We start from the raw sequence: 144,179 nt of genomic DNA, 5'->3' as shown, positions 1-144,179 counted from the left end.
CATTGCAGCTATCTTGCTGCAGCTCTGAAACATTTTGCATGGTTTTGCTTTGGGTACAGTGTGCTTGTTTATCAAGCACAGGTTTAGGCTTGCTTAAATCTTGCCATTCGAGTTCTCCACTATTAAACTTTCAGGGTTTATTCAACAAAATGATACAGCTTCCCTCTACTGGCTGTCTGAAGATATCCCACAGTTACTCAGAATAGTTTCCCCTGATGCCACAGCAGTTACAAAAGGTCTGATGGGCAACATTGCACCACAGCATACAGGTATTCCAATACCAGGAGGCTCCTTGGATGTGTTGAATGTCTGCACTTGCTAGTGTCAATATCTTCATGGATGGCAGAAGTGGAGCATTGGGTCTGCTTTGTCCTCCCACCTCTAGAAAGGTATGGGAAGACTGTCTGAAACTACTGGCTTGCAAGTTGGCTAGCAGTTGTCATGTGGGAAAACATGTTTCCCCAGGCTTTTACTATTGATGTCCCTTAGTCCACAATATGCTTCCTTCCATGTAGAAATACTACAGAGCAGGCTTTGCTTATATGTACAAATATACTGTTTGTCAAGGTTCTCGTGTGAATTTGATTTGCACATCAGGCCTCTGGGTGGGCACCATAATATCAGCACCATTTGATGTTCAGATCTCAGCTGGAGTCTTCCTGTGAGAGAGATCTCCTGGAGACTTAGCATCCATCATCATTATGTTTCTCTTTTTTTCTGATAAAAATGAGTATTTTACATTAATATGTTGATAAACTACTAGGGGTAACACTGACAGTGATTACTGAAGCATGTTGGAATTTACTTTCTAAGCTCTGGACAAGGTTTTATTCTGCTTTAGGTTCCAAAGATACTGAGTAATGCTCTTGGCTACTCAAGGAGTCTACCCAAAGTGTTGTGTTTGCCTTTGCACTGGGATGTACTAGGTTTGGCTGTCCTCACCCAGTTCCCTCATCACACTAATTCAGCAATAGGCTCCCCTGCCTGACAAAGGATGGTTGAATTTCTTGGCTGTGCAATAAGTTATTATTTGTCTTTGAAAATTTCAAAATGCTTTCCAGTGTAAAGCGAAGTGTTTCACTGCTTTCAGCCACCCCAGTAACTGCTCATGTTTTCTGCAGCCTTAGAGAGTATTATAATGTTGCTGTCATCTGTACAAGATGTTTGACTACCTTCCTTCTGTACACACTTTATAAATACCATTTGCTTTGACAAAGTTCCCATGTTCACAATGTAAAACTTACTTGCAAGACTTCATATGCAAGGAGACCAACTTGTTATGCTTGGAGCAGCTGGGTTTTCTTTAAGTCTACTGTGGAGGAGCAGAGAAGCACACAGGGCAGAATGGTAGCCAGTTTAGACCAGCCACTGATAATCTGCCTCAGCCACTGGCCATAAAGGTCACTGCAACGCACAAACATACCTGTGAGAGAAATCTCTGGGGTGACGCCAATTTGCTTTCACTGGAAACTCCCCCTTCTAAGCCTTCATGATTGCAGGTTTGTTTGGGTTCAGAAGCCTGAGGAGCACAGATGCCTTTCCAGCCTGTGTTTATTTTATGCTGTAGCTCTACACCTTCCACTTATTCAGTAAACACTGGGTCCTCTTTGCTGCCTTCCTGAGCTTCAGACTTCAGAAAGACCTTGTGGCAAGGAGTTCTGCGGTTAATCATGAACTGGCCTAAAAATGGAGGTGGGGGATGAGCAGGAGAAAGCATTTCCTTTCTGTAGTTTCCAACACTGCTGCCTTCCAGATTCCTACTGTTTCCTCTTTCTTACATACTGCAGAGGAAGGAAGGGTCTAACCTTCTGCTCTAAATCAGCTTTGGTTTTGTTGTTTACTGCCAAAGTTTGTAAAGACTCAAGGTAGGTTGTATTTTTTAATGAATTTGCTAAGGGAATGTAATGCAAGCTTTATATATATGTGTATTTTTACATATGGATTAGTTCATCTAGTCTAGTATACCCCGGGAGAACACAAGGACAATTTAGCAGAATATGATATTTCAGTCAATATACAAAAGATGTTTTGGCTTCTTCTCCTTTTTTTTTTAATTTTTTTTAATAGCCAGAAATCTAAGAAGCCTTCACCCATTAGTGTTTTTTGCTTAAGGATGGGTGTTTCTTTACATTTTGTTCAAAACAGAATTTTCTGTGTATTCATGACCTTTAGCAAGATGTAACCCTATTGTTAATAACTGGTGGGGATGAGTATCATTACATTAAAAGGAAAACTGACTCCATCAGTATTTACTGGTTCAAATCTAATTTTTCCAAGATCAGCTCCAGCTTTTTGATTACACTTTCTAAACCATTTTTTCTGAATGTCTTTCCTTGTTGTTTTGAAGAGCAAGTGTCAAAAACCCCAGCAACCCTTTGTACTCTGTACTGAAATTCATCCAAGGTGAGAGAATTTGCTTTCTAAGAAGTGATCAAGGTGTATCTTAGCTGTCTGGGAATCTGACTACTTCATTAGCAAACCAAATTTGGATAGTTACAGGTAAATCCCCTTGGTGAAGATGAGATTAGGGTTTATGCTGATTTGGGTCTACACAAATTAACTTCATAGGCAAATCCAAAGCATTATAAAAATAGGCAACACTTTGAAAGAGCTTAAGATCTGAATCTTCAGGGTTTCAAACTGGAAGCTGTGTGTGAGCAAGGGAAAGGCTGGGGGGAGGGAGGCAAGGGGAGGAAATGTATGAGAGAATACGGAGCAGATTTATGCATTGCCCAAAACACTGGGTGAGAGGTTTTCTCTGGCTGGCTTCTTCCAGAATTTTTTTTTCTGCTAAACATAAAGTGCTAAAATTTAAATTTAATAACTCTGCCCAAGTTAGTAATTTAGATAAATATTGACTGTCTGTCAATGCATCCCACTAGAGAGCACAGCAGCACAAGACAGAAATCTCTTCCTCTGCAGATGTACATCATGTATAAAACTTGATATATGAATTTCCTCCAACCCAGAGAAGACACTGTAGATTTTTCAGTCTTTCACACTGCCTGTTGCATTGCACTGGTTGAATTGCAGTGGCTGACTAGTGGGAGCGAGGTGACAGCAGAGAAGCAAACCTCCCAGAATGAATGTATTAGCACTGCACCGGTGCCAGTGTTCCTCTCTTCCTAGTCAGAACTAACAATGATAACTCAGTGAGATGCTTGTGGCTGGAAGCACGCAAGGGTTCTGGGTGCAACTCAATTGGTGTCTGCACAGTTCCTGAGACAGAGATGCAAAGGCAAGAGAGAGGCTGGTAGGAGGAAAATTTGCAGAAAAGCTGAAATGGCTCAGCAATGCTTGAGGGAATCATAGAGTGACAGCTGTTCTAATTTCCTTCCTCTTTATATAAAATGAATCAACACCAAAGCAGTTTCGAGCTGCAGATGATAATTCTTTGAACTATACTTGATCTGCTGTTGGTCCAGCTCTGTTCTGTTTTTTCCTTTCTTTTTTGCTTGCTTGCTTACTTTCTTACTTTCTTTTTAGCTTTTTTTCTTTCTTGTGTTCTCACTTTCTTGCTTTCTCACTTTCTCTCATTTTCTTGCTCTTTTGCTCTCTCTTCCTCTCTCTCTTCCTTACTACACCCTGTCCTTTGCAATGACAGTGTTTAAACTTAGCACTTTAATGCAAGGGAATTTTCAATTGTCTCTGGAGCAAAGCTAATAGTTTTGTTTGGGAGATGAACTCTTATTTTGTGGCTGGGTGCTGGTCATGAAGATTCAGCTCCTGGAGTCCCATGCCTTAAGTGAAACGACAAAACACATTGTTGGAGAGAGGAGATGAGATGAAGGGCTCAAAACCAAGAGGAATCAGAAATGAAGCAGCAAGGGTGTCTTTCTCAGCAGTTTGGCAGGTGCTCTCCATATCTATTGGATGCAATCAGAAAGCAAGTCACACATCACCATTCAAACCCCTGTAGGGCTTCGTCTTATTTCCTTAGTTGTAATGAAAAAAACATATAATGTGGACAGGATGTTCAACTTGGGGTGTGTGTGAAAGCTCATTTTTTTCTCCAAATTCAAATGACATAAAAGTTCATGAGGTTCCCAGTGCTCCAGATCCTCCTTATTTAGTATGTGCAAACTAGTTCCCAGGTGATGAGGATTCACAGCAGCAGGAGGAAGGAGAGACTGGAGAATGCAAATAAAGATGTGCTCACCTTGTGATTCTTGAGGATGACAGAAAGAATAAGTTCAAATAACCTCAAATAAGCACTGGGTCCTATGTTACAATGAGGTGCTGGTGAGATTTTCTTTCTTTAAAATGAAGGACTGTATAGAAACTCCAGGCACATTTTTCTTTGTTTGTTGGCTTTTGTTTGTTTGGATTTGTTGCGTGGCCAGGGGGTTGGGGGGGTTGGGGGGAGGTGGTGTTGGTTGTTTTATGTTCCCTTTTTTTTTAAAGTTTGTTTGGGGTTTTGTTTTTGCTTTTTGGGGGGTTCATTTTTGGTTTTTTTTTTCATGCTATATTGCATGTATTTAGGTTTGCTTTGTATTTTTGTTTGTTCACAGACATTTCTATGGCACTCATCACCATAGTATCTGGGCAAATCTTTCCTTTCTTGTATAATGTAATTAAAGGTATACAAAATATGTATGTTCTTGGCAGAAGTAAAAAAAGAAAAGTTAAGCTGTGCTTTTGGAAGGGATTTATGCCCTGCAATTAAACACTGCTGTTGCAATGTTGTATCTTTCCATGTGAACCTGAGTGGGGAAATACACAGCTTGCTGTATGGAGTCGCAGCACCTGCGTTGCAGCCTGCTGTGTACATAGCAAGGGTAGCACCAGGGAATCAGGTGCTTTTGCGATGGTTGGATTTCACATCTGACTGGGGACCCTGAGGCATGCTTCTTGTGCTATGTAGGTGGTGCCTTCCTTGCTCATCCAGGCACCACCCGCATAACTAGCAGTAGGCTGAAAGGGCCAAACACACAAAGACACACAGACACACACACTAACCCTAAATGGAGAAGTGCAGAGTCCCCATAAGACTCTTTCTGAGAGGGTAGCTTGCTGGTTTTATCATATTTGCATAGCCATTGCTCCTGGAATGGCCAGCACCCTCCTACCTTGCAGAAGAAGCAGCAGCAAGTACTGGACAGAGGCTGGAGTTTTCTGAGGAGCCAGCAACATGAGGTGGGACTAGCCACCTTCCCTCCATTTGTGACTTGTGTCCCATCTTCTAAAGGAAGTTTACCATATTCTTCTCTTCTGTGGAGTATTTCACCGTGACACATCATAGAATCATAGAATCAGTCAGGGTTGGAAGGGACCTGCCATGGGCAGGGACACCTCACACTAGATCAGGCTGGCCAGAGCCTCATCCAGCCTGGCCTTAAACACCTCCAGGGATGGGGCCCCAACCACCTCCTTGGACAACCCATTCCACTCTCATGGTGAAGAACTTCTTTCTTACATCCAGTCTGAACCTACCCACTTCCACCTTTGTTCCATTCCCCCTAGTCCTGATATCCTAAAAAGTCCCTCCCCAGCTTTCCTGTAGGCCCCCTTCAGATACTGGAAGGCCACAATAAGGTCACATCGGAGCCTTCTCCTCTCCAGACTGAAGAGCCCCAACTCTCTCTGTCTCTCCTCATAGGAGAGGTGCTCCAGCCCTCTGATCATTCTCGTGGCCCTTCTCTGGACATGTTCCAGCATGTCCTTATGTCTGGTACAATGGTAGTGCATGTCCCACACAGCTGATCTCAAGAACTGTGAGGAGAAGCTGATTACAAGTCATGTACTGACTCATACTGGAAGTTGGAGCAAAAGTCTGCCAGTCACACCAGTCAGCTCCATCCTACAGGGCTCAGGCCAGCACAGATGCCTTCCATAGCACCAGGTGAGAGAATCTGCTTTTGCATAAATACACAAACAGATCTGAGCAGGTTGTGCACCAGCTAAGGTATCAGTCCTATATATTCTCCCTGGCTCAGGTGGTTGACCAGCTCAGTGGTGCCTGGCATGGCAGTACTTGGCAGCCCTATTCATATGCATGTGAATAGGGTATGGTATTTAGAAATAAGAGCTGGCTTTTGGACATTGCCTTCTTTCATCAGGAAAGTCATTCTCCTGCCCAGGGCTGACTGGCAGTCAGCTGCTGGTACTATACCTCTTACAGAGGAACTTGGAGAACGTGCGGTCTCTGAGTCCCACAGCAGTGCCAACAGCACTCAACATGAATGTGTTACACATTCCTGTTGGAGGAAATAAATCTGGCTCTTTCCTTCCTCAGAGTAGTTTTTAGCTCCCATTTCACAATGAAAGGATAGCTGCGCTGCTTTGATGATTGAAGATCAACTCATAAAGAGCCGTGGATCCTCAGAGGAAGGTATTGGCTGCTCTCATAACTGTCCAAGGCTCCAGAACATCTAACACCATCAGTCACTTGTGAAAATTTTGAATGTGTTTGTGTTCCTCCACATATTCTCGTTTCAGCAGGCACGTAGGTAACCCAGGACTTCTTTGTGATCCCTCAGGTACTGCTCAGAGGTCTTACTACCTGCATGAATTATTACCCTACAGAGGCACTAGCTGTCCCTAGTTTCTAAAGACTACCTGAGCAGAATTTGGCTTGTCTGAAGTTCCAGCAACAAGAGTAAGTTACTGCCTTTCTCTAGGTGGGAAAATCTGTGTGCTGGTTTTCAGAAGTGAATTAGCCCAACACTAATTGTACGCTATGAGTAATCATGTTTCCAGGGGTTTGAGATGTTGGGTTGTATATTGTTAGGGGGTTTAATGCTAGTGTTTTATGTGAAGCAAACAAGATGAAGTATTGCTGGTAGAACGTGAAAGAAGCCATTAATATGAGCTATCACTTTCTGGTACTTGGACGCTGGATGAAAGCCTTCAGCTTAGAAATACCGAGATAGTCAGGAAGCGTTAAGTGGGTTTTAGAGTAGGTGCAGACTTCACCCTAAAGTCTCTTGCTGCTGACAGAGGCAGGTCACACAACCGGAGTGCAGCCGAGGATCTGTCAGCCCAGGAGCCGCCGCAGCAGCCGGGCTTGCCGCGCCGTGATTGTTTACTAGTGCCACCGTGAGGACTGCCGGCGCGGCCGGGCGGAACCGGCCTGCGGGAGCCGGGCCCGCCCGGCTGCTTGCTTCGCCAAGGGAACAGTAACAAAAAGCGGGGAGCCGAGGGCGGGCCACATGAGGCGACACCTCAAAACTAACGCCGGGGCTACGGCTGGCCTCGAGTTTGGGACCTTCCGATGTGTGCCGGCAGGGCAGAGCACAGCCCTCACTGGCACCGCCCGAATGACGGCAGCGAAGCCGTCTGTGGGTGACCCCTTCAGCCCTGGTGCCCCCTGGGGCGGATAGGCCTGGGAAGGCAGGCGCAGGGTGGGTTTGTTCAGTTTGTCCAACTTCAGGGTCCACTGGGATGGCTTCGCCTGGATTTTCATGGCAGGGCACTAACACAAGCCCCACAGCCAGGTGTGGACTCCATTGGCCATGCTAAAGCATTTTATTAGACTCTGCATCTTTCCCCTCACTGAGACAGGCTCTGTTAACCCCGGCTGGCCTCAACCTGTTTATCTGAGGGCACAAGCTTTGTCAGGAGTTCAGGCTGGCAGCATTGTTTTAAGTCAGAATAAATCTGAGTAATGGATGCTGATTGAGCCGTGCAGCTGGTGCTAGAGGAAATCTCTGAACACTCCCAGTGCAGCCAAGCTTTCCAGCTTTAGAAACCTGGGAAAGATCAGTACAGCAACTGGCTACCTACACAAGTCAATGCCATACCACAGTTCTTGGCTTTTAGCTGTACGTTTAACTGATACATAAAATCAGAGATTCTGTAATAATGCACATCACGTTAAAATCCTTGATCAGCATGCATTCAGTTTTGTTTGTGTCTTACTTAAACATCACTCAGAGCATGAAATAAAAGCTGTTTATTACACCTTACTCTCCAAAGCTGGCCAGAGCAAGTGATGAGCTTATACTGATTCAGGGATATCTGGCATATCTAACTATGTCAAATAATGCTTTTGAAGGAAGTGTGCAAAAAGTTTAAAACAAGGTGAGGTGCTAGTTTGGGACTCTGGAAACCTGATGTCGGTTCCCAGCTCTGCCACAGACTCCTCGTGTGTCCTGAGGCAAGAAGTTTCCCTCCCAAAACACTCTCACAGTCAGAGAAGGCAAAATCCTACTTCATGTGAGTTTTGCCTTTGACTTCATGGAGCCAGCTCCCACCCACGCATTTCAGAGTTTAAAAATTAAATACAGGCTTAAGCACCTTGCTGAATTAGTGCCAGAACTTCCCTGCATTTCAGCTTCCTACACTTAGAAGAGGAACAAAGATCACTTCCCTATTCTCACTCGTTTTGCATACTTAGGCTGAAGTCTGTTTGTCGTAGTTCTGAGTGTAATTACTGGGACTGTACTTATGCACTGGCCTGTTCCTGTGATGAACTGCAGCTCAAGCAAGAACCAGACTTGTCAGAGACCTCACGTTTGGCTGCTTTCATTCACACTTGGATGCTGTTGTACCTTACAAGCCTCTTTGCACTGAAGAGTGGCTTTCTCCACTGCTAGCAGATAATTGGGAATTAATAACTTGCCGCTCAGTGTGATTTTAGAGACAGTGTCTGTCTTGGAGACAGCTTCTAATAAGGGGCTCTCTTACTTGTAACACTTTGTCATTTTTCTGTGAGTGGTCTGTTATGACAGTACACAGCTAAGTTTATATACCTAGCACCTTACAGCACTCCCCTAAACAGGATATTCCTGTTGGCAAAAGACAGTGCATTTGCTTAAACCAACAGTTGAAAGTTTCAGGAACCTTTGACAGGTACAAACAAGGAACCCCACTGATAGCTGAGGGGAGGAGGGATTACTACACTTAAGAAGAAATAGACTTTGGCATTTACATGCATATCGCGGAAACTCTCCACAGGGTAAACAAATACAGTATAAAGGATATTTGGCTATTCAAATGACCTGATTGTTCCTATTATGATGATGCCTCCTGGCATGTATTTAGTAACATGCGAATCGACTTTGCATGATTCAGGAAGAAAACTTTTCACTGTGTGTTTCAGGATGGTTTCTGATGATATTTTCTTTCAAGTTTTATTCGTTTATTTATTTGGGGGGACTGTTTGAAATGAAAATAGATCTTGGCTCTTGTTGACACACCAGGCTTCTTATACCAGGGTTGAAGTTTGCCAGGGCACAGGCAGTACAGCCAGGCCTCTGTAGGCTGCTGCGAGCAGTCAGACATTTGCAGGTCACTCCTCCCGGTGCAGGTCCTCCTCTTGACTGAACAGTTGATGTGTTGGTGGCATTTCAGCCAGACATACAGAAACGACTTCTCAGCTGCCTCCACTTACAACATGAGCATGCAAAGCAGTAACCAAAGATTGCCTTGGTGAGACTTGGGTTATTTAAGCCTCAGGTACATATGCATGGCTCCAACCTGACGGTTACAACCAACATTAAGCTGATGAGCATGACTGAGGCCCTCCAGGACATTTAGTGAACTACTCACCCTCTGCACTAGGTTTTTTATTTCAGCATTAAATGCATCAAGCAGTTCATTTAGCTCATCTGAAGAGGAAGTGAAAAAGTCCATAGGGAAAGCAGAAAGCAAACAGACCATGCAATTCAGCAGCCCTCCATGCTGGGGACATGTATTAGAACACCAAACAAGATTTTTAGACATCTAACTGATAAAATGGTTATTAATGCTTTTCTAGTTATGAGGATAAATTTGTTCTGGTCATATGGCAACAGTCAGCAAGCTGAATCATAACCAGCAAGATAAACACTTGTGGTAAAATAACCTTTGCCCCACATTCAAGCTAAGTGGGTAAAATTAATCTAATCAGTCAATTTATTTTGCCCTTATTGCATCTATGAAACTTCTGGGAACTCACACAAAATTTTGCCAGATGATACTAGTTGTTTAATGTGGTTTGAGGGTTATCTTCATGGAGGAAGTCAGACAGGCAGATGATGTGCAAAGGTTTAAATACCAGTGTTTGTTGGCCATGGGATTATAGACAATATAGACCATATTTCTGCTCCTGCATAGCTTCCATATCCAGCCAGCCATGACAGGGACCACTGCAGAGTGGCACACAGAAGGAAACGGCAAACAATCTTTCCCTTGGCAAATCACTGTGTGAACTACCTCATGAAAGTGCACAGCTTGACATTCCATCAACCAGTCCTGAGGCACACATGCAACTGCCTTCCCCCACAGTCCCAACATTTTATATGGAATCATGCTAGCGAAGTCTGGCAACATAGCAATCCACAGGCATCCCACAATAAATAGGTGTCAGAGGTATAGGAACTGAAAGCTGTCTCTCAGTACTGGTATGTGGCAATCTCAGTTTCAGACCCAGCATAAACTTATCGGAATGCAAATCAGTCAGCCCTCGCTTATAGGACTTGGGGACATGGTGATAGCTTTTTAGAAAAAGAACAGATGTCTCACAGCCTCTGGAGGCATAACCCATCTTTATCCATAACCGTAGGTGCATCTTAGAAGTTAAGAGGCTTCGGGTACCTGCCAAAATGACCCCTGGTGTCCCAGGCTGTCCTCTGAGATGAATAGTACCTGAACACCAGCAGGGACCGAGTAGTGAACCCACACTGCTGCTATCTTCCTGGCATGCCACCATGGCCCTGGAATCACATTTAATGTATGGGGATACACGTGAGTGAAGGAGTTAAAAGTCTGTCAGTGTCCAAGAATGCTTCTCTAAAGCCTTAAGTCACTGCAGCCAGTGGCCCAGTTTTAAAAGATGCAGTACACTAACATTTTTGGAAGAGCAGCCCCAACTGTTTAAGTGGCAAGAGCTGTACATGGTCAGCGGGGCCTTGTTTTTGTCTGGGCTTGAAGGCACTGCCACCACAGAAATAATCACTAAACGTTTCAAAGTCTTTGAAAACATTTCATTTAATTGAGCATTTTAATGCTACGAATGGGTTAGGGTTTAGGTGTGGTGGTTTCACATATTTTTGGAACCTGTTTATCCATCTTTTTATTACGACTGAAAAGGCAGCTCAAAATACTTCAGTGACTCCAGTGATGCTGTAATTTCTGCTGCTTTGTTTTCTGAATATGGTTAAGTTAAATTCCTGTCTCCATCTCAACCTCCTTCCTGAAGAGATACTTAAGAAGCCAAGCTCCCAGGGCTTGCTTTGGTTTGATTTCAGAACAGTGGCTGAGCTGGTGAGCAAAGACATGAAAACTATTGTACATCTTGCATGTCTTAGACTTACCTTAAAAACCTATCTTTCAGCTTATTTTATTTAAGCTGACAAGTTAATAATTGTTAATAAAGTATATACTGTCCTCATAATGCTTGCTCTCCTTTTCTGACATATATTAATGGTGGAAAATTAGCCATGGAAACATCAACTGCAACTCATCAGCTTTCAGCCCACATACCACAAGGGCAGGGTTTTTCAAGATGCCTTTGGCTGTGGTTGCCCCACCTGAAGCAGCTTGAGGGACTTTAGCATGAAGATACTTATTTTTTTCCTGCCCTCCTCTTCCACCAAAACAAAACACAGGTGACAGCAGCTCAGCTTTATTTGCCATGTTAGGGTCCATAGAGCCATGTGCTTCGAAAGGATATTGCTTTCACTATGTCTCTGGCCAGCTGTTGATAATATGGACCAGTATGCACAGTGAGAAGGCTTCTTAATAAAGCACAAGGACTAACTTCATGAGCTGTGCAACAGAAGATAAAATTCAAGGAAAATTCTGTGCCTATGAAGAAGCAGAAATTAGATCTGGAAAATCTTCCTCTTTAAAGTAATTTTTCTGCCAGTATTAGCACAGAACATGAGTATCCAAATGCTCATCCACCATGGAGCCCGTGCTTCTGCCCACATCACAGATCTAGCCTTGTTTGTAGCTTCATGACTAGTTATGGACACAAACCACCAAGCAGATATTTAAGAGCTTTAGGTATCCTGTGTCTCATTGTTTTACAGTAAGTTATCCCAAGTCAGCTGCTGTATGTACACAGTCTCTGATGTCATACACATCACAAGCTGGTTTTCATGACATGGTAAATGGCTTTCAGGTGTCACTGTGGATGTTTTTTCAACAAAAGACTGCACACAGGGTATTACCAACTCAAAATAAACCTTTTCTCCTGTCTGAAGCAGGATAATGCACAAACCCAAGATTCTCAAAAGCCAGGTTTAAGTGCTGTTCTGCTAGGGACAAAGACTGATGATTCCCTAAGACCTTTAGTTTGCTAGTAAGGAACTGTGAGTTGCCATTTTTCAGCTGGTGGGATACTACTAGACTCAGAGGAGATTATTCTGAACAAGACCTGGCACTCGTAAAGGCAGAAGAAATGTAACACATTTCCAGTTCCCTTCACAAAATACAGTGTTTCTGTCCCTACATGAGAGTAGACAATGTAGGTGGTCTAAATACCTTTGCACTAAATCTTCATTTTTGCATTTCCCCTCTTTGGGACACAGGCAGGTCCAAACATAAGGAACTCCTTTTTATAGGTTACTCCTTGGAGGAACAAAACGAGACAGTGACCAGTGTCCTGTGCATCTTTGTGTCCCTCTCCTATTTTGCTTTAAAAAGGGAGAAATGAGTTAACACTCTAGGAGAAGGAATCCTGACTACTGCACAGCTGCAATCCTTTCCATTGAGATGAGCAGGACAGTTTTCAGCTCACTAGCACGGTGAAGATTAAATGCTGTAAGGGCTTCCCTCTGCTGACTTTCTTTTCCTCCCACTCTCTTGGCTTGTTCACATCCCTACAGCAGACAGGCATTTAACTTTTCCATTTAGGGAGCTGCGGTTTTGGAGAAGAGAACACTGCCACCTTGAGAGACTTAGTGGTAAAGCATCTGGAAATGCGCAGGAGCACCACACACACACACCCCCCCACCCCCCCTCCGCCCGATTGCAAGAGCTAAAAAACAAAAACCGGAGGCTGCTATGTCTTCTCCTTCTGAGACAGTGACAACTAGCCCCATGACAACCATAGCAAATCTCTCCTGATCATTCTGTCTTGGTGTTCAAATTACATAGATATAATTTAAGGATTAAAAAACGAACACCAACCTTTGGTTTTTGGTTTAGGTTTTTTTTTTAGTTTTTTTTTTTAGTTTTTAGTGTGTTTTTTGTTGTTATTGTTGTTTGTTTGATTGTTTGTTTGTTAATGTGCTTGCCAGTATGAATTCAGCTTTAAGGGTTTGGGCTTTCCACAGGATACTTTAGAGCAAAGCATGAAATATGCCTAACCTAATCCAACCCAACAGCAGTCTCACCTCATCCACGTTTACTTTCATGTTCTGTCCAGCTATTTGTTACTTTTTGACAGTGATAAACTTTTGCCTGCGAAGCCGTGCTTTTGCACCAGGAGGTGCTGGCCCATCATTTTCCCTGTAAGAAAAGCACTCTGTGAAGTATCATTTCACGTGCGTTTTATTAGAGATAGCATTATCAATAAGGCAAAGAACTGCAGATAATGTTACGTTCCTTCAGATGCCAGCATCTGAGTTGTGTAGCATCTAATGATCCAATCCATGTACACTGTGCTGTGCAGATCCAGTTCATGGAAGGTTATCCCATTTTGGTCATTTGAGACACTACAGAATTTTCGTATAAGGACAGGACTCTATTCATTATTCCTACTGTCAAGCAAAGATGATGTGCAAATGAGATCTTGCTTCCTTTCAGATAAAGGCACGGCCACACAGGTTGTGTAATTGCTAATTGCTGCTGAGTGGAAGTTCCCTGCAGGCTCCCCCATGACAGTGAGCTGGAGGAACCTGCACTAAGGCTGAAGGATGCCTGCAGTACAGCAGAGCCTGAAGGCCACACTGAACTTGCAGCTCTGTGAAGCCCAGTGCAGGCCTGTGCCTCATCCAGTTAACTATTGCAGGGATCACTAATGCCTCAGGTGTACAATGGTCTCCTGGTTAGTGGTAGAGCAGGTACCACTAAAATCCCTTATTGTATTGAGGCTTGGGGGACAGTGACTGTGAAGAAGCCTCACACACTGCCTGTCACAAATACATGGGGGGACTAATGAGGAGAATGCATGCAAATTTTATTTTCTCTTGCTGGCTATAACTAAAACATAGCCTCAGTGTAAAGTAAACTGCTAAGCTGGCACATTGGCTTTGGGGGCAGCCAGACTCATGGGTGGGTTATCTTACCTCCTGTTCAGGTAATCTCCACCTGGTTTGAAGGCAAAATGCAACTTTGCACCAGAGTATGATAACCTGTTGAAGGGGTACTAGCAGGTACAAGAGGGCAGGAATTATTCAGCACCTTACAGCTGGACTCAAAGCAGCAGCCTAGATAAAAATCTAGGAATGTGGCCATTTCCAAGCACACTTTGCTATTCCAGGAACACCTTACAGCCAAAAAGGGACATAAGCATTGTCCAGTAAAATCCAAAAGCACTTCTAGAAAAGAGCTACTAGGCTAATGCACAATATGCACTAGAGCTGAGGTCTTGTACCAAATTACCATCTCATGCCTGCTACTGCAGAGATTTCCATCAGAAAGCCACAGAAGGGCTGTTAATCAAAGGAAATTTGTATTAGTCTGCTGGCTTCAGTGCAGAGCTTCAGCATGCTTTTGGTGCTGCAGAGCCCTGTGTCAGGATTCAGGCAGGCTCACCAGGACCTGGTAGGCTTTGCAAATGCATTTGGCAAAAAGCATGCCAGGAAGAGCTTTTGAGTCTGAATGTGCTGGAAGTTCCACCTCTTCTGGTAAATCCTCCTCTGAGATGTGAAGCAGCCACTTGGTCAGCTATAGGCAGAATGTAGTGGCAAAGATCAGCAAATCTCAGACTTCTTAAGAGATGCTTCAAGAAGATAAAGCATATAAAATTTCCAAATCCCATGTTATTTGAGTCAACAGCTTGTTTTGCTGCAACAAATAAATGCCCATCAACCCAGAGATAATCTTAGGTGCAGAAAGACTACATCAGTTTCTCAGCTCCTGCACAAGGCACTCTGATACTTCACATTACTAGCATGACTAGCTAAGATTTAGGCAAGCAGTCCAGGTGGAAGACATGTAAGAACCCATTGCCTTCCAGCGTCGTACACCTGCTTGTTCTAGGAAGGCAGAAAACTGTGCAGCACTGATTTATCACAGGATCACAGGATGTTAGAGGTTGGAAGGGACCTCTGAAGGTCGTCGAGTCCCACCCCCCTGCCAGAGCAGGACCATAGAATCTTGCACAGGTCGCATAGGAGCACATCCAGATAGGTCTTGAAAGTCTCCAGAGAAGGATACTTTTATTTATCTTTGTCGTTTCTCCCTTAACGGTAGGCTGACTGTTCTTAAAGCTTTGCTTTGAATGATGAGTTGAAAATTAACACTATATAGGAATGAAAAATATGATTACAAATTCCTGTTCTCAGTGGAGCCTCTGCTTTTATGCAGCTACCTTTCTATTTACATCAGCCAGAGCAGACCCCCAAAACAATGCCTCCTGCCTCCTCTTAAAACAACCTAAATACTTTATACTCTTCACTTGGGACTGTACAGGACACAACAGAGCTGAAAGAGAAATTTTTCTTGTGAGACCACAGCCAAACTGAAAGCAAAGCATTAGCGTGGAAGGACTGGTCAGAATATTTAAGTTTGTATAGCCATATTTACAGTGAGGTTTGTGCTTCACACTGCATGTGACACGCTTTTAATGCATGTGGTAAACTTTTGTTTACACACAAACCTCACTGTCCCTTAAGAAATGAATGTTGAGGCTGCAGCACAAGCTGATGAAAGCAAGCAGACATATGATTTGTAAGGCACCTGTCAGCATGTATCTGATGCAGTGACAAATTTGACACTTTGAAAAAAAAAAACCCCAACCACCCACCCAAAAGTCACCAACTGCAAACCACCTGAAATGCTGCTGTGCTTTGAATCAGAAATGGTGATGTGGTTCAAAGTCCCCAATGAATGCTTTTGACATTAGTCTGGCACACGCACTCACCTGCCTCTGCTGCACTTTGTGTAGGAGCATGGAATTTGTGCTCACCTTTGTTGCCTCTCATTTCAGTACAGATGAAAATATCATTTAGGTCCATGAAGGACTTTCTTCACCTTGCAGTGTGGATGGGAAGCAGCTTTTCCATCCCTGAGCCCAGATCAAGGCTGAAAGTTCAGCCCTCCAACAGAACTGGTCTGAGTTGTGTGCTGTCTAACAGCAGAGGTGCAGTATGTATACACAGAAAGGGAATTCCTGGAATCAGGTGCACTCACAAAGACAAGCAGCTGTGGGACCAATTCCTGGAGAGCAGCCAGGTGGAAAGGGACCTGGGGTTACTGGTTGACAGCCGCCTGAACATGAGCCAGCAGTGTGCCCAGGTGGCCAAGAGAGCCAATGGCATCCTGGCCTGCATCAGGCATAGTTTGGCCAGCAGGAGCAGGGAGGTCATTGTACCCCTGTACACAGCACTGGTTAGGCCACACCTTGAGTACTGTGTCCAGTTCTGGGCCCCTCAGTTTAGGAAAGATGTTGAATTGCTGGAGCATGTCCAGAGAAGGGCAACGAGGCTGGTGAGAGGCCTTGAGCACAAGCCCTATGAGGAGAGGCTGAGGGAGCTGGGACTGTTTAGCCTGGAGAAGAGAAGGCTCAGGGGAGACCTCATTGCTGTCTACAACTACCTAAAGGGAGGTTGTAGCCGGGAGGGGTTTGGTCTCTTTTCCCAGGCAACCAGCACCAGAACAAGAGGACACAGTCTCAAGCTGTGCCAGGGGAGGTTTAGGCTGGAGGTGAGGAGAAAGTTCTTCACAGAGAGAGTGGTTGGCCATTGGAATGGGCTGCCCAGGGAGGTGGTGGAGTCACCATCCCTGGAGGTGTTCAAGAGGGGATTGGACGTGGCACTTGGTGCCATGGTTTAGATAGGCATGAGGTGTAGGGTGACAGGTTGGACTCGATGATCCTTGAGGTCTCTTCCAACCTTCTTGATTCTATTCTATTCTATTCTATTCTATTCTATTCTATTCTATTCTATTCTATTCTATTCTATTCTATTCTATTCTATTCTATTCTATTCTATTCTATTCTATTCTATTCTATTCTATTCTAACACAGGAGGTGAGGGTGCTCAGCTGCAAGGTGTGGTACACCAAATGGCTGAGTACCCTTCGATATATTCTTCTGTATGTAGCACTGTGATGTGATTTATGATCAAATTTATAAGATGGAAATATTATAAATTATGAATATGATTTATTAGATATAAAATATTGTTTTTCCATGCTAGTTTGATTCAGGTTCATTTGCCTGGTCGATGATAGGTTGATTAGACATGATAGGACGTTAATTAACAGTGGAATAACAGTCTAGAAAAGTCAGAAACTTGGAATACAGAGGAACAAACTGGAAACTCTTATAAAGTGAAAACAAACAGCTATGCCACCTCGTGGAGCAGGACAGACCCTCCCGGCCTCGCTGTGGAGTTGAGCTGCAAAGAAACAGTCTGTGACCTTTAGAAATAACCAAGTAAATTAGCTTTAATTAGTCATGAACCGCTGAGCTTCTAGGCACCAAAACTTTGCCAAATGGAGAGGTGAACGGAGCTGCAAACTTGTAGTCCGAAAGGCAGAGATAATCCAAAAATAGATCCCAAATTGGAGGACGTGAGGGAGAGAAATAGAGCACACTGCTGTGGTGTGGCTCGGAGCTCAACACGCTGCTATGAGGACAAAGCAGGCAATCACCCTGAAGACAGGCACGAAGTGGGTGCTTGTCACCGTCTCGAATCTCGCTAACCAACAGGGTGTGGGCTTTCGAATCATCCCCTATAAATTCCCCTTTTGAAAACTGAACGGCCCAGTGGCAGATTACCTTTTCAAATACCTCCAATCAGTTCAAAGTGCTGTACGGCAGGCAAGCTGTACACGCCTTCTGGACTAGCCTCTGACACCTGCAGTTGTCTGTGTGAAACCTGAGGCACGGGGTCCAGCTTCCATCCCCCGAAGGCAGCCTCAAGGGCGCCTGCCTATTGGCTCCTCGACCTCCAACCTGGACCGCGGCAACAGGGAGGGAGGAGAAAGGGCAGTGGCCAGTTTAGCTGGCTCAGTAATGCCTCTTCCAGGACACACTGCAGGAAGACTTTGCCACTGACCTTATGAAACTGAGAAAAGACAAAAGGTGGGAAGTGGAGCGGCTCACCTGGGATGCCTGCCAAACTAATGGTGGAGTTGGTGTGGTGGGCTGAAAATTCCCCCCCCCCAACATCAAATTTGCCAGACCAGCTCAGTTGGAAGCAAATGAAAGCTGTATATACAAGCAAAACTACAATCTACAATGAAATGCAATGAATATGTACAAATCATACAGTATTTACAATATTTACAGGTATTTACAATTAATGAACAGCACAAGGACCCCCCTGGTCAAAGACCAGGGGAAGCTAATAGCTTCTCCCTCCCTGCCCCCCCCCCCCCTCCCCTTACCCCCGTGTACACAAAAGGGACAAGAGAAATGATCAGAGATTTATTTTGTTAGACTTAGCCAAAACAATGCAGCCAAGATCAAGCAGATGCCAGTTAGTATCTCCCAGCCGGAGGAAGCGAGAAGAGAGAGATCGTTTTGGTGCCACTGGTTTAAGTCCCTCATTTCTCCAATGGGATTGTTTAGAACTATCATTATTTTACCTTTTACACCCACTGGTGATTTATTTACATTCTACCACTTTCTGTTCGAGATCTGTGGAAAATTTTAAAGGTATAGCCTAAAACTACCACAGCTGGGAATAGATCCCAGCCCTGCTGCCACCCTGTTTATGAGACAGGGTGCCAGCTGAGCTACACCTCAGTTGCTGATCCCGAGCACCTTAACAGGATGCTCACACTGCTGCCACAGCATTTACTGTTCAAAGTGCAATATAACTATGCAGGACAAGTTCAGGAAAGATGGGACCCACTGCTCTAAGTCAGGCTGACTTTGCTCTGCAAGAAAACCTCAGAAATTTTAAATTATTATTCCTCAATGACTGTGGTGAATCGCTTTAGCTGCTTGCTTTCCACATACCTTACAAAAGTTTAGAATTTGAGTTTTGGATCTAGATTTGATCTCAATTAGCTGCATCCTGGATTTTCATTTAACCAAGGTCTGTGAAACTAAGTATCTCCCAGATGGCTCCTTTTCAGTAGGTGTTTGATTATGTTTCACTGTGCTATTTAGCATATGAAGAAAGCACAACAAAACAAAACAGACCCACTATTTCATCAGAGTTATTTGAAATTTGTATCTAGGATCTATAAACAAAAAAGCTGAATGTTTCACAATGAAATATGGCATATGAGCTTGAGCTTGCTAGTGCTGCCCCTATGGAAGAGCTGTCAGATGGGCGTTAAACTGGTATGAGCAGCAAAGCTAATGTTGGAACTCAGCAATATGCAGTGTGTGGGTACAAATAAACACAGATAACCATCAACTGGTGAGCAGAGAGCCCTACTGATTTGCTGTTCTTTGTCTCTGTTCTGTTAGTATTCACACACTGACTAAATCCTAAAACATACCAATCTCTGCTCAAGGAAGCCTATGTAATCACACTACTGAAATGACACTGCTTAAGCTTCATAGTGGTGGCACACCACACTTTGCTTCTGATCCATCTTGTAAAAGCTGGGTGGAAAGGAAGGAACTATTATTTACTTTAAATAAATATATATATTTATGTAGGATCAGCTCTTGTTTCCCAGACTTGGATACCTAGTCCTTCAACTTGCAGGTGGGAGCTGCACCAGGCTTATGCCCTTCATCTTACTTGAATGCTAAGACCATGCCACCACAAGCCCCAAGGAAGGTTGCTTGGCCATAAGGGCTGATAACCCTGTTAGACTGCACTGCCATTCAGCAGGACCTAGACAGGCTGGAGAGTTATCAGGAAGAAATGTAATGACATATAACAAGGGCAAGTGTAGAGTTTTGCACCTGGGAAAGAACAACCCCCTGGATCAGTATAGGCTGGGGACTGACCTGTTGGAGAGCAGAGCAGAGCACAGGTATCCAGGGGTCCTGGTGGATATAAGGATGGCCATGAGCCAGCAACGTGACCTTGTGGCTGAAGAAGGCAAATGGCATCCTGGGGTGTGTTAGAAGGGTTGTGGTGAGGAGGTCGAGAGAGGTTTTCCTCCCCCTCTACTCTGCCCTGGTGAGGCCACATCTGGAGTGTTGTGTCCAATTCTGGGCCTCTCAGTTCAAGGCAGACAGGGAACTGCTTGAAAGAGTCCAGAGCAGAGCCACAAAAATTATTAAAGGAGTGGAATATCTTCCTTGTGAGGAAAGGCTGAGGGAGCTGGGGCTCTTTAGTTTGGAGCAGGGGAGACTGAGGGGTGACCTCATTCACGTTTATAAAATATGTGAAGGGTGAGTTTCAAGTGGACGGAGCTAGGCTCTTCTCAGAGATGCCCAATAATAGGACAAGGGGAAATGGCTGGAGGCTGGAGCAGAGGATGTTTCACATGAACATAAGGAAAATCTTTTTCACTATGAGGGTGACAAAACACAGGAATGGGCTGTCCTCAGAGGTTGTGGAGTCTCCTTCTCTGCAGGCATTCAAAACCCACCTGGGTGCATTCCTGTGTGACCTACTGATCCTGCTCTGCCAGCAGCAGTTGGACTAGATGATCTTTCGAGGTCCCTTCCAACCCCTAACATTCTGTGATTCTTTCTGCTCAGTGGAGGGCCAGCTTCAGGCTTCTATCTTGTTCACAGAATCACAAAGATTGGAAAAGACCTCAAGGATCATCAATTCTAACCTGTCACCCAAGACCTCATGACTACTAAACCATGTCACCAAGTGCCACGTCCAATCCCCTCTTGAACACCTCCAGGGATGGTGACTCCTCCACCTCCCTGGGCAGCACATTCCAACGTCTAACAACTCTCTCCATGAGGAATTTTCTCCTCACCTCGAGCCTAAACCTCCCCTGGCGCAGCTTGAGACTGTGTCCTCTTGTTCTGGTGCTGGTTGCCTGGGAGAAGAGACCAACCCCCTCCTGGCTACAACCTCCCTTCAGGTAGTTGTAGACAGCAATGAGGTCACCCCTGAGCCTCCTCTTCTCCAGGCTAAACAACCCCAGCTCCCTCAGCCTCTCCTCATAGGGTTTGTGTTCAAGACTTCTCACCATCCTCGTTGCCATTCTCTGGACATGTTCAAGTATCTCAAAATCCTTCTTAAATTGAGGAGCCCAGAACTGGACACAGTACTCAAGGTGTGGCCTAACCAGTGCTGTGTACAGGGGTGCAATGACTTCCCTGATCCTGCTGGCCACACTATTCCTGATGCAGGCCAGGATGCCATTGGCCTTCTTGGCCACCTGGGCATACTGCTGCCTCATGTTCAGGCAGCTGTCAACCAGTACCCCCAGGTCCCTTTCCACCTGGCTGCTCTCCAGCCACTCCAACCCCAGCCTGTAGCACTGCATGAGGTTGTTGTGGCCAAAGTGCAGCCCCTGGCACTTGGACTTGTTAAATGCCATCCCGCTGGACTCTGCCCATCTGTCCAGCCTGTCAAGGTCCCTCTGCAGAGCCCTTCTACCCTCTAACAGATCAACACCTGCCCCCAGCTTGGTGTCATCTGCAAACTTACTGATGATGGACTCAATCCCCTCATCCAGATCATCAATAAAGATATTGAACAGGATGGGGCCCAGCACTGATCCCTGGGGGACACCACTAGTGACTGGCTGCCAGCTGGCAGTGGCACCATTCACCACCACTCTCTGGGCTCTGCCCTCCAGCCAGTTCCTAACCCAGCACAGAGTGCTCCTGTGCAAGCCACAGGCTGACAGCTTGGCCAGGAGTTTGCTGTGGGGGACAGTGTCAAAGGCCTTGTTGAACTCCAGCTAGACTACATCCACAGCCTGCCCCACATCCACCAGGCAGGTCACTTGATCATAGAAGGAGATCAGGTTGCTCAGGCAGGACCTAAATCCATGCCCTTTCCTAATTCCATAAATCACCTTCAAACTTGGCTGTCTCAGTGGATTTTGAGAGCTGTTTTAGCCTAATGAGAAGTTACTGTAAAGCCATCAGCCCTTGACATAGCCACAGTAAACACACACATGGTGCATATATCATCTCTGAAGCCAAGGTGAAAGAATAAGCTTGTTCATGACACCCCATTACAGTAGAAGAAAATTACCCAAGCTGATTTTCTCAGCTCACTGGGAAGATGGTTGAGTGTCTGCTTCTGTGTAGACTCCTGTTCACTGAGAGAGACAATTTCATGCAGATGTGCATAAACTTCCTACAAAAACTGGGCATATCTGATGCTTGGAAGTGGCAGGAAATCTTCAAGAGGACACAATCACCAAAATACTCAGTATGGATGAGACAGGAAGCCATCAAGAGGATGCAGCTCATGGACCCACAAAAATGCAACAGCCAGACAAGCTTAAGCGTTGTTAGGAGAAGCCCAGATTCTTATTTGTAGTGCAGGACACAAAGCTGGACACTCTCACAGACAGCACTTCACTAGCAGAGCAGCCAGAAACCAAGCTCTTCCTCCCAGTGTGTAACATCAGCTTCACAGCAGTGATGGAGTCACGATGGAGGCACAGCAAATCAGAATTTTCACAGGATATGAAAATTGGGGCCATGCTATTGTAAGGAAAGCTAGGTAGGGTCTCACCAGAGCTGAGTAGAGGGAGAGAATCATCTCCCTCGACCTGCTGGTCACACTTCTCTTGATGCAGCCCAGGATCTGGTTGGCTTTCTGGGCTGCAAGTGCACACTGACAGCTCATGTTGAGCTTCTCATCTACCAGCACCCCCAAGTCCCTCTCCTCAGGGCTGCTTTCCAGCCAGTCACTGCCCAGCCTGTATTTGTGCTTGGGATTGCCTCGACCCAGATGCAGGACCTTGTACTTGGTCTTGTTGAACCTCATGAGGTTGGCTTGTGCCCACCTCTCCAGCCTGTCAAGGTCCCTCTGGATGCCATCCCTTCCCTCCAGCGTGTCTGCTGCTTGGTGTCATCAGCAAACTTGCTGAGGGTGCACTCAATGCCACTGTCCATGTCACCAACAAAGATGTTGAACAAGACTGGTCCCAGGACTGATCCCTGAGGGATTCCACTTGTCACTGGCCTCCAGTGGGACATGGAGCCATTGACAGCCACTCTTTGGGTGCAGCCATCAAGCCAGTTCTTTTATGGCAAAAGATGTAGAACAATGCTGTTTGTTCAGCTGGGAGAAAGACTGCCTGCCCACTTGGTAACATTCGCAATCCTGAAGCACAAACATTCCCTGCCCCTCTGCAAACATTAACAATGCCCTTGAGTTTATGTGTAGGATGTAAGCCCCCCTCACACAGCCAGCAGATACAGACAGGTACCTCCAGGCTGTAAACAAGCAGGCTGATAATACACCACCAGTTTTGGAAGATCTCTATATCCCTGCAGAGGTAAAGGCTGAAGAAGCTGCACCCTTAGGGGAAAGATGCAGAGGGAATGTAAAGATAGTGAAATAAACATGAGAATGAGGTGGTAGATGTGTATGAGGACTAGAGTGATGCTACCTTACTATGCTAAGCCTGGGTTACACATGACAACTCACTGCGGCTCCAAAACACAGATCTTCTTTTCCTCAGTTTCATGACTTGGATTGTTTTTTTTTAAGGGGTACATTCCTATTTTCACAGCTTTGGCCAAATTCTTACTGTCTGTAACAAAGACAGGGATGGAAAAATGTTTATTCAACTTCAAATCTATACTGTAACCACATACGTGCTCAGTGAAGCTTAAGGTCTTTGGACAGCAATTGAGGAAGCAAGATTCTACAGCAGCTCTGACCCATGTCATACAGATTCTTCATGTTCCTCCCAGTGTAGATCACGCTCCAGTATCACAAGTATCTGCGTGTACACAGAAAGATATAAAGGTTCCAGAGGCATCCTTTTACCTTTGTGGGCTACTGTTTCTAGGTTCTCCTTACTGCTGAGGGTGTTAAAAATCCCTATGAGCAAGTTAGCCTTGAACGAAAAACCAGACCAAGGAGGTAGGCTGAGATGACGTGATGACTTTACTTCCTAAACCACATGCTGGACAAAGCTCACTCCTACCCTAGCTGGTGAACAAGAAAAAGCAAGTCAGGGATCTAAGGACATCCTTTCCCAGTCCAGCTCATGCTAGGACAACCACTGACACTGTTCTTGCTGCATTATCCCAGTGCTTCACCATCTCCTTGCTCCAGGTGGCCAGCAGGACAGTCCAAACTCCAGAGCAGCACAGTGACCCAGCCAGCCCACACCATGGCAGAGGATGGCAAAACTGTCTTCGTGGCAAGCTTCTGACCATAGTGACATGTTCTGCTAGTAGGTAGGATGAGTGTGCCTGCTGAAAACATTATCCCCACTTATTTTAGTCCATTTTCTTACATCTTTAATTACCCATAGGTATAAGAGAGACTACTGCGACAACACTCTCAGCTCAGCTCTTTCTGAGATGCATGTTAACTCAGGCCCACATTTCATGGAACCAGTCCCAGGAGCAGATGCCCAAGCAAAGATGCCACCATGGGAACGCTCATGTTGAAGTACTTTCCTGCAACTCTATATCCAATATTGTCACATCCTTTTCTTTTTGGAGCTCTCCAAGCATCCCTGGATCCTTTCTGTTTCTCCAGATACCTTTGGCTATGAAGCCACCTCCTTTCTCACACTCTTTTGGTAACCTCAGGTGAAGCAGATGGAAGCTGATTCACAACAGGCATGTTGATTCGCTCACCAGTGGGATAAAGGCTGTTTCACCAGCCCTTCCACCTCCTCATGTGAAAAATCAGTTATGATACAGAATTCTCATGCTCTGAGGCCATTTGCTGCTAGGTCACTTGTGGTTAGCAAATGAATTCAGAAGTTGTTTGGAAATGAGCCCTCAAAGACAGAGATAGAGTAACAGGCAGGGTGAACCTTTAATTCCAGATTTCCTTAGGAAACCAGTTTAAAAATCACTTTGCATCTAAATAAGTACTTTGGCTTTCCAAAGTGCTAAGCTCCTGAAAGAATTTGGCCTAAGGTGCTGCGAAATGCTGATCTTTGCAATCAGCCAGAAAGAAGATACTGGAATTCCTGGGGTACCTTTGCCCTTAATTACTTTTTTTACATCACCTCTTCCTTGATAAGAGGTCCTTATAAGCAAAGGAGGACTGTAGAAAGTGCTTGTTTACATTATGCAGACTTCTTCCTCTGTAGTTTGGCTAATTGATGTTTGTCATATTTAGGTATTTCACAGGATGCTCCTAGAGGTTCAGCAAGCTTTTTTTTCTCCCTCAGTGGAGCTGGCAAGAGAAAATTACAGTTGCAGGAAACTGGAAAACAAAGCAGCACAAAAGGAATGCAACACACACAGTAGAGAAGCCTGAAGTCTGTTTGCTCTGTGAATTTTAAATGTGGCAACACTGGCACCGTTCAGCAGAGTTTAACACCTCTTGTGACCTTGCATACACACACGAAGATGCAGCCAGCCCTGAGAGCGTACTGAGGGTTACCCAGACAGCCACTTCAGCCACCCTCAGAAGACACAGCTTCATGACCACAGAGCCTTTTATAGACAGCCCTACACATTCTGTGCTTACAGCATGCATACACACAAGCCAACTCCTTTCTCACTGAGGCAAGCACAGCACTCCAGCTGTACCAGCTCTGGGTAAGCCAGACCTCCATCCAGACTGCTCTGGGAAGGGATTAACAACTGGATGCTCTTTTCCCCCAGTTAACTGTAGCTGATCCAAGTACATCTGCAGCAGAAAGGTGTGCATGGTGTAGCAATGTTTGTGCTTGCAAGGATTTACAAACCTTTTCTAATTCTGGAAGTATTTGCAAAGATCTGGCACAAAAATGTGCTATCTAATTTCTGGCATGCTTGCTTCAGACTAACAGCTCTTTCAGAGAGCAAAATGACAATTGCTTCTGGGATATGCTGAGAGAGTTTAACTGACATAATTAATACCAGCCAGCATGCCTTATGGGTAAAACATTTCATTTCAATGAGATTACTGTGTTGAGTTGACATGCTCAGAATTTTCCAAGGTGTTTTACCTTACAGTCTGTTGTGAGATCTTGCATTATGGAAGAGGATAAACATAGTCTGAATAAACACCCTCTTCGGTGGCAGGTCATCCAAGTTCTGTGGTTGCTAATGAGATCATGAGAAATGTGTGGGTCCAACACCCCTAGATGCAGTCCTTATTGCAATATTGTTTTGTTTGACTACCCAATATCTAAACAATGATGCCAAATCTTTGCAGGCAAACTAAGCAGATGACTCAGAGGATGGGGCATCCTTACAGGATGATCTGAAACCACTGGTCAATAGGCACAAGACAACAAAACCGTATTTTTTTGTAGAGCTAAAACCTAGGTACCATCTCTGGGCATAGAGCATAAGTTATACCAACAGTGGGATGCTGTTCTGTGCCTTCTTATAGATAACCCATCTTGTTCCCCACGCCACTGAGCTAAAAAGACAAAGATAAGCAAGCAGCACTCATAACTAACAAGAGAGCTACTGAAAAAAGGTGCAGAGGAAGAATGCTAGAGAACATCTCATGCTTGCCAGCAAGGACAGCTGCTGAGGTGGCTAGCAGCTGAAACGACGATTTTTAAGATGTGGGCTATACCTTTGAGTTCACATATGGGAAGCACAGAGTACATTAACACCAGCCAGGACTCGATGATGAGAGTCCTGACATGGCCTCATTACACTTTAAGAAGCCAAAAAGCTCCAGCCCCTAGATTGTTTATAGATTGGAAGAAGAAATTACTTCCCCACAGGTCAGGTTGCCATGGACATAGCAAGTGGAGTGTTTGATCTCTGCAATAAATTACATGGACTGCAAGGATCACATGGCTAAGTCTCAGGAGACAAGTCCCTGGGAGTCCATCTTCTGTGCTTGGTATAATTTAATATCCTAAAAGGAGTAGAATCTTCCTTCAACCTAAAATTATTGGCAGGACAGCTGGAAGCATTTTATTCAATTTCAGATCAGTTTCCCTGGTTTCCAGATCTGAAAATCTTTGCAACAGATCCTGAGTGATGGACAGCTGGGTGAATCTGGAGATTCAGAAGAGCCTAGAAGCCCTAAGGACTGACTTACATTTTCAGAAGTAAACACGATTTTCAGGAAGTTAAATACACAAGGCCTCAGATTTTATAGAAGTGTACCTGGTACCTCCTGGAGAAGTCCATCCAAACAATTTTCTAAATGCACTGCCCCTTGCTGCAAATGTGGCCCACTTGCATTTTTTTCTTGGAGATATCACTCCACATTGTGCAAAATGCCATCCCCTTTTCCCTCTTATGTTTTAAACTGTAACCCTCAACTATGGGTTGCAAACTCATATATCTAGGATATCTCTTTTTTGAAGGAGGAAAAAAAAAAAAAGGCTTTCAGACATTTATTGGAAGTTCAATCCTCCCAAAAATTTATTTGTGGTAAATCAGGTCACAGACAGATGAATTCCTGTGGTCAGAGCAATCCGTTATGCCATTCAGTTCAACCCCCTACATTCCACAAGCTACTGGAAAAAAAAATCTCAGGCTGGCAGGAAATGTTTCACCAGCTCAGCTCTAGAACCCAAACAACTCATGGATTTTATTTTTGATTCAGCACTATATGGTTACTGGGCAATAAGAACAGGATTGTTCATTCTTTTGAGGATTATACCTCATCCAGAAAACAAAATTAAAATAACACATCCTCTTCCTCTTAAAAAGCATTTGCCCCAGGCTTGGAACCACCACATCAGTCTGTGTGCTGAAAATGGTGAAGGTCTTAGGCCAAGATGCACATAAAATCACTGGTGAAGGTAGGCACTGCTACTTCCCCAGGACCAAATCAATACCCTACCTTCTAAACCACACAGCTCCTTCAAACTGTGGTCACCAGTGTGCCTGGGTTAACTTCAAACTCTAATGGTGTTATAAAGGGGTCTTGAGCATTGCTCTGAGAAGGTGAGGATGGCCAGACCTGCCTCACTAGGGAGGTTCAGTTCATCGTTACTCCCAACTCTAGGGAGCAGACTGGGGCTCTGTTCCTGCATTCAGTAGTCAACTTCAGCACCTAAACTGTGTGTGAATCCTGCCCTCCTCTGTGCACAAGCCAAGGGAGAGAGATATTAAGACTATATTTGCACACATGTTTTGTTCCCTCAGCATCTGAGCTCTTGCATGGGGAATAAAAAACAACCTTTTTGGATCAAAACTATTTTGTGATCTGACTTTCCTTCTGAAAAGACTTGGTTCTCTAGCACTAAGGCACTATTATCCTTTCCCAACCCCTCTACACACCCTGTCCATCAAAAAATCTAACAAATGAACAGCACATGTGGAAAAAAAAAATCATACTACTGATGCTTCCAACAGGTTGTTTGTGTCTCAGCCAAATTTTGGTCTCTGTGTAATAACAGTATTGTCTCCACCTTGGAATGATATTAAGCAGTAAATTATCCAGCTAGCAGTCCTTGTGGAGGTCTGATTGGTAGCTTCCAAGGGTTTCTTTTGGGAAGGCTCAAAACTTTACTCCTCTATTTCTGTACAGTGCCACATCCATATCAATTGACACCTTAACACCTTTTCCAGATGGCTCTGTAAATCTCAGGAAGAATTAGTTGTCTACTACCAACTAAAAAAGTCTTTTGGATAGCAGGGCTCCCACCATTTATACTCTACAGGCCTCAAACTTCCCTTAGCCAGTGTTGGTAGTTCCCATTTTTCAAAACTCCAATCTCTTCCTTAATACAGCACTTTCTGGAGCAAAGGCTGGTTGCATTGCCACTCTCCAGCTTTTAACAATCTCCTCCTATCTGTCAAGCAATCATTCAGCAAGACTTTCACACAATGGCTATCAGTTGACAGTCATATGCTCATCTCAAAAAACCACTGGTCCTCACTGTAATATTGATGACTCAGTTACGCTGCCAAGTGTCCTGAATGTGTACCACTGTAACTGAGAAGAAATTTTGGTCAAAAAGAGACACTGGCTGTTAAAACAGTGATGTTTATTATGAAGATGCACGCTATCTTTGAACTGTTGTTCTGCTGCTTCTGACATTCCTACCAACATGCTTTAGTCTGTCCTTCATGTGGTTGTGACACACTTGGAAATGTTTGTGTGTTTATACATAGCAATAATAATTACTATTAGACTTTCAACATTCAGAGACTTCAAAGATTACAGGTGGAATGCTAGGTCTTTACATCTTGTGCCAGGCTTTAATGAGGGACTGCATTTTTGGAGCTACAAGTCATTAGTAGCATAACTAATTGATACAGCATGCACACCTGAGCAGCTAAGAGCAGCCAAAAAACCCAGGCAAAATCTCCTAAGTTGAGAGCTGAAGAGTTGAGATCTTTTATGTCAATAGGCAGTAGGACTTACAATCAATGTTTTGCAGGTCTCTCATCCATCACATCCCTGTGTCTCCTATATAATTTCTATATGAAAGGAACAAGGCACTGGGCTGCTCCTTACCTCTGGAAGCTTGCTTGTCATCATATAATAGTCACTCTGTAAGGTCTGAGCCTTGAAAATATAAGTCTGCTTAGATTTGTCTTAAAACATGCAACTACCTCTCTGAAAACTGATAACTAATGAAAGGGAGAGAGAAGCATTCAAAAGCTTAAACATGGTCATAGCCAACCTCATGTAATGCAGAAGAATGGCTTTTCCATGCAGGGCTCCCTCTCAGGTGTTTGCTGCCGACATTTTGCTTGTAGAGCCAAAGCCCAAGGCTGAAAGGTGTCCATAATTCAGAGGAGGGAGCATTCAGAATCAGATGTGGAGCTAATGCCTCTTCAGCTCCTCTGCAACACTTTCCCCATGACCTTTTCCAAGTTATTTAACGCTGGGTCGTTTCAGGATTGTTAAAGAAATGGGAAAGTGGAAATTTCTGAAGCTTTTAAATGCCTCTGAAAAAAAAATCACACCAGACTGTCCTTCACAACTTGAAAATCTGTCCTTTCATCTTTGCCACTTATCCTCAGTTAAAAATGGGAACAGGCAGAGTAACAGAAACTCTATTATTCCCCAGTCTCCTCATGAAACAGGGTATGAGTACCAAAACAAAGCACAGTAATCTATTGCTGACTGAAGTGCTCAGACATGATGGGGACAAAGGCCAGAACAAGAATAAAATGAGACTCAACCAACCAGTTTCTAGGAAGGAAAGATAAAAGACTCACTCTGACTGCGATTGAAGTTTGTGCAAAGACTCATCAACTTTAATGGAAGTTAGATGAAGGGCTTGTTTGTATTTACCTTTGCAAAGCAAGAGTCATGGATGTCAACCTGCAGATAGGCCTGGGAATGTCAGAATCAAGCATAAAAATGCAGATGGAAGAGGCAACAACAGGATTTCTAATCTGGTTAAGAAACAAAATGCTGTGCCCCAAACAAACAAGATTTCAGTGGGAAGTAATAGAAGCAAGACCCATCTCACAACGTTGGTGGAATCTAGTGCATTTAGGACTAAAATTAGCCAAATTATAGTGCCACTTCTTTGGGTCACATATACATACTCTTGGAGCTGTATCTGTAACCAATTCACTTGAGTCTTCTGAATATAAAATGCACCAGTAAAGATGCTGTACAAACAACTGAGTGCTAAACAGGTTTGGCTAGCTGTCACCCCACAAGACAATTTTATTGACCTCTCCTCTTTCCACTCCCTTGCCCCAGCTCCATGCAACTGGACTGGAGTATCTGCCAGAAAACAGCTGAGGCAGAGAGAAGGCAGATTCCTATCAAATTCAGCAGCAGTGACGTATGCTGCCCCTTACAAACATGACTGTGTTAGCTTAGCCATCTTCAGACACCTGCCCAGGACTAGGAATGTCCCCTACTCATACAGAAGGTGGCTATCCCAGAATGATATGCATAATACATCTGCAGTAAGATTACTCCAGGAATTTCCAGAAGAACTTAGCTTCAGAACGAAGCACCAGAAATTAAACTAGGAGACACCAACCTGGAAGAAAGAGAATGAAGACACAACAATCCTGCATTTAATTTTTTTCATGTGAATAAACCCTTTTAAGTCTAAGGACCTATCTGTATGAATCTTAATCATTTGCAAGAGCAGGGCACTAACATGCACTTTCTTAACATAAACTCCTGTCCCTAGTATGGCCCTCAGATTATCATCCCCTTTTGTTGTTCCAAGTAGGCAGTGATGAACTAGGAAGAACTTCTCCAAGGACAATGAAGGACTTCAGAGCCTTGGGCTCTCTGGTCAAGGGATTGGGAGCACAGGTTGTGTTCACCTCTATCCTTCCCCTTGTGGGGAATGATGAGGGATTAGGCAGGATATGCCAGCAGATTAATACCTGCCACTGAGCCTGGTGTCACCAGCAGGGGTTTGGGTTTTTTCTCCATAGCTTGATTTACAAGAGGCCAGTCCTGTTGGCAACTGATGGGAATAGCGTATCCCACAGGGGGAAAAGGGTTTTAGGAAGGGAATTGGCAGGGCTCATTGACAGTGCTTTAAACTAGATTTGAAGGGGGAAGGGGACGAAACCAGTCTCTGCAGACAGGAGACTGAGGGTGGTAAGTGAGAGTCAGGAGTAAAACCAGCAGCCCAGCTGAAGTGCATGTACACTAATGCATGCAGTATGGGTAACAAACAAGAGGAGCTGGAAGCCTTGGTACAGCAGGAAAACTATGATATAGTCTCCATCACAGAAATGTGGTGGGATGACTCACATGACTGGAGTGCAGTAATTGACAGATATAGGCTCTTCAGGAGAGACAGGCGAGGGAAAAGGGGTGGAGGGGTGACCCTGTACATTAGGGAGGCTCTAGATGCCATGGAACTAGAGATTAGGGATGATTGGGTCTTCATCCCAACCAGGATGAAGAGGTTGATGAATTATTCTACAAGCAGCTACAGGCTGTCTCAAGATCACCAGGACTTGTTCTTATGGGCAACTTTAACCTGCCAGGTATCTGCTGGGAACTTAACAGAGCAGAGAAGAGGCAGTCCAGAAGGTTCTTGGAAGATAGCTTCTTACACAGCTGCTGTGTGAGCCTACCAGGGGTAAGGGCTTGCTTGACCTTCTTGTTACAAATAGAGAAGGGCTGGTGGGGGATGTGGTGGTTGGAGGCTGCCTGGGCTGCAGTGGCCATGAGCTAATTGAGTTTTCAATATGCAGTCAAACTAAGAGGGGCATCAACAAAACCTCCTCTCTGGACTTCTGGAGGGCAGACTGCAGATTACTTAAGGAACTAACTCAGAAGGTACCTTGGGAAACAGCCCTTAAAAACAAAGGGGTGCAGGAGGGCTGGACCTACTTCAAGAAAGAACTCTTGAAGGCTCAGGAACATGTCCCAACATGCTGAAAGATGAGCCGATGGGGTAGACAGCTGACCTGGATGGGCAAAGAGCTTCTGAACGAATTAAGGGAAAAAAAAGAGGGTGTATCACCTTTGGAAAAAAGGGGAGATAACCCAGGAAATGTTTAAGGAGGTTGCTAGGTCATGTAGGAAAGAAAATAGAGAAACAAAAGCCCATTTAGAACTTAGACTGGCCCCTGTTGTGAAGGACAATAAAAATGTTTTTATAAATATATTAATGGCAAAAGGAGGGCCAAGGACAACCTCCACTCCTTAGTGGACATGGAGGGGAATATAGTAACAAAAGACGAGGAAAAGGCAGAGTACTTAATGCCTTCTCTGCCTCAATTTTCAACAGTAGGGTAGGTTGTCTTCCAGACAACTGGCCTCCTGAGCTGGCAAAGAGAGTCAGTCCCCCTGTAATCCAGGAGGAAGCAGTAAGAGACCTGCTAAGCTACTTGGATCCCCACAAGTCTATGGGACCAGATGGGATCCATCCATCCTAGGGTAATAAGGGAACTGGCAGATGAGCAGGCCAAGTCACTCTCCATCATTTTTCAATAGTCCTGGCTAACTGGAGAGGTCCCAGATGACTGGAAGCTGGTCAATGTGATGCCCATCCACAAGAAGGGCCAGAAGGAGGAGCCAGGGAATCACAGACCTGTCAGCCTGACCTCAGTGCCAGGCAAGGTTATGGAGCAGGTCATCTTGAGTGCAATCACACAGCACCTACAGCATGGCCAAGGAATCAGGCCCAGCCAACATGAATTTAGGAGGGGCTGGTCCTGCCTGATCAACCTGATCTCCTTCTATGACCAGGTGACCAGCCTGGTGGATGTGGGGCAGGCTGTGGATGTAGTCTGCCTGGACTTCAGCAAGGCCTTTGACACCGTCTCCCACAGCAAACTCCTGGCCAAGCTGTCAGCCTGTGGCTTGGACAGCAGCACTCTGTGCTGGGTTAGGAACTGGCTGGAGGGCCAAACCCAGAGAGTGGTGGTGAATGGTGCCACTGCCAGCTGGCAGCCTGTCACTAGTGGTGTCCCCCAGGGATCAGTGCTGGGCCCCATCCTGTTCAATATCTTTATTGATGATCTGGATGAGGGGATTGAGTCCATCATCAGTAAATTTGCAGATGGCACCAAGCTGGGGGCAGGTGTTGATCTGTTAGAGGGTAGGAGGTCTCTGCAGAGGGACCTTGACAGGCTGGACAGATGGGCAGAGTCCAGCGGGATGGCATTTAACAAGTCCAAGTGCCAGGGGCTGCACTTTGGCCACAACAACCCCATGCAGAGCTACAGGCTGGGGTCAGAGTGGCTGGAGAGCAGCCAGGCAGAAAGGGACCTGGGGGTACTGGTTGACAGCCACCTGAACATGAGCCAGCAGTGTGCCCAGGTGGCCAAGAAGGCCAATGGCATCCTGGCCTGCATCAGGAATAGTGTGGCCAGCAGGAGCAGGGAAGTCATTGTGCCCCAGTACTCAGCACTGGTTAGACCACAGCTTCAGTGCTGTGTCCAGTTCTGGGGTCCTCAATTTAAGAAAGATGTTGAGTTGCTGGAATGTGTCCAGAGAAGGGCAACAAAGCTGGTGAGGGCTCTGGAGCACAAACCCTATGAGGAGAGGCTAAGGGAGCTGGGGTTGTTTAGCCTGCAGAAGAGGAGGCTCAGGGGAGACCTTATTGCTGGCTGTAACTACCTGAAGGGTGGCTGTAGCCAGGTGGGGCTTGGTCTCTTCTCCCAGGCAGCCAGTGACAGAACCAGAGGACACAGTCTCCAGCTGTGCCAGGGGAGGTTTAGGCTGGATGTTAGGAAGAAATTCTTGACAGAGAGATTTGCCATTGGAATGTGCTGCCCAGGGAGGTGGTGGAGTCACTGTCCCTGGGAGTGTTTGAAATAAGGCTGGATGAGGAACTTAGAGCCATGGTTTAGTTGATTAGATGGTGTTGGGTGATAGGTTGGATTTGATGATCTCAAAGGTCTTTTCCAACCTGGTTAATTCTGTGATTTGTGATTATTTTATCTGTGAGGCCAGAAATTGTGGACAAAAAGCTTCATATTTAACAAGATCACCTGCCCACACAACCACATTATTTGTATGCACAGTCACTAGAACCCCATTTCCAAATCAGCTATGATGTGTAGGCCTCCTTTGTTTTGTTTTTAACTAGGCCTTTAATACCCCATACATAAACCTAAGCAGGTTTATTTTCTCAATGTTGCTTTTTTGTCTCCCTTAACGTTGGTGGTGAAAATCACCAAACTGTCTCCCAGTGATACATCCCCAGTTGGGATGAAGGGATATGAGTCCTCCGATTAGTAAAACTATGGTAATTTACATCAGCAGGTGATCTGGCCCTTGCAATACCCTTTGCTGCTTTGCTGCAAAAAGAACATTAATGGCTCTGTTTATCAGCCCTCTGCATGCTAAACAGTGTCTGATTCTCACTTATGTTCAGCCTTCCTTACAGCGCTCTGGATTTGGAAAGAGGCCTCCAAGAGAAGTGGAATTCCCAAGGGGGAACCTGTGGTTTTTGTTCAGTTACTCTTGTTTTGCAAAGGGTCTGAAAAAATAAGCATCCTCTGAATCTCATGCAGTTGCTAGCATGCCATTGTAAGTACTGGAACACTTGTAAAGTAATGACAAAACCTGCAGAAGGGTTAATGGGAGGGCAGAAAAAGTTACTGAAAATTAGCTGAACTGTAATTACACAACACAGGTCATTCCCTATTTTAGTTTGAAGGTTGCTGAATCTTTATGAGATACTAAAAATTAAAAAAAAAAAAGCCAGATTCAGCCAGTTGTTACTCTGCAATTCAACAATTATGTTGTAGTCAGCTGAGTAAATCTGAAGTTTATGCTGCTATGATCTTGTCAGTGCTGGGTTAATGGTTATACTTGATGATCTGAAAGGTCTTTTCCAATCTTTCCAATGATCCTGTGGTAAAAAAAGCCCTACTTGGAATGGCAGCTGGGAAACTGGAGTTGCTACCTGAGGTATTCATCGACAAATAAAAGAATGGACCAGTAATGACTCAATAATGACTATTCCTTCCAAAATTTTGGATGTGCTCAGCATACAGATGTGGAGGAAGTCTCCAAAATAGCACACAGGGAACTGACAGTGGCAAGTTCATATGTCACTTAGGAATCAGGGTTCAGTTCCAGGCCTTGGGGGTTGCTAAGATTCTGAAGGAGAACCTTGTTTCCTAAGAAGCTTTATCAGCAAGATTTATATACTCAAGTATGTTATGATCATATCTATCCCTTTAGTCACCTCCAACCTGTTCCAAACTTCTCCAAACCTGTTCCACAAATTTGACTGGGACAGAGGTTTGCACTCCTAGGAGGTTAAGCAGCCAAAAACAAATTCATCATGCTATAGAAAGGGACACTGTTGTGCAAACTCACCCATAAGCAGTTAGAAACCAAAAACTTTACAAGTGAAAAAAGCTTTATAAACATCTCAACATATGGCCAAGTTCTAGGAGGGCTTAATGTATAGGAAAAACCACAAACCAACACACAAGGGCAGCTTTATTATTGCTGACACTTGAAGGATGACTTGGTTGGGGGTTGGTTTGCTTTTTGCTGGTTTTGCTATTTGGGCAAGCAGAACTTTCCAAGCTCACTGTTTTACTGCAGTATTTGTGCTCAACTTATAAGATCACCAAAGGCAGCTCGACTTTGCAAAGTCAGCCACACTCATGCTCACATGACAAGCAGTCTCCAAACAGGCTGGAGTGTCTTCAGAGAAGGCTAATTATCAACCTACGTCAGACGTAAAGCAGCCTAGAATTTGACTTCAGCATCATCAGCTGCTTCAGACTAGAGCAGAGATGATACAATTTAACCTGGTTACATGGGTAAAGACTGGGCTACATGTCATTTGACCTGTTCTTTACAAGTCATCTTGTCCTTTGCTCTAGCTACTAAAATCTTCTATATTTTTTATTTCTAACTTTTCTTGCCATGAATGATGACAGTCATCAGTGCTGAGGTGATGCCAAGGATCCAGCTGCCCAAAATTTAGCATGAGAGGTCCACTTTCAAAAAAAGGTTTTCCAGAGAAATGAAGTCTTTCTGAAGAAACCAAACTCTCACTAAAATTGCTGAACTTAGAAGCTGCCCAGCAAAGTAAATGAGCCTGTCTTGACAATCTGCATGGCAGTCACACAGCCAGAGAATATCAAAGGAAACAACATCTAGCTAGACACCAATCCAGAGCAGAAAACTGGACAGTGCCTCATGCATCTGCTTTGTCTAATGCTCACCTGAACTGCCTGAAACCCGCACACAGTGGCACACTGTGAAGGACCACCCTGTTTCTTCCAACAGAACAATCTTGGCACATAATTATTAAGCATTCTGTTGTCACCTACAGGGACTCCACTGTGTGATTTTTCCCACCTTCTAACAACTCACTCAAGGTACTCAACTATTTTTTTTCCTTAAGGCATATCTGGGAGTCTAGGTAGTGATACCTGTATATTTATGATTTGTTCTGCTTATTTCTTCCCAACCCAGAGTGAACACGACTCTTGAGCTGCATAGCTGATCTGGAAATAGTAAGGGCTTTCTAGAAACATTTTCTAAACATACTTCAGTCTACACTTCAGTAAAATTCAAGTTCTTACGCACCTGATCTGTTAAAAAAAAAAAAAAAACAACCACAGAATAAAGCTTTCGGGAAGGGCTTTTGCCTCTTGAAAAGAGCTGGGGTTTGGTATTAGTTTTGTGTTAGTTTTTGGGGGGTTTGGGGGGATTTTGTTTGTTTGTTTGTTGTCGTTGGTTTTCCACAAACACTGTTTTCACCTAGGAGAAATAGGAAAGGAAGCCCATGGTGGAAGATGTGTTTTTAAAAATAAAGGCATGGGCAGTCGCTTCCACAAAGGCAAAGGAGGGCAGAGAATTACACTGTTAACAATACAGAGATGCATAGGTCATTGGTATTATATGCCATTCAAAATTGGGGTTTTTTTTTCAGTTTGTGGTAGTATCACATGCTATTGGATACTTGTCAGCCAACTCTACCCCATTCTGTAACTTGCTTTCCTCACACATCAGAACCATTTCAGCCTAATACAAATTGTGTTGACATCATGGATGAATTTTTTAAGAGCTAAGAGTGTTGGCCAAGCTTGATTTATAATTTCTACAGGTCTGCTTAAAATATGAAGAGACACAGGATGAAGGTGGCGGAATTGAGGATTTGAATGCTCTTTGAGTTACCCTCTGCACTTGAAAAAACCAACAAAACAAAACAACTAAAAACCAAAGACCAGGATACAGAAATTGAGGATAAGTCTTCAGAGAAGTTAGGTCCCCACCAGAATGGTAAGGTTGCATGGCAAAAGCACTTAAAGTTGAGACACTGGATCAGTCAGGAACACCAGGAGATGCTCAGCCCAACCTCCTGCTCAAAACAGGGTCAGTCATAGGATCATGTCAGAATGCTCATGGCTTCAACTACTCTGGACTGAAAAACCTCCAAAGATGAAGGCAGTATAACTGCTATGGGCAGCCTGCTCTGTAACATCTGACTCTAATCTTACTTCATAATATGAAGAACAGTGCCCTCCATTATTCAAATAAGTTTAATCACAAACAATCCTGACACTTATAACAATCCTGTGTGAACAGGACATCCATCTGCTATTCTGATCATAAAGTTAAGGCTGCCTGTATGATAAACTGATTCAAATTCCTTCCCTTTGCACAAATTCCATCCTTTTGCAGATGGCTGTCAAAACCACATAGGCTTTCCACTTCATCTAACGCCTGAAACTAGATCTGAAAGGGTAAGGGGATAAAACCAGGCTCACTAGAGAAGAGCCTAGGGATGGCATGCCAGTGTTGAAGGCAGTCCAGACTGCAGTGCATCTACACCAACACACACAGCATGGGCAGCAAACAGCAGGAGCTGAAAGTCATCAGGAAAGCTATGATAAAGTTGTTATCACAGAAACATGGAGGGATGACTGTCATGATTGGAGTGCTGCAATGCATGGCTGTAAGCTTTTCAGAAGGGATGGGCAAGGCAGGAGAAGTGGTGGGGTAGATATGTACCTCAGCTCCTTGTCTAGAGCTCAGTGAATGGTAATGATAAGATTGAGTGCTTCTGGGTAAGGATCACAGGGAAGGCCAGTAAGGCAGATATCCTTGTGGGAATCTATTATAGACCACCCACCCAGGATGAAGAGGCAGGTGAGGTATTCTAGCAGCAGCTAGCAGAAATCTCACATTTGCTAGCCCTCATTCTCATGATGCACTTGCACTTGCCAGATGTCTAATGGAAATACAACACAGCAAAGAAAGAGTCCATGGATTTCTGCAAGGGTATGAGAGGCAGCTTCCTTACCCAACTAGTAAATGACCCTACCAGGGCAGGTGTCCCACTGGACCTGCTATTTATTGCACCGAGAAGGACCTGTGTGTGATGCGGTGGTTGGAGGCTGTCTTTAGTGTAGCAACTGTGGGACGATAAAGTTTTCGATTCTTGGAGTAGAAGTGAGGTCACCAAACCCGCTGCCCTGGACCTCTGGAGGGCAGACTTCTGCCTGTTTTGGAGCCTGGTCAAGACAGTCCCTTGGAAGGCAGAGAATCTAGGAAGGCCAGACATTCTTCAAGAAGGAGGTCTTAGAGGTGCAGGAGCAGGCCATTGCCATGTACAAAAAGCCAAGCAGGCAAGGAAGAAGACCATCTTGACATAAACAGAGAGCTTTTGCTAGAAATCAGCAGCGGGGGAGAAAGAGTTTACCATCTTTGGAAGAAGGGGCAGGCCACTCAGGTAGACTGCAAGAATATTGTTGCAATATGCAATGAGAAAATTAGAAAGCTAAAAGATCAGATAGAGCTTGATCTGTTCATTGCTGTAAAAGATAATTTAAAATGTTTTAAAAAATACACCAGCAATGAAAAGAGACTCAAGGAAAAATTTCCATCTGTTAGTGGATACAAGGGGAAACATTGCCACAAGGGGTGAGGAAACCTGTGAGGTACTTAATGCCTTCTTTGCTCAGCCTTTAAGTCAGACCAATTGTTCTCAGGGTATTCAGTCCCCTGAGACAGAAGACAGAGTCAAAGAGCAGAACAAAGCCCCTATAATCCTAAAGGAAGCAGTTAGTGACCTTCTACTCCACCTAGATGCTCAGAAGTCTATGGGGCCAGATGGGAGCCACTTGAGGACACTGAGGCAGCTGGTAGAAAAGCTTGCCAAGCCACTCTTCATTATTTATCTGCAGTCCTGGCCAACTAGGAAGGTGCTAGTTGAATGGACGTTAGCAAATGTAACACCAATCTAAATGGGGCAGAAGAAGGATCCAAGGAACTACAGGCCTGTCATTGTGACCTTGATGACAGAGAAGTTTATGGAGCAGATTATCTGAGGGCCATCACATGGCATAGGTAGGACAAACAAGAGAACAAGCCCAGTCAGCATTAGCTCATGAAAGGCAGGTCCTGCTTGAAGAACCTGATCTCCCTCTATGACAAGGTGACCTGACTACTAGATGAAGTAAAAGCTGTGGATGTTGTTTACCTGGGCCTTAGTAAAGCCTTTGACATTGTCTCCCACAGAATTCTCATGGAGAAATGGACTACTCATGGGTTGGACAGGTATACCATTGCCTGGGTAAAATTTGGGCTGGCTGGCTGAACCCAGAGTGGTGGAGACAGTCTAGTCAGAGGTCTGTATCTAGTGGAGTCCCTCGGGGGTCAGTAGTGGGACCAGTGCTGTTCAATATATTCATCAACCTTGATAAGGGCACAGTGCTCTGTCAGCAAGTTTGCTGATGACACAAAACTGGGTGGAGTGGCTGACACAGCAGAGGGTGGTGCTGCCATTCAGTGAGACTTGGACAGGCTGGAGACATGGAGGGAGAAATTTAATGAAGTTCCACAAGGGAAAGAACAACCCCGTGGATCAGTATAGGTTGGGGACTGACCTGTTGGAGAGCAGTGAAGGGAAAAAGGACCTGGGGGTCCTAGTGGATGGAAAGTTGACCATGAGCCAGCAAGGTGCTCTTGTGGCCAAGATGGGCAACAGTATCCTGGGTTGTATTAGCAAGGGTGTGGTCAGTAGGTTGAGAGAGGTTCTCCTCCCTCTCTACTCTGCCCTGGTGAGGCCACACCTGGAATAGTGTCCAGTTCTGGGCCCATCAGTTCAAGATGGACCTCAGGGAACTGCTTGAAAGAGTCCAGTGCAGAGCCACAAAAATGGTTAAGGGAGCAGAACATCTTCCTTATGAGGAGAGACTGAGGGAGCTGGGGCTCTTTAGCTTAGAGAGGAGGAGACTGACAGGTGACCTCATTAATGTTTATAGATATGTAAAGGGTGAGTGCCAGGAGAATGGAGTCAGGCTGTTCTCGGTGATGCCCAATGCAGGACAAGGGGCACTGCGTGGAAGTTGAGGCACAGGAAGTTCTATGTGAACATGAGGAAATTTTTTTTCACTGTGAGGTAACAGAATACTGCCCAGGGGAGTTGTGGAGTCTCCCTCTCTGAGATATCAAAATCCACCTGGATACATTCCTGTGTGATCTGCTATAGGTGATCCTGCTCTCGCAGGGGGGTTGGACTGGATGATCTTTCGAGGTCCCTTCTATCCCCTAACATTCTGTGATGTTAAGACTTATTAAAGCATAATACAGCAGTCTAAAGAGATCACGAACTCCAGCAAGGCAACAACAAAACTGCAGCATCAGTGCCTTCAGTTTCAAAATTTACACAGAAGATGGCTGAATTCTGCCTATGCACCAGAAAATGCCCCACTAGTCAAATCTATTTTTGCCATACTAGCTTCCAACAGGGTGTATTTCTCACATTAAAGACATTTTATCTCTGCCACCTGATGCCATGCACACCAGATACAGTGTATGAAATGCTTGACTTCCACTTCAGCCTCACTTTGCATCAGTCTGCTTAAGTAACATGACTCTTCCCAAAACAAACAAGTCTTACCACCTTGTGAGTGACCTTCTTAATTCTCCTCACTTGCATTCTTAGCTTTCAACTAGCCTCCCTCTTACACAGTGTAGCACATACAATTCACAAGTGACAAAGCTGATTCCTTAATAGGCTTGCAAACCAACAGATCCTTTCCACCAACTCTGAAGCAAAGCAAATCCTGAACTGAATTCAGAACACAAGACTACCCTCGTTGCAGCAGCAGCTGGCAAAGCCACCATAAAATGCAATTTACGTCTCTCCTACAGACGGTCACGCTAAAGAGCTGTACCCACCAGCAGCACTCCTCTGTTCTCCTATCCTGTGTGTGAACAAAATCACCACTTTTGTTCATGGCAAACCAAGGGTCAGTGTTTCAGAAATGTCAGTTTGGCACTGATTTTGAACAGCAGCATAGGCACTTTGTGCCCTTTTTAAAACTGTGTGTAGAAAATGGTCTTTTGTGCATTTACCACCTTACGATTTCTGTACCAGTAAGAAAGTTACTTCAAATTCTGAGAAACATGAAAAACAATATAGCTATGCACTCACTAAGTCACAATTTCTTACTGCAGCTGAAAAAAAACCCATAAGGCTCTTTTGTTTCATAGCCCTATTTCACATATTCTGGTAGCTTCTTATCTCAACACTGCTGATCCTCTGAGTACTTGCAGTTTTTGTGGCAGCTTCCCACAAGTCACAATGTAAGACATGTACTTACGGGTCACAAATTGCACATTCATGCTCTAGAGGCATACTACTATTAGAAACAGTTACCCAAATGAACTTTGCAGCACTGATCCACTGGCACAACCCTGCCCTTTGCCAAAGGTAGTTTGACATTTTACATAGAGGTATCACTGCTTGCTTTATTTGTATTACTACAAAATGCAGAGTTTTTGGGTCTCTCATTCCCTCACTTCAAGCAGCAAAGGCTCCTGAAAAGACTCAAAGAGCAGATCAAGTCTTAACATTGTAACATGGAGCTAGAATTAAAATCAAATTACTTTTTTCCTCCATCTTTAAGCAGGAGCACCTCAGTGTGGTTAGACTACTCAAGACTACATGATGTGTGAGATCTATACTGAAGAACAAACTGGTCTGTTTCATTTTATGCTCTGTTTTGTAACCTCTTTGTCACCTCTTGGTTACAGTTGGGTTTAGATGCAAAGTGCTAAACAAAGAGCTACTGGCTGAAAAGGAACTTGTCATTTCTTTGTTTTGGAAATCTTGAATACAAATGTTAATCCTGTTTCAAACTTGTCTAACTTGAGTTTATTTATACATGCAGAGTTCCTCCAAAAACTTGTTCATCAGCTCGGTCTCTATTTGGTCGTGCCATGTTACTACATTCTTCCCAACCTACAACACTATGTAATCCTTTCAGGCATGCCCTCTCACTAATACAACTGCCACTTCCAGATGCCACACTTCCACCTCATCTCCTCCCAGAAGAAATCTCTGTGCCAGGGATAGTGTTTCATTTCATGCCCCACCCAGAAGACTGACGATTTCCTTATACAATACCTCAGCTCCTGTCTTTGAAATACAGTTTCTTCCATTCTCTAATATGAGCCAGTAGCATTCCTTTTGCAGCTTGCATACTTCCATTAGTGCAAACAAAACAAACCAACCAAACAAAAACCCCCAAACATGGAGATTTAGGGTAAAGATACGGTAGTGGTGGAGGGAAGGAGTGCTCTTAATTAAAAAACATAATTTAAAAAAGATGTACCTGAAGACTTTGACAAATTCTACAGGTACAGCCATAGGAGCACTTGGGAGACACTGCCCCATTTTATTAATCTTTGGTTGCTGCACATGTATAGTCAAATGCTTCACATTACAAGGGCAGCAATGAATCATTTCCTCGGATGGCAAACAGAGCTGCCTGCTGGAATAACTGTTTACTTCTAGTCTATCGTATTGAAAATCCCTATCTCAGGCAACAAAAATTTAAAGGAAATTGCTTCTTGCCCTCTGCAGCACACAGTATTCACATTTTCATAGAATCATAGAATCAGTCAGGGTTGGAAGGGACCACAAGGATCATCTAGTTCCAACCCCCTTGCCATGGGCAGGGACACCTCACACTAGATCAGGCTGGCCAGAGCCTCATCCAGCCTGGCCTTAAATACCTCCATGGATGGGGCCTCAACCACCTCCCTGGACAACCCATTCCAGGGTTGTTGAGCCATGTCCAAATAAAAAGATAGCAATTTTGAAAGCAAAAGAAACTTTGCATTCTAGATCTCTAGGCACAAGTGCATAGGTATACATAACACAAAATCTTTGCTTAAGTACTACTTTCAGCATTAGATTTTCACCAAAGCCATATAGCAGATACTGTTTGGTAAGAGTTTGGTGAGGAAAACTAGAATTCATTTTGTCATGAAGTAGCAGTATCTTCAGTTGTGTACTACTATTACTAAAGAACATGCAAGTGTCTTTAGCAACAACATTGCAGTGTGCATAGTAAGTGTCCTGATCCCAGTGTTTTCCTAAAATGGGCTTTGACTAGAACTGGAGTTAAATCACACAGCACTTACAAGACAAACAGGCAATCAGGCCCAGTCAGCATGGTTTTATGAGGGCAGGTCCCGTCTGACTAATCTTATCTCCTTCTACAATAAGGTGACCTTCCTAGTGGATGAGGGAAGTGCCATGGACATTGTCTACCTTGGGCTTTAGCAAAGCCTTTAACACTGTCTTCCACAGCATTCTCCTTCAGAAACTCATGGCACAAGGCTTGGATGAATGCACACTGCACTGGGTAAAAAGCTGGCTGGATGGCCAGGCTGTAATGGAGTTAAATCTGGCTGGTGCCCAGTCACTAGTGCTGTTCCCCAGGGTTCAGTATTGGGGCTGGTTTTCTTTAATATCACAGTACACAGTACAATGACCTGAATGAAGGGAATTGAGTGCACCCTCAGTAAATTTGCAGATGACACCAAGCTCAGTGGCTGCAGTGATCTGCTAAAGGGGAGTCTCTGCAGCAAGATCTGTACAATAAAATTAGCCTTGATCCCTTGGTCTAAATTTAACAAGGCCAAGTGCCAGGTCCTCCACCTGGGTCATAACAACCCCCATGGCAAACTACTGATGTGGGGTTGTATGGTTGGAAAGCTGCAACTCTGAGAGGGACCTATGGTATAGGTTGACACTCAACTAAATGAATGTGCAGTGTTCCCCGGTGGCCAAGACAGCCAGTGGCATCCTGTCTTGTATTAGAAACACTGTAGCCAGCAAGAACAGGGAGATGCGCTCAGCACTGGCAACGCCACACCCCTGTTACTGTGCTCGCTTCTGGGTCATTAACCACAGGAAGGACATCGAGGTTCTGGAGTGTGTTCAGAGAAGGGCAATGAGGTTGGTGAAGGGCTTGGAGCACATAACCTCTGAGGAGCATCTGTGGGAGCTGGGGTTGTTCAGTCTAAAGAGAAGGCTGAAGTGAGACCTCATTTTTCTCTACAAGTACCTGAAGCGTCAAGCAACAGGAGTAGAAGAAATGGTTTCAAGCTGCACGAGGGGAGGTTCGGGCTGGATGCTAGGAATGCTTCTTCACAGAGAGGGTTATCAAACATCAGAATGGTCTGCCCAGGGCAGAGGTGGAGCTGCTGTCCCTGGATGTGTTTAAGCAGCATGTGGGCCTGGTGCTTAGGGACAAGGTTTAGGATTGACCCTACAGAGCTGGACCAAAGGTTGGACTGGATGATCTTTGAAGTCTCTTCCAAGCAGATGTTTTCTGTGATTCTGTAAATTGTGTTATTCATATACATTTTTCTTTCCTAGTCAGTAAGAAGCTAAAAGTTAAGGAAATAAGTTGAGTGCTAACAACTCCTTTTTTAACCTGAGGGTCATATATCCTATGAGGAAACGCGAGAAATACAGCACTGGAACTTGACAATTACAAGTGTCAGCAGTATCAGCTACAGCCTGCAGTCAAACTCCAGCCATCAGTGATCAGTCATGTGTTTTGTAGTACATCATATATTTCATTAGAGATCAAACAAGCCTACTGCTCTGGACAGTTTAGTGATGTCACAAAATTAGGTGATTATAAAGCCACAAATTACATAACTAATTTTGAAACAAAGTTTTTCAAAAGGTAAGTGTGTTGAACACTTTGCTGGGCAAACCAGGCAAGAACTAAAACATCTACTGCCCACGATGTTCCTTCTTCACTCCCACCTTATTGTTCCCATTGGATTCTATAGCATTTTCAAGCACAGAACCTCTGGATTAGTTTTGTGCACAGGCAGAGCTGGGCTTGAGAGAAATAAGCAAAAAACTTCAACATTAACATTCTTGCCTTCAAATGTCTGTAAAACCAAATGAAAAGTCTCCAATGAAATCACAGGTGACAGATCTGCTTGTATTACTTGAGGACTTGGCTTTGTATCTCCCATTTTCATTCATTCATGTGTATTCTCTCAAGGTAAACCTGACACTTCAGTATCAGAGCCAGTTCAACTTCCTGAGTGTTTATCACTCAAAGATGTTCTTAGTGCAGTAAGAGCATATGGTCAATCCATTCTATTGGGTTTCAGTTATATTCAGAAAAGGATTCTGGACAAGGTTCATGAACCATAGCATTATGATGCAGCTGAATAGATGATGTAAGAATAGGCAGTTACAGAACTAATATGACTTCAGAGTAACTTCTTTGATCCCAATCAGAAATGCATTATGAATAGTTTTTCTTAGAAGTTTTACAACAAAGGTAAGGACTCCAGTACCAAAACTTAGGAAGAAATACTTTATTTTCATAGCTACAGTTCACAAAGCCCTGAGGAGACTGCTCCCTAAATCCCCAAGATATCTGCAGCAAACAAGGTGAAAAGCACTCTGTGCAGAAAATTCCTGGTAGTACTCTTGGCAGAAAACAAGATGCAGTACAGACAGGCAACTTAACTTACTCAGGTCACGCTTACCTTTGGAACACTCTTAACTTTTGGCAGCAACTATGAGGAAATACATGATTTTCCCTGGCAGGTATCCCCAGTTTTTGCTAGCATATAAGCTCAGACACACTTTGTTCATCACAAGTCACACAAGCACTGTCCCACTGATGAAAAATGGGAACAGAATTAATACTAAGGCTTCAGCCAGAGCTGAAGCTTTAAACTCCTCAGTCACTAAGCACACAAAGTTACCAATGACCAAAGTTAATCTTTCTTTTCAAAAAGAAAGAGCTCGATACTCTTCAATTAAAATACATTTCTAGTAAGTAAACACATCAGAATCAAAATTGGAGGGAGCAGACTGAAACACCAACAGACATTTTTGCTTTAATCCTCCTAGAGAAGGATTGGTTATTTCTAATGGCAGTTTGATCAGTACAGAAGATCCCCACAAACTAAAAGCTTTTGCCTTAGTTATTAGCTAGGTAGTACAATACATTCAGGAAGTCCTTTTATCAATTTGGCATTTTTCAAGTACCTATCAGCTGGTCCTTCTACAGATTGCAAATGGAGTGCTATTGAACATTCTGCTTGCAGAGTGTTAAATCAAAATTCATCTCTTCCAGTCCAGAAAAAATACTGAGGATCCTATTTTGCTGAAATCTACTGTCTAACTCAGGTATTTATATTAACTTCTCTAAAATGAAAGCACTATGAAAGACTTATTTTCTATTTAGCAATATCACACCTTCTACTGATAATGATAGATTTGGGTTGTGCTACTGATCATTTAGACATCTATGAGATCTTAAAAGAATAAAACCTGAATAATTAAAATACATACTAACTGGAAAAAAACATCACGGAAGCCAAAGGAAAAAAAGAAAAAAGAAAAAGGCTTTAACACATTTCACTATTTTGTGCAGGTAATTGTTTAACAGACTACGGCTAACCAATGAAGAAACAGGATACAAATAAAAACATTACAATCTCTCACTTTCTTCTCTCCAGACACTTGACTTGTACTTTGCTGCTAGGCAGTAGTTAAAGAGTTAATCCACCAATACACAATCTAGGCAGAAAATTTTTCAGTTGTGCCACTAAATCGCTAATATCTCATCATTATGTTGTACCACTATTCATATCTTCTTGGTTACTGTAGAGATAGATTTTTAATCCAGGTAATTGGAGTACAGCTGTAAAAACTCAAAACATCCCCAAGCTGCATTCAGGAAACGTCACACGTGGTATCTTTCTATCAAACTGGAATTTGTATTCTTTGCTAGCATTGCAACAAAGAGCAAAATTGTCTCCAAAACTCAATGTATACTAAAAGAAAGATAGTTACACTTTGTGATGACTTAAAAAAAAAATGTCAGTAGGTCCCAAGCAGTAAGATTCAAAACTCTCTAAGCACAGCTTATTTTCCATAGAAAGATATGAGTGGAGATTCTTTTGGGTTGGAATAACTTGTTTACTTGATATCTCAAGTTATGAGCATCTCTTCCTCAAATAACTCCAAAAACAGTCCTTACTGCCCAGAAAGAGCTTGATCATTACAATTAGCTCACGAGCAACAGAAACCAGTACCTGTAGATGCTTACACCTGTATTATAAAAGCTGGTTTGACAAAGGCAGGAAGATGAATTTTGATTTAATTAAAGTCTCACTGTTGTGAACAGAACTGAAGCTTGCATTTTGTTTGCTGGCAGAAAGAAAAAATATTCAATTCACAGGAGCGTGTGTAACAAAACCAAACATGCAATCTACTGCTTTCAAAACTTTTACTGCAACATAACATCAAAGTGAACACTTTCCCCAAAAGAAAAGATGTAAACAGAGTGGTAATTTTACCTGTATGTATATAGCTTCTCAGATCATTTGAAGGGGGGAAAAGGTGGAGCTGACATTTCTCAGTGATCAAGACACTTGGAAATCAAATGGGTTTTCATTTGGGAAAAAAAAAAAAAAGCCAACATTGTTTTAATCCAGCTTTAAACAAAATACTGTGCTTCTTGCCCTACCTTCACACATCTGAAAAAGCAAAATGACTGCCCAGGTTTTGGTATTCCTTTGTATGTTTACTCAGATTTTTTTGGATTTCACAAAGATGATATCCAGTGTTGCCATAAAATACAGAATGTAGAATCTAGATAGCACAGGCTACTTCCAATACCAATATTAAGCAGAAAAGACCACGAAGCAGGGCATTACACTACATTTCTGGAATTAGTATGGTCAGAGTGAAAACCTGCAAAAAGGTAACCTACAGTTTATAGAAGAATTTAATTATCTGCAGAAGCTGATTTTTGGTTGCATATTATTTTACACTGTGTGATTTTTCTGCATCTGCTAATTTAAAGCAGACAGCTTGATGCTTTCTTTGCTTTGTTTCCTATGTTCTTTTCTCCTCCCTTCCCCATATACCAAGTATTATGAATATAAACCACAACATCCCAGACAATCCAGTGAACGAAAGTAGTGTAATGCACTGGTGTGAGGTGTGAAATTAAAAAAAAAGAAAAGATCTCTCAGTCTTCATCAAAGTTCTGCTGTAGGAGAAAGTTGGCAGCCAAGTTTTCATTCTTCTCACACGCAAAATATGCCTGTATCACAAGTCCTTCAGGAAATCCTAATGCCTTCAACTGAAGAAAAGAAACACATTTAGAAAGTATGTTTTGTATGTTAAACTTCTTTGTATGTCTACTATCTTGAGATGGCACTTAAGCAATTAATGCCTTCTTAAAATAAACATTGCTACCCAGCTCAATGCAGCAGTTAGAGAGCAAAGAATGAGAAGGTGTTGCTCCTGTCTTTAAGCAAGCAGAACCCTCACTTGAAAAAGTAATTTGAATTAATGTAACAAAGCACTGTCAAACACTTCACTTTTCTTTCACTGCCAGAGTAAGTCACTGCAACAGACCTGGGTCACAATGATGTCAGGAAGCATCGGTACATTGCGCTGCTGCAGGAGAACACTTTCAACAATGCCCATTTTAAACTATGGATTATACAAAGCTCAGGATTTTTAACAGAAGCTGCCTGCAACAAAAGCTTCCAGGCTGTGATCACCAGTAGGCAGCCCAACCCACCACATTAAACCACACTTTCAATTATTCCAACTGGGCTTAGATTTCTTAGAAAACAGACTACATGCTGTGGCCAAGAGAACTAAGTTATGCGCAATCTGGTTTTCAGAAGTCAAGTAACTAGTTAATGCCTGGGACACTATGACAATGGAGAATGAGAATACTACAGAAGAGCTTATTACTAAGCTCAGGGGAGTGAGCCTACACTTAAAGACATTCAGCAAACCAATCCTGTTTTAACAAAAACCAAGAATATAAAGATTTTGTTAAAATCCCCACAGCACCTGCAAGGTATTTTACATACAGGGCAGATCTAATCTCTGCAGTCAGCTGTGTCCTATTATCCTTTATCAGCCATTCTTAGATTCAATTTCATGCTTTCAAACATCATGAAATGTCAGTGTCAGTTTGTAATACACCTAAATTTTGAGGTATATCTTCCACGGAAAGTTGTGTTTTGGAATGGGTTGTAGAAGTAATGCTTTCCTGTAGAAAATCATTTTTAAAAGCAAATGCAGCTGACTAGAGATGATCAGACTAATTTTATTAATTGTCAATTTACTTGAGATCTATCTACCTATATCAAAATGTTCTTTTCTGATGATCTTTACATAAGCTTTTGCTTTGCCAATTGAAAAACATTGTCTTTAACATACAAAACCACTACTGTGGTATGGCATCTTTGCAATTTGTTCTAGGAAAAAAATCTCAGAGGCGTTGCCATCTATGCAAATCCATATTTAGTCAGTGTTACACACAGTATTTACGAATGCAATACTACACCCCCAAGTACATTTTAGTAGAAATGTTTACCTGTATTTTTAGAAAGCTATAATTAATTCTTATGGATAGACAAATAATTGGATTAAGTAGCACCTTAAACTAATCCACTCAACTGTAAGAGCTCTTACTATCCAAATACTCTGCAAACAGTGCTCACAGACACACCTTTGTACCTGGAAACCTATCACAGCACAGTCTAGAACAGTACTGTCTGAGGCTTTTGAAAGAGGAACTATTCCCCCAGTTCCTGTTCCTGAGAGAAAACCATTCACTCATCAGTTATTACAGGCAGCTTCTGACAGTTAAAAAGATTCTGCATCTTCTCAAGACAGATTCAAGGGATTCTAGACTCAACTGCTATAAAGCTAGAAGAGGCATGACTGAAACAAGACTACAACAGCTACAAAATATCAATGTAAAATATCAACAATGATGCAGAACTACTGAGCATAAACAAAGTTTAAGACATGTCTTAAGCATGCACCAGTCAACGCTGGCAACACCCAAGCAATGATTCAATGGCTTACCCTTTCAATAGCTTCCTTTTCTTGAGGTGTTACTTGAATGTAGTTCATATGACCATTTCCAGCTTCCACTACGCCTCCAGTGCTGGCACCATCATCACTGCCACTTAAACCTTGGTGGGACTCTAGAACTGGCTCATTCAACATATGAATAAAATGCTCCTGGTGTTGGCTTATTTGCTGTGATGCATGGAGAAATAAATACATTGAAATAAAGCATGTTTAAACCTGTCAACAGGCAAGTGTTTATTTTCAGTGAGTATGTAGGAAAAAGAATGTATACAAAGAAAAATTACTTCTAGCTAAGAAATGGAACTTCATGTTGGAGTTCAATTGCAGTGACCCTTCCCTCCTCCTGATGCCCTTTGCACCCCTTACACACTCACAATCTTTTCTAATGTCATAGAAAATATGTTCTGTAGAACAACAACTTTGCTGGAAACACAAAACCAGAATGTTGAAACTGCTATTAGCACACTCTCCCACTTAACATCCACATATCCATTTCTTGTACAGCTAAATCAAAATTAGCAGCATTATTTTGTTGTTTTAAGATTCACCTGGAGTAGTTGAGGGTTTTCTCGTCCAATCTGCTGTAGCAATGCTGGTAACAGGGAAGGATTTTGTTGAATAATTTGTCTCATCTGCTGGAACTGAGGCTGATTTCTTAGAAACTCAAGTGGATGTCCTGAAAATCAATGAGGTAATGTGTTTTTTTAAAATTTACCAAGATTCTCAATGAAGTATATTCCTGTATGATATAAGAGTAGACAGAAAAAGGACCTGGAAGCAGACAATACATTCCCCACTGAAGGTCAGAAGAGCTTGCTTCCTCACACCAGCTTCCTCTAGCTTTAAGCAAGAATTATTTCTGCTAAGGTTAAATGATGCATTTTGCTCTCACTCAGCCTTAAGGTCAACAGTCTCTGTCGTTGATCTCCAGCACTTTTCTCTGTATGTTTCACCTCTTGAGTAAACTCACTTAGAGACATTTACTCACTACTGTCTTGCATCTATGCCTACAACAGAGTTCTCTACCTCCTCCAGGTCAGTTCTGTCCTTCTTAAGCAAGTCTCCCCTTCCCATACGATTACATACTGCCTTGAATGCAGCATAATCTGAAAGTTGTCTGAAACACCCCACTCCTCTTTATGGACAATGTCAGGTGCACCTGTCACTATTACTTTTAACACTCCAGCATCTATTAAGGCTTACATCTTGAACACCATCACTGCCACAACCTCAGACAAAGTTTTCCTACTCCTTGCTTATGCTCTTTTCATTTATTTCTTCTTGAGACAGAGGTCTCTCCGGACTCCACGTCTCAGCAGACTCCAATCACTCTGTTCGGTGCTCCACTGCTGAGTGAAGAGCCCTAGGTTATGGATAAGTCTCTCAGGTGCTACACCTCGTGGCCTCACTGCAGGTTTCTCCTTTGCTATTCTAATTTCCATATGGTAAAGGAGTAAGTACAGTGACGGCTGACAGCACACAGCTAGCCACAGAAGTAGGAAGCCAGGGTTTAAGTGGGAGAAAACACACCCTTTTCCATGTCTGTGGTTTTACATTTAAGTCCAGAATACTGCATCAAAGGAATTGTGCAAGTTCACAGAAACTTCATGTTTTATTCCAGGTATACCCACAATGTAGCAAGCCATTCGTTCCAAGCAAGTACCATACTTGAAACTTCCATATTATAGCTCTAAGTCAATTCACTTTTATCAGTTCACACACATGAGGAACTTAAAATTCACTGGAGCAGAGAATGGTTAAGTATGAGTCTTTATCACACCCTTTCAAATATAACCTTTCTTACCTCCTAATGAACTAGTAGTTGTAGGTATAGTTGCTACTGATGCTGCCACTGTTGAAGATTGAGGGGCACCAGTGTTTGATGCTTGAGGGGGTTCAGCCACAGCTTGATTATCTCCTGGGATACCCTAAAGCCACAGTTCACATAATTACCTACAGAATACTAAAGGATTTGTTTTATTGCATGTATTAGCTTTCAGAATGAAGGAAAAAACATAAATGCTTTCACTGCAAATACAAAGCAAGGTGCTGTGACAGGTATGCCTTTACAGCTACAAGAGAACACTGTGAAAAGAGCAATTTATTTTTTACAAGAAAAATACGAGGTCTGTATAGTACTGCATCACTTTAAAATACATTTTGCTCCACAAACAAATGCTTGCTTTGATATTTGATATCAGTGACAAAGTGAAACTAAATGTAGTGTTACAGTCTCTTAGAGTGTTACACAAAAGAGGAACACCATTGTAGTACAGACGATGAGTGAGACTACAGATGCCATACAACCTGGCAAGAAATTAAGAGATATAGGAATATGGCTCCTTGGACCTCTTTTCTCAATGCGACAGCTTGACAGCGCTTATTTAGTGCAGCTTACGTATGAATCGGTCTGTAGGTTATCAAATTTTAGCAGTCCAATAGAAAGTTAGCTTGTATTTTTTTGATTTTCCACACGCAAGCAACTCTGTATAGGAACTAACTGCTCTGAAGGATGAAATGGACACATTGACAAGAAGAACAACTGCAGTGAACTAGAACGTGGGTTACACAACTAATACAGACCTTTCTCCTACACAGAATCTTTCAAACTTACCACCCTAAATCATTTTCTACTGTCACTGAATCCTGCACCAAATGTGTCCTTTCCTTCCCTCTCCCTCAGGCCTAGAAACTTAGGCAGCTTGACGTGGGACAAGCACAAAGAAAGGTTCCTAGACGATTACAGGTCCTGGTGGCACAGGCAAGGAAACCTGGCTGACAGGAACCCCAAAGGGGCAAGTCTTTAGTGAGGACAAAACAAAAAGTGAAAGAGTAAAATGTAGGCAAAATAAAATGCTCACCATTAAAAGGTATTCCACTGCTCTGTCAGGATTGTTGAAGCTTGCCCTCAGCGCTGCAATTACTTGCTCTCGTTCATAGCCCATTGACATGATCTCAGTCACCATATTCTCATATGACTGACCTGTCACTAGAAGTAACAGGACCACCATTGGAAGGGAATAGGAAAAAAAAACCAAAACAACACCACGAAAAAGTTTCAATGGACAGACTTAATTTCTATCCAAATTTGAGTCACTCATTACAGTGTTAAAAATTGCTCATATTAAACTTGCCATGGTTCTCTTTTAACACCTAATATATTCTGGTGGTTTCATTACACATTGGAATGGAGTAGTAGAAAGCAATGAGCACAATGCAACCTTCTACTAAAAGAAGCAGCATTTGTGATACTTGGGATACTTGTGATACAATTCAATGCACTCAATGCTTTCATCTAAGAGCAAGAACATCCTCACAGATACCGTTCAATTCCTAATGCAATCAAGAAGTTTCTTGCAGCGTATGTTTGGAAATTAAACCTTCTAGGTAGAAATCTGCCTGCCAAACTTAGCTACTTAGGTTTGTCCAAATAAAAACTTTACGATGCCATGGCTAGAGAGATAACAAAATAGTGATGACTCTGAATCGTATATTGCTACACGCTCATGATGATGAACAAAGTCATTTAATCAACTTAAAGTGGACTAACTGAAGTCAGACTGGAGACTTAGAAGTTCCATCTAGGCTCTGGCGAATGAGTTAACCTTGTTTAATTAATACTTATTTGACATGACATACATCACATCAAGTCCCCCACCTGCAGCTGCTGGCAAAAAAGGGTATGAACTATATATAAAGCAATTTAAGGACAACTGATTACTACACTAATGATACCATAGTGAAAAATATTACCTCTTTTCATAATCCATTTAATTTCCCTTCCTTAAAAGCAGACAGGTTTAAGAATTAAAAAAAACCCAACTATTCTATTATAAATTGTAACTGAGAAACATCTTAATGGTTATCTTTGTATGCAAAAAATGGGGGTGGGGGTGTGCAGGAACCCAAAACAAACCCAGGCATTCAATGACTATCTCCTTCCTCAGAAAAAGGTATTCCACATCTCAGTGGAACTCTGTTACTGACTCTTAACATTTGCAAGTTAGCAGCAGGAAAAACTGAAAACATTTTTTAAAAAGTAGAGAAAAATACTGCTGGAGCTACTCTGTTAAGACAAGTCACAATTAAAAGAACCAAAAAACCCCAGTAAGTGTCATTCCCTTAGGGAAAACATGTTTAAACTCAAGCCAAGATTAGCACAACCACATAGACTGACAATTTTTAAGGAATGCTTCTAAATAACCAGTGAATGTACGACTGAGGGCAATACACTCAAGAACAAATAATACAACAGCCCTAGCCCGAAGATATTTTTGTATTACCCATAAAGATTTAAAAGAAAATGCATTTACACCTCTTGACTAATTCGAGAATTTCTTGTTCAGACTTCAGACTAATAGTCCTGAGTTTCAGTAGTGCTAAGTTCATGTCTTCATGCACAGCCACAAAATCAACAATTTTATGTGTACTTTCATTATTCCAAAGACATTAACATTTTTTTTCAACCACCTAAACTAAAGATACATACTCCTGCACATATTTTCAGAGAAGCAAAACAGCCAAGCCAGCACCGTGGTTTTGCTGAACCTACTGCTCTCTCACACAGCTCTAGTTTACCCTTGCTACTGCTAACTATTAAAATGTTCAAAGTAAAGAGCAGACAGAACACTTTTTGATCTATCTGCAACTTAAACACTTGCACAGTGCCTTTTCAATACATGCTGGGTATAACAGTACAAAAGATTTGATACAGATAAAAAAAGATGCAAAAAGATCTACTTGCTCTAGATAGACTGCTACATAAGTCACAATTAAAAGCTGAAGAAGGAACATATAGGAATTTAGGAACATATACTGCAGTTACAATCTACTTACACAAGTTATGGAAAAGTAACAGTAATTCAGGAACTGCACACCAGCAATGAGAAGATGTAGACTCAGGCCTATCTCTACATAGTGATACTGGGTATGTTCGTGAGGTCAATGCTGAACTGACTGTGCTCTTTGCTTTCATCTTTCAAATGACATTCTAAAGCTGGATTAACTTTCAAATCTAGTTCATCACATTCCCCACAGTAATTCTTGCCCCACACCCCAAAGAAATCTTAGGCTGCTCTAGTGAAAGGTAGCGTTTCACAGGAGCTGCAAGACATGCAGATCTTCGTGTAGCACAAAGCTACATCAATTTTCAGTGTAGCTAAGAAGAAAAAAACAAAAACCCCCAACTAAGCTGTAGAAACCAACCCCTGTTTTTCAAGTGGAGTCAGGTGTCTTCAGACAATGTAATTGAGAAGCCATAGCAAGAACATGCCTAGGATCCTACTTAGAATGTAAAAACATATTACATAAACTCAGGCAAATTTGGTTTTAGATAGTTTCTAAAGAAAAAAACCCAAGGAGCTCATGCTTACTGCCTTTGAAAATTTTTGGCATATAATCCTTGTAGTATGCTTACACAGAAAATTACACTCAGTGCTTGTTATTCCCCAGCTGTTAGGGACATGACATCAGCTGCCAATCAAAGAAATTTATTTTAAATGGATGGTAAAGTGATGCTCTCCAGCTGCATGAAAGGAGATTATTTTTCGTTGGTTCTAAAGATGACTAAGTGTGATAGTTTGAGGCTAGTCTGGTAAAGTTAATGCTGCGAGGGGGAATTTCAACCTGCCACACCAAGTCAAGATCACCATGTTGGTCGTTGTTAACACGAATGTTTGTGATGACCACACCCCAGCCATCAAGGTACAACGAATGGTTAATGAAACATGCATCAGCTTTGGTGGCAGCACTTTAAAAATGTAACAGAACTCAACTCTGCTATTTCAGTTTATGCACTTCCTCAGCCTTTAACAGTGTATTGTAACAAAATACCTAAACTGCAGTTAAGACTACACCTGGTGGCTACCAAAACCACACTTAAAATATTACTACTGCTCCTGAAACACCTTGGGGTGCTGCATCAAAACACCTGCTTACAGAGGTAAGATGAAAATGAAAATCTATGTTCCACTTATTTCTGTGCCTTAATTTATTTCACTCTAAAATCTCCATTCCTCTAAAAAAAAAAAAAAAAAAAAAGGTAAGTAAGAACAAAGAGTTGTGGGTTTGCATGGTAATTTTCTAGATACCAGAACCAACGTAAATGAGGGGCAGAACTTCCTATTATTTTTATTCTGTTTACTCCACTGACATTTAAGCTGTCAAAAGAAAAGCAAAGTGACTACTAAGTATAAGGAAACATTCATTACTCAAACCAGAAAGCAGCAGATTTGGTGCAGTTATCTAATCTAAACATGTCAAAAGAAAATCCTGTCAAAGGTGGAACAAATAAATGATAAAGGCAGCCATTTTATCAGATATGCCCAGTAGAAAGAAAAGGTGAGAAAAAAATGCATATACACATTTATATCCAGTCTTCTGTTCAAGCCACTTCAAACTGAATATTTGGAAAAGAAAATATGGCAAATAGGGAAAAAAATGTGATTATAAAGATCTTTTTACACAACAAAAATTTATGAAGTGAAATAACTCTTCAGTAAAGATGTTCTCAACACTGGTTCTAAAATACCAACTTCAGCACTTAAAGAAGAGTACCTTTGATTATAACTTAACAAGAGAGAAGAGAATGTCAACATCTGCTAATTTGTCTTTTGTTTCTGCTGCACCACATTAAGGTCTACATAAGAAAAAACACTCCACTTACCAAGTGCACTTATAGCATCCTCAAAAAGATTTGATCGAGATGTATCACCTGTTGTACTGTAAGATGAAGACAAGTGCAATGGTAATTATAAAACTTTGGAAGACTTCCTGTTTTTCAAAAATAGCAGCAGCACTGTAACTCTAACAGCCCCTTTTCTTTCTAAAAGCCAAAAATGCTTTCCAAAGAGCTCTCTTGATCTTACAGCGAAACCAGAGTTTACAAACTTACTACCATTTTTAACACAAGGCCAACCTTCTCTTTTATGCCCCAGTAATACAGCTCTTGTCCATCTGCTCAGGGATTAGCCATATGCTTGCCTGAATGTTTTAAAGGGTGGGAGAACAAGGTGAATTTTTAAAAACACACAGGTGAATTTTTAAAAACTCACTACCTGCTTTCCCACAGTCCTCAGTTTGATCTTAATGAGGATACAATAAGGTCAGTGGAAAGCATTTATTAAAATCTCAGTATCCTACTTTCCCAAGAATATAAATTGCTAACATTTGTAACATTTGTTCCATGTCAAATTATCAAGGCTGTTAGATTACAGGAGTAAAGGTTCGCCCCCATGAACACCAACAAGCACAGAGGGGCACAGCACCAGGCGGAGGAGCCCCAGTTAGCTCAGTCACAGACAAAAGTGCCTTTTTCCTGGATCATCCCAGGACTGCAACTTAAAAGCATCAGCACCTTGGCGTTGGGGTGACACCTTGATTGGTCAGTGGGAGAGGCTATCCAGGTCTCCTTACAGATCAAGAGCATTACTGCCTACAGTGTGGTGCAACTGACTCACCATCAGGCGACAGGAAAAAGCATTTGGGGATTGTGCAGTACTTCATATGGGATATATAGGGGAAGAACCAAAGGCAGGGAAAGGGAAGCATCAAGGCACCTTGCAGGCGAAAAGCATGAGTAAAGAAAGTGAAGTGAAAGAGAGGAAAAGTGCAAGTGATATGTAAACATCACTTGCCTGGCCATGCCCTGCACCTATCACCAGTTTGCCCTGCCTTTTAAATAAATTCTAACTATTTTTCATGCTGGGTAGTCTATTTATTCTACATATATGTGTGTGGAAGCCAGTCTAATTGCCCACAACCGGACAGGGAACCATGATTCACAGGGATACATGTCTGTGGAGCCAGCAACTGCAGAAGGGGCCACAGGGGTCTACATGCTTGGGGTTCTGGCAACTGGGGAGACTAAAGTGCATGCATATTCTGCATGAATGCCTACGCTGGCATGTGTGTAATCACCAGCAAACATCATTCTTGATTACAGTGAGTAGGGTAAGATGCTTGAGAGATGGGTATTGAATGGCTACAAGTTAGAGTCAGCTGCTGGAGAGGGTCTGAGGAAGGAGCTGCTGGAAATACTGTAACACCTGGAGGTCAGTTACTGGTAGGCTTACATAGGCTTCAACCAGCTAGTGAAGAAACCCATTTGTGTATCCATGAATGAGGCAAATGTGTGACTAGGCGACTCAGGAACTAGACACCAGGGTCAGTGAATGTCTACAACCTGTTCCTGGGGGGATTCTCTGTGAGTGGGCATGTGCACATGCATGGAAAGGAATGTGAGTAACGGCAACTGGAGTGGGATTGTAGGGTTCAGGCAGTCACAAGGTCTCAAAAACTTGTGTGGGTGAGAGACCTAGGAGCCAGCTATCAAAACACACTATGTATGGTGAGCTACTAAGCTGATACTGTTTTTTTGTGTATGTATTTTGCACTAGCAGGTTTTGCCATAGGTTATCAAAAGATGTTTCAGAGCAGGGAACAGGATTCAACTGATAGTGTCCTATGTTTGCTGGGGTGCTGGTTTTATACTTGCCTGTGCTGATCTGTGCAGCCAGCCATATATACAGGTATATACATATATATATATATAGTACTTATGTACTGAGAATACTTGTTCCATCTTGATACTTCATAGATCTGGGAACCTGGAGCTGCAGCAGCCTGCCAGTTATCAGGCTGCTACAGCAACTCCTAACAGCAAGTGAAATGTCATCAGAAAATGACACTAAAAATCTACCAAGGTATGTAGACAGATGCATTTTTTAAATGTAAGAAACAGGTTGTTCTAACAAGAATGCTTGACTAGTATCTGTCACTAGTTAAGATTTACAACTGAAAAAGATCAAGGGCAAAACAGACACCAGCTCAATAGATTTTCAACAGCCTTAGTAATTTAACTTCTAAAGCAAATCAGAAACCTACTGAAATCGAGGCAGGTGGTAACTACAACGTATTTGTTAAAATATTCTCTTGCTTTTCTGTTAAGTATGTACACTCAAGCTCTTTTACTGCAGTCTTACTGTAACCTGCACATGGAAAACCTGGAAAGCACCGTTTCAGTATCAAAGAGTTGATCTAATCTTTGAATATGGCTGGACAAGCCAAACAGCAAAAAAACACCAACCACCAGCATTAAAAAAATTCTAAAGTTATTCAACTGATAAAGGAAGCTTCATTTATACTCTAGTTTTAAAATATGTCCAATTCTTGGAATTGTGAAATTAAATCAAATTAAGGTACTTACTACAAGAATTCTGCGATGACTTTTTCAAGATATCAGGCAATTGCCAATTTTGCTTCCTTATCATCAAATCATTATTTGATGGTGTTTAAATACAACCACTCCAAAAATTAATGTCTTGTGCATCAGTATTTAGGTAAGTAACACAAATGTAATTGAAAACCACTGTACAAAAAAACCTTGATGCTATCCATCTAAAGGGCCATTAAACTACAGTTAACAACATTTTTATCCATTACAATACTTCAGTAACTTAAAATGACCTAAAAAGGTTTCATTATACCACAGGGATGAAATGTCTAAGTTCCATTTGATTTTCTTAAATGTAGAGAACTGAGATTAAAATCCATGGGCAAAGGAATATTCAGAATACACAAGCTTGTAGAGCTTTAAAACATTACATGATTAAGAGAATACCATATCCTACATTTTGGAAAGAAAAGCTCTTTGCAGAAATTAAGAGACTCCTGCAGCAATGAAGAAATTATTGTTCAAATCTAACCAACGTGATTCAAAACATGATCAGAGGTCCAGGAAGACAACAGAACACATTCTTCAGAATTCTTTAAGAGCTTCATGGACACACAGATGAGTATCTGCAAATAATGTCAATCTGAAACTAAATCTGTGCCACATTAACTCTGAAATGCCTACAGCGAGCACACATCCTGTGTTATTTAACTCTCTACATCATACATTTAGTTCTAAGATCATACTTCCCACAGGACGAGGTCTAAGTGGGAAGGAACACTTTTCACTATCACTAAAGTTATACTTGAGCCACAGACTCAAGTTAAAATTAAGAAAGAAGAAAATTAAGTAGAACAGGCAAAATTGTTGGACTTCCACTGTAATGTAAAATTCACCATAAAATCAAAGCTGCAAGCAATAGAAATGGACAGAGAAGCCCTTTGTGGAGGCTCATTCATACCTGTCAGTTGCTAATGAGCTGAGAGCAGCTGGTGCCTCAGCAGGTGGGTTTTCTACTGGCTTCTCTTCTTTCGGAGCACTCACAGGTTCAGATTCACAAGCAACTGCATCTAGTGCTGGTGGTGGAGGGACAGGAGCTGGCACAGGGGCAGCAGCAGGGACTGGCGCAGTGACTGGTGTGGGAGCTGCAGTTGTCGAGCTAATAGTGGTAGTAGCATTTGACTGTTGAGTAGCTCCAGCTGCTGCTTTGGGCTACAGGAGGACAACAGAATTCAGACAACACAAAGCTCCTAAACCCATGCTTTTTAAGTTTTGTTAAAACTATTCGTGTTTGAAGTTTCTGCCCCAACACCCAGCATAACATTGAAACATTGCAAGACATTAAATCTGTAATGCCTCTTATTGTGTGTAAACATGCAACTGGTAGTGTCAGCACCGTACTTATTTAGACATCTATGCAATTCCAGTATCTGAGTATGATGTGAAATGTGTAAAGATACCATCTAAGTACTTACAGACTGCAATATCATAAACATGAAAACAATCCAGTTGTTTTACAAAAGTGCATTTTTCAGAAGGGATTAAAACAGCTGTCAAAGAATGTGTGGCAAGTTTAACAAGCATGAGGTTTTCACACCACACAAATGCGGACAAAGTAAGAAAGACAGAAATCATATTTTATGATGGACACTATTTGCTAGAAAACAAGGTACTAAAAAAAATTAAAAACTTCACCTGCAACAAGTTTTACTTAAGCATTATTTACAGTCCAAGCACTATGTAAATAACATTCCACATTCTTGAGTGAGCAACACAACTCCAGCAGAATCAAGGACTACCAAATCCACAAATCTGCAACAAATTTAGAGTGGGTAATACCTGCATTAACAACTGTGATTTAATCTTCACATCTCTGTTGGAAACATGAATTTTGCCTAGATGCAATATTGGTATCGTTACATTAAAATTACACTTTTCAGAAATCATGTAGCTTTCAACTAAGGTATGTTTTTGAAAGCTACACTAGAGCCCCTTACCTACAAATATCCTTAAGAAATCACAAGGCAGACGGCTATCTCTGCCTTAATGAGAGAAATAACTGAGTTTTAGGGAAAAGAAAAATAAAGAAAAACAACTACTTATTCAAGGTGAATCACTTTCAGGCAATGTTTGCTTAAACTCAGGAAAAACATACTTCCTCCTTTTGTATGCAAGGAAAGGGGAAGCTGAGAGTAACTTTCAACATGACAGGCACCTTAAAGAACATTTGAAGAAGCCTTCAAGAAAAACACGCCTGAGCATCGAAGTTAGCAATTGTGCTTATATAGCAGGGCATGTCTTACTCAGAAACTGAGCTTCAAGACTTAATAAAAACACCCGCAACACTGAAGTAAGGCCCAACTCCAAAACACAGGTTCTTTAATACAACAAGGTATTGCATTTAACAGAAAGTCTGTCTTCTGCTATAAACAAAACTTGAGCCATACTCTGAAATCCCATCTGCACCTGTTTTGTTGTACTGATAAACATCTCTTCTCCAGGCAAAGCACAGATGAGGACACTGTTTGTTCAGAAGACAGCAATAACAGTTACGTTCTAACAGAGAATCTAATAAGCCAGTAACAGAACAGAAGGGAAGGGCAACTGAATGGAAGATTACTTTGTCAGAAGGAGGACCTCTAATTCCAAGATCAACTTCATATTTCAAGACAGAGATGAAACCAGTCTTAGTCAGCTCTCAAGGGCCTGGAATGCCTAGAAAATCAGGCTTGATTTTCTTCTAGCTTGACTCCCAGAAGCAATCTGGTGACTGGTTAAGAGGACAGATAAGATACTTCAAACACATGTCACAGTCATTCCCTTCAAATTGCAGTTGCAGTTATTCAAAACTCACAGCTTATGTATCCTTTCTTTACTGGTTTGCACTGCTGAGCTTGACAAAGAAAAAGCCATGAATTTGAAAAGCAACATGGCACAACTCGAAGAGACCTGCACAGAGGATTTTGTAACAAACTATCTAGGTTCCCTTCTTTCTTTCAATAATATTGGTGGAAAAATAACAGAGACAGAAAAAAAGAACAAATAGTAAAATCAGCCACTGGAATTTTTTTTCTTTGAGGTACACATTCAGCACTGAACAGCAACAACAACCAGCGTGGGCATATTAGGACTGTGAAGCAGTGTTTTTCTACCTATTCACACAGCCATTGTTACTATTGACCAAAAATTTTGACAAGATTACATTCAAGTGGTTTTAAGAGCAGGCATATACAATTACTTTGTGGTTTAGGCCCAGCCAGCAACCAAGCCCCACGCCCTCACTCAGATGCTACCCCCCCACTCCTACCACCCTGGTGGGATGGGAAGATGGGGAGCAAAATGCCAAATCCCATGGGTTAAGAAAAGGAGAGTTTAATATAACAACACAGCGAAAAAAACAAGAGGAATAACAAAAATGCTAATAAAAATAATATATAAAGCCAGTGATATAAAACTCAGCCTGCTCACCTGATGCTACAGCTTCTGTGCCAAAATAAGCTTGGCATGCCCAGTGCAGCTCCACACTTACACAGCAGGGATAGCATCAGTATAGTACCCAACAGCCCACTGTCTGGTTCACTGTATGTCCTGGGTGTGGTCCCTCCTAGCTTCTTTTGAAGAAAATTTACCCTATCCTAGCCCAACACAGGACAATCACTCATCACAATGAAAAAATTAAATGAATGCAACTTCTTTTTCAAAAATAAGGACTACTCACTTTTGTCACCATAACCACCACGAAGTTCTTCTCATCAATTTTGTATTCTTTAAGAGCAGTATCATCATTAAGGATTTTGCCTGGGAAATTAAACAGATTATTTATAAATAAAGAACTTGTTATTTAACATACCATTAGATGATCTTGAGACTCCTACATACACACACAATTTAAAAAAGAAACATATTTCACGAGGATTTATAACCATTAACAGCCCTATCAAAAGTGTTTTGGCTATTAAGCTCTGGCAGTAGACCTTCTCTTCTGACAATGCCCACAGTACCAGTTAGTTTGAAGGCTGTTGCTGTAAGCACTGAAGCTGCTTCAGATCATTTAAAACCGTTGCATTAAATCTAGACAAAGACTTATTGGACCTCTGATGCTGATGGAAGTAATGTAGAGAACAGGCTTTAACATACAATAAGCTTAACAGAGTGACTTATGCCTGCTTATACACTCCAGACACTTCATATTTATTAAAATGTCTACGGCTTCCTGCCACAAATCAAGTTCATCTGCACTAGACGAGTTTGCAACTTTGTAACTGTAACAATTTGTTCTTAAGAAAATCAAGTGTTAGAAAAATATACAACCATTCTACATCCTGTTACCTTAACAGGAAGATTAAATTAAAAAATGGCAAGACTAAATCATGAATACACTTTTACTGCTTCATAAGGAGAGAAGGTACTGCAGACAAAGTAGACTTACCTCATATCTACAAGAACTCAGAAACACATTAAACCTGTGTTTGATTTTTGTCTGTAAGGGTTGTGGTAGCTGGGGAAGGAAGTATTGGTATTGCTTCAAGAAGGTCCTTCAGCTCTAAGTTAGACCAACCTCACCAAGGCTGAGTTAATCAGCGCTTGAGACAACATATTTAAGAGGAGAAAACCTCCTGGGCAGGTTCTTTTGTTTTAGGACTTGTTTTGGGGCAGTGGGAAGTGAGAGACAACCATGCAGATGCTGAGGTCAGCAAGGCTGGGAAGCATGCTGGAACAGACATTCCCCTTCCGCTTGTAGCAAGCTGGCAAGCAGCCCTTAGGCCAATGGTGGGGCAAAATCCTGTCTGTTGCCCATGGAGAACCCTATGCCAAAGAAGGGGACTTTGCCTGAAGAAGCCCATGACTGTAAATGAAGCCTGCACTGGAGCAATCCATCACTGGGAGGATGTAGCCATCAAAAGGAACCCACGCTGGTTGAAGAGACCTTTAGACCAACTGAAGGGCACCTACAGTAATATATATACACACACACATACATATATAGAGAGATATAGATATATACACACACACATATATATATACACACACACATATATATATACACACACACATATATATATACACACACACATATATATATACACACACACATATATATATATACACACACACAGAGCATGGGAAAAAACATGAGGCCCTGGAAACCAGCATATCACGGAAACTGACAGAGTGACTATCATAGAAATGTGGTGGGATGTCTCACACAAGTGAAGTGCCACTATCAATGGCTGCAAACTCTTCAAAAGGGATAGGCAAGGAAAGAGAGGCATTGGGGTGGGGTGATGTGTTAATGATTGTCTTGAGCTTAATGATTGTGATAATAACATTTTGAGTGTTTTTGGGTAAGAATCAGAGGGAAGCCCAACATGACAGATATCCTGGTGGGAGTCTTGTAGACCACACAGGCAGAATGAAGATACAAATGCAATTTCTGTAGGCATCAGGCAGAAGTCTTACTATCACCAGCCCTTGTTCTTGTGGAGTACTTCACCTTCCCTAATATTCCCTAACATCTGCTGGACATGTAATACAGCAGACAGGGAGCAGTCCCAGAGGTTCCTAGAATGTGTGGAGAACCTGCTGACACAGCCAGTGAAAGAGCCAGGCAGGGAAGATGCCCTGTTGGACTTGATGTTTGTGAACAGAGGGCTAGTGGGGGCTGTGTTGGGCACAGCCATCACTCATTTTTAAGAGTTCTCAGCTGCTGGAGAAGTAAAGACATCGGACATCAGAACTGCCACTTTGGAATTCTGGCAGGCAGACTTTGGCCTGTTTCAGAGATTGGTTGACAGAGTCCCTTGGGAGAGTCCTTAAGGGCTAAGGAGTCCAGCGGGGCTGGATACTACTCAAGACGAAAGTTTTAAAGGTGCAGGAACAGACCACCCCACATGCTAAAAGATGAGTCAGTAAGGAAGAAGGCCAGCCTGGCTGAATAGAGATCTGGGGAGAAACAGCGCATTTGTAGTCATTGGAAGAAGGAGAAGGCCACTCAGGAGGACTACAAATTTGCTGTGAGGCTATGCAGGGAGAAATTTAGAAGTGCCAAAGCCCAATTAGAAATTAATTTAACTTCAGCTGCTAAATAGAACCGCAACAAAAAGAGAACAAGAATATCCTTTGTTGGATCCAGGGGGGAAACATAGTGGTCAAGGATGAGGAAAAGGCTGAGGAGCTTGGTAACTTCTTTGCCTCAGTCTTTAGTAGTAAAACCAGTTGTTTCCTGGATACTCAGTCCCCTGAACTGGAAGGAAGGAATAGGCAACAGAACAAAGCTGTTAATGGCTCCAATGGCTGCCAATGGCTCCATGTCCCAGTGAAGGCCAGTAACAAGTGGAGTCCTCCAGGATCACTCCTGGGAACAGTCTTGTTTAACATATTTGTCGGTGACATGGACAGTGGCATTGAGTGCACCCTCAGCAAGTCTGCCAACAACACCAAGCTGAGTGGTGCAGCAGACATGCTGCAGGGAAGGGGATGGCATCCAGAAGATCTTGACAGGCTGAACAACCTCATGAGGTTCAAGGTCCTGCATCTGGGTTGAGGCAATCCCAAGCACAAATCCAGGCTGGGCAGTGACTGGCTGGAAAGCAGCCCTGAGGAGAGGGACTTGGGGGTGCTGGTGGATGAGAAGCTCAACATGAGCTGTCAATGTGCACTTACAGCCCAGAAAGCCAACCAGATCCTGGGCTGCATCAAGAGAAGTGTGGCCAGCAGGTCAAGGGAGGTGATTCTCCCCCTCTACTCTGCTCTGGTGAGACCCCACCTGGAGTACTGTGTCGAGTTCTGGAGCCTCTATTACAAGAGGGATATGGACATGCTGGAATATGTCCAGAGCTCTAAGTGCCACGAGAATGATAGAGGGCTGGAGCACCTCTCCTATGAGGAAAGACTGAGAGAGTTGGGGCTGTTCAGTCTGGAAAGGAGAAGGCTCCAACGTGAACATTTTGTGGCCTTTCAGTATCTGAAGGGGGCCTACAAGAAAGCTGGGGAGGGACTTTTTAGGCTATCAGGTAGTGATAGGACTAGGGGGAATGGAATAAAGCTGGAAGTGGGGAGATTCAGGCTGGACATGAGGAAGAAGTTCTTCCCCATGAGAGTGGTGAGAGCCTGGAATGGGTTGTCCAGGGAGGTGGTTGAGGCCTCGTCCCTGGAGGTGTTCAAGGCCAGGCTGGATGAGGCTGTGGCCAGCCTGATGTAGTGTGAGGTGTCCCTGCCCATGGCAGGGGGGTTGGAACTAGATGATCCTTGTGGTCCCTTCCAACCTTCACTGATTCTATGGTTCTCTAAGTGTATTTCTTCAGACAAATTTTCAACCTGAGGTTTCTGCAATCTTTCACACTGTCTGAAGGTACAAGTACTGTTGCAAAGTGCTCTTACGGATTTTGAATACAAAAGTACCAATGAACACTTAAGCTGTTGTGGTGTGTAGCTGTTTGTACAATCAATTTTTCAAACTCAAAGAATATCAGTAATACCTGCAACCTGATGTAGATGTGCCTTTGTTAGCATGAGGGTTGGGTTAGGCATCTCCAGAGGTCCCTTCCAACCCCTAACCTTCTATGGTTCTATAATCCGAGATGAGTTGATTAGGGACTTGTTGCAGTATTTAGACATATGCAAGTCTATGGAGCTGGATGGCATGTACCCAAATGTACTGAGAAAATGGGTAAGTGGCCACCAAGCCACTTTTCATCATTTAGTGGCACTCATGGCTAACTAGGGAGGTTCCAGCTGACTGGAGACTGGCCAATGTGACACTCATCTACAAGAACAGCCAGAAGGAGGATCCTGAGAACTACAGACCTGTCAGTCTGACTCTGGTGCAGGAGAGATCATGGAGCAGATCATCACAAGGGACATTATGCACCATGTGCAGAGCAATAAGGTGATCAGGCCCAGTCAGCATGGGATCATGAAAGGCAAGTCCTGCTTGACAAAGCTGATCTTCTTCTATGAAAAATGACCTGCTTACTGGATGAGGGAAGGGCTACATCTTGTTTATCCATATTTTAGTATTTGACACTGCCTCCCACAGCATCCTCCTGGAGAAACTGGCTACACATTGTGTGGATGGGTGGATGCTTTGCTGGGTTAAAAACTGTCTGAATGGCCAAGCCCAATGAGTGGAGATGAATGGAGTTCCAGTTGTTCACCAGTGGTTACAAGTGCCCCAGGGCTCAGTGTTTGGGCTAGTTCTCTTTAATATCTTTATCAATGATCTGGATGAGGGAACTGAGTGAACCCTCACTAAGCCTAAGTGCCAGTGTTGACCTCCCCAAAGGCAGAAAGGCTCTGCAAAGGGATGTGGACAGAGCGCATCAACGGGCTGAGGCAAGTGTATGAGGTTTAACGAGGCCAAGTGCCTGCACCCAGATCACAACAACCCCTTGCAACACTACAGTCTCGAGGCAGAGTGGCTAGAAAGTTGCCTGACAAAAAAGGGCTTGCGGGTGCTGGCGTGACAGCAGGCTGAATACGAGTCAGAAGTGTGCTCATGTGGCCAAGAAGGCCAACAGGATCCTGGCCTGTATCCAAAACAGTGTGGCCAGCAGGATCACAGAAGCAATGGTGAGACCACACCTTGAGTACTCTATTTAGTTTTGGACCCCTCACTACAAGAACAACATTGAGCTGCTGGAGCAGGTCCAAAGAAGGGCAACCAAACTAGTGAAAGGGCTGGAGAACAGGCCTTATGAGGAGCAGCTGACAGAACTGGGATTGTTTAGCCTGGAGAAGTGGAAGCTGAAGGGAGACCTCATTGCTCTCAACAACTACCTATAAAGGAAGCTGTACGAAGTTGGCCTCTTCTCCCTAGTATCGAGTGATAGAATGAGAGTAAATGGCCTGAAAGTGTCAGGGGATTTAAGATTGAATATTAGGAAAAATTTCTTTATGGAAGGAGTGATCAGGCATTGGAGTAAGTTGTCCAGGGAGGTGGTGCAGTCATTATTACTGGAGATGTTAAAAATGTGCAGAGATAGCCCTTTGGGATGTGGTTTAATGGCCACAGCAGTTAATGGTCGGACTCGATGATCTCAAGACATCTTTTCCAACCAAAACAATTCTATGATGCTATGAGAGTTCATGCAGACTTGTCACCTGTGGGATGGATGCCACAGTGCATTGAGGAGTTGTCCCCTGGGATGCAATGAGCAGCAGAAACACATGGGATGGACTGGGCCCAAGAAGAAGGGAAGGGTGAGGGGAAGTTTATCTAAGATCTTTTTGTCTTTACTACTGCCCTACTTTGAGTCAATCAGTGCAAGTCTTGTTTAAATTGATTTTTTTTCCCCCAAGTCAAGTCTGTCTTTCACGACCATAATAGTGAGTGTGCCCTCCCTGTCCTTGTCTTAATTCTAAAGCTTTTTGTTCTATTTTCTCCACAAGCAGGTAGGAGTGAGTGAGTGCGTGGCTGTGTGGTTGCTTTGCTGCCAGTTGGGTAGGCTTAAGACATGACTAAACCACAGCGACTTGTGGGGGTTTTTTTTAGGATAAACCAATTTAGAGGCAGTGCCACAAATCAGAAAAGTAAGTCTGCATTTCAGTGAGTTTTAGAGCACCTACTTCTACTACTCAATTTTTTAGAAATATTTTATGATTTTAATTGATTCATAATCTGAAGATGTGCCAATGACCACTTCCCTATGTGCTGAGGAAAACACACCCTTTTATAACCATTCTCAGAGCTACCGGAATACATCACTTTATTTTAATTAGAAGGCCACACTCTTATCCTGCAAGCTGTAGGAAAATCAAGCAATGTGTATGCATTATGGTACCTGGAACACAAGTGAGGTTGTAATAGCTGTGGCAGGTGGTGCAGCATGTAACTTAAAATATACAGACATTTACTTACAATTTTTTGACTCATAGTCACTTTGGAAAAAGAATCTGCACAATGTAGATATGCAGACATCTTATCTTCCCAGGACAATGTAACTACCTCTCCACTGATTAGCACAATCATTTTTAGAAACAAAATTGCCTGCATTTTTAATAACAAACGATTTACTTTTAATCAGGTTCAGATGGGAGACCACTCTCTACCATACTGTGAAAATGCCAGAGCTCATTTTAATCAATATATAACTGTCATCAATACACCCTTGCTGTATCTCTTGACCAAGAGAAAAACAGATTTTACCTTGAGATGGTCTGCTATTTTAAATCTTATTTCCTACTGCTTGTGAGAATTACACAATGCTACAGATAAATTCTGGCTTTTGAAAATACTCAAGTCATGTTGTGTGACCCTTGGTTTTTTTAATGAAGCAAACACAGTATTAGAAGTGTCATGCAGTTACACATCCTGCACAAGCTCTTCTGCCTTGTTTGTGCTTCTTTATCATACACATGACTCTCACCTTCTTTCTGCATTTATCTTGACTCCAGGGATAAACTACAGTAGTTGCCCTATTACACCTCCCCGGCAGAGAAGGGGAATCAGGAAAAGGAGAGAAGACCCATGGGTTGAAATTAAAATGGATTTAATCAAACAGCCAAACCAATGCCAATATAAAGTATATGAAATTACACTCAGCCCAGTGAATGTTTGGTGATCACAACAAATGGGAAAATACTCCTCAGGAGTAGCAGAAGAAAAGAGGAGGAGCAGGGTCAGCAGGAGCTCAAGCAGGAAGACTGCCATGTTCAGCAAAATTCACCCTTTATAATGAGCATGTTTATGGTATGGAATAACCAGTCAGCCAGCTCAGGTGAGCTGCCCAGCTGACTCCAAACTGCTAATGGCCTTCAGACCATGGCTGGCCCTATGATTCTGTCCCAGAGAAACTAGAACACTTCCATGTTCCTGATGTGCATTCCCTTAAGTACAAGGACATCACATTTGCTAAGAAACATAGCCCTGAGGAGTCTACACAAACATGGAGACGCTTAACTTCTCTTCCATTAGTCTTTCTATTGTGATCAGTGGCTTTAGCTTATTAAAAGTGAAAACCCAACACTGTTCACAAATGAAGTTGGTTTTGTTAGGGTTTTTGTTGTTGTTTTTTGTTGTGGTTTTTATTCCAGTCTGTTTGCATTTCAATACTTGCAGTTTTTAAGAAGACTTAACACTCACATCAAAGTCAAATGAGAACATAAAAAATAAGGTATATTCAGACACAGTGTTTTCAGAATATCCATTACCTGCATAAATTAGTTTTTGGCCAGCTACTGGAAAAGCATCTTGCCCCCTTTCTGATTCAATCTTCTCTTTCAGTGCCTTTACCTAAAGCACAGGAACAGTCATAACAAAAACAAAACAAAACAAACAAAAAAAATTTTAAGATTTCACAACAAAAATCTACTTTCTTCTGTGTTTTAAATACTAAAAATTAGTTTTCAGTCTTATATCACCAAGATGCTACCATAACCACTTGCAGAGCCATGTGTTCCCTTCCCAAATAATCACTTGCCCTTAATCAAATTAGACAGAGACTTCTCGTGGAGAAATTACTTAACTACAGGTTTACAACACAAATTAAAAAAAAAAAAAGAAAAAGAAATTTATGGGAAAAAAAAATTAAAATGCTTTCATCTACTGATCCATTACCTCTCCCTGTTCTTCTGAATGTATGAGGTACACACACCACGCACAGCTGATAGCTCTCAGCTTTCTTCTTCCTAGTGATTCTTCAGGAAAGGCCTCATTCTTTTGTAAGGTCACGATAAGACTCAATTTAACTCACTGGAATGACCTGAAGCCTTGACATGAAGAGACTTGTGCAAACCGTTGGGTTTGTGAATTTTATGTATGCAGTTTTCAACTCCTTCCCTCCCCCATAATTTTTAGAGCTCTGCGTAGCAATTTTAAGACTACACATTAAAGCATTTTGCCTTATTTACTTGCTTAGGCAGGCTATTGACATACAGGCCACACTTTCAGAGTACCACACACAATAGCTCAATTGACACTGTGTTAGTGTCTTCTGTTAGGATGACCATATTCTCCAGAAAGACCACTGTCATAAGGAGACAGAGAATGATCACAGAATCACAAAACAGTAGGTTTTGGAAGGGAGGTCCAGAGACCATCTAGTCCAACATCCCTGCTACAGCAGGCTCACCTAGAGCAGGTTACCCAGGACTGCATCCCAGGTAACTCTTTTGCACCTCCAGAGAAGGAAACTTCACAGCCTCCCTGGGTAGCCTGTTCCAGTATTCTGTCACCCTCAAAGTAAAGAGGCTTTTCCTCATATTCAGATGGAACCTCCTGGGTTCCAGTTTGTGTCTATTGCCCTGCTGCTGCACAGCACTGAAAAGATATTGGTCTCATCTTCTTGACACCTGATTTTAGATATTTATAAACATTGGTAAGATCTTCAGCCAGTCTTCTCCAGGACAAACAGCCTTAAATCTCTCAGTCTCTCCTTGTAAGAGAGATGCTTCCCGCGTGGTGCCGTGCCGCGTGGTAGCAGCTTCTCTCGGAACAAAGGGTCCTGGAAGATTGCCGGTGAATCCCAGAGGCTTTGCAAGTCAGTTCGCGGGGTGCACTGTGTAAACAAGCTTGCCGTTCCAGGGGAAAACCCTTGTCACTGCGGTCGCAGGGTACGCCCAAATGCGGCTCCTCTGCGAAGCTGGGGCGACCCTTTCCGCGGTCTACAGAGATCGGCTGGGGAGGTGCCGGTCCTCGCCGGAACAATGGCCCCACCTTAGGGCGGCTATAGCGATCCGGGCCGGGCGGTGTGCTCGCCAGCTCAATCGGGCAAAAGGCGGCGGTTTGCGGCGATGCGCTCGAACACACCGGTTCGAGTGCCGGGCAAAGGCGGCTCTCTCGGCAGCACAAGGCAAACACAGGCATGCACACGGAAACAGGCGCGGGTATAAAATGGAACACAGAGCACGGATACCGGGCACGGAACACGAGTTTACCAAACAACCCCTATTTAACATTTGCAACACGGACGCTGGTCCAGTGAGCATTCTTGTTAAACTGAGCAATTAACCAATGAAATGATGTTTCACCAAATATAGTGTGAGCATAACTTGTGAACAAAGCCAGCATGAGTATGTCGCCTGAGCTTTACCTGCCCCAAATGGCCCAGGAAATTGTCTACTCAGGCAAAGTGGCGCCAAGACTTCCCCCCCTCCCCCCCCCACTCCCCCACTCCAGAGGGGAGAGGGGGATCCAGCTGAACACGTAGGAACATGTCCTGCCACTTTTAGGATATAACCTTGGGCATAGGCATCATTCACCACAGTGAGCCCTGTGGGAGGTACAACCACTCTCGCTAACACAAAAATCTTGACAGTTTTCTGGACAAAGGGTCAAGGCTGGTTAGGAGTTGACAATGATCAGCTTGACACCTCTAGATATTAACTGGCACCTCTGGGCCCAGACATTCAGACCCTGCTCTTGTGTGCTCTCCAAGTAAGAAATTGACCACAGCGTACCCTGGACGGGATAAAAAAGGAGTCCTGTGATGGAGAGGGGGTTCTCCACACAGCAAGCAGCCTTGGCAGTCAGATCCTCTCCCTCTAGACTGAGATCTTGTCTAAGGAGTCCTCATCCTCCCCACTCTGGTGAGTACATACATTTTTGGTACCTCAGAAGAGATCTTCCTTTTCTCTGTGAGTGAGTGCACATTTTGGTTCACCTCCCACTAGATAGCTTAACTGGTTGTGCAGCCACTGACATCTGAACCTGTAATTTTATTGTGATGGAAGGAGTGCAGAGTAATTGTAATTAATCCACAGTCTTCAGATGGTTATTGCTGTCTGTTTTGTAGGTGCTGCCACAACAAACCCCTAACCACTGCTGGTGCATGTCGTTTTACTTCCCTACACTTGCCCTTACTGAACTTAACGAAGTTTCTCTCTGCTGAACTCCCCAGCCTGTCCAGGTCTCACTGAATGGAAGCACAGCCTGACAGGGTGCCAGCCACTATTCCTGGTTTTGTACCATCGACAAACTTGCTAAAGTACACTGTTCCTTCATCCAGGTCATTGATGAATATGTTGAAAAAGGCTGAACACAATACTGATCCCTGGGGACCACCACCACTAGGCTACATGCCTCCAACTAGACCCTGCACCATTGATCACAACCCTCTGTTCTCTGTCATTCAGCCAGTTCTCAGTCAACCTCAGTCCACTCATCTAATCCACAATTCCTAAGCTTACCTATACGGATGTTACAGGAGACAGTGTCAAAAACCTTGCTGAAGTTGTGGTAGATAACCATCTACTGCTCTCCCCTCACCTACCCAGCCAGCCACACCATCATAGAAGGCTATCAGATTGTTCAGGCACCCTTTGTGAATCCATGCTATTTTTGACAACCGTCTTTTCCTCCACATGCTTAACGATAACCTCCAGAAGGAGCAATTCCAATGCCTTTCCAGAGCAATGAAGGTGAGTCTGACTAGTCTGCAGTTCCCTGGAACCTCCTTTCTGTTTTTTGAAGAATGGAGTGACATTGGATTTCTTCCAGTCCTCAGGAATCTCTTCTGTTCTTCATGATGTTTCAAAGACAAGAGATCATGACTTAATGATAACATCAGCCAGCTCCCTGAGCAGTCACAGGTACACCTCACTCAAGCCCATGGATTTGTGGGTGTCCAATTTGCCTAAACAATCTCAAGTCCTATTTTTTCCTTGTTCAGGCTTTACCTCTTACCTTCAGGAAAGGGTGGTACTGATACATTTGAAATAATGTTTTAAGACAAACTACCTGTACACAAACATTCATTCTTCTTGCTTCCTGAAGATACTCCCAATGTATGGAAAACAAAGACAACCAATCTGTTATGAACTTGTCTTGGGTTTAAAAGGAGTGAGACAGAGCTCTTTAACCCTTCTCAAAGTAGTTAAACACTCCAGACCAGATTGGAAAGAAATAGGAAGTTTAAATGTAAGTGCTATTTGTAACTACATATTACAGTGCAAAGATTATAAAATACACAAAGCTTCATAGTCCACCACAGCCACAGTTCTCAAAAAACTTCCTTAGGCCAAAGCTTCCCACCACCTTTCTCCCAAACCAGGCCAAAACACCCAGGACTCAATGCCCACCCCCTGCCCCATGCCAAACCCAAGTGATACAGCTCCAGGCTCCAGCCTGGTCTCTCCAGGCCCTGCTCCATGCATAGCAAAGATAAAGGAGCCTGCCAGAAAGGGAGAGAGTGAGGGAAAAAAGGGAAGAAACTGGCTCTGCAGCCAGTTTATACAGACGTTGTAGAATTATGGGATGTGATAACAAGTTACAATTTCCTGGGTCTACCCCTTAAGGAACTCGATGGTTCTTAAAGGCAACCAGCCTCAAACCATAACAGAACTTACCACTACAAAGTAACTCCATCTTCTGAATTTTTTTATCGAATATTCATACACTTTTTTCATGAAACATCACAGGGGCAGGTGGCCTGTAGCAGACCACAACTATGATACCTCTTTCCCTTTCCTTCCCTTTAATCCTCCCTTCTCCTCCCAGATTTGATTTCTGTGTTTCTTTACCTGTTTAGCAAGATAATCCCTTCAGTTTGTTTGGTCCAGAAAAGATGAACCAAACTCTAAAAGTCCCAATGGAGGAGCATCTTTTCAGTAGTCTACATAAAAAGAAGTATTGTTTTACCAGGCTCCATAACCCAGCAAATGAGGCCTGCAGAATCAAGTCTTCTCTAACCTTACATCTGATGTAGGCTGCTAAATCACTTGCCATACAATGATACAGAACAAGATCACAGAATCACAGAATGCATCCAGTTGGAATGTGCCCTCAAAGGTTGTCTTGTCCAGCCTGCAGTCAGGACGGACACGAGATGTGCCTGCCTTCTATGGGACTACACCAAAGTAGGAAGCTAATTCTTATCTTTCTTAGCAGGTGGAGGAAAGATGCTGTGGGTATTCTTATTACACATGCCATCCCAGCACCAGTCAAAAGCTTCAGAATCAATCCAGCCACTCAGTCAGTTGTTTTTCTCCAGCAAAACTAACAGCAGCTCACTGTTATTCTTAATTCTTCAGGCAGGGTCAAACCATTACTCATTTTAATAATAATGTGCTGATACCATCATCATTCCCATGCAGTTCCGCTTATCTCTGGATTTACGTTTATTTTAAAACCGTATTTCCTTGAAAAATAAAAATCTAATTTGTGAATTCCTCTCCAATTTTCTAAGACTGAAGGTCACAGTTTACAACTGAACAATCTCCTTAGGCCATAGATAAACCATCAAGGAGTTTTTCCTGAACATTAAAGCATTCAACACTTCGAAGAACGCTGGTTAAGCATCCATTAGAGTAAATTAATAGCCTGAATCATGTTAAAACCTGCTACACTTTCAAATACCTACTTTTTAAACACACTGCTTTCCTATCCATGTATTTCTGCACTTGTATTAATCACTCAAAGATCATGACTCAATGCTTCTCTCATTCACAGTCAGCATACTTGTCACAGATTTGCAACCAATATAATAAGGTGAGCATCTACCACATTTTCAGGGAGCAAATTAAGGCTTCTTTCATGTTCACTGCATTCAATCAAGCTACTGGTTTCAAATGTCTACTTTGCCTTCTTTGTTTTAGTGTTTGAGTTTTACTGCAAACTACAGCCTTGCTCCTACAAGGAACAAACCCAAAACCTGTTTTCTGAAATAAAAATGTCTGAGAGGCTCAATATGGTAGTTTAGGTCAGGACACACCAAACACACATATTAATTATTACACTATAATTGGACTGATATGAAGGAATTAAGATATTAATTGTAGTAAAATAATGATAGTAAAATTCCAACAATCCATTTGCCTTTGCTGTCCATCTCGTGTACAGTGCTTCCCCAGACTACAATGTGATTGATGTTCTGCACATGACCTGAGGTGCTGCCTTCTTCCAAAACCTTATGTATAAATCTGCTGCAAATGACAGGGCTATTACCTGGTTAAGAAGATATCCTCCACAAGCTCCAGGAGTCTCCTGGATTGCCTACAGCTTGCCATCCTACATTTCCAGCAGATGTCAAGGTGGTTGCCTAGCAGGATGAGAACCTGGGAGCATGAAGCCTCCTGTAGCTGGAGTAACGCTTCATCAACCGGCTCCGCTCAGCCAGGCGGCCTGTAGTAGACACCAACGAAAGGCTCCCCTTTGCCTTCAATTCCTCCAGTCTTTAATTCTTACCCATATGCTTTCAACCTGGCTATTCCTCAGAGACAGCTCTTGGTACTCTATCCGTTTCTTGACATAAAGGGGGATGCCTCTGCCCTGCACAGCCTGTAGCCAATAACAGCCACATACCTGTCACAGGATTTGTCCCACCAAATTTCAGTAATGACAATAGGTTATTGCTTTATAGCAGCAGCATGGTGGCCTCCATTTCCTCCTGTTTGCTGCCCATGCTGTGTGTGCTGGTGTAGAGGCACTTTGGTTACACTGTCAGCTCTATTACCTTCTTAGAGAAGCACATCCCGATCACTTTGACGCATTTCACTGATGATCCTTTATTGCCTCCCACTACCTCAGGACTCCCAGGATCATCCATAAGACTTCAAGCATGCTGCAGTATTCCCAGAACATCTCGGAGCAACAGACCAGGGACTCTATCCCTCTAACCTTGGTGTCTTGTCCCACAGACTGTCACAAGCAAGCTTGATATTGTTACCCTCCCCCTTCAAGACTATTTTAAAGCTTTGTCAATGAGCTCCACTAAGTCATGAGAAAAGACTTCTCTTCCCCCTTTGAAAAAGGGGAATTCCATTTTATGTCAGCAGGCCGGCTGCCATGTTAGACCATTCCACTGGCAAAACCTTCAAAACTGTGGTGGTGACACCAGCCAGAGAGCCACGTTATTAATAAACAGGATCCTTCTGTAGCTTCCAATGTCACTGCCTGCAACAGAAGAGAGAAAAAAATAGCCCATGCCCTAGATTCCCTCACCAACTATCCCATGGTCCTTGAAGTCTCTTTTGATTGTCCTTGGACTATGTGTTGTGGTTTCACCACCATTCACATGCAAGATGAACAACAGACAACAGTCTGAGGACTGCACCAAGTTAGGAAGTTTCCTAGTGATGTCCTTAAGCCAGGTTCCAAGGAGACAGCAAACTTCCATATGAGAAGGTTCTGTCCAGCACATTGGATCCTTTGTCGTCCTAAGAAGGGAGTCACCTACCACTATAACCCATCTTCCTTCTGGAGGTGGTCACAGTACAGGGGGTCCTTGAAGACACCTTTGGTAGAGATGGACCATCATCCACATCCTTTACTGACCTGCTTTCCATATCCAGAGCCTCATCCCTATTGTACAGAGGCACCTAGAAAGGAGAGATAGGCCAGGAGACAGTTTGCCTATCACTTACCTGTTTTGCCAGAATCACAGAATGTTAGGAGTTGGAAGCAACCTCAAAAGATCATCTAGTCCAAGCCCCTTGCCGGAGGGGACCTATAGCAGGTCACACACAAACGCGTCCAGGTGAGTTATGAATGTCTCCAGAGAAGGAGACTCCACAACTTCTCTGGGAAGCCTGTTCCAGTACTCTGTCACCTGCAGAGTCAAAAAGTTTTTCCTCATATTTACATAGAACCTCCTATGCTCCAACTTGCAACCATTACCCCTTGTCCTATCATTGGGCATCACTGAGAAAAGCCTGACTCTGTCCTTCTGACATTCATCCTTCACATATTTATAAACATGAATAAGGTCACCCCTCAGTCTCCCCTGATCCAGCTCCCTCAGCCTTTCCTCATAAGGAAGATGTTCCACTCCCTTAATCATTTTTATGGCTCAGCACTGGACTCCTTCAAGCAGTTCCCTGAGGCCTTCTTGCACTGAGGGGCCCATAACTGGACACAATATTCCAGATGTGGCCTCACCACAGCAGAGCAGAGGGGGAGGAGCACCCCTCTCAACCTACTAAACACAGGCCTTGTAATGCACCTCAGGACACCATTGGCCCTTTTGGCCACAAGTGTACATTGCTGGCTGTGCTGGTTTGGGGCCAGACAGATCGTCTCTTGCCCCGAAAGGGACAAAAGAATGAGACTCACACAAACGGATTGGAGAGTGATGGAAAGTTTAAATGGAAAAGCGATTGGTGAAGCTACAGAAAACTACAAACTACACAGCATAGTGGCAGAGAACATCCCAAAGCGTACAGAGCCCGTTACATAATTCCCAAAGTTTCCCAATCCTTCCCTTCTTCCCACCTGAGGGTAAACCCAAACCCCCAGGGCTCTTTCTTCCCCCTCCCGCTGCTAGGCAAGTCTCAGGCTGGCCAGGTCTAAGACTGCCCCCCCCCCTCCATTCTCCTCCTGGCATTAGGCCTAGACAGGCCTAAGAGGCCTTGAGGATACTCCCCCGGCATTACCCGATAAGAGAGGACATCTCCCAGGGGAGCAGAGAGGGAAGAAAGAGGAAGAGAATGACTCTGCAGATGGCCTTATAAGGCGCAGGATTTATGGGTAGAAATACGCCGTTTCCTGTGTCCACCCCTATTGGGTGAGCACCCAGGACACCAGAGGTGTATCTCATGTAGCAGTGGCAGGGGGCACCCAGCCTAAACTGCCACACTGGCTTAGTCATCCATCTGTATACCAGGACCCTCATGGCCCTTTCCCCTGCACTGCTCTCCAACAGATCAGCCCCCAACCTGTACTGATACATTGGGTTGTTCTTTCCCAGGTGCACAACTCTACACTTGCCCATCTAAGTCTCATTGAACAGCAGCACAGCATTCAGGTGTGTCAGCCACTCCTCCCAATCTTGTGTCATCAGCAAACTTGATGACAGTGCACACTGTTCCCTCATCCACACCATTTATGAAAATACTAGTATTGGTCCCTACACCAACTCCTGAGGGACTCCACTAGATACAGGCCTCCAAGTAGACTGCCCAATTGACCACAACTCTGACTTCTTTTCCTCAGCCAGTTCACAATCCACCTCACTATCTGATCATCCAGACTACACTGCTCCTCACATTCACTCCTTTCCTTTCACTGCCTTCTGCCTGGTACAGGTACGATAGAGGAGTCCCTTTATTATTTTTTGTTTCCTACTGGCTGTTCCTGCTTGTGTCTCAGGAAGGGCAGAGGATGGTTCCACCAGTCTATCCCTTTCTCAGCCTCTCTGATGCTCCTTAATCTTTTGCTTCCTCTCACAGTTCTTCCACCACACTGAGCAGATTGCTCTCTTGGTCACACAGTTCTCACCACTGCCATCCATTACTAGTGAAAGGCTCTGGTGTGCCCTGAATTCAGGATAAATGGCTGTATGTATAGGAGCCCTTGTGTGGGCTGCCACATCTATTCTGGCAAATGCAGACAACAGGGCTTTCTGCCAGGTGGATACCGTTGTGAAGCTTCTTCCAAGAGGGTGAGAACTATTACATGAACTCATATCTTAAGCTGCTAGGTTGACAATGTCCCTTCTGCATGCTCTTCTGTGTGAGCTGTTACTCAAACCAAAGTGTAACATGCTGTTTGCTGTGTTTCTTAGGCGACTTTTTATAGGTGTGAGGGTGGTAGTAACTGCTCTGGTAACACCTGGGAGAGCTGCCTCCTCGTCTTAGGTCTCTCCACTGCCCAGTCACTTCCCTATCAGGAAAAAAAGCCCTCTGCATGAAAGTCTGCTGCTTTACTGCAGGTTGCACCAGCTCCAGCGCAACTCCCCTCACCAAGTTTATACTGTAGTTCTAGCACTCCTGGTACTGCAGCACTGGAGGGTGGTGTTATTCTGTATTCAAATCTCAACGGTATACAGATAATCTCCAATCCCCACTGGGTTTGCACACAAGTTCAAAAATGTTCTCAAAGGGTGAATGAATTCATGCAACTATGCCCTGACTTTCCAGTTCTTAGACATAATCATGCATAGGACAAAACAAATCTCTGTTGGTTCAGTACACTGTAATCAGTGCTCCATTGAGACGCATCCAGCAGTAATCAAAGCAATACCTGTACTTCTAACAGGTCAGTCAGATGAGGTTTCCACAGAAACAATGCTAAATCCTCAGCATCCTTTTGGATCCTTAAAATATCTGTTCCTCAAAAAAGTCAGTGCCCAAGATGCAAAGGCAAGTCCCACTACATCATCATGCTTACAGCTTCCTTTTAACAAGACTGAAATCAGCTTCTACTACGTGCTGCTGCTCCTGCTGGCCTATATGGAGTTAGAACAAATGATTTACCGTTATCCTACATACACTATTTACACAAAAGCTCCAGTAGGAATATAGCATGAACTGTCTGCTAGGCTCCTAAGCATCAAACCACAAGACTACGGCCAGAAGAGCTAACTTAGCAGCCACAGTCTCAGCCTCATGGACATTCAACAGACTCTGCTTCAGCTGTAGAATACCCTTCTACAGTTCAAATGCCCTCTTTGGATCCCACTCCTTACACCACTTTCAATAATGTTGTGGTTTAGGTCAGGATAGACTTAAAATGCACAAATTACTGCACAATAATTGGATCTATCTGGAGGAGTTCAGTATTTATTGCCTCAGTGAAGTAGCTCCTATTAATACAAGTAACACTACAAATGTATGTGAACACCGTCAATCTCTGCTTTCCAAGAGGAGCAGGGCTGCGAGCAGTAAGGAGGAGCCATGTGCGAGCTGGGGATGCTACCTACCTTTGCTTGCAGCACGGCAGCTCCAGCTGTGCAAGCTTCCCAGGCATCACTAGAGGTCCTCCACAGTGAAGTATCATGAACCATAGGGATACTGAACACAGGAACAAACTACACATTTGGTCCTCATAGAATAGAGGCAACCATTGGCTAACAGGTATCAATACAGTGGCCATGACTATCTTCATAAAGGAACTCACAGAATCATTGAACTGTTGAGGCAGGAAGACACCTTTATATCAAGTCCCACTGCTTGTCCAGAGCTCACAGGTCCACCACCACTGCTAAGATACTACCACTAAACCACATCACTCAGCAACACATCCACGCATCTTTTAAATACCTCCATCACCTCCCTGCGCAGCCAGTTCCAACACTTGATAACCTTTTCTGTGAAGAATCACAGAATGTATCTGGATGGAAGAGACCTCAAAGATCACCCAGATCCAACCTTCGACCCAGTACTGAAGGGTCAACACTAAACAGCCCCAATATTGAACCCTAGGGAACACACCTAGGGACTGGGTGCCAGCCAGATTTAACTCCATTCACCACCACTCTTTGGGCCTGGCCATCCAGCCAGCTTTTTATCCAGTGCGAAGTACACTGGATCCAAGCCTTCTGCCATGAGTTTCTGAAGAATGCTGCAGGAGACAGTAGTATAGTCCAGGCAGACAATGTCCATGGCCCTTCCCTCATCCACTATGCATGTTACCTTACTGTAGATCAGATTAGTCAGACAGTTCCTGCCTTTCATAAACCCATGCTGACTGGGCCTGATCACCTAGTTGTCTTATAACTGCCATGTGGTGGCATTCAGGATGACCTGCTCCATAACCTTTCTTGGCATCGAGCTCAGACTGATACGCCTGTAGTTCCCTGGGTCGTCCTTTCATTTCATCTTGCAGATGGGCATCACATTTGTTAGCCTCCAGTCAACTGGAACCTCCCTGGTTAGCCAGGACAGTTGACAAATAACGGTGAGTGTTTTGGTGAGCACATCTGCCAAATCCCTAAGTATCCTTGCGTGGATCCCACATGGTCCCATAGACTTGTGCACATCTAAGTGGTGCAATATGTCACTGATAATTTTCTCCTGGACTGCAGGGACTGCTTTCTGCTCCCCATCCCTGTCTTCCAGTTCCAGGGGCTGAACCCTCAAGGAGCAACTGGTGTCACTGACAAATACTGAGGTAAAGTATCCATTCAGCAGCTCAGCCTCTACCTTGTCTTTGGTTACCAGGTTCACTCCTGTAGTTGGTGGACATTTCTTCCTAGCTCTTCTTTTATTGTTAACACATTTATAATGGTAGAAGAAATACTGCCTGATAACCAACATGAACCTCACCTGGCACAACTTAAGGCCATTTCCTCTTGTCCTGTCACTTGTTGCATGGAAAAAAGACACACACCCACATTGCTCCAACCTCCTTTGAGGCAGATGTAAAGGGTGGTGAAATCTCCCCTCACCATCCTCTTGTGAAGGCTACAAAAAAACCCAGTATCCTCAGTCGCTCCTCATAAGACAGCCCTTTACCAGTTTAGGTGCTCTTTGGACACACTTAAGTACCTCAACATTCTTCTTGTAGTGAAGGGCCCTGGGGAACAACCACTTGTAACTGCCCACCAACTGGATTTAGCTCCGTTCACCACCTCTTTGGGCCTGGCCATTCAGATCCAGATTTTTACCCAACATAGTGCATGTCTGTTCAAGCCATATGTAGTCAGTTTTTCCAGGATGTTATGAGAAACTACATCAAAGGCCTTGCTAAAGTCAAGGTAAATAACGCTGAGAGCCTTTACCTCATCCACTACTTGAAAATGAAGATACAAAAGAGAGAAGTCCATTACAGTTTCCAGCACTAATCTTCGTTATTCTCTGTACATGCCAAGTTGGAAGACAAAACAGTGGAAAAGCACAATATTTATAAACACATAGTAACTGACATAGGTGCATGAACTGGATGTAAATCAGGTGGTCTGTGCTGCCACATGACTGGAATGTGGAATAGGTAGACATCCGTTCTTCTATCAAGTGGGCCTGCAGGCTAATCTCCCCAGTGATCACCCTCTGCTTGTAAAACTTATAAAGAAACAATGGCTTGACCATTGTGCCAGCCTCAACATCCTAAACAATAGTAGCTAGCAGGTATAAATACTGCCACGGTTTAGTATTTGCTCGTTCCCTCCCAGAAGGGAGGCCTTTCGGGTAGGATTCATGACCACAACTTGGCTCCCAAGTTATTTCCTGGGAGAGTCTATGCTTTTCCTTACAAATGTATTTTAGAGCTACACAGCTGTTCTGCAGTTCAATGCATTTACCACCAGCAATCGTGAAGAATTTGTGAATGCTGCATGAAAATAAAGCTGCACTATTCATGCACCTGACTGCTTCTTCTGAAGGCTGCCAGACCTACAGCAGACAGGCTGATCCTGCATCTGTGTCAGGCCTATAGTATTAAATTGGTATATTTATGAAGAGGTAAGTCCAGCCACCTGTAGCCCTTCTTAGGTCTGAGGACCAACTAACATGCAGGGAGATTCATCTCATATTAAACCTACCCTTCACTAAATACAACATTGCCGTACACATCGATCTGTTTAAGAACAGATCATATACCAAATTCAAACTTCTCAGACATTTCTCCAACTGAGAGTTTACAAAAATCTAAACGAAATTTAAACTCAGTATAGCTCAGATAATTTACAGCATTTTGCTGTAAACTGCATCCATAGACACATCACCATTTGCAAAGGTAAAGTTCATTGCACACAGGCTTCTCTCGTTTAAATGGATTTTCACTCTTTGAAATTCTGCCATTCAAAGCTATCTAATTTTTTATGGTGATTTACTCTAATTTATTAAAAATTCTGTATTGTACTTCAAGTTTTTCCTATAAAACTGAAAATATACAATACTCAAGTAACTTCCAAAAAATGTATTAACTGTTTTATACCAAGGAAATCTGTCATATCTCAAATCACTTAAGTAACCGTACATATTTAACAGAGCAAGCCCACTATTAAATATTATACCTTCAACCTGCAAGAGAATGCAGTCAGCTGCAGATGTCAGCATTATCCTATAGAGGCAGAAGTTCAAGAAACACTCAGGCTAAAGTAAGTTCTTACAAACAGTGCTTGCTTGTTCTTTTGGCTTTCATCACTGCTTGGCCTAAGAGGCCAGAAACACTTCATATGTAGAGTACCCTAATCTTCAGAAGAGTAGAACGCTTCATTTGTAGAGTATACTAATCTTCAGAATAAAAAAGGAGTAGGTAGCATCAGATACACCCAATTTAACAACGCCATAAGAGTGGCATAGAATTTCCTCTTGTACCTTGAGTGACTGATGACCACCCACTAACAAGATATCCATGCACTTAATCTGGCAAATGAAAAACAGTATCTATGAGCACTTCCTGAAACAACCCATGTGTCAGACACAATATGGACCACCTTCATTTAGATATAAACTCTAAATGCTACTTTTTCACAGAAAAAAATGAAGCCCTCTCTTCAGGCAGGCAGATGTATCTTTCAGCTACTCTTAAACAGAGCTGCTGAAACACCACCTACAGCAAATTTGGACTTTGAGAACATAGATTTCAGTATCACTATCACTATTCAGAGTTAAGTGTAAATTAGTTTCAGGGAAGAATAGCAATCTGTCCAACCTCGAAAGCAGGTTTAAGATATACAATCAGCCTCTGTATTCATAATATTTTTTCTCTTCTTTCTTTTTGAGAATATTTTTCTTGAAGATGCACAACCATAAATAAAACCTTCAGGCTACCTAGTTTTATTCCATGTGATCAGAGTTCGAAACATTTATCAGCCCTCAGAGAATGCCATTTTTCTTCTGCCCTAATAAACTTCAGAGCAGAACAAAGGGAATCCATTCTTTATAACAACATCTTTAAGAATGAGCATCAATTCATCTGCCAATACTTACTGTAAAGATTCAGCACACTTACTACACTGGCCAACATGTAAGACAGTATGATTTTCTTCTGCCCTCTGTCAATTTAGATATGAAACTCTGCCTACTATTCAGAGACTGTAGTGAACACAATGTCCTCAAGAACAGATGCCATGATTAAGAATCAGAGTTACTGACTTCTAACTAAAAAACTGAGGACTTCCAAAGAAATACCAGTCCCTAACTGCATCCCAGCTGAGCATCCTAAAAATGTGTTATATGTGAAACTGCTATTGCTAAGTTGCCCAGCTGTTCCCTACAGTTATTTTAACCAGCTAAGCAAGCAGATTATGCTGGGTTCCATCTAGGCAAGTAGTTCTCATAGTTCATAGAGCAAACTTTCTCCCTTCCCTCTCACACACCAATTTTCATTTCTCCTACCTTATACACTATGCCAAAACAGGAGAGGAAAAAAAAAAATCTGTTTATTCTGAGACATATTTCACCATGACTAATAAAAAAGTGAACACTATATTTCCATCAATTTTAATAAGGTAAACTTCTGAATTTTTTGAGCTCTATAGAGAAACTGAATATAAAACTGCAACCAATCCCTTCTGACATCAATCCACATACCTGTCTTCCACACCACAACCTTCAAAGGAATCTGATCTATATTCACCTAAAGACAAGTAAGGTCGTTTCCTACTTCTACCACAAGGCTGCAAAAAAGTTTATTTTGATGTTAGAAGCCCTTTCCTAAATTCCAGACCAAATTAACTCACAAATGACGACTACTCATTTGTTCTTATGCTATAGTTAATTCAAGCATGAACAGACTTCCCAACTCCCATTGTGCTCACCACTGTAAAATATTTATACAACATTATCTGTTTTTTTCCCCAGCTTGTGAGTCAAGCTAGCCAGGGCCCTTTAGTTTCAGTTCCCCGTACATTCCTAGGCATCTCTTCCCCCACCTGCTCTGGAAGAAGTTCACTGCCCTTAGTGGCCAGTATACATGTCACAGACTGTCATCACTGCTCTTACCAGAAGTTCCAGAACCCATGAGCTTCAGGGCTTCATACTTCAGTGAATACAACTCATTAATCTACACTGCTCATTTGACAGCCATTTCCAAAAGACTGAGCCCAAATCATGCATTTGACTACAAACATTAATTTTTATGTTATTCAATTCCCTTATGTTTCTATTGATTTTTACTCAAAATCACCAAATTCTTAAACTACAAAAAGGACTATAAAGAGATGGATCCCAAGACTAACCCAGAAAGACATTCACTACCAACCTACCTACTTTAAACTGTATCTCTTTTTATTAAGAAACTGAGTAGGGAGGGGGGTGGGGTACATGTTTAATCTTCTTTATAATTCTCTACCTATTCCCACCTCCTCTGCAACAGATTAACAGCTTTCTCCCATACTTGGGGAAAGTCATCATTTAAACAAGGATGGAAGCATTCAGCCCAAATGACTTTGCTCTCCTTCTCCCTTAAGGATGAGATGCTAGTCCAAGCACTTCTGTTTATAACTTAGGCTCAATGCTCCCCATTTTTCTCTTTAAAACGTATTTAAGCACACATACTGCCATATGGTCACTGCTTAAAGTCAGGTGGGGACAGTGCAGCTGTATCAGACAATTGACCAGCTGATAAAGCAACAAACTGATCAGTGAAAAAGGTTTCATCAACCTTAATCAAACTTCATGATCAGTAACAGAGCAATGGTATATATTGTGCCTATTATTTAAATGTTCAGAGGGTAAGAAACTACTCAGCTCATAAAGGAATGCTTTATAGTAACTTTACTGATAGGAACACATTTGGTTCTAGCTACTTCTACAAATAATAAAAGCAGGTTTTGCTGACAAAAACCTACATTTACAATTAATCTCTTACACTGTTTACCTAAATAGAACACTGATACTTAATCAGAAAAACCACTTCAGCAATTGCATGAACAGATCACTGCCCTATTTCAAGTCCCAAAGGCCTAATAGATACAGTCATGAGAAGAACCATGCAAGAGAAGTCTTTTGAATCCAGCCAGGTTTATGAAGTGAGTGGCCAGGAAGAAAAGAAACCATTTGTACTCAAATGCGACATTTTAAATTATTACAGTATTTTAAAACAGCCTCATAGACAGGAGAAAGCTTACTTTCTGAGCGGTGACTCTTGCATGGCCGTATCAATTACCACAACCAACCCTGGAATAGCTTTTGAGTAGGAAATTTTTATAACAAGGATATTCTCCACAAAATTATTCATGAGTGTAAAAGGAAAACAGTGGTTTGAGTAGGAACAAAAATGGCAAGACATTTTAAGTTATTACAAAAAGACACTTAAAAAACCCCACTTCCACAATACTGCAGACTGACAAACCAGTTGAAGGAGTAAAACAAGTTTTACTTAGATATAGATTAATTGCTTTCAATCAGATAATCAAAAATCCCCAAAAGTTAGAAATACAAGGTGTAAAGCTCTGATATTATAGTTGTGGGGATGGGAATAGGGATTTCAACCTTAGTTCTCTGCCTTTCCTTGAGCTTAATATGCCTCTGATGCAAAAACACAAGGAATGACAGAACTACAGTAGTCTTTCAACCACACTGACTCAGCATGCTTGTGGCACTCACAAGCGCTTTCCTCTTCACAGTCATTTAATTCTCCTTGCAAGGTAGCATGCCAAGGCCTCTTGTCTGGCCCTTACAGAGCCTACGTAAGATACACTACATTTCACCACATCTTCTAAATTAAAAAAAATGATTTGTTTTAGTGAGTCCACTCTACCCAGTTAGCCTGTCTGGAACAGTGACCAGCCTTGATGGAAAAAGACATTAGAAGCCATATCCTTCCATGCTATAAGTTTACATAGCCCTATAAATGTCCCTTCAGGAAAGTATTTTCCTATGTTTCAGAAACACAATTAAAATGCTTTCAAAAGTTTTGCCAGCAAACATGCCCTTCTAGGCACAAGGGCAGCATTGGGACTGTAAACAGTAGCAGTTTATCTGTTCGTATATATTAAGATGTATGTACTCTCCAATTTCCCTAAGTTCCAAAGGAAACCACCTTCCAGCCTGTTGTTATTCATATCAAAAACAGATACATTTCCTTGCCAGTCATATATTTGAAGTCTATTTAAAAGATAAGACAATTATATACACATCTGTCAGTGCATACAATCTGCATATTTAACTTCCCAGTTTACCAGCCACCTTGGGAATGGTGGCCCAACAAGCTTGGAATTGTTGAGAAACACAGTACATAGTATTGACAAATTATTGAAAGCATAAAAGCAACTTTTTCTTTTTCTTGATGACTTAGCTAAACTAGCTAAGAATATTCCAAATAAAACAGCTGTAAAATTACAGTAATAGAGCCATAATGCACTTGAAAAATGGCAAACATGTAAAAGCATGCTCTAATATGAATACAATTGATTTGATTCATAATTTATGCTGCCTTAACCTTTCTTTTACAACAAGTATGCATCATCCTCCCCAAGTTCTTTGATAACTATATTACTAGATTTTAAGGAAAATCCTAAAATTGTTTGGGCTAGAAAGACCTGTAAGATTGAGTCCAATGATCAACCTAACGCCACCATGGCCATTAAATCATGCACCAAAGCAACATGTCTACATGTTTTTTAACACTTCCAGGGACAGTGACTCCATGACCTCCTGGGTACATCTGACCATCCTTTCAGTAAAGAATTTTTCCTTAATATCCAGTCTAAGCCTCCTCTGGGACAACTTGAGGCCATCTCCTCTCATTCTATCACTTGATACTAGAGAGAACAATACATTACAACCCCTTTTCAGGTAGATGTAGAGAGCAATGAGGTCTTCCCTCAGCCTCCTCTTCTCCAAACTAAATAATCCCAGTTTCCTCAGCTGCTCCTCATAAGACTTGCTCTCGATAGCCTTCACCAGAGTTGTTACCCTTCTCTGGACTCACACAACTCAATGTCCTTCTTGTAGTGCAATCCCAAAAATGAACATAGTACTCAAGGTATGGTCTCACTGCCCCCCAGTACAGGGGCACATTCACTTCCCTACTCCTGCAGGCCATCTCATTTCTGATACAGGCCAGGATACTGCTGGACCTTGGCCACCTGAGCACACCACTGGCTCATATTCAGTTCACTGTTGATCCCCAGTTCACCAGTATACCCAGGTTCCTCTCTGCCAAGCAATTTCTCAAGCCACTCAGCCCTAGGCAAGTGTGGGTTTGCAGTTTTTTGTGACCCACATGCAGGACCTGGTACCTGGCCCTGCTGAATATCACAAAATTGGCTTCAGCCCACCAATCCAGCCTGACCAGATCCCTAGACAGCCTTCCTACCTTTGACCAGACCACATTCCAACCCAATTTAGCATCATCTGCAAACTTACAGAGGGTGCAATCAATCCTCTCATCCAGACCATTGATAAAGATGTTAAACAAGACTGGCCCCAAAACTGAGCCTTGGGGAACACCACTAGCAACCAACCATCAAATGGATTTAACTCCATTCACCACCACTTTGGGCCCAGTCAATCAGCTAGTTTTTTTAACCCAGCAAAGCATCAGCCTATCCAAGACATGAGTAGCCAATTTTTCCAGGACACTGTGGAAGATAGTGTCACAGGCTTTACTAAAGTCTGGGTAAACAATATCCACAGTCTTTCCCTTATGCCCTAAGCAGTTCACCTTGTCACAGATTATTTGGTTCCGCAAGCAGGACCTGCTTCATAAACCCATGCTGACTGGGCCTGATCAGCTCATTGCCCTGCACTTGCTGCATAAGGACCCTAAAGACTATCTTCTCCATGACCTTCCCCAGTACCAAGGTCAGACTGACAGGTCTGCAGCTTCACAGATCCTCCTTCCAGGCCTTCTTATAGAGGGGTGTCATGTTTACCAATCTCCAGTCAGATGGGATCTCCCCAGTTAGCTGGGAACTATTCCTGATTATGGGAAAGCCTAGCTGCCTATGGGAAAGCCTAGTTCCCAACTCTGGAACAACTTCCCTTGCTTGAAAACTCTAACTCTTCCCAGAAAACAGGGAAAAAAGACTAGACACGTAAGAAAAACACTAGCAAACCCCCCAGACAGTTAACAAAATAAGCATGAATTATCAGAGAACATAACTTGAAAATTGCTACAGTCTGCAAAGAAAGAATGAAATGCTCCCTGACACATTTATCCTGGTAATCTCCAAATACATGATTTTTGCAGAGTCATTTCTTAAACCTCAAGTAACAAGTACGAGCCCTTCAAATTTACAGCTCCTCTAACTGTGCAAGTACATACACTCACCAATAAAATCCTAGACGATGTGAGAGCAACGTAACACTCCTCTAGAAGATGAGAAACATACCAGCTGCAAAATCAAAACAAAACTGGATAAAAATATCAGAAATTGAGACAGAAAGACATCTTTAAAAATCCAGAAATGTCCTTCTAGGTTAAACAGAATGAGAGCACTTTTCCTCTAATCACTCAGATTAAAAACTGTCAGGGAAATGTAAAAAGAATCCTTTTACCAGCAACTGCCAGAAGACTAACCTACACTTAAACACGTGTAGGAAGGAGACGGTCAGAACAAGTTTCTACCTGCTCATATGTTACAAGCATCCAAATCCGATTTTATCATTTCACCCAGCAGTATTCTCTGGCTCTTGCAGAACTTTTTTTTAATGTTAATTCTGATGAAATACAATAAGTTACACATTCAGCAAAACTAATATGATCACAACTAAGTCTATTACTTTATCTTCTTATATCACAAAAGAACCCCCCAAAAACAAACCACTATTTTCTTATGAGGTAAATGTACTACTACTACTTGCCATTTGTTCAGTTAACCTCTGTTCTTCACCAATGCTGCTAGATGAGGAAATACTTTCCCCAGCAGAAGCACACAGTTTATCAGCAGAGCTCTAAGAAAAATGATTGATACCTGTTACAACAACCCACTGGTTCCATGCATCTTTCCTAGTCCCACTCAGAACAAGAATTGATGCAAAGTATGCATCAAAACTACATAGGTTTTCAATACTCACCTTTTTTATTAGATGCTTTGGTATAGCTCTCAACATACCTAACAGATACAGACAGGTCTAATTTGTGGGTTCATGATTAATATTTGCTTTTGTCTGGGTTCACAAATCATACTTTATCTAGTCAGATAACAGTCTGCACTAATTCAAACCTTTACTATTGCACTCTCTGAAGAGAATTACAGCAGCTTGTCATTTTATCATAGGCATCCCACATGTACATATTAAAAAGTATCCCACATGAATGCACCACCTTGTTGTTATAAAGCCAAAATGTTTTTTATACTCCTTACACATCTGAAAAATACAAATTCTTTGCTATGACAATGTCTTTTGAAAAATCAAAGTATTATCCCTTTTTCCCTGCAAAGTATTATCCTCAGTATTATACCTGTTTTATCTGGAAAAGCGAAATACATACCAAACGTCACTTCTTGCTTATTACATACCCTATGGATACTGCTTTGCTTTGCTGCAGTGCATTCCCCACACATTTATCAGAACTTCAGTTAATATCTAGTCTAAATTTCTAAATTTAAAATCAAAAGCTTTCAGAACCAAAGGAGCATAACACTAGCATCTAAAAATTCCCACATGCTTGCTTAACAATAAAGCGTAGCCATACTAAAGATGCACCAAAATACACAGAAGTTCAAAATTCCACAACTGTCTTGTTGACACAGCATTAAACAAGCAAGCACTTCCTGGGTGTCCAAACATCATTGACAGAGTGAAATGTGAAAGTCCACGCTATACAACACAGACTGGCCCAAAAACTACCGACATCCTGAACATTCCTTGTACTTCTCTGTATTTTGTCGATCAAATTTTTAGGTTAACAGCACAGGAAAGCTGAAAAAGAAGAAATACACTTATTTTCAATTGCTAATTCACTTTCAAAGGCAGTTAAGAATGCTTGTTGAAATTGTTTTCAAAGCCTATTTTACGCCTACATAGTGGTACCGACAGCAGGAGCACTAGATTTAGAAACTTACAATGTCATCACTGTCTCCTCAGACAAGAGATGTACCTACAAAGGTCTGCATTACTTCAGCAGCAGATGCTTATTATTTGCTCATAACACAACTATTAATATATTTAATGTCTCACAAACACATGTAGCTGGTATAAATAAACACATACTTTCATTTACCCTGGTTAAGTCAGGGTGCTCAGCTGCCCTGGTCAGAACACTAGAACAACTGCAACAGCTAAATCCATTCCACTACAGAGCACAGTGAGTACAACATTGTTTCCTGTGAACTCCAGAGGTCTGTCCCCCAAAACTTAACAAAAGTCATGCCTGCAAAAACTTCTCAATTTCATAACAGGCTTTTTCAAACAATAGGGCCTGAGGCAAAAATCTTTTCAAAAGTAGTCAATCAAAATATGTAAGTCTTCATCTAGCACTTTCATAATCAAGAACACTGTGTGCTACAAAAGTCTAATCTTTATTCAGTCAAAACACTCAATTGGTCAATACTTTAAAACACTACTAAACCAAAATTAAAGTCACATTATTAAAAGCATGTTTTAAACTTTTAAATTCAATTGTCTTATTAAGCTAGGAAAAAAAAACTCAACTACCTGTGTAAAATATGTAAGAAGACTAATTATTATGAAGTGTGCTGCTTCAAATTATCACTGGTAGGTTTCTTTAAATATTCCTTACTATTAATAACAGCTTTTAGTTGTTATTAACAATAAAGCACAAAGTCCTGTTAGAATTCTACTTTGCACTATAACATTAAGTCTCTTCAGATTTAATTTTGTATTGAGAATAAGAGGAGAACTTGCTCGAAGCAGAATCCAATTTTAGCACAAGTTCCATGGGCCTATCACTGGACGATTTTTGGCCTTGTCACAGTAGAGGGCACAGTTCCAAGTAAACAAGCTTACTTCTGGCCGAGAAACACACATGTAGTTCAAAGACTAGAAGTAGTGTTTCCTAAACTCTGCACAACACATTTGTTTCAAGATGTTAGAATCTAAGAAATCAGGACACTTACCTAAAACTAGTGTTCTTCTAAATTAGACTGAGAACTTTAAAAAGTGTATTTGTGAAATGCTTAAACGATGGTATGTCAAAGCATTTTCCAGTTTTAAGAGATTTGGTTTCTGACTTATGGCTTAAAAGTGTTCATTATTAAGTTCTATTATCTACAACACTTTCAACAAGAATTCCTTCATAATTTCCTGAAAAGTAGCCCAAGAAAACGTAAACATATTTTTCACCTCCACACCTCTACAGCTACTAATAAAGCTTTAACTTGCTTGCTTTAACACAAAGTCCTCCCCAAATCCTACCCACATTTCCTCCCTTATCACCCATTCCTAGCCAAAACCTCAAGTACTCATGCTCATAAGAAGCATTCTTGTTTCAGTTACTGATCTACTGAAGTAATTATTTATGAACAGAGAGCAGTCTTATTTCCCATAATCCAACTCCTAGATAATACATTTTGCTGTCTCATGCACTGGTGAGCATTTTGACTGGCAACATCCCCTCAGTTCTCTTTTTTATTTCCCAGGACTTTACTGAATACAGAGAACAGAATCTTTTCAACAGCTTTTCTCAGTAATAAGACTAATGTTTTAAATCCTTGAAGCTTTTTAACATATGCTTCAGCTAGATATTTGCCACCTCCCTCAGCCACACTGTTCAACCAAATGAATTCGTCTGACTTTTAACTGTTGTCCTTTATTTTTCTTAAGGCAGAAGAGGAGGAGGGTAAATGAACAAACTTTATTAAAGCAGATGCAATGTTCCATAGTTTCCATTCCCAGATGTTACATTAAAGGCTGCTGCAGACACACCTTCAGATGCTCAATTCTCCCTTCTTTCAAATGAATGCCACAAGGACATCAACTTGGCTATCAAAGGCAAGCACTCATGCCCAAGCAAGTGCCAAGGCAACCTCCAGCCCTATAAACTCACTGAAGAGCCTTCCTCTCATTTCAGAATGTATTTCCCTGAGGGTTTTTCAACAGACTCCCATGTGACAACAGAAAACATGCACCTACAACCAAAACACATCTTCTCCCTGTTCCCAGCCTTGTACAAGATACTGTCACTACGACCTGTCAAAAAGGGAACTAAAACTATAATAAACCTCATCCTAGCAAAATCTCACATGTGCTACCTCATAAGTGCAGATTAACCCCTGCAGCTCACACTGTAGGCAAAACAATAAAGCCTAGCTGCATGCATCCCTTAGGCAAGTATAGCTAAGAACAAACGCTCACCAAGTTCTTCTCCTGTACATACTGCTGCAGGGAAGAGCCCTACAACTCTTCCAACATTTCCTTGCTAGACAGGCATCTGCAGGGAGCAAGTACCACACTTCTGCCTGCGCTACCTCCCCTGCCACGATGTCATGGCCCACTTCCAGTACACGCGATATAAAGCAGCTGATTACTACTCTGTCCCATTAACAACTGATGTGGGGGCACACATTCCTGAAAGGAAAAAAAACTTTAGCTTCCCTTAGTATTCTTGCTCCTCTTATCCACAGTACAATGTGAGGTATTCTCTCACCTTCTGGGCACTCTTCTCCAAAATAAGTAGGGAAGTCCATGCGCTGGGGGACTGGCCACAACAGCCCCTTTCCTCCAGCTATGAGAAGTCACTCTCACCCAGATGTCCTCTCTGAACCACGAGGAAAACGTGTCACCCCACGGTGGCCTGCGCCCCTCAAAAAGAGGTCCGCATCAACCCCGCCTCCCTACCCCCAGCACGCTAAAGCGCCGCGCTTCTCTCTCCCACGTTGCAGCTCCCCACCTCCATCCCCGGCTGACCACGGACATCCTCCACCCCGCCACGCCGCAATCTCCAATCTTCTCCCAGGCGGTCACATCACCCCTACACAACCCTGTCCCTAGGCCCTCACAGAAGCTCTGACCACCCCTCCTCGCAGCACACACTGCTCGCTCCTCCTCCAGCGGAGGGGTCTATCCTCATCCTTCCCCCACCTTGCCCCGGGGTAGGGGAAAAGCCCTTCGCAACATTCCCCTCGGCCGAGTCGTCCCCTTCGCGAAGGGAGCGCGAGGCCTGAGGCCGGGAGGGAACGGAGCGCGGCCCTCCCACTGCCTCCCGCGCGAGCCCGCACCGTCTCCTCGGGATCGATGTCGATCCTGAAGGTCTGTTGCTGCAGTGTTTTCAGTGTGATCTGCATGGCGGCGGCTGTACGCAACCCGTCGCGGCTCAGCTTCAGTCCCCGCGTCCCCCGCAGCGCGGCGGGACAGCCGGGGAAGACGAAAGGGAAGAAGAGCAGGAAGACGCGGCGGAGGAGGTGGAGCTCTGGGACGCCTGTCACACTCACCGCGCGGCGGCAGGCGGAGAAAAGGCGGTGCTCAGCCACCGCGGACCAGGAAAACCGAGGGCAACGGGGATTGGAGGGCACGGCGGCTGCACGCCCCCACCCGGCGGGATTGGGCGGGTCAGACGGCATTTAACAGCGCCTGCTCACCGTCTGTTCACCGCCTCTTTTGGGGGTCGGGGAAAGCGTGCATGCGTCCGAACTGGGTGATGCCCGCAGCTCCGCTCATCGCGGTTACTACCCCGACCGCTAGGCGCTCACGGGCTGGGATGCTTGCCATGCGCAGGCGCGGAGAAACCTGCCGAGGGCGCCCCTGTGCTGGCGCGCGGCGGCGGGTTGTAGGGAGGGGAGTGCATGAGAGGGCGATAGAGTTTGGTACGTGTACACTTACAAGACGTGCCACTTATAAGCTGTTCCTACAAATTTATTCATGCATGCATACGTATTTATAGGGCTGTGGGGCCCCTGAGGGTTGCAGCCTTATGCAGGGTGGCTGTGGGTGGTGTCAGTTCATGGAGGCCGTGGATTTGTCTGTCCTTCCAGCAAGTCTACAGTGCCTGTGAGCAGGCGTTGTTCAGTGCTTCGTCTCTTAAGGTGTGTTATTGTGACGTGGCTGTGCTGCTGAGCAAGCCAGCTTCATGCCTCCTTGGAAAACTGATTGCTCTGTTAGCCCGTGTATGCACGGTGGGTGCTCTTCCTTCCCAGTCACTCTCCCCACAGTGCTGGTGTAAGATTCTGGGCCCATTTGGTTGGCAATACGGAGTGATGCACAGTGACCGAAACTGACACATCAGGAAACCACAGCAAATGTCGAGCATGGTGAAATACTTTCCTCTGATAAGTCAATAATGTATTATTAAACCCAGGACAAGTTTCTTGAAGACCCGGTGTCTTTTTCAGAATCATAGACTCATTCAGGTTGGAAAAGACCTTCAAGATCATCAAGTCCAATCATGAACTCAGCACTGCCAAGTTACCACTAGGTGCATGTCTTTCAGGACCACATCTGTACATCTTTGAAATTCTTCCAGGGATGGTGACTCCATCGCTTCCCTGGACAGCCTGGTCCAGGGCTTGACAACCATTTCAGGGAAGAAATTGTGCCTCCTGTCCAATGTAAACTTCCCGTGGCACAACTTGAGGCAATTTCATCTTGTCCTATTGCTTGTTACTTGGAAGAAGAAACGAACATCCTAAACATTTTCCCCCAAACTTCATAAAAGAACTCTGTCCTTTTTTAATTTAGCGAAGTGAACTGTGGTCCCTATACATTAACCACTGTTTGCCAGGCTGTACCTCTCTGAGGAGCAGCCATTCCCAAGCTGTGGCAACACTGCAACTGAAGGCAGAGTTCCCCTCTCCCTCTGAGAGAGCTCCCACCTCTCCAATGGAGTGAGGAAGGTGGGAGAGGAGCATGCCAGACCCTCATGGATCCTCAATGACCGTGGGCCCAAGCCACTGCCAGGGGAAGGTGGCAGAGGGGAACGCTGGGCCCTCACAGCTCCTTAGTGACCACAGGCCCAAGCTAGGGGTGAGGGAAAGAGGGAGGCAGAATCACAGCAAGACCTAAAATGTGCATACTGCAGAAGTGTAGACTATTTCTCTGCCATAGTCGTCCCAAGTCTTTAAAACTGACATTTATAAGCTGTTTGTCTGCTTTTCCTGAAGTCTGTATCGTTTCTGCATTATCATTTCTACTTCACTCCAGTCCCATGCATACAAATAGGGAGCTCAGAAGTTACTTGTTCATCACATGAACTGGAGTATTGGATGGGACAATGTAGTGCCTCAGTTCCACCCATGCTGGTTTTGATGAGTTATTAACCTTTGTTTTCCCTGGTACTCCTTATACAGTGGAGAGGAAGCCTTGCTACAAACAGCATTTAAAGTTGAGCCAGCTGTACCAGTAAAAAAGACTCTTGCCATCACGACCTCTTCCATCAGTAGGTGTGGAATCTCGCTGTGTGTTTTCCTTGTAACCAGGGCTGTCTTTCTGAAAAAGAGAACACTGAAGTTAGGATAACAATGCTGTGGCATAGGTAAACCCCAGATTTCTTGGTATTATACAATGCCTTGAGAAGTTCTACTCTGTCACACTGTCAGCAAAATGTTTGTAACAAAAAAACCCTAACCTTTTAACTTATTATCACAGCTTGGTTTCACAATAATTTGGTACCAGCAGCTCAGTGAAGCAAGGGCCAGCAGGGTACATAGCAATAGAAAGGGAAAATGGGAGACACTTCACCTTTCAGGACCATATAAATATTGCTCACACAGCTGGAGGTGCTGTCATCATCTACCTCAGGCTCTGACACAGCTGCTATACAGCCAAAGTGTTTTAGGGCTTTCACAGCCCTACTGTTGCTAGCAGGAATTCAGCATTCTTGGCAACACAGAAATACTTGCTTGCATCTTGCAGGGAGCCTTTAAAGGCAAAAAAAGAAAAAAAAAGTTGTGTGAGGTAAGACATTGCTTGCTGTTTTTTTGCATGAGTTGCTTCAATTTAAAATATGCTACTTGTTCACTTTCATTATTGCACAATACCAGATCTAGTTCTGTGCTTTGCCGATAAAACAAAAAGGATTTTTTTCAAACTTCTCATTCAGCAGTCCAGGCTGTGTAAGTGCAGAGCTTCAGATCCAAATGAAAGTACCTCCTGCTAAGGAATTGTGTCACTACAAAGTTTCACTACTCTTTTCTGCTCAGAACACGTTAAATGCAAACTATTCATTCTGATTTTTGTGGTTGCCGATTATAGTATGAAACCATTCATCCTAGTTTGTGGTGGGGCAAGAGTTCATTTGTGTAGAGGCTGTTTATCTCTGCTGTGAGGGCTTGTAAAGGCCTCAGCATAACTGGAAATCAACTGCAAAGTCTGTGAACTGCTAAGAATAGAGCTTTTTCTGACCATTTATTTGCTCTTTAAACAAATAGAATGAAAAAAAGAAGAAAAAAAAGTGGATGGGTTTTTTTTTGTTGTTGTGTTTTTTTGGTTGTTTGTTTTTTTTTTTTTTCCCGGGTATTAAAGGAACTTGGGATGACTCACTGTATAGGACCTAAATTAAATAAACAAGTTACTATTAATTCTTCTAGCTCAGCCCTTTCAACTCCATTACAATGGTTAAAGTAGAGCTGAACTCCAGGTTTTGCTTCAGTCCGCTTCCCATCAGTTGCATAATTAGGGGTATTTTTTTTCCCCAGAGTAGTCTTGTCTTTTAGTTTCATAGTGCTTCTCCTTGACATCCAGTGCATGTTTTTATTTTTTCCATTTTGTGTCTGAAGTATTTTGGGTAATTGTCCTCTGTTAAGACTGGAGTATCACACTCACTTTGTTTACAACAGTCTGGATGCTGACTCAGTGAGTGCACGGACCTCTGTGCACATACAGAAAAACTTACATATAGAGAAACTTACATCGATTGGACTAGGTGATCTCCAGAGGTCCTTTCCAACCCTTACCATTTTATGATCTGAAAGAGAAGTGAAACATAGCCCAAAAGTTAGCCAGAAGTTTGAATGTAAATGTGTACAGTAATTAGTATTTGTTTTTTTCAGGACTCCTGAACTTGAATTTTCAGGTAAGTTGATCTCCCTGGTGCAGTTACTTCCAACTTCATACCAACATGTCTTTGTCCAGCTCAGCTCTTTTCATTTGTCTGTGATACACAAAGTCACAGAATCACAGAATAGGTAGGGGTTCAAAGAGACTTTAGGAGATTGACTAGTCCAACTCAATGCCAAAGCAGGTTCACCTAGATCAGGTTGCATAGGAATGCATCCAGGTCAGGTTTGGAAGTCTCCAAGAGAAGGAGACCACAGCCTATCTGGGCAGCCTGTTCCAGTGCTCTGTCACCCTCAAGGTAAAGAAGCTTCTCCTCAGTGAAACCTCCTCTGTTCTAGTTTGTATTCAATGTCCCTTGTCCTGTCACTGGACACCACTTAAAACAGCCCAGCCCATCCTCATGACCTCCACCCTTTAAATATTTATAAACATTTATAAGGTCCCTGCTCAGTTTCTGCAATGCAAAAAAGATCCAGGTCTCTCAGCTTCTCCTTATAAGAGGGATGCTCCAGTCCCCTAATCATCTTGGTAGTCCTTCTGTGGACTTTCTCCAGCAGCTCCTTGTATCTCTTGAGCCATGGCACCCTGAGCACAATGCTGCAGATGTGGCCTCACTAGGGCAGAGTAAAGGATAACTTAGGGAAGGATAATCTCTCTGGACCTGCTGGCCACACTCTTCTTAATGTACCCCAAGATACCAATGGCCTTCTCAGCCATGGGGGCACATTGCTGGCTCATGGTTAACATTGCCCACCAGGACTTCCAGGTCCTTCTCCATGGAGCTGCTTTCCAGCAGGTTAGCCCCTCATCTCTATACTGATGCATGGAGTGATTCCTCCCTAGGTGCAGGACTCTATACACTTGCTTTTATTGAACCTCCTCTCTGCCCAACTCCCCAGCCTGTCCAGGTCTCACTGAATGGCCACACAGCCTGACAGGGTGCCAGCCACTATTCCCAGTTTTGTATCATCAGCAAACTTGCTAAAGTACACTGTTCCTTCATCCAGGTCATTGATGAATATGTTGAAAAAGGCTGAACACAATACTGATCCTTGGGGAACACCACTGGCTACAGGCCTCCAACTAGACCCTGCACCATAGATCACAACCCTCTGTTCTCTGTCATTCAGCCAGTTCTCAGTCCACCTCGGTCCGCTCATCTATTCCACACTTCCTAAGCTTACCTATACGGATGTTACAGGAGACAGTGTCAACAAGACAGTGTCAACAACCTTGCTAAAGTTGAGGTAGACAACCATCTACTGCTCTCCCCTCATCTCTCCAGTTCTCCATGGTCTTTCAAAAATGATGGAGAGTGGCTTAGCAATAACATCAGCCAGCTCCCTGAGCACTCATGGGTGCATCCTGTAGGGGCCTATGGATTTGTGGGTGTCCAGCTTGTCTAGATGATCTTTATCCCAGTCCTCCTTGACTTAGGGCAACTCTTTCTTCCTCCAGACTTTCTCCTTTTGTTTTTGGTTCTGGTTTTGGTTTTGGTTTTCTTTTTCTCCAGGGACTGGGATTCCTGAAAGCAGGTCTTGGCAGTAAAGACTGAAGCAAAGAAGGAATTCAGTAACTCTGCCTTCTCTTTATTCTCTAACACCAGGTCACCCACCTCATTCAGCAGGAGGCCCACATTTTTCCTGGTGGTCCTTTTCCTACTGATGTACTTGAAGAAGCCTTTCCTGTTATACTGTTACATCCTTTGCTAGATTTAATTCCAAGAGGGCCTTAGCTTTCCTCATTGCATCCCTACATGCTCTAGCAATGTTTCTATATTTCTCCCACGTCCCATTTCTCCCTTTTTTCCACATACTATGAGCATCCTTTTTGCATTTGAGATTTTCCACAAGCTTCTTGCTCATCCATACAGGTCTCCTGCTACCAGCTTCCCACAGTCATTCTCATTTATTGCACAAGGCAGCACTGAAACAGCTTCACACTGCATTTGTCATGATAGTGAAGTGTCATGATAGTTCAGGTTAATCAAGTTGCTAGATTATGAAGTATTACGTAGAGACCATGGGAGAAGTTGTAATTTAGAGCACTTTCCAGCACTTTGCTTTTTGTCCTGACTGCCAGATGAAAGAGAACAATGTGCTATGCTCTGAGCATTTTTCCATAGTGTTCATAATTTGTGCAGGCCATCTGCTGTGGAGTACTGCAGAGGATACAATACATTGCTTTCCTAGCTTGTGCTTAGCCCCACAGCTGGAGAATGTGAGCCCTTTGGATTCATCAAGAATTCTCTTGAATCTGTAGCTACACTGTTCACATAAAGTCACATGTAAAACAGAAAGCACAGAAAGATTGTACTTTGCAGAGACATAGGTAGTTTCTAGTCCAAACTTCTACGTGGAGTAGGGTCAAGAATGAATCCAAACCCCAGACAAAGCTCATGCTCAGCACTTTGTCCAGCCAGCCTTTGAAAACCTCCAAGGACAGAGGTCCCACAATCTCTCTGGTTCCTGCCACACTGCTTAATTATTCTCATTTTTTTCACCTTCTAACCATACTGAAATACTCTGTAGTTTTAGCTGATGTCACTGTCTCTTGCCCTCTTGCTAGTGAACACTGGGAAAAGCCTTTCCTCATCCCCTTGATCCTATTTAGGCACCAGAGTGTGCTGTAATGTGCCACAAACCCTTTTCTTCTCCATGCTGAACCAGCCTTTGTGCCACATACCCTCCTTTTAAGGCAAATACTTCAGTCCCACAGCCCCAGTGGCATCTCCTGAGCTCCTCTGATTCATCAGTGTATCTCCTGGTTGGGACCCCAAAGAAGATGTAATGCCTGGATGAGGCCTGGGGGATGCTGAGCAAAGGGGGTTACCCCTGCTTGCCTCCTCTCATCCTGGATACAAAACAGGAGAAAATCTTTGAAGGCAAGGCAAGTGCTGCCTGTGACCCTCCATGGGAAGAAGCAGGGAGCCCACAGGGGTGGCCAGCAATGATGGGATGTAGGTGCAGTCTGTAGGTCTTCATCCTATAGCTTTCCGGGGAGTCATAAGGTATTGTCTGATGAACCCTCTTGTCATATGTGTCTGGAGACTCCTGCCATGGCCATAGTGACATGATGGAGTCCGGGGAAGACATAACCCAGGCCTCAGTGACTGGTGTGAAACACTTATGCTGAACACAAGACAGGAGATAGGGAGATGGAGTGGACAGTGACACTGTGGTAACTTCAGACATCTCACTCTATCTGAGGCCATACTACTACTGGAGCAAGCACCGTGTGCAAGGATGACCTGTTGTGACATCCCTGAGAAACAGACTGATGTCACCCAGCAATGCACTATGATGACACTGCCTATACAAGTCTCATCCAGCCAGTTCTTGCCAAGACTCCAGTTTCTGAGGCTGGAGTGCTGAGCAAATATTTGGTGCTGGTGTTCTGACTGAAGCATTTCTGCCTGCAACTATCCACGTCTGACCCCAGAGACATCTGGCTCTGCCAGGTTCAGGCAGACAGGGTACCCAGGAAACACACCGACAGCAGCAGAGGTGATCTAGGAGGCAACATCTCACCTTGGGTTGCTGGGAGGGTTTCCTTCTTGAGGACCAGGGTGTTCCTTCCACCCCTCCCCAGGCCAGCACATGACTGTGGCCTCTCTTCCCTTTGAAGCATGACACCCGCTGTTGCTACAGCAGTGAGAGGGAGCAGATCATCAACCCCAGCTCTCCCCAGCCCACTACAGCAAGTGGAGACCATGACTGCAGAGCTGAACAACTGCTCTCCAGTATGCTTGGACAACTGGGAGGAGACCAGCTATATGATGCCATGTCTCTGCCAGTTCTCCTGTATGTGTATCACTGAGTGGACTGACAGCAATCCTGACTGTTCCCATGCAAGAGAAAAGTGACCTCCACTGTGCATTCAGTGCACGTGGACAAGGACTTCAAGAAGCAGGTTGTCACACTACCTGTGACATCATCAGTTTTCAGCTGTCAAACAGGCAAAGTTCCTGAACCACCAGCTGCCCATGATCTCCATCACTGCATCCTCCTTGTTGGCAGCTCTGGGGCTGGTGCCTAGGCCTCCTGTGGGGAGCCTCTATTCTGACATCTGGGCATCTGAGACGACTGAAATCTGCTTTGCCTGTGGTGCTCTGGTTGCAGCCAGCATTAGTGACAATCTTGGAGGGTGCCATCCTACACGCTCTGTGTGTCTGTGGCCCAAATGAGGAAATCCTGTTCCAGCTGTTCCCTACCTTGTGGGCACACCATCATGGACTGGTGTAGCAAGGTGGCCCAATGCTGGATGGGCCTGAGGGACACCTGTGGTGTGGAGGGACAGGAGGGCAGCCCTGCAGCTGCCCCCAGCCATGCTGCCCTCTAAAGGGATATTCCTGCCCCCAATCCAGCCCCTTCCAGAAGCCATGACATATCTGAGGCAGAAGAGCTTGTGCATCATTGTCTGCCGTTCATGACGCCATTCCCATCCACAGGGATCAAGAAGAGCCAGAGGAAAACCCAAAAGAGGCTTTGCCTGGGCCTTCCACTCCCTTCACCTTATCAGCTGCCATTCTTGGGTATCCTAACAGACCCTCTCTCTATTCCCACCCATGGGGAGCAAGGAGAGCCTGAGGAGCACCCAGAGGAGGCTGTGCCCACGCCTTCTACTCCCACCTGGGGCAACCAACACTCCCCTGGGAGGCCCCAGCAAGCCCAAAGGGGGAGACTGGCAGCCCTGAGGCCACTTCACCTCTGAACAAGAGGTGACCCCACCAGCAGCAGTAGAAGGGTTCTTCCAGAGCTGGTGAAACCAGAGTACCAGGCCAGTAGGTGGGTTATCTCCCCCTGGGGGACTGGGAGACTTTAATCATTAGTACAACTGTAAGTATCAAGTCACACAATAAACAGATGAAATCTGCAGAAATATTCTTAGCGTTTCTAACAATGTAGTTGTGTTGCTATCCCCATCCATGTTGGTTCCTCATGTGGCCTATAATGACTATCAAGAGGACTCAGTCCATACTTTCCTCAGGGGCAGAGGTGAGGATGACTGTCCTTGCATTCCTCACATCACCCACTCATGGCATGGATCATCTGGTGCTCTCAGTCTTTGGTACCTCCCCCAAGCTCCACAACCTTTTCAAGATGACAGTGACCTCACAGTGACATCAGCCAGCTCGCTTAACACCCTCAGAAAAATCTCATCAGGGTCAATGAACATCAAGGTATGTGACAAAGTTCCTTAGGAGACCCTTGAGTTGGACATCCTTTGATGCTACAATTCTTTGCTCTTTGATCCATGCCTCTGGAGTACAACTCCTGAGAGCAGTGCTGGTGAAGACTCAGGTGAAGAAGGTACTGAGTCCCTCATCTTTGCCCTCATTTGCAATTACTGTATCACTCAACATGTTTAGGAAGCACATACTTTCATTGCTTATTTACTATATACAGAGCAGCAGAAACCAATCTTGTTGATTTTCATATCCCTCACTATCCTTAGCATCACTTTGCTTTTCCTGCTTGCAGCTCTGCTCATCTGAGATGTGTTTCTGTGTCCTTTTTCTTGTCCTAACCCACATCAGCCCTGTACATCTTTTTTTGCATTGCTCTGCCAAGATTTGCCTGTAGAGCCATGCCTGCCTCCTGATAGATCTGTTGTGTTTTTACTTTGAGCATCGGTGTGGCTTTTTGTTTGGACAAGGTTATCTTTAAAGGCCTGCTAGCCCTTTTGTGCTCCTTTTCCCTTCAGAGCTGGCTCCCATAAGAGCTGCCTCCCTCTTACCTCTTCCCTGAATAAGCCACAGTTTTTGCTCTTGTGGTCCCAGGCTACGCATCATCCTAACTGCCTCCAGGATCTTGACCTCCTCTGTATTAGGATCATTACAGTCATGGCTCCTATGCACTGTCACAGCCCTGACCAGTTCTTCCTTGTTTTTACTTAGTACATCCAGAACAACATCACCCCAGACTGGCCCATTGATCATCCCTGTTGTCCCTGACACGCTCTAGAAATCTCCCTGATGGATTTTCCCTTGCAGCATATGCAGGGAGGTTGTGATGCCCATTTATAGAAAAGGGTGTAGGGAGGATCGAGGAAACTATCAACTTGTCAGTCTGATCTTGATTCCAGGGAAGGTCATGGAGCAGATCATCTTGAAAGCCATCACGTGGCATATCCAGGACAACCAGGGGATCAGGCCCAGTCAGAATGGGTTTATGAAAGTCTGGTCCTGCTTGATGAACCTGATCTCCTTTTATGACAAAGCGACCTGCTTAATGAGTGAGGGGAAGGCTGTGGATGTTGTATACCTGGACTTAGTAAGGTCTTTGGCATGGTTCCTCACAGCATCCTTTTGGATAAACTGGCTGTCTGTGGTCTGGACAGGCACACTCTTTGCTGGGTCAAAAACTGGCTGAATGGCTGGACCCAAAGAGCGGTGGTGAATGGAGTTAATCCAGCTGAGGTCTAGTCACAAGTGGTGTTCCCCAGGGCTCAGTATTCGGGTCAGTTCTATTTAACATCTTTATCAATGACCTCAACTAGGGGATTGAATGTACCCTCAGTAAGTTTGTAGATGACACCAAGCTGGGTGGGAGTGTCAATCTGCTGGAGGCATGGTCAGCTCTCAGAGGGTTATGGACAGGCTGAATCAATGGGCTGATGCCAACTCTACAGCCTTCAACAAAGCCAAGTGCCAGGTCCTGCACTTGGGTCACAAAAAAACCCATACCCATACAGCACTACAGGCTTGGGGCAGAGTAGCTTGAAAAGTTGCTTGGCAGAGAGGGATCCTGGGCGTGCTGATCAACAGATGACTGAACGTGAGCCTGTGGTGTGCTCAGGCAACCAAGAGGGCCAACAGCATCCTGGTCTGTGTCAAAAATAGTTATGGCCAGCAGGACCAGGAAAGTGATGTTACCTCTGCACTTGGTACTAGTGAGACCACGCCTTGAGAACTGTGTTCAACTTTCGGCCCCTCACTGCAGGACTGAGGTGCTGGAGCATGTCCAGAGAAGGGCTGGGGGATCTGAGGTTGTTTAGCCTAGGGAATAGGAGGCTGAGGGGAGACCTCATTGCTCTGTACAGCTATGCTGAGCAAAAGGAGGTTGTGAGGTGGTGGCCATCCTCTTCTCCAAGGTGAGGATGTGAGGAAACGGCCTGCTTACCTTCTTTCTCTTCTCAGAATCACGTGTCCTTCTCTGTGCACAGTGCCTGTAACCTTTAAGACCATCACTGAGTTTCTGTATATTTCCACTTTTTGCAACACAGTCATTGAAGGAAATTTCCGGTAAGATGGGTCCAAACAACAGTCCCTGAAGAATTTCTCAAATAAGTTTATCCCAAAGTAATCATCTGCTGCTGTCATTACAGACCCCTCTGCACCTCTTCTTTCTATGATCAGTCTCTTGTCTGCTCTACCATGATGGTACTAATCTTCATTTTTGCCAGTATGACTATTTCTAAGATGTCATCAAGCCAAATCAATACTGTTTCTGCTGTGCAAAAGATGTTGACGGAGCATCCAATATTTTTTGATGGCACGCAAGGCTATTTTTATATGACTACAATGGAAGATGGTACAGCCTAGGCTGCTAGGAAGCACAAGTTTTGGAGCACTTCAGATGACTTGGGTTGAATGACACTGTTGTGTCTAGACACTCCGTAATATGCAAGTGGATACATGCAAACAGACACGCATATGCCTGCTCTGTACTTCTACCTTCCTTTGCACGCTGTCTTGTCATATTTTAGCAAGGCATTCAGAGATACTTGAACGTGAACTGCCACAGCAATTGTCTGAACGCTAATGGGGCAGCAAACTCACTGGGAACATGTCTTGCTACATTAAGTGACTCAGAAGCGTGCTGGGTGCTATCTTTTAGAAGAGATCTTCACAGACTCTTGGCTGGCTGCAGTACATATTCCAGAGCACTACTTACCAACCAAATTTCAAGGTTCAGCAAGCAATTCAACTAGGGCAGAAGGAATAATTACAGAGTTGTGAAAGGCTGAAATGTAAAACAGATGAACAGATTGTTCCCTCTACCTGCCAACCCTAGGAAGAAAATGATTCAGCTTCTGCTTAACAACAAACTCTCGTAGCTTGAAAGGATCTTCCCTCTCCCCCAAAGCCACAAATTTTAGTTCAGTGTAAGAGATTGCATTGCACACTTCACTGTCAAATCTTCAGTTCGTGTGTCATGCAATACCGATACCCAGCTTATCATCAGGATCCCTGTCCTTACAGTAGCCAGTGCAAGTACCAGCTGCCTGCAAATTGCCTTGTCCAAGTGTTCTGTTACCAAACGGAGCTCTACAGCATCCCTTAAGTCCATTGATGTACTTCCCTGTTCAACTGACTGTTTCACAGTTAGGTCTGGATCACTGCTGAACTCCTCAGGTAAAGCTTTTTCCTGTGCTAACTAAAGCAGGGATATATCACCATTAGTTCATATGGCCCTTTCCATTACAGCTTTCCTGTCTGTCTGCTCTGTGGTGAGGGATTACTGTCCATGTGAGAATACCAGGCTTGGCTCAGATTTCACATGGCTACCAGTAAAACGAAATATGGATAAAATGAGGGGCAGATTTTCTATGGGGATTTAATAGTGTGCTTTTCCACCTTTGCTCCCAACCAATTGGTTTTCCTTTTACCACTGTGTTCCTACAGGTTTAGGAGGTAGCTCAGAGTAGTGGGTAGGGCACTTGAAGATGGGTAAAGAGGCCTGCCTACTAACCCTGCCTGGAATAACCAATCAGCTAGTGATTTTGAATTTAGCTGTATCTGGTTCTGTTCTCTCTGTGGTGAGGACTCAATAGATCTGCAAGCTACAATAACGTTAAAACTATCTTCATAGATTCTTTTTTAAATTAAAAACAAGAAGGAAATTAAATTGCCAGGACTGACAACAAGAAATGACAGTCATCTACTAATTGTTGGAAGATGGGCTCAATGAAGGGGAAAATCAAATTAGATAGGTATTGCTGGGTTCATCTTCAACACTTTCTTCACTAAATGGTGTTTTCTGAGTCAAGAGGAGGACCAAACAAGCAGCAATTCCATTTCAGGATTCATGCAGCGTTTACTTCCATGTTTGTTTACACATATTGATGGTAGCAGTAATGTTTACTCTCTTCTATAGTTGTCTCATACAAGTAAGATTATTAGCGGCATAAAAAGCCTGAAATAGGTTAATTTTTCTGAGGTGAGAAGGATTTTAAAGATGAAAAGATGAGTATAAATTCATTTCAGTTGAGCACAAAATGTGAGTATTAAATCTGGCAATGCAAGCAGATGTTAACCAATGCAAAAGAGAGGGTTTGCTGTCCAAGTTAATCTGCACTGAGGAGATAAATTAAAGGAGTTATTAGCAGTTGTGTTGCATGGCTGCTGTAGGAGGAGAGACTGAAAAGATTCATCTTCCATAGATGTGCACACTTGTAAAAAAGAGCCGTGGAGAGGTGATAGGGACAAACAAGGTGAAGCTGTTAGTGGAGTCACTGAGAGGCAGAAGTGGGGAACTGCTGATAACCCTCAGCAGTGTGCTGCTTCTTATACAAGACAGGGCTTTTGTGTTAGCAGCTGAGGCACCTAAGACAGATAGTTCATGTGATTTACACACTTTTGCATATGTACATGACATCCAATGTACTCAAGATACAGCAAATCCCTTATATTTCTTAAGACAGGACAGGACATGGAAGCCAAACAAATTTTAGCCACAGCTCACCAGCACGGCAGCCATGCATAATAGCTGTAGCTGGTTGACATGGATCAAGCAATGCTGTGGTCTCATTAGAGATTTCCAGCAGTGTGGAAGACACTCTTAATTTCCAGCTGGCAAAAGAGAGAAAGCAAAGGACCATCCAAAAAAGCCTGCAAGCTCCACATCCAGGACTTAAATAGAGATGAATTGGCTTAGCCAGAAGATTCATGTCTGCATTCCCCACAGGAATCAATTATAAAAGTCATTATTACTCACCCCTACAATAAGAATGTTGTTTTAATATTGTAAGTGATGATTTAGTAAAATTAATATGTAAATATTGACTGTGTTTGATTTGGGAAAACAGCTAAGTCATGACTCAACATTCATTCCCCAAGTATCAAATGGCTGCTTCAGAGAGAAGATTCCCAAATCTTACTGCTCCCTTATTACACTATCTCATTTTTCTCTCCCAAGTCATTCCCTGAAGTGGGAGTATCCCAGAAGACTTACTGTTTTGTATATATTAGATTTAAGCTTGTCAGCGTGAAAGTCCAAGCCTATGGAGCAGTAATCTGGAGTTCATTTAAACAGACTGAAAAAATCTCACTCTTCTGGGTCTTCAAAGCACATAAAGTCCTTCAAGAATCTTTTATCCCTGGAGTCTCATTTGTCAGTCCTCTCTGATTTACAGCTAAGATGTAAATCTTAAACCATCTGTCCTTGTAGTTTCGTTGCAATTTCTTCTTACGTGTATCAGATTTGAAGAGTAAGTCTCTTGTATAAAAGCTAGACTCAGCTGCTATGTTTAGAGCCCAAACAGAAAGGTTACTGCTTTGGAAAGAGTGTTGATAGAGAAACTTTTTCAAAAGACATGATGTGGTGTCCACTTTTCACTCTTCTGAAATGATTATTCCTTCTTTGCGTGGCATCAATATGTCAGATTTCTGGTTTACAACTTCTTTGATTAATCTTTGTTCCATTCCCTGAAGAACTGCCCAGTCTCAAGAAGGATTTTTTTTTCCTAATTCTGAGTTTATCCTGTCAGGAGCCAGTGGCTCTGGGGACATCCCGCCCTCATATTTTCATGTGGTGGTACCACTTGTACGTGTCAGACTCATTGCATTCTTTTTACCCATCCAGCAGATGGCGTCGAAGCTCTAGAAAAGTTCATCTTAATCACACTATGGGGTCCTGCAAAGATTTTTTTTTCCTCGACGTTGTTGATTTCAAAGATAATCATGCCAACGCGATTATTTTAGTAGACTTAAGTTTAGTTTGCTATGAAATTAGAAAAGTTGGTGATGTATGTATAGCTTTTTTTTTAAAAAAGCCTTCCTGAAGCCTGAAGCCTATCAGTCTGAAAAATTTCCCTTCTTCAGTACACTTAGAGTAAATTTAAGAAGAATTTCTCTTATACTTCTTTCAAGTGAGGTTATGTCTTATTTCACTGTTTAAGTTTTATTTCTCAAGTTCATTATTCAGCTAACGTGTTTGCTCCAAATATATGTGATATTCTGGCTATTGTGAATACCAGCAATAGGTAATGTAATAAATGTTGATCAAATTTATTGAAATAATATTGCTTCTAAATCATATTGCTTCCTGATGTTTGATTTCACAGTGGTGAATGAGTTGTATAGCATTTGATAATTTAAGAATCAGAAGTTCAAAACTCATGTTTATATGCATTAATTTAAAAACCTATTACAAAAGCCTGTGATGACTGTATAAGGTCCAGTAAATTCAGTTGCACATTCCTACATTTATTTAGTCGACTGCAATTGATATAGTTTGTTAGGAGAAAGGAATTCATAATTATTACTTCCATTCTTACAAGAAGTAAGATGTAATCTGTTTGCTCTTTCATTTCCAGGATGGCAAAAGACAGCTGACTATTTGTATCTAATCCCAGTCTCTTGTGCCAGTTTCTTCCTAGGAAACACTCCTAGTGGGTGCCAAAACAACAAGAGAGAGCACAAAATTAGTGGGGTTTTGCCTGTTGTTCTTCTTTTTAACAAAATGATTCTCACACTGACAACCGTGGGAATATTGAATTACATATAAAGTGGGTCAAAATAATTCTCTCAGTTAATGGAAGCAGTGTTTGGTAGAAATTTTTTTTCCCTGAAACCTGAAATACACAATTCAAATGCTTAGCAAAAAGTATGGAGTACGTGAGTATCCTCATGTACTGATGAAATAAATGATCAGTAGCCAATTATAGATCATCTCTCAATTTCAGTTCTGAGGACTGAAAGGTACAATATCTTCAGCTTTTATCTGAGACAATTTCAATTTCATTCAATTTAATTTGAGTCGTTCATGTTATTTAAACAAGTCTATCCAGTGCTCGCATATCTTTTTGTGTCATCTTGATGGTAACAATTAACATGTAAATAGATAACAGACATTTAAGAAACAAAGTCTGTTTTCCCCATAAAGCTACCTTTTCTGACCACAGAATTTAACCTGACTTTCTTAACTGTAGATTGCTAAAGATGTACCTAGACATTGGATGCATAATTTTTGCCTGTTCTCTGTTTATCCATGTAAACTTCTTTGCTGATGTTGCTAAATCGTCAACATCTGGATCAACAACTTTTTATATCCCTCAATGGCATGCCTTCTGATCAATGTATCTCATTAAGCAATTCCTGAATTATATCTTAGGTTTTGGGCAGAGGTTACATTCTTCAAATGTCTTCCTCTGTGTTTTCCACGTTGTTTATAACTACTTGTAGTATTAATTGTAATCCTGTTTATTCTTAGCTAACTCTCTATACTCTTATTCTGACTCTCTACGCTTAATTCTACTCTACTGACATTATCTAAACTGGTTAATTTTTTTATAAATATATATATGTAGTATGCCAGAATTTATCAGATTCTTAGTAAAGAAATCATATGGCAGGTATCGATAACATTCCTTCAACGTATATCCACATGGTTACACAGTTGCACAACTTTCCCAAGAAAATGAATAACACTCAAAAGATGCTTTCAAAAGATTGTGAATTTTTTAGTTAGTCATTTAACAGATGTATTAATTTCATTGATACCGCACCATGGAGATACGTAAAACTAATGACTACAAAACATAATATGAAATGCCTCTTGTTAAATATTTAATAAGCACTGAAAAACACCACTTTAAGAGATCATGTGACAGATGCAGTCGTTTGCTACTGGAAGCCAAAGTTTACTCTCAGAACAGCATGCAGGTCTGAGAAAGGAAGAACAACAAGTGGGACACTCATCAGGATTTGGTTCATGCTAATGGACCAGGTGTCCCTGCTTGCATTCACTGTGAGCAGCGCAAACCAGGGCCACTGATCAGTGCAAAACCTTCTCAGACCTCCAAGTGTCTGAGCCTCTGTGACAGGGCAGCTCCTCCCCACCACCATTCCCACAGTCTGTTTGCTTGCTTTGGATGGCAGGCCCTCTGTTTTTTACCATCTGAGAACGAGCAGAGATCCATCTGAGCCTTTAGTTGCTGCTGTAATACAAATAACAAAGAGCTTTTTATTTTTCCATCTGAATTCCTGCTCAAATGAAACTCGTAAAGCTCATATTTTTACAAAATGGAGGGCACTAATACCCAGACTGTCAATTCTGCTGCAGGAGAACAAGTTGAGCTTGTGAGAACATTTTAGCTGTGGGCTCTTTCTTTGCCATCATCAAAGTCAATGAAATGGTAGGGAGGGTCAAACAGAGGTGAGGCTCGCTTGCAGCTGAATTGTAGTGATGTCCCCAGCTTCTTTCTTTGTCGTGGAGGCAGTGCAATCTGGCTATGACTAAGCTTAGAGGGCAAGATGCAGTCAGCTTTCATTGTCTCTTTCAGTGTCAGCTGTACAAAGTAAATGACATTTAAAAGGCCTTGCCTGTTCCTTCAACTGCTGGCTTTACTTCAGAGTCCTCTGATTCCTATCCTAATTGTCAGTGAAAACAATCTTTTTGTCCTGCACATTTTGAAGTTTTGTGTGCTCACCTGCAGCCATAAATCTGTGTTAAGTCTATTTTATATAAGAATGATCAGCTCTCCAAAAAAATGTGACTAATTTTTTGTCTCTCTACTCCAGTTTACTAGCAAATAGCACACAGACTCATACCAAATCCTTCACAGACAACCAGGACAGGCTCTGTTTGCATGCCTTTTGCGAGGAAACAATCCCTTTGTTGGAAGAGGCTTCATCTGAGTATCAACAGTTCACTCAAGTGGCACATGCACGCAGCTATCTATCCTTCATCTACTCTGATACCTGCTGGGAAAGCAACACAATGATGCACAAGTAACCTACATTTCTGTGCTGGGGACATAGTGTGTCCTAAGGTAACTGCTTCACACCCTAGCTAGGAGTGGTGCACTTCTGGACCTACTCTTTAATAATAATGACAGCTTTGCCTACAATTAGACATGGGACCCAGAAATGTGGTAGACTTGACTTTGATAAAAGTATTCAAGACTCGGTTTGACAGAGCCTGGGTAACTTAATCTAAAGCACTGTTTTTAACAGATGGTTGGAGTTCTCTGACAGCCTGGACCTCTGTGTCATTTTTATGATCCTCTCAGGCTTCTGGAGCAGGATTACAATGAATTAGAAAAAGTGATCTGATTACACAACTGGCCTCCATCTCCAGTGGCCACCTTAATAAACACACCTACATTACCTATCCCTTCAGCTTACACTTTATTTCACTTTGCCTTTTGTCTCTCCCTTTTCTGTGCCCATCCACTGAAGATCACAGTAGATGCTGTAAAGGGTAAAGCTTTGCTGTCCCCCAAAAACATTAATTATAAACTTTTGTTGTAATTTCTGTTATTCACAGCTACTCATTAAGTTATGCCTTATAGAACAAGATGTGATAACTTTTTCATAGCTCCTAGTTGAATATTTTCTACTTCGTCACTCTGTTGTTTTGGTGTATCCATCTCTTCATTTTGGCAAGCTTTTGTGCTGCCACACGGAAAAAGCAAGGCAAGCATTTGTACCTCTGTTCCAGGAAATTCCATCCTCAAAACTTTCCCTCAAACATTTTGGCATGTGTCCTGGCTTTTGAGGTCTTAGACAGGAACATAGGAATTTCTAGCCTGAATGAGAACAGTATCCAGCTAACGTCCATGTTTTTGGAGTAGTGAATAATGTTTGTTTCTCTAAGGTGTACTGGAGCTGATTAGGGTCTCACCTGACAGCAGTGGAGTGCTTATCTTTAATAAAGAAAAATGCTGTGCTGTCACTAACCTGCAGATACTTACCCAACTGCTGTATTTTCATTCCCAATGAGCTGAGTTCAGGCTCTGCCTCCATCTCTTGGACATGCCAGAACCTTTGTGGCGTGAGTTTCACAGGCAAACCTCCAGGACCAGCACTGAAACCCAGCATGCTAATTCCTTCCTGAGGCTAAAAGTCCAGAAGTTCTCTGAGCTTACCACATGGTTCTCTCAGGACATATGTGAGCTAACAGGAAGCCTAATTACTTTTTGTCTGATACAAAAAATACAGAGGGGAAAAAAAAAAACAATAGCAAAGGAGCAAACTGTGCACACTGGCCTACCGTTGTGCCCTTGGCTCAAAGCAACCTTAAGGTTTACATTAGGAGCTCTTAAAGAGTCCATAGTTCCTACTTTCCCCTTCCTGAAAGTTCTTTTCCTCTCCTTCCAGGTGCTGTTTTTCTGCCTCTAGTCTTTCCTCATTTTTTGACATAACTGAAGAGAGAACCCTTCCTGGATGAACCCTCCTTATCAGGAGCCTCCCAGATCAGACCCATCAGATACTCAAAATCCGTCACCAACTCACTTATAGCCCCGCTGAATTTCAGACTGGAACCACTAGTTTGCCTTGAGCCATTGCCAGTTATTTTGGACTTCTGTAAAGTGTTTGGCGTTGTCCTGCATGACATCCTGTTCACTAAATTGGAAAACCGTGGACTTGAGGGACAGATCACTTGCTGGGTAAGGAATTCGCTGTATGGTTGTATTCAGAGAGGTGTGGTCAACAGCTCGATGTCCAAATGGAAACCAGTGATGAGTGGTGTGCTGGGACCAGTGCTGTTTAACATCTTTGTCAGTGGTATGGACAGTGGAATTGAGTGCACCTGCAGCAAGTCTGTGGGTGACACCAAGCTGTGTGGTCCCACTCACACACTGGAGGGAAGGTATGTCATTCAGAGGGACCTGGAGAGGCTTGAGAAGTGGACCATGCCAGCCTCATGAAATTTAAGAAGGCAAATTGCAAGGTAGTGCACCTGGGTCAGGGGAATCCCAAGCATATATACAGTCTGGGAGGAGAATGGCTTTAGAGCAGTCTTGAGGAGTACTTTGGTTGATGAAAAACTCAAGGTGAGCTGGCAATGTGCACTTGCAGACCAGAAGGGCAAGTGTAGCCTGGACTGCATCCAAAGAAACGTGACCAGAAGGTCAAGGGAAGTGATTCTCCCCCTCTACACTGTTATAGTCAGACACCTGCCTACAATACTATGTCCAGCTCTGAGGCCCCCAGCACAAGAATGACATTGAACTGTTGGAGCAGGGCCAGAGGAGGGGCATGAGAATGATCAGAGGGCTGGAGCACCTCTCCTATGAGGTCAGACTGAGAGAGTTTGGGCTGTTCAGCCTGGAGAAGAGAAGACCTCAGGAAGACCTTATAGCGGCCTTCCAGTACATGAAGGGGGTCTACAGGAGGGCTGAACAGGGACTTTTTACAAGGGATTGTAGTGATAAGATGAAGGGTATTTGCTTTAAGTTGGAAGAAGGTAGAATTAAACTGACTATTATGAGGAGATTCTTTATGGTGAAGGTAGTGAGATACTGGAACAGGTTGCCCAGGAAAGTTGAGAAAGTTGTGTTCCACTCCCTGGAAGTGTTCAAGAGCAGGTTGGATGGGGCCTTGAGCAACCTGATCTAGTGGAAGGAGTCCCTGCCCATGGCAGGGGATCGAGACTAGATGATCTTTAAGGTCCTTTTCAACTGAAACCATTCTTTGGTTCTATGATTCTGCACTGATGTGACTTTTACAGTTGGAGTGTAGATCTGATCTATTAAATATATCATGTGCATGCAACGCAGCCACTTCTACATCCCTTGATAGTACAGTCAAGCAATAATTCATCAAACCAAAGTACTTTTTACAAGAAAACTGAATCACTGAAGACCTTCTATGTTCAGAATAATAAACAAATAGATGCTACCATTCATTTACACTCTTCTGACATCTGCAATATCTGGGTACTGCCCATGCCTGTAGTGGCATGTTCTTTGCCCTGAAACATTCCCAGTTTGGACAGATTTTTCATGTTTACACTGTGAAGGTCTTTACCAGTAAGGCAAGCCCAAACCCCTACATTTCTGTATCATTACAGATTTTTGTTGTTTCATAAGTGATTTTACCAGAATTGCTAGGACTGTTTCTGGACTTCGGGTTTTTCTCAAGGCTTCCTTCATGGTGTAATCATTATGAAAAGTCTGAAAAATCTGTCCTTTGAACTGTTAACATTTTGGGGCAAGAAACACACCATTGCAAGTGTGCTGGTGAACCAAGTTTGGATGAAATTGGCACAACAGTTTTGAAGGTCATACAGACTGTTTGTACAGGAGCTTAATCCTACCAAAACCTAGTTACAGCAGGTCTGCTATACTTGCAGGTATTTCTGTATACATGCACTAGTTAATTTTTACTCATTGTAATTATTCAGATGCAGGTAAAAATATCCTTAGAATTAATGTAATCACTAGTTAAACCTATGTGGGAATCAGAAGCTCCTGGTTTGCATCTTCAGAAGTTGATTATGTGCACATCCATCTGTGCAAAAGAAGTATGATTCTTTTTTGCAGTCTTAGCTCATAAATATCAGGTCATTTCCCCTCAGCTGCAGAATCCCTGGCTGATCCTGTTATCTTTCTTTCACTGTTACTCTCACCAGCAACAGGAGCCCTTCAATAGTCCTTACTTTGGGACCAAAGTGGGAGGTGATGTGCAAGGCACTTCATCACAGCACCCCCCAGGCATATCCTCATTTCTGTTTCACCAGGGACCAGCACTGTGAATCTGAGCATTACACTTCATTTTTGGTCTGCTGGCTTCTTCTCCACATTTTTTTGTTTCTCTTGTCTATTCAGCCTGTAATCTTTTCAAAGGCTGGGACTGTCTCTGACTGTCTAGACACACAGGACCAATTACAATGGGACATTGATTTCTGGTGGGGTCTCCATCTGCTTACTGTATTGCAGATGATTACTGCTAATTTTAAAAGAGCGACATTTCAGCATCAGAGTTCGGTTGCAATTTATTACGAAGTTAAATAATGCCTTGTACTAATAGGCAGAGAAATAATTTATTTCAAAATCACAGAAGGCTCTGGGTGAAAGGTAAATTATGTGGCTTTCATGCTTGGCTAATGATGCATGCTCTTGGTTTTTGTTTTTGGTTGGTTTTGTTTTGTTTTGTTTTGTTTTGTTTTGTTTTGTTTTTTTCTGCTATCTGCTGAAGCCAACTGAAATTTTTTCATTTTTCTGTGTGATATCTTAGCACTGTTGTCTCTGCATGCTCTGAATGTCTCAAAACAGCACAAGAATTTACCCATGGCACATAGATGTTATTGCATCCATTTTACAAGCAGAAACAGAGGAATGAAGTGATCCATAGACATGTAAAAAAAAAAAATCTATTACTCTTCTAGGAAGAGAAATCCAGAGGCCCTAATACTTTAATTAAACCCTTCATACACTAAAGAATTTTATTGCAAAGCCTCAAGGAAATCTCCCAAGATCTCTGATGTCTTATTGACATATGAAAAATATGAAGTGTGATTCCCAACGATCATTTTTTGACTTGCAAAAACGTTGCCATCCCAAAACAGTTCTCAGAACTCCATCTTTTTTTCTGCTTTTTCACATCCATTGCTTCTGCTTTTGCAGGCAGCAAGAAGATTTTGAGTAAGTTTGTCTTCCTTTAAAAAAATATTTCTTTCTCCACTTCCAATGTGGCCACATAACAGAGCAAGAGATATGGGACAATGAGAATGATTGGCACAGGGTAGATCAGCAGCAAGAGATAGCCCTCTGTCTCTTTGTAGGATAACAGCTGCAATACTGTCACAGGCTCTGAGAAGACAGAAATAATGTGTCTGCGGTCAATTGTTCAGCCTTGGCAAGCAGCCCTGGAGATTCAGTGTGAGCAGCTATTGATACCAAGAGCAACGCTCTCATCCTGCTTTTGTACGAGAACCCTTTGGATTACCCAGGATGCTCTGCAGTCGTGCTTTTTGACACATGTCCAGCTCACTAGTCATCACAACCTAGAGAAAAAAAAAAAAAATCAGCCGAAGGCTGCTGTGCAGAGGGGCATTGAAAGAGCCAACATCTAATTTGCCATCACAACAATTCTCTATTGACCTGATTCCTAGATATGAATATCTCTTTCAGGGAGAGATTCCCAAACAAGGGAAATCCAGAAGCTGGCTTTTGAGAATGAAATCCCTTGGCAGTTCAGCATACAGCTTTGCCTGGCAATGTTCCCACCCAAGAACCAACCAAAAGCAACTGACTCTAATCCTTCTCCTTGTGTGTTTTGGCAGCTTCCTTCCATTAAAAAAACCCCCAAACCTTCTATATTGCTTCCATATTGGAAGAAGTCCCTTGGGAGAACAGGAGCTGACATTTAAAGTCATCCTGACACTTTTAATGCTGTTTTTTCAAGCAAAGGGGAAAGGCAGTCTATTTTTGTTGCTTATGCTCTTAAAAGAAATGTTGTTCTTGGAAGCCATCTTTAATACAATTGGGTGTTCGACTTTTCTGATAAAATGGTTCTAAGCAGTGACATCAAATGGCAAACACCCAATCCTGCTTCTGGCCTTCCCTATGTCTCCTTTGAACCATGAATTTTGTGAAAATCAAAATAAAAATGAGATCAAAAGTAGGCCTTTCTTTTTGTTTCATCATTTGCATGACCATCCAACAGCCTTTCTAAGATGCATTTTTCTTAAAAAGCAGCAATGTTGTGAATTCAAGACTAAGCACATGCTTTGGAGGCTGTAAGTGCTGCTGCTTTTCAAGATAAGATGAGGTCTGAGCTAAAGCTGTAGGGAAGGTATATTGTGAGATGATGGCAAAAGCTACACATGCCAATTCTCCCGCCCTTCAGGCATGCTGCCTGCAGAAAGGTGTGTCAGAAAATCTGCTGCTATGAATGGATCAGCTCTAGGTGATGTGTTGTCTCTATTGGGCATGTGGAGTATTAGCTCCTACTATTTGTAGAGAACTTGTGTGCACTGAACCACTTTGACCTTTGTATGGGAACAAAACCAAAAGATTGCAGTTGTCTGTGTGATGTATATTAAAGACACTATGAATTGACAGTTAAAATAGGTATTGCTCTCATAGAGCAAATAATCAAGCCTTGCATCAGATACCATGTCTTAATTCATCTCTTAGGAAAGCCACATCTTGCCAATATGAAATAATTCTCTTTATCCCAGGAGAGTTTAAAGGTAAAACCAACAAATGCACCTAGAAGGGCAATACTGAGATGGTCAGCTGGAAAGGTCAGATCCTCAGAGCTTGTGATGACCTAGAATCAGTGAAAAAACAGATTTACACCTACAGAGTGCCTAGTGAGTGTGGTATTTGAAAACTCTGGAATATAACAAATTGAAACTAGAAAACACTGAAGACAAGAGTGTGTCCTACCAGATATATTAGAAAAGAATCAGCAGAGGAAAATTCAGTGATCCTTTTAAATGGAAATTCACAACATATGAGGCCAGAGATCTTGTCTAGTAGATTTTAGTACTCAGGCAAGAAAGACTAAGCTTGATAGATAAACCATGGTCATTTCTTCCAGCATCTCTGACTGGGTTTTTTATTCTTTTTTACTGTGTTCTCACTGATGGAGCTGGCATTGGCCAAGTAGTTTGGTAGACAGGGTATGTCCACATTTTGACTTTCAGTGTGTTGCTGTGTTGCTGCTGGTGTTGGGATTTTTTGTTGTGGATGAAGGAAACTGGGCAGATGAGATGGAAAGATGTGTGACTTCTGTTATTTCTATCAAGTAACAGAACTAAGCTTACATAAGGATATTTTTTCAGTATCTTGCTATGAGAGTAAATGAGCAAAGGCTCAGAGCAGTCCCTGGGCTGTCAAAAATCCAATGACCTGGAAGATGCTGTCCTCCTTATCAACCTAATCCACTTCTGCCCAAAGAGGGGATGGCACAAGTCTGCCTTGGGGTACACCTGGCCATGAAAGACCACCTGAGATGCCTGGAACCAATCTCAGATGGACAAAGCCACCATGTTCATCCCCCTCCTCCTCCCAGCCACTGAAAGCCCTGCTCCTGTCCTCAAGGAATGGGGAAATGGAGGTAACTATTTTGCTACATGTAACTTTGTAGCCTTCCCTGAAATATTGACCACAGTTTCACAGAGGCAATAAACATTCAATCTCCTTCACTTGAATCCTATAATTGGGTAGGAATTAAAGTGTATATTTTGTCTCTCCCAACTTAAACTACTACACGAGGATAAGGCAATAGAGTACAATGAACCACCAGCAAAGGCACCAGGTACCTTGGCGGACAGCAGCATTTCACACCTCTAGCAAAGGTCTCCCTCAGCATGGCCTAAGAACAGCACACAATAATTTTGCTGTTTCATTTGCCTGGTCAGTAGAAACAGATGTGTGTATTGAAGTTTGCAAGAGGTGGGGAATGTTCTGAATTGTGCTTACATCACAAAGTACAGTGTGATACTAAGTTTAACCTCAATAGCATCCCACTCTGCTTGAGATAAACATCAGAGAAGTGTAAGCAAATCCCATAAAGACTGTGCAAATACGAGTTTGCAAGCAGGAATAGGATGGGACACAGCACAGCCCTGCAGATAATCTCTGTCCTGGAGGACACAGCTGGTATGGAATATGAGTGAAGCAACACTGCTGTTGAAGGATTGTCTGAGATGGTGCCTTTCAGAGGGCAGTGTGCTGTCAATACAGGCAGTGAAGAACTGCCCTAGCAGAGAAGAAGAGGTCCTGTATCCTACCACCTGAAATTCTTGGCAGCATCCTTCATTTGTGCTGTACTTCTAGGTTTCCTTTGTGGTTTCCTCTTCCTCAGTAATGTCTTGCTTCCTCCAAGTTTAGCTGAGTTCTTTGTGTTTTCTTCAGCCATTTCACTTACCAAACTTAGTGGCTGAAAATGGTTTGGATGCAAAGGAAGAAGCAAAGAAATGAAGCTCAAAACGTGCAACATTTTGATCTATAATTCCTTATTTCTTCTGATCTACTGTATTAAACCTTGCTGAAAAGTGATTCAAGTGTCCTAGAGGTGTAAGGCTCAAATATTTAGAAAGCCCAGAGATCATTGATGAAAGAGCAGTGACTGTTGTCAGGCTGATGAGGATTAGTTATAGCTCAGCTTCTGTCCTAAGGGCAGGGAGCTTTGCTTTTAAGGTAGCACTGAATCAAGTAAGGGTTGTTCTTTCATTCTCCACTTAGGAATAAGTAAACGAATCAATGGTAAGGTTGTTCAGGGCAAGATACAGCACTGCTATTTATATTCCAACAGATGTCTAGGTAAGCAGATAGCAAAAAACCTAGTGCCATCTTAGGCATGGTCCAACCTAGATCTGACAGTGTGTTGTGCAGTTTGGAGACAGCAGAATTACCAATCCAAAACCAAAAAAAAAAAAGTATATACTTCTAGCCAGTGGTACTAGTTTTCCAAAGATCAGGCTATTTTAATGGTAATTCTAACTCCAAACCTGCTGACTTGTCTGTATTGTTTTCTATAATAAAAATAAAATACTTTAAATAAGCCAACATTGGGCAAAGAGTATACTCTGGGATCTTATCTTGTTTTTCTCCATGTGTGTTGTGCTGGCTTTCATACTCTGTAGCATCCAGAAACATACTGAAATGTTGGTTTTGCCATACAGCAAATGCAGGTCAGACTATGCAGCACAGCTGTTTCTGTGATTGACTTGGACCAAACTCTGGTTTCACTTCTGCAGGTGGAAATCTGTAAGTTGCATCTGTCTAGCAAGATGTGGTTGCATGTTAAGATGAAGTGCCCCAGAATAGATTGCGTGGTATTAGTTTCTAACCACATGTCAGAGGTTGTGGAATTCTATTTCACAATATTTGTCAAATTAGTACATTCAGCAGAACTTTTCATAGGCATCAGAGAGAGTACTATATTTAGAGCAAAATACATCTTGAACAGTAGCCAGTAGTGAAGATTCAACTGCTTTTTGCAAGTATAAAGCCACTGTGTAGAAAGTCAGTGGGTTCTCTAGGACATCAGTACACTTTGCTTAATGTGCAGTAACTGGATAATGAAATCAAGGACCTGCAATTTCTTTTTTAGCCCTCTGCACTGGTCTTGCTTGACACTGATATCTCACTCAGAAACTGTCCAGATTCTGGTTACTGCCATCTCTCTGTCGTTGCTGGGCAGGGATTGGGGTGTTGCTTACTTTCAGTCTCCTGCTACCAGAAGTTTCCTGCTTTTGTGGAATGGGCAGCTGAAGAAGGCATGTACCTGTGTCTCAGTTGCCACTGGTTGCAACCCAGCATGTTTACTAGCAGGCAAAACTAAAACTCTGACCAAGAACAGAACAGCAGTGGTGCAGACTTAAGCTCTGGTCTTCTCTTCTCATAACGTGGGCAGTAACCTTTCGTAGAGAAATCACAATTATGAAGAAATTCTCTCTCAGCTGTGAAGAAATTCTCTGATATATGGAGACATTAATCAACACAATGCCTGCTTCACTTGCCAGAGGTCCTAAACCAGAGAATTAAGATAAATTTCTGTCTACCAAGTAGTGTAACAGCCCAAAGCTACCAGTCCCTAAAAGGTTACAATTTGCCATGCTGTGTGTTGATGGCCTCTTTGGATGCATTCGCCTGCTGTAAAAGCAAGGTAATACAAAGTATCCTATGTCAGAAGTGAGGAATTTGCTGTGAAATGCCGTGGAAAGAGCACAAATACTGACATCTAGTGCAGAGTAGCAGATAAAAGATACTCATTGTATGACTGATGCTGACAATCTCATGAGCCTGCATTTAAAGAAAAAAATCACATTCTGAAAATCTTCATTATTTTAGAACCTCTCCTGGATTTGGTTTGGTATGTAGTAGAGTTGGATCATCATAAAGATATCTACTAGTTTAGACAGCTGCCGTTGTTGAAAGTCTGGATAAAGATGGAGCAAGAAAGCATGGCTTAGCATCCAGGTGAGACCCATCCTATCATACATATGAGTCCTGCATTCTTTTCTTCATGGAAGACAAGGAGGAATCTGGTGAGCCTTTTCTCTAGAAAGAGATCTATAAGGAGTAGAATTATGAAAGTCATGCCATGCACAGTCCTTTTTCTCTTACTTAGATAGAGCTCCTCTCTTTCCCTGTCTCAGACACTGAGAGAAACTACGCTTTACACCCTGGCATTTGTGATGTCTTGGAGCCAAAACAGAAGCTGCCAGTCCTCAGAATTTTGGGGTCTTGAAAAGACTCCATGTCATGAAAGAGTGGAGGTTCGTGAGTCAGCATGGGATCACCTAACTATCCCAGCTGATTGTCATACCACCATTGAGTGGTTTGGGTTGGAAGGGACCTTAAAGATCAAGTAGTTCCAACTGCTCAGCCATGATGGGGCTTGTGATAGAGCTACACTCAGTGTGGAAATGCCTGGCAAGAAATTGTTAATGTTTTTGAAGAACAGTTTCCCCTGCCTTTTTTTTTTTTTTTTTAAATTACATTAGTAATTCCCTTTAGGATTTCAGAATGTGAAAACATGGATCAGCTCTAACACTCACACATCATAATATATTTATATCCTTATTTAGGACCAAACACTGATCGATGTGCTCAGTTTTGTGACAGACTGGTTATTCCTTTACATATAACCTCTCTGTTTCACAACTACCCAGGCAGAGCATCTTGTCAGCCAGACCCTGGCACTCCTGTATGTTGAAGAGGGAAGAGAAATCCGAGTTCATAATTCCAGTGCTGCAGGGAGCTCAGAGCTCAGGAAGGGCAGCTTGGAAGAGAGTAAGCAAACGAGCAAGAGTCAGAATAAGGGCAAGAGCTGATATTTTTTCCCTTGGGGTGAAGATGAGGGAAGATAAAGTAAGCTCATGACTCTGACTAACAATCTACTCCCAGGCAGTGTAATTCAGCTCTGCTTCTTAGTACAGTCTATTTGCAACACCTTCTTACGTATGCATTTATTTAACAGTGATTGGTCCAGAAGGTCATTGATTTTAGTGTCTTCCTGTTCCATTCACAAGCAAGTCAAACCCTTATTGGCAGAAATTCTGAGTTTCTCTTGATCCTCCCACTTGATCATTGGAATTGCCCATGCAGATAAGGAGTAATGCTCATACCACTTCTCCCACTGGGAATTTCAGTAAAAAGATCCCCTTCATAAATTAGGCAGTTCCCGTAACCAATTCCCTTTTGCTGTATTTAGCCATTTCCTCATTTTGTTTTTATTTGCTGTGGTATTAAGAGACCATATTATTTATTTTTTTTTTTTTTTATTAAAAGGAAAATTGTAAAGTGATCCTGTTCCCAGTTAGATGGGGACATTGCTAAGTTTGAGACTTTCTCCTTTTGAATGTTTATTTTGTAGCCCTTGAAATGGAAACATGTGGGAGTCATTCTGGCCTCCAGAGCAGTCAGTCTGATACCCAGAAATACATCAGAGGAATATGCATTTTCTGCTACTTTTTCCTTGCTGCTTAGGGAACTCATTACTGCTGGCTTTTAACTTGAGGAAATCTTACTTCCCCCAGCCTGATGAGCAAATGGAAGAGCCAGAGCACTGACTTCTTCCTCTCTGCTTCCTGCAAAAACATTGTCTTTCTTCTGAGGCCCCCAGGTCCACACTTGCTCCTCTGAATAAGCCTTTGTCACATGTTAAACTCTGCAAGTGTCACATCTGAGCAGTGTTGAAATTATGTCTCCGTTCCCCTTTGCCCTGCTTCCACCTACCTTTTCACCTCTGTCCTCCTTCAGGTTTGTCTCATTTCCTTTTTCTGCACCAGGCACCCATGAAACTGGAGCAGAAGAGGAACTTCCTTGTACAGATAGGCATGGAGGTGGGTAATAGCCAATGAAAAAAGCAGTTAAATAACACAGCCGTCTTATGGGGCTTTCCTCTTACAGGCACTGATTTTTCAGCTGGGGTGTAGGCAGGTTGTAAATTTCTTATTAAACATGTTCATGGTAGTGTAAGCAATCAGCAAATTTGCACCATTTTATTGCATTTCATTGCATCTCTTGGGCATTATCCCTTTATCAGAAAAGAGCTGGCTTTTCTTTTTTCCTTTCCTTCTTTCTTTTTTAAGATGAAAAAAAAAAAAAAAAGAAATCTTGGAGTGCTTGAAGAAATACAGCAACGCTGCATCTGAGCACTGGCACCACACAGACCACACAGGAAGAAGAGGTCAGGATGGGGTGAGTGCTGAATTCTTTCACAGTGCTAGATGAGGCTGATTGGGAAGTGTACTGGCAGGGCTCCCCCCCTCACTCTGCTTGTGGGCCCCTGAACCCTGCGCCTATGTAATCAAGGTGGTTCTTCCCAGCTCCCTTAGCAAACAAAGGACTCCTCACCCTTTCAAGTGGACAGTAACCTTCACCAAGCCATGAGGCAGGCATATCCACACTAGAAGTAGCTGCAAAGGTCTGCAGAGCCAGCACGTTGCCACTGTATGACCAGATCTAGTGGCTGTTTGTAGGTGGCTTGCCATGAACCTCCAGACGTGAGGGCATGAGTCAAATCTCATGCAGCAAAACACTGAGCTGCAACTGTTGGCTATGGCAGGAGGGTACTCCAGTGGACTAAGATCATGCCAGGCTATTTGCTTTTGTCCTCCATCTTTGGTGCCTTGCCGTAGAAACTGTCTGAATTTTGTCAGTGTTTACCTATTTTAATCCATCCAGGTTATTTCTTTCTGTTTATAGTAGAGTATCTCTGATTTTCATCTCTACAACAAAGGTCAAAATTAGACCTGCCCTTGCAAAGTTCTTCAAGGATTTTTGTTTATCTTTTACAACTACTGGACATTTTTCAAACTTTTTGTCAGCTTTTAAGTATGTCCAAGTGTGTCTTCTTTGCATGGCTTGCTGGCTGACACTGGTCAAATCAAGATGGAAAACAAAGGATTTGGCTTTGTAAAACCTATATAGCAGTGTGATCAGGAATCTGGTAAAATTCAATTTACTTTACTGAGTTACCTTATTTATTTGTATTTAATAGGCTGTTTCACTGGTGGGTGACATTTGACAAGTTACATCATCTACCTTGAACTGTGTCAACCCATCCTGTCTATTTTTGGACTCTAAAGGCTGAAAAGCAGGTAGTGTGTTTTGGTTTGTGGTTGCTCAAACCTTTATTTAAGTAATAATAATCCAGAGGTGAAAATGTTCAGACAGGACTTGGACACAACTACAAAATACAAATCTGCTACTTTCTGTAGGTTGCATTTTCACCATCCTGGTCCATCCAGCACATCTCCCAGGGACTTTTTTCCTTAACAATGTGTAAAGCAGGCACTTTATTATGGCCAAAGATTATCAGATGTGAAGTTGTGAAAGCATTTAGATATAAATTATTAAAGGTATAGTATTGCAAAGAAATAATTTTACTTTTTTATTATAAAGCACCTAATATTCTTGGCTTAGTGCAAAGAGTGGTAGAAAATAATTTGGTTTTGGATCCTGTCCTAGATATCTACCAAAGAGGCTGAGCTGTGGTAGCAGTCTTGCAATGTTTACCCAGCAAAAAACGGCTTTCATGTCGGGGTAACTTGGCAGTTAACATGACACAAAATAGCCAGTGTGACTAATGAAACAGTTAAACTTTCATTATACAGACATTGTGAGATAAGTTGTTTTTGACCAGGAAAAAAATTAAAAATAATGTTGTATGAAAGCACAGATGAAAAGAGAGTATTGTGAAGAAAGATGTGTCCTGACTTCATGTGTGAGTGAAACAGTTTAATAGCAATTTGCTGAAGCAATATTTTGCACTTAAAGTACTGCACCAATGCTTATTGCTTCTGCTTCTGCCCCACTTCCCCACCCCCACCCCTTTTTTTTTTTTCTTTCTAGTGTAAGGAGGGAAATTAATTACTCTTAATCACCCAGCCCTAGGACTGTATCAGTGCACTGCTGTCTACCATACTTTCTTTTGTCTCTGGAGACCAGGGGTTTTTATTTCAGTGTGTATCTTATCAGTCCTAGTACTGCGGAGCCCTGAGCTTACTTGTGATTTTAGATCTGTGGTTACTGTTATAGAAGTACTGTGATTGGATTTTTTTTGTTTGTTTGTTTTTATCTTTGTGCTTGAATTTTCTGACTCAGTGCAAGCAGTCAATACTTGCATCCTGTCTACTGCTTGTATGCTGCATCAAGATAATTCAGCTGTATTAGGGAAAGATGGGTCACATTAGCAGAAGCTGTCAAAATAGGAGCTTTGAAGTGGGTTTGCAAAAGAAGCCTCAACTCAACATCAAAATGGGTAGCAAGAGTTTACACAGTAAGTGTGTGGAATTTATGCAGTTTGCTTTTTCTTCGCCCCCCCTTGCCCCGCAGGCAGAGGTCTGTTTTGTGAGCTATCACGTTTTCCCCCATGTCTGACTCTATGTTATAAGAACATAACTTTCCTGCCACTTAAACCAACAAAAGCTGGCAAATTATGAACATAAAAAAGCCACAGGAGCTGCAGCTTGTGGGTGAAGTCAGCTTTACGTTGCGGTAGGTTGCAGAACCAAAGCTGCCCCCTTTGGAACCAAGGGGAAGCACTCACTTTCCTAAGACATATGGGCAGTGGGTTTTGCAAGCTGGCAGTGTGCTTCCTGAGGCTTTTTTTCTGCTCAGAACATGGAATTTCTAGTGGGGTGGTGGGAATACTGGAGGCTTGTCCAGACCAAAACAAAAGGTGTACAGTATTAGTGTACTGAAACGTGTGTGTGTGTTTAAATATGTTTAAAGGATCATTCAATGCGTGTAAGACCTAGGTGAAAGTCTATTTTTGCCAGTGTATTTGCAGTTCCTGAAGTATCTGGATCTCACTTGAACATCACCAGATCCAGGCATTATGCAAATTTGTGAGAAATTTCAACAAGCACCATAAACCCCCCAAAACACAGAAGTCAAATATATCAAGCACACCAGGGTAATTTTATTTTCCAAGCCTCTTGTGGGCCTCTTGGAGACTATGACTGGCCTCAGGTCACAGGTGATAGATAAATCAGTATAGTTTGTACTGGGATACTAGAGATCAAGGGATTCACTTTATGCCAGCTCTCTTTGCTGTTCGTGGTAGACTGGTCATTCTATAACAGCTCCTAGTTTCTTCACTAGCTAGGCTGAGGGAGACATATGTAACTTTTAACTCTGTTTAAAAAAAAAAGAAAAGAGTTGCAATTTTTGCCCACTTTGCATGACATACTGAAACAGAAATACAATTGCTTATGCAGTGAAAACAAGTTCATTGCAACTAGGTAGGCAGCTGCAAAGGCAGATAATCAACCTGCTTGATCTCACCTGCACTTCAAAAAAAGCTCTTTTGAGGAACACTGAATTTCAGATGGGCTCTCATGAAGACTGTGGAGAAGGCTTTCCACCTGATGGTCCCAGGAAGGAAGCAACAGGTGATCAAGGTCTTTGTGAAGCAGAACTCACAAAGTGAGTGGTGTGCTGCTGTGGAGAAAATGGAAAAAAGAAAAGTATTTGTAATGTGCATACAGGGTTTTTGTATGCAAAACACCCAAAGCAATTCCCTTCTCCACTGGATGGCAGCAGTACTGTATCCCATTTTGGAAAACATTCCCGGTCCACAGCACAATAGAGGAAATTATGAGAAGCCTGGAAAGTAGCAGACTGGGCAAGGCTGTCTTTTGAGACTAGAAGACATTCAAGATGAACATGACAGAAAGTTTCAAATACTTAAGAAGTAAAAGAAAAGAAAGGGAGTAGATCTCCACAACTGCAGGGGTGACAGGTTCAAGCTGTGGCAACGAAGCTTGGATTAGACCTGAAAGGACACATTCTTTCACAATGAGGCAGTAGGAGAGGTGGTGGGGCCTCTTTTGGGGATGTCTTTAGGAGCAGGTTAAGCAAACCGCCACTGGGAATAATCTAGATGCAGCTGAGCCCATATTGGGACCCAGAAAGCAGACTTGATGATCTCCTGCTGTCTGTTGTGAAAGATTTGCATGCCATTTAGTACAGGCAATGGCAAGAAATGCAACACCTGGGCCATTCTAGACAGGATCAGTCACTAGGCTTAGTTTGGGGGTCAGAGTCAAATATCGCCTTTCTTCCCCCACTAATCCCTTCTTTTGGATAGTGTTTGATGTGCCCTGCACTGTGGAGCACTCTGCTGTTTTGATATTCGTAGAACTGCTTTTTTTTTTAGTTTTCTGAATATGAATCCTCATCCTTGAATTCATCCTTAAATTCTGGGTTCACTACATCCACAGAAAGGTGTGTTAGCATAGCCAAAGGGTACAACCATCATCCTGCTGCTGATAAATAAAATAGGATTTTAATGTGTGGTGATCTCCTTATTCCAAATAAACGTACTTTTTCTACCAAACCAGTGCTTAGGAGAGGCATTGTGTGTAATTTGTCCTTCCTTCCAAGGATGCAGGTGAACTCTATGTCCTGAGCACAAAGAGGTGGAGAGTTATTTGGTACGCACATAACTCAGGATGCAGTGGCAGCAGTTCCATTGGGTTAGGAGTTGCTATCGTAAAACGTAGGAGTCTCAGAGCACTGAAAGGATTCACCATGCTGAACATGGTCAGTCTCCAAAGTGTGTCATTGTGATAGTATTTTATCGTGCCTTACTGGTGGCATGGCAGTGATGGCAGCTGCATTAATGCCTGTGGCTTCTGTCACCCACTAGCACAAACATTTTTACCACTGTTATCTTGAAAACAATGTTTGAAGTACTTGAGCTTTTTTGGAGAAGCTGTTATCTCATCGCAGGTCTCTGCTGCAAAAAGCACACCAGGTTTTCCACGGTTCGATATACTATGCCTATCAAATGGAGATAATACTGCTGACTTCCTCAGTAAGTCTTTAATGCTTGAGAAGCCTCTTGCAAGATTCATTTCTGCAAGCTCTGCAAGGAGGCACTCAGGCAACGGCAGGGACGCTTCTACCAATGCAGCTGATATCTTATGAAAAGACAGACATTACTGAAAAGCTGTCATAGCACTTCAGGGCCTAAGTGCAGAAAGTCCTTGATGTTCTTCATCTAGTCAGTTCTGTGGCATGGAGATTGTGTTTCTCTTTTTTTATTCTCTTTTTTTATCTCTGAAAAGCCATTTCAGAAACTCCTTGCCCAGGCCAAAAATAACAATGAATGCCTGAGTGCCTTTCACCAGTGAAGGAAATCATACGGAGCAGCCAAGTGTGTGACACCCTGGTAACATCACCTCTCTGATAAATCCTCAGAGGTTATGAGCTGCTGCAGCTCTACTCGCAAAATCTTTGCAGCCCTAGATGAAGCTTCGTGGCACCTCCCAAAGAAGTCGGCAACCACAGCCCCCCCTTCCTTCACAGCTCCAGCTGGGTTGAGAGTTTGGCATTTAGGTCTTACAACTCACCCTCTGTCTGAACACCTCCTGGGCATGTTTCCTTAGAGGGTGTGTGAGCAGTGTGGGTTGCATCTCCTTTGCTGGCCTTTCACAAACCAGGACTTGAGTTTCCTAAAACACTAGACCTTCTCCACTTTTATCAGCACACAGCATGAGTACTTTACTTTGCTACTGCTAATTGATTATGAATCACAGTCCCTCCCAGAAGTGACATGGATCCATTCTTCACCTTTTCCAGTGAAAAGCCTTTACAGCAAGAGAAAAGAAAAAGAAAATGGGGGTTCTGCTTACTTTGCTTGTTTCTTTGTTTCTGGAAAGCAATTTAAGCAAAACCCCACTATTTTTAAAAGTCCTTAGGTTTGATGATGGTTTTGGTTATCAAAATGTACATTTTATAGTAAAAACATCTTATTTTCTGTGTAAAGTCAGTTTTACTCTCTCATTCACACTGATGCAAAATGTGGAGGAGTTATTTTTGTTTTCTTAGGTTATTATAGAACAATATTTAACTCTTTTTCAAAACTCTACAAAGGAAAAAAATACCTACCTCCATCCACCACATCTCTCTGGGACTGCTGTAATTACAATATCAGCTGGCATTCTGCATTTACATGTTTACTGCATTGAAAATGTAATGAATAGCAGTCCCATTTCCCTGTGGAAATGGTGAAGTATTATTGCATTATAAAATAATTAATTTTTTACTGATTAATAATAAGCTGAGTCTAGGTCTGCACAGTACAAACCCTGGGAGGTGCCATGGGGGAGTGGACAGGGACACCTGTAGTTGGAGGCAGTAGCTCCCATTTTGAGACTGGGAGTGGACACCACCCATGCTTGCTGCCTGAAGAGAAGCAGAAAAAACCTCTGAGGTGTAACACAGGGGCTGGGAGAGTAATCCTTCACAACAGCAGTAACGAAAAAATTGTGACTGGTAGAGGTATGTAAACATCAAAGTTGTACTACTTTTGCCTGTGTTTTATAAGAAAAAAACCCCACACCTCTTTACTTCTCCACGCTCTTTGAAAGGAGCATCAGCACATACTGGTGATCAGGGTTGTACTGAGACATTATGACATATGTGCAACAGCTGCACACAGAGTTTCACGGGGAGGACAAAGTCCATAGGGAGTGAACATGCACAAGGCAAGTATCTTCCCTGCAAAAAGTTGCAAGCAGTCTTGTTCAGAAACCAGCAAGTCAGTTTTAGAGCAATTCTCACCTGTAAAGCAGTTCCCCTTCCTCATCTCATTCTGGCACAGAGCTAAAGAAACCTTCAATGATAGTGAGAATTGCATTGACCTTGAATGAAGAACCTACCAAAAGATTTGGGCCTACTATGGTAGGCTGATCTTGGCTGGCCACCAACTGCCCCAAAAAACGGTCTATCACTCCACCCCCTCAAATGGGCAGAAAGAAAACAAAGTGATACAAAGCTTGTGGGTTGAGATACCCACAGTTACCGTCATGACTTTCATGGGAGCTTGATTACCAATTAAACAGAGTAGGATAATAAGAAATAAGAACAAATCTAAAAAAGCTTTCCCTCCATCCTTCCCGTCTTCCAGAACTTTGGCACATAAAGCAGATACATCTACTCACACTGCCTCCAATTTCTGTGATACTTATCCTGAAGCTCTTGGCAAGTATAGCCAGTCTACCTTCCTACTAACACCCCTTCTTGGGAGGTGCTAGGTCTTCCAAATTTAGCTTCCCACAGGTAATAGTCCATTTGAAAAAAAAAAAAAAAAGAGAGAGAAGAAAAGCAAAATTCTAGAGTGGTTAACTGCAGAAGGAAAAGCACTGAAAATAAAAATTCAAATAATAATGGAAAGAAACAATTAGTGTTACTTATTAAGGTAGTCATATTAGCTGACGAACTGCCCCAAAATCTTCCAAGTCCCATTATGTCATCCCATTTTTCTTCTTGTATTTCCTACATTGCCTACAAATTACTACTAAAAATAGTAAACTGTTAAGAAAAAATGAACTCAAGGTATCAAGAGGCCTTAAAGGAAAGAAAAAAGTATGAGAGTTTAATTTATGTGTTAAGATTCAAAATCTAATTAATTAAAGATCTTTCATCAAATCAGGACAATTAGACCTTTTCCTCTTAAAAACAGCAAAACCTCGAACTCACAGACTGATCAAATAGCACAGGAAAAGACAGATGGTGTTCTCTATCGTTGCAGTTAATAATATGCTGTCAAGCCTAAAACCAGTAAACAGCTCCAGTCCCAAGGCCAGCAGGATTTCTTCTAAACCTCTGTATGCAAAACAAATTATGTCAGGACAAGTGCCCTGCTTTCTTTCATGGGGCTGCTTCTCAGCTGCTGCCCGTTGTGGTGCTCCCTCCCCGCTACAACTCACATGTAGTGAAGATGTGACACTTTTACCATTTCATTCCTACTGAGCTTTTTTAGAACATAAATGCAAAGAAGCTTATCATTCCAGATTGGGGAAATCGCCTGTTTTTACCTCCACAACTTAGAAAGCCTTTAAGTCACAGATTAATGACATGGGTCAAGGCAACACAGTGGAGTGGTGGTGGTGTTCATGGTCCATGTGGATGTGTAGACAGCCCAAGGCCTATACTGATGTGCAAATGTGATATTTTGGTGGGGTCAAGAGCAGAGCCAACAAAGTTCAGTGTTGAATAGGAGGAAAAAAGCTTACTTGAGGCTTCTTTCCTCTGAGGGGCACAACCAGTAGACATGATCTTAAGTCTCAATGGAGACATGGTCTTTGACATGTTCAGCTATTCATTGGCTGTGCAAAATCTAGAGTTGTGTTTGAATAGAGTGAAGATTTAAGAGAAGAAGAATAAATGTTGTGTTCTTTATTTGTCTTCTGGAAATTACAGATGTATCCCTTAACCTTTACCCATACTACCTGTATAAATTTACACTTCTCTAGCTGTTTCCTGTAACGCATTAGGAACAGAGAGCACAGTGGAAAGAGTATTTCTGTCCAGACATGCAGACCAGTGCTATGAAGAAACCTTTAAAACCACTACATGACTGTAAGGTAACACAAACAGGGGAGAGGGAATGCATGTGGAAAGGGAAAGAGGAAGGGAAAGAGGAAGGGAAAGGAAGGGAGAAAATGGGAGTGTAAGAGAGGACTGTGTACAGTCTCAGAGAGGTGTATATATTCATCAGCATTTGCCCAGGAACCTTAAACTATATATTGAGGATCACCATTTGCCGATATGAGGTGGTGCAGGGAGGATTCATCTGCACCACCTCATATCAGAACACTCTGTGGTGCAAGTGCTTGACAAATGAGAGGTATTTGTGCCTCCTGCAAACCCTTCTGTTCAGACACCAAAGTGAATTACGAAAACACTCATCCTGAGGTGAGCTTCTCTATCTGTGCCCAGCTTCATTACCAACCTTCATTTGCAGAGGGAGAAGAAAATCGGAAATTCATTTGTACAATGTCCATGGATTGTTGACTGATTTGCTCAAAGTGATGTTTTGATCAGTCAGTCCAATGATTAGTAAAGGAATACATGATTCAACCGGTTAAACCTTCCAAGATTCATGTGTTTGGCTTACAAGTGAGTTTGCTGTCTGAAGAGTTTTCCCAAGCTTTTAAAAGACCACAGGCAAAAAAAAAAAAAAAAAAAAAAGTAAGTAGAGATGAAGGGAGTGATGCAGTGTGAGCAGAGTGGAATGAAGAGGTGGAGGCTGACAGACTGCTATTGAACTACCCTAACATTTTCATCCAGATGCCAGGAGACCTCAGAGGTGAGGACTAGGAAATGTGGAATGACTAACCACTATTGTTGAAAAGCCAGGAGCTGCCACCAAGCAGCACAGGCTTTGAATCTGAAACTGAACAATTGCTTCATTCTTGAAAAGAATGTTCCTGCACAGATTGCAAGAGCTGCAAGGATTCTGGTGGCACATTGAACATTCCACATTTTGTGGAAAAAGCAAAGAAACAAGCTGGACAGGGATGAAAATCAGTGACCTCCGATGTTGGAACCATAATTCTAAAATCCAGGCTGTCCTGGGTTTGGCTAGGATAACGTTAATTTTCTTCACAAGAATTTGGGAGGAACCACGCCCAGCTGAACCAGGTGAGGACTGGCACAGTCAGGGCAGTGGGCTTTGGTGCAATGGTTTGTTTTGGCATGCAGCAAGCATAGGCATAGGTGAGCATAGGTGAGCTGTGCACATTTTATATCATCTTCTTCATATTTTACGTCATTAGTAGAATTGTTAATCCTGTTGGTCCTTTGTTCTTTGTATTGTTCTGTTAAACTCTCCTTACCTGAGGTCAATGAATTTTGCATTTTGCTACCAATTTCCCTTTCCCAGCCTGCTGGGGGGAATGGGTGGGGGCAGTTGTGTGAGCAGCTGCCTGAGCTGCTGCAGCTGGGCCTGAAACCATGACAATCCTTTTTGGCACCCAATGTTGGTGCTCAAAGGGTTGAGATAACAAAAAATCTGATCAAAGCCTGTTAAAACAAACTTATTATATGCACCTTTTATATTAAATAGTTCATGGTCACAGTGTAGGTCCATCTGTTTGGATGGTGGTATTATGTAAATCCTTATGTCCTCTATGTATTCTCTGTGGTGATGCTCAGGGAAATCAATCAAGTCTGTGACATAGTTGTATCAGGTATTGTTGAGCTGTGATATGATTATAACACTGGTCATGGTGGTTAAGCTGGTATTTGGATGTGGTGTTCATGTTTATTGCAAGTCTCACCCCATTTATAGGTGAGAGAGGGGAGGATGCTTTCTCAGCTTTTGAGATTGTCGAGTATCCTTGGGATGTCCGAGTGGGGATGCTCTTGTTGCTGTGTCTCCTGAATGTGTCCCAGGTCTTGTTCAGGGTTACATGATTTTTTTCCCAAGAATATCACACGTAGATCTGCCCCAAAGCTGGGAGAGTATGGATAAATGCCTGGGACAGTGGTCATCTCCAGTGTTCTGGAATTTCACCCCTAAACAAGAGCAGAATTATGATCAGTGAGTAAAATATTTGGAAAAAAGTATTCTGTCAACCTGGTAATTCCTGAGAGACAGAAATCACTGCAAAGTACTGGAGCCTGTACTCCATGCCTGCCAAGTCCTGTTCAACACTCTTCAGTGCCATCAAGGGTAAGACAAGGTCTCTGGACCTGCAGAGACCAGCAAGTGCTGTAGCTACTGAGACCCCAGCAGCAGGTGCTGCAGATACACCAGAGAATCAGCCTGTGCCAGCACCAGTCACCTCTGTACAGAGGAAGAAATAACACAGGAAAATCTGTTCTCCTCATGAGGGATGATAATGAACTAGGGCCAAGAAGAACAGGAACAGCCAGAGGTAATCACTGGTCCTTATTCCTGAGTGAGCTGCAAGACATGCAAAAGGATTTTGGATGCCATACAGATGAGCACATTGTGATCAGGCTGCTCCAATGCTGACATAATGGCAAGTGGTTTGAGATTAGAGGGCAGATCCCAAGCAGCTGGGATCCCTGTCTAGGGAAGGGTTAGGGTTAGGGTTAGGGTTAGGGTTAGGGTTAGGGTTAGGGTTACGGTTAGGGTTAGGGTTACGGTTAGGGTTAGAGTTGGCAAGACAGGCAGAAAGTAGCCACAGGCCTTCAGCCTCTGGAGGTGGCTTCTATTAGGCAGGAAATAAAGGTGTCCCTTCAAGGAAGGTTTCATATGTCACCTAGGCAAGTGGATCAACAGGAGGGAGGTATCAAGTACTTGAGGGAATTAGGTGTGCTGGAGGTGATTTACACCAATCAGAATGGTAAGCAGACACCCTCAGATCCAGATGAAGTCTGATGCATACCCCTCATGTGGTGGAGATTCCATTACCATATGCCACCTCTTTTGCAGCAGTGACCTGAAAAGACAGCCAGACACAAATGGTGCATGAATTGGCTGGCCAGCTTGGGCACTATGGGAATTCTCTATTCCTCTGTATGGCCTTGAGTTTCAGCTGCTGGGGAACTGTCCCAGGAGTTCTATCAATTCAGAGGACTTGTCCTGTTACCCACTTGTACAAAGCCATAGCTATTAGAAGTAGGCAGTTCCTTGATCGAGAGAGAATATGAGAGGTACACAGCATGGGGCACTCCCATGGCTTCACCTACATGACTACAGAGAGGACCTGAGGAAATGGGATGGAAACCCCTCTTCAATCTTAGCTGCACAAGTACTTGAGCTGCGAGGGAAAACAATCACAAAAGGGGATTCCTCCAGGAAGAATGGCACCCCAGTTTCCAGTGGGAAGTTTCCCAAATAGAACAGAAGGGCTGAACTTACTTCTGATGCTCTTGAAGGAACCTCCAAATCATTTTCTCAACTACTGAGGACTTCTGATCAGGATTATAGGGGCCCTGCCTCCAGCCAGGTGGAGAAAAGGGACACTCAAGTTTACTGGACTGTGGGGATCCACAGGAATACAAAGCTGTGGTTGTTTGGCTCTTGCCTGGAGGCCAGATGCCCACCAAAGCCGCTCTATCACTCCCCCTCTTAAATGGACAGGGGGAGAGGGGAGGAAGAAGAAAAAAGAAATTGACCAAAGCTAATAATAAGATAGAAGCGAATTTAATAACAATAATAGGCAAAAGCAATAGACCGCGCGGAAGCAAGAGAGAGATGTTAGTCTCTGCTTCCCATCAGCAGGACGATGGTCGGTCTCGGGAAGCAGGGCTCTCTAAGCTTGGTAGTTGCTTGGGAGGATAGATGCCATGGACCAATCCCCCCACTCCTTCTTTTACTTCATTCTTATATCTGAGCTGACGTCATATGGCATGGAATACTTCTTTGGCCAGTCCAGGTATGCCAGCTCAGCCATGTCCCCTCCCAAGATCCTGCCCATCCCTCAATGTACTCTTGGGGCAGGGAAACATTGAAAAGACATAGCCTGGGTACTTATTCAACTGCAGCCAAAACACTGCTATGTTATCAACTGCTGCTGCAAAACACAGCACTGGAGAATTAACTCCAGCTTGGCCAAACCCAACACAAAAGCTCTAGTAGATATTGGTGCAGTGTACCTTAATGCCATCAAGCTATAGATGGCTCAAACCCTTCTGTAGTTGTGGGGTCAGAGGGGGATCCCAACAGGTAAGTGTACTGGAAGCTGAAATGAGTGTAACTGGGAGGAAGTGGTCTAAATGCTGACTGGCCCAGAGGCCACTTGCATGCTTAGCACAGACTACCTCGGAAGAGGGTATTTCAAGGACACAAAAGGGTACAGGTGAACTTTTGGAATAGCTGCTGTGGAGATGGAGGAAATAAACAGTTGTGCATCTTGCCCAGTCTGTCGCAGGACCCTTCTGTGGGAGAGCTGCTGAGGATTAAAGAGGAGCAGGTACCAATTGCTGGCACAGTGGTGAACCAGTGGCAATATCGCACCAACTAAGACTTGGTGATTCCCATCCATAAACTGATTAATCAGCTGGGGATTCAAGGAGTGATCAGGAAAAACTTTTTCACTCTTCAACAGCTTCACATGGCCAGTGAAAAAGTCCAGCAAGAACGGAGACTGACAGTAGACAACCACAACCTGAATGAAGTTACACCAGCCGTGAGTGTTGCCGTGCCAGATGTGCCAGAGCTTCAATACCAACTGCAGTCAAAGGTAGCCAAGTGGTATGCCACAACTGATATCACTAAATCGTTCTTCTCTATTCCTATAGCAACAGAGTGCAGGCCACAGTTTGTTTTCAAGTGGTGGGGTGTCCAGTACACCTGGACTGACTTCCTCAGAAGGTAGAAAGACAGCCCCACCATTTGCCATAGACCAATCCAGACTGCAAAGGAACAGTACTGAACTCTGTACAACCTGCAATACATTGATGACATTGTATGGGACAACGCAGAAAACAAAGGTTTTCAATAGAGAAGGAAAATAGTTCAAATCCTTCTGAGGGATGGTTTTGTCATCCAATAAAGTCCAAGGAGATCCAGTTTCTAGGAATAAAGTAGCAAGATGGGTGTAGCCTGATCCCAATAAATGGAGCTAACAAAATTGCAGCTATGTCTTCTCTCACCTTTAAAAATGAACCAAGGATTTTGTGAGCACTGTGGGTTTCTGGAGGATCCAAATCACAGACTAGAGCCTGATTGTGAGCCCTCTCTACCAAGAGACCCAGAAGAAGAACAATTTTCAGTGGGGCCCTGATCAGCAACGAACCTTTGAACAAATTAAACAGGAGACTGTGCACGCTGTAGCCCTTGGGCCAGTTTGGACAGGACATGATGTTAAAAATACTCTACACTACAGCTGAAAAGAATGGTCCTACCTGGAGTCTCTGGCAGAGAGCACCCAGGGAGACCTAAAGGTGATCTCTAGAATTTTGGAGTCAGGGATACAAAGGATCCAAGGTCAGCTGCACTCCAACTGTAAAAGAGATTTTGGCACCATATCAAGGAGTTTGAGTGCTTGGTACTGAAGCACAGCTGCTTCTGGCACCCTGACTACTTGTGCTGGTCCGAATGTTCAAAGGGGAAGTTTTGTCTACATGCTGTGCAACTAATGACACATGGAGTAAGTGGGTTCCATTGATAACACAACAGGCTCAAACAGGGAGCCCTAGCTGACAAGGAAAACTGGAAATGATTGCAAACTGGCCAGAAGGCAAAGATTTCAGTTTGTCATTAGAGGATGGAGAAGTCCGATATGCACTGTAAGGTGATTTCATTTTGGGTGAGAACAGCAAGTGAATTAAATTATATAATGTTAATTGTTAAATAACTCTGGCGGTCATGGTGGTTTGGTGGATAAAGCCAAGCTGAGTCCAGGGAAAGCGAGGGTACAGACTTGAGGACAGTGCGCCAAGGTATGCTGGATGATGGTTTTCGGGGGACAAATATGAGACCCAGCACTGTACTTTTCAGACAGAGGCAAGGAAAAATGCTTCAGGAAAGTCTCTCTCACATATCACAAATCCTCCTACCATTTCTCCTGGGGTGGGACTGCATGAAGATTATCTACACAGATTGAAGGAGAAAGGATGAGCTTTTAAACTGACCAGAGGGCAGAAAAAAGTGTTGGAGTTCAGTAAAGTGCCTTCTAATTTTGGTCCTTCAGAAAAATGCATCCAAAGGATGCAAACAGTAGCTTTTCAAATGCCATGAGTTTCAGCTTGACTTTGGTCTCCCTGAAGTCAGCAGGAGTTTTGTTCCTGATTAACAATGGGGGCAAAATGAAGTCAGGGCTGAGCAAATCCTGCCTTTACAGAGTAGTATTTTTCCCTCTCTTCAGAACAGAGCAGAGGCATGTTTCAGATAATCAACAAGAAAGCCTGTATTTAATGTCAGCCAAATGAGGGAAAGTGTTAGAAACCTCATAGAAACCCTGGGATGTAGCACTGAAGCAGGAGGCTGTGCTGAGTGAGGGATGAAAAGATATACAGCAAGAAGGCAGTGTTCACATGGAGTCTGACAAAGAGTGATGGAAGGAGGGAAAGAGAGAGCAGGAAAGCTTAGGGAACAAAAGGACAGACTGTGCTCTTACTGACACTGAAACAAATCTTGCTGAAGTCTGTGATAACTGAGTATATCTCTCTGGGAGCAAATCTGGGGAGGATGGGAACATTTGCCTTTTCTTTGGTTTATCACAAGGGAAAGTACTTATATAACTATTAGGTGTAATAGCTCGGCCACACAAATATGAGTGCAGGAAATAACTTCCCTGTCCCAAAAGGAAAAAAAAAAAAACAACACAACAAAATCAAAACACAACAACAGCAACAACGAAACTGAGAAGTGTCAATGTATACATTGTATATATTTTTTAAAAATAGTGGCACTTTCTGAACTAATAATAGGTGTCTATTACTACAAGGCATCCACAGCCATATTGGTTTAGATTATTACTTCAATGCTAACACTGAGCAGGAATTAAATAAATTCTAGAGAAGAATATGCATTGCTTGTCTCTTATATTTGTAGTAGTGAATAGACCTCTAGTGGTAACAGTAAAAATACCCTATTAAGTAAATTATTAAGTAAGAAAATATGCTGTAGATGTTAAAAAAACAAACAAACAAATAAAAAAAAAAAAAAACGACAAAAACCTGAGCAAAGGCCACAGTGAGAAACAGGCATCTTGAGTAATCAGACAACAAATTTTCACTTGTGAATGGCAGCATCATAATTTGCACTGCATGCAATGAATTGCCTAGTGGACTGTGCTGGTTTTGCATGGTAAATAATTTTGTTAGTTGCGAAATACAGTTGGAAGCTTGGTCCTAATAGCAGTAATTAATTCTGTGCCTTTTATAATGTGTTTGTTGGGGTTTTTTTCAGTGCAGTTGTGTAAATATTAGCCTTTGTTCCTGAAGCTAAAATTCATACCTCTGAAAGAGTCTGAAACAGTGCAGGAGATCTGTAAAGATTAAATCCATACTCACAGCAGTGGGACAGCATTACAGAGTTGCCTAGCTGAAAGATTTTGCATACTTTACAAACTCAAATGAATGAAGTGTGGAAAGGTTAAGACAGAAATTTATGCAGAGACTTTTACCTCCAGCTACATCTTCTTAACTATCATTGCAGTAACACATGAGTTTCTCATTAGGATCAGGTCTGGCCTATGCATTCCTCTCATTTATGGCACTGTGAAGATAGGCAGTTGACGTGCCCATTCCAAAAAAAGAACCAACATTTTAAAACCCTAAAATCCTATTCATTTTCAATAAGTCATTAGGTTACAAAGAGGGTAAGTTAGAAAATGACATTGAAGCACCTGGAATTTTATGTTTAAAGCTGCAGTTGTCAAAAGCCCTCATTTTGCAACTAAAGTATTAGAAGAGTACCATTACATGAAGGGCATGTGTGCACTGAGCAGGGGAGGCAAAATGAAAAGCAAATACAAAGGGAAGATGTAGAAAGATTACCTAGCAGAAATGTAAATATGACTATATATATGTACACACATATTGTAAATAAAGTATCTGTTTCTACCAGTTTGACTGCATGCCAAGGGATACTGTCAATCACTAATATGAATCACAGACATCTGTTTTTCTCAAAAAAAAAAAAAAAACCAGGGTCAGATTACAAACTGCCTCACACAGTGCTGAAGAAAAGCCCTCTGCCGTGTAGTAGGCTGGTGTCTTCAGAACTGACTTTAAATGATGTGTCCCCCTGTTCATGTTAACAGAGAAGGGTAGAGTACGGGGAGGGAGCCCAGGTTCTTAGGTCTTTGCAAACAACAGTGCAGAGTGTTTTAGACTATGGAAGAGCCCTGATCACTGTTCCTCCAGCTTCTCCTCAAAATCCCTGGAAAGGTTTCTGGCATTCTCTTCTGTTTGACTACAAAATCTTTGTATGTCAGAGGGTTTATCTCCCATATTGTCCTCAAAAAACCAGAATTCCACCTGAACTAAGGCTCCTTTGAGCTACGAAAGCAGCAAAAAGCAGCCACCGATTAACAGAAGAATAGGCCCAGATTGTCTCCATCAGATTACTAATTGAGATGCTGTGAGGGGTACTAATGCAGCAGGAACAACTCTTGAAGAGATATAATAGTCTTGGTTCTGCATAATACTGCTGTGCTTCACCAGCAGGATCTGAGTACCTCATGCCTTTCATTGTCCTTTCCTTTTCATTGAGATGTGGTAGTGGCATGTGGATGGAGAACAGCTGTACCAAAGGACCAAACAGCCTTCTGAAAAACATCCACAAGTGGAACAGAGATTTGATTTGAAGTGCTGAGTCTGCCCCCATCCAACAGTACCATTGTCTTCCCCAAGAAGCACTCCAGCAGGAGACAGAGAGGCATCAGCCACCTGTGGTGTAAATACCTCTTGCAGTGGGATTATGCAAGCACCCAGTTCCTCAAGCCAGTGAATGGCTACTTGGCAAAATATTTGCATGCTTGAATTGCAGACACAGTCCTGCACAATGTTCTTCATTGAAGTGGAGCTTTGGTGGTGGTGCTTCTGTCCATGCTCAGTAAAGTGCATGGATGTCTTCTGGCATGGGAACCAAGTCTGAAAGGAGACAAGTAACTGGCTGAGTGCTATTAGCTCAGGTCTTCTGGCTGAAGACACAAGGAGTCAGTCTATGCTTTGATTTTAAAGAGGCCTGTCTTTTTAGCTAGAAAAAGCTAAAAGTGTGTCTTCTTAGTTTCTCTCCTCACAGGAGAATAAATCCAGACAGTGTAACCTTACTTTTAAAAATTTCTCTTTTTTTTTATATTTTTCCCCCCCAATTTTCTCTGTCTTTTCTGATGAAAGTTGTTATCACCCTTGTCATCCTTTCTGGTGTCTTCTCCCAGGCAATATTCTGGTGGTAGAGCTGGCAGTACTGAACAGCACACACCCCAGCTCAGCCCCAGATGCAGTATGTGTAATGACAGGCAGCTATTCTTTTTGACATGCCTTCCCCTTTTCTGGCCTCTTTTCACTATTCCCACTGCACAAAGGAGTGGGGCTAGAGCATGACTGCCCTGTTCGTGATGCCTGAGACATGGCAAGGTCTCTCAGCAAGCATGGGACTGCCTATGTGCCAAGCCAAGGGGTGTCTCCTTCCTCCTTGATGGGGAGCTGTTAGGAAGGAGGGGTCTGCCCTTAGGGATTTGCTAGAGTTGGCAGTGGGGCCACACTGGGAGAGCCCAGGTCCAGGTGGTGATTAATCAGTTACCATCCATTAATAGTTTCAAGACCTTTATGGAATGTATTAGGTGACATGAAACTGCTGTCAGAGTTGTCGTCATCCAAACTTGGCAGAGACATTGGAAAGGAGGGGTTAATTGGACAGCCCCCCACAGCCCCAGAAAAGGCTCCTTCTCCGAGGAGGTGAGAAGCTGTCTGTGCAGATCTGAGGAAGCTCATGCTCTTGTTGCTCCCACATGGCAGAGGGGATGGCTTTGGGTAGTTTGAAGGATGTAGTAGAGGTTGAATGCTCATTTCTTGCTGTCGCAAAGTTATGACTAGCCCATGGTCCCTAGCTGGGTGGAGCTCATTTCTCCCACCCCATCACTGAAAATGCAAAACTGTTCAGACTACAGGACAGAGCAGCTTAAGATGTAACTCAAAAGGAAGGATTTTTTTTTTTAAGGAGGGGGAGAGGGGGATCAAGTGAATTTAAGCCTACTTTTGATCTACTACTGCCTAAATATCACATTTTGATTTCTCATGTCAAAAGGGCATGATACCAAAACTCGTTCTGATAATCATTTTCTTTCAAAACTCAAGTCTCAACTGAAAATAAACGGTCTCATTCGAGCCTAGAGATCTAATTGTCTCTAAATGATTTTTTCACACTACTGCTTGTTTTGTAAAGGATCAGTCAAAAAAAAATGTTTTAAAAATTGTCACATGGCCAGTAAAACTAAAATAAGTGTAAAGACCTTTTTTTTTAACAAAATTCAAACCTTACCAGACTCTAATACAGAGAAGACACTGGCAATTTCAGTATCTCTTGTTCTCTCTCCTGTCTTTAACCATGTGACTTACTAGCATATGCTAAAACAGACCCAGAAGAGCTGCAAATACAAGTGCCAAAGTGATACAGGAGAATAAACCCCATTGAATGTCAATGGGAACTCAGAACATGAAAGCTTTCTTCAGTGCTTTTACATTTCCTTTAAACCTGCATCTAACCTGATGAAATATAAACCTTAATGTGTCCCTCGATACTTCAGAATGTAGTTGCAACAAAAAGATAAAAAAAACTTTTTACTGCATGCTCTCTACCTTGCAATACATCAGTTACGTGTGTATATAGTGCATGTCAAACATAGCTGCTAGGCTGGTA

At 42.9% G+C, this 144,179-nt stretch overlaps 1 protein-coding gene across 2 annotated transcripts; it reads right to left on the bottom strand.

Annotated features, from left to right (window-relative positions):
- Positions 1-46,027: 46,027 nt before the first annotated feature.
- RAD23B (RAD23 homolog B, nucleotide excision repair protein) lies at positions 46,028-95,527 on the bottom strand. Of its 2 annotated transcripts, XM_054397378.1 has the most exons (10): positions 95,404-95,527; positions 70,886-70,967; positions 63,453-63,532; positions 60,696-60,946; positions 57,227-57,282; positions 53,424-53,551; positions 52,367-52,490; positions 51,111-51,238; positions 50,554-50,730; positions 46,028-48,799 (listed from the first exon to the last, which is right to left on the bottom strand). In XM_054397378.1, exons 1-10 carry the CDS (start codon positions 95,467-95,469, stop codon positions 48,686-48,688), a joined length of 1,206 nt encoding a protein of 401 aa, XP_054253353.1. In that variant the 5' UTR covers positions 95,470-95,527; the 3' UTR covers positions 46,028-48,685. The 2 variants fall into 2 exon arrangements, with proteins under 2 accessions (XP_054253353.1, XP_054253354.1); XM_054397379.1 differs by lacking the exons at positions 52,367-52,490; positions 53,424-53,551.
- Between the last annotated feature and the right edge of the window lie 48,652 nt (positions 95,528-144,179).

Source organism: Indicator indicator, chromosome Z (assembly GCF_027791375.1).
Source record: "Indicator indicator isolate 239-I01 chromosome Z, UM_Iind_1.1, whole genome shotgun sequence".
Lineage (NCBI taxonomy): Eukaryota > Metazoa > Chordata > Aves > Piciformes > Indicatoridae > Indicator > Indicator indicator.
This window is presented reverse-complemented; position numbering and strand designations above follow the sequence as displayed.

Coding starts and splice junctions, on each gene's coding strand:
- RAD23B (XM_054397378.1), bottom strand. CDS start 95,469: ATGCAGATCACACTGAAAACACTGCAGCAACAGACCTTCAGGATCGAC. Junction 51,239..52,366: donor AACTACTAGTTCATTAGGAG/GTAAGAAAGGTT, acceptor ATTGATTTTCAG/GACATCCACTTGAGTTTCTA. Junction 48,800..50,553: donor AAAAGGAAGCTATTGAAAGG/GTAAGCCATTGA, acceptor TCTTTTCTTCAG/TTGAAGGCATTAGGATTTCC.